The sequence below is a fragment of the Dermacentor albipictus genome, chromosome 5 (assembly GCF_038994185.2).
Source record: "Dermacentor albipictus isolate Rhodes 1998 colony chromosome 5, USDA_Dalb.pri_finalv2, whole genome shotgun sequence".
Lineage (NCBI taxonomy): Eukaryota > Metazoa > Arthropoda > Arachnida > Ixodida > Ixodidae > Dermacentor > Dermacentor albipictus.
In genome coordinates this window covers 68496282-68640460 of record NC_091825.1, presented here as the reverse complement: position 1 = coordinate 68640460, position 144179 = coordinate 68496282, and the positions used below count along the sequence as shown (strand labels likewise).

The 144179-nt window shown below is 47.4% G+C and overlaps 1 protein-coding gene across 2 annotated transcripts; it reads left to right on the top strand.

Moving 5' to 3' along the window:
• The first annotated feature begins 50514 nt into the window (after positions 1 to 50514).
• Positions 50515 to 132374, top strand: LOC139059894 (thiopurine S-methyltransferase-like). Of its 2 annotated transcripts, XM_070538443.1 has the most exons (9): positions 50515 to 50595; positions 50802 to 51011; positions 88853 to 88945; positions 89567 to 89696; positions 99341 to 99393; positions 120352 to 120426; positions 122098 to 122189; positions 127788 to 127832; positions 132110 to 132374. In XM_070538443.1, the coding sequence occupies exons 2-9, from the start codon at positions 50920 to 50922 to the stop codon at positions 132226 to 132228; spliced, it is 699 nt and encodes a 232-aa protein (XP_070394544.1). In that variant the 5' UTR covers positions 50515 to 50595; positions 50802 to 50919; the 3' UTR covers positions 132229 to 132374. The 2 variants fall into 2 exon arrangements, with proteins under 2 accessions (XP_070394544.1, XP_070394545.1); XM_070538444.1 differs by lacking the exons at positions 50515 to 50595; positions 132110 to 132374 and adding an exon at positions 129297 to 129517 and having other exon boundaries at positions 50745 to 51011.
• Positions 132375 to 144179: the final 11805 nt, after the last annotated feature.

The window sequence follows — 144179 nt, the reverse complement described above, 5'->3', positions numbered from 1 at the left end:
GTCCTGCGCAGCCAACACCCTGTTATGCTTTGTTGTAGCGCAGGCACAAGGACACTTGCATAGAATCCAGAAGAGGCGAGACACAGCGCTGTGTCATCTCATGTACCTTCGAGGCCCGTGAAATTGGGCCTACGCTACGGACAAGCCAATATAACCAATCACATCGGCAACAAATAATAGTGCCTCAGCTGCAATTGTCGTGAACAATCGGAACCCTAAGACCACTGACGTCCGAAAGTATTTTTGTTGTAGATAATATACCAAACCGAAGTTGCCAGAAAATGCTCTAGCAAGAATACTTCAGCACGATTTAGTTGTAGGTTCGTGTTTGGCATGGAACGAAATTCCAAAACATCATAGGAAATTATTCTATTATTTTCAGAACGTTACTGCACCAGACTGTGTACTTCACTGTGCAGATTCGAATGTCCTTCTATAATAATTTAAACTCATGTGCCATGATTACCACAGGATAATGGCCCCTTTTTGCCTCAGCATTGCCACAGAATATTTCTAACACATGTCTTAGGAACTGGAACTGGAATACTGGCAAAGCACTGGATGATACCGCCTGTTTCCGTTCAATGAAACTGCATCAATTCAATGAAAATTGTGACTTATCACTATGGTAAGCATGTAGGAACAGGGAAAAGCACATAGCTATGCCACATAGCAAGTTTGGGTGGAGTAGATGAAAGTCTCACAGTAAAGAGCCTCTTTCTCCAGAAACTACGTAAAAGTCGTCAAAAAAGAAGAGGCAGTCATGCCGTCCAAAAACGGATGCCATTAATCACATGTCCCTTTTGTTACTGCGCAAATAACAAGAAAGGCGTCCATTAGATAGCCGGGCCTTCTGGCACGTGAGCGGGCATCTGTAGGCAACAAGAAACTCGGCTCTGTTTCCACTAATTATCGCAAGAGGTTAGGATTGAAGTGGCCACCATGCGTAAGGACCAATGCTCCAGGAATAAACCTGGTGTTAGACATTGATTTGGTCTCGAGCAGTTCCCTCCTGCACAAGCCGTGGAGGCTTGTCGCCGTTGTTTTCATCTTCTTTTTTATTGTTGCTGTTTGCCGTAATCTGGTTACAGAGAGTGGTAAAAATGCTTCATGAAGCGCCTGTCGATCACGCGTCTTATGGAGCAGCAATAACTCACCACATCAGAGTGATGCGTAACCGACTGAAATACATTATCATGCTGAACAAAATGAACATGTTTTGGCAATAGAAGCAGAGTGCTCCGTTCTGAAAGGTATGGAATATGGCTAACCACCGATCGTTCTAGCACTGACTGCTTGGAATCACTTGCCAGAACGCACTTATTATGGTGTAATAAAAAGAAATGATAATTACATCATATCTTGACCAACACACTAGGCACCTATCGTCGCGCACAACAATGATATTCAAAACTTGGGCGCAATAAAAAGTGACTATTTCAAGGTTTACTTGATAACCATGTGGCCCCAAGAGTGTGATAAAAATATTCGCCAAAATTTTCGTAGTTAGTATTAACATGTGTACGCGTTTATCTTTACGGGTGATCGCGTTTCACCGCCTAACAAATGTCGCACAGCGAAGGACGCGTCTGCATGTATCGGAAGTTTCTGGAATATTATCGATGGTTCTATCCGCTGTCGTGTAACCTGATTTCAATAATGCGTGATGCGAATGATGCAGAATTTTCTGGAAGACACACGAGCAGCAGCGAGTACTCTGGAACCTTCGATGACTGATTAGAAAAGCCGACGCCTTTGGCTTATTGATTAGGTTCCCGACGATCGCCGACTGTGTTCGCCGGCATCGTTGCGCTTTAAGTGTAAATGTTTCTTGAGGGCACAAGTTCACCCATTAAAGATCGTCTTGAGCACGGACTTCTTCATCCGCTTCATTGAAACGAAAGCTCTGCCTAAAGGTAGCATCGCCGAAGTGACGAAATTCTTCGTCGAGAACATCCTGCTGTGACATGGTGCTCCAGAAGTCGTCATCACCGACAGACGAACGGCCTTTTCAGCGGAGCACAACCTAGCCATTCTGCAGTACATGCAGACAAACCCCAGGAGCACAACTGCTTACAACCCACAGACGAATGGTCTTACGGAGCGCCTGAATAAGACCCTCGCCGACATGCTAGCAATGAACGTCGACGTCGCACACAAGGCGTGGGGCGCCGTCCTACCATGCTACCGTACGTAACCTTCGCTTTTAAGACGGCGGTGCAAGAAACAAAACAGATCCCACCATTCAAGCTGGTTTACTGCAGGAACACGACGACGACTCTTGACGCCATGCTGCCGCACATCACCGGCATAGCGAATGTTGACGTCGCCATCTATCTCCAGCACGCTGAAAAAGCCCGACAGCTCGCCCACCTACGGATCAAGAACGAGCAGACAACCAGAGGCCGACACTGCAACCTGCGATGAAGCTACGTCGACTACCAGCCCGGCGACCGTGTTTGGGTTGGGACCCTGATATGCCGACGAGGACTCAGTCTATTTTGGACTATTTTGGACGCCACAAAATATTCCAACCTATTGGCGCACTAGACTATTAGGTGGTGCCAAACGGCATTTCGTATTCACAGCGGTGCCTAGCACGATTTGAAGTGGTGCACGTGGGGCGTCTTAAGCCCTTTTATGCACGTTGACGAACTTCCTTATTTTGTTGTTTCTTTGCCACGGGTGTTTTTGTTTATTACATTCGTTTGCTTACAGCACCGAGTCTATGCTTTTTAAGAGGGGGGTATTGACACGTGTGCCTGTTTATGTTTATCGGGCGACCACGTTTCAGCGCATAACAGTGTTGTCGCAAAGAGCAGGATGCGGGCACAAGTTCGTCCAATAAAGATTTAGTTTCGCCATGTATAGTTTCGCTACTGTGTTAGGCACAGTCATTACCACGTGACAGTGTATTGGAACTTGCGTTATTCGCGGAAAAGCATGTTGGCCTCCCCTAAAAACCTCGCATAAACACTGCATTCGTTACGCCCGTAATGCCTTTGCAAAATATATATATGTAGCTAAAGAACGAGCACCCTGTAGGGAATGGTCTGGCATGTATGGCCTTTGCATTAAAGGGAAGTGTTGGATGAGAGTGCGCGTGTGCTTTCTTCGTATACCACTAACATTCTGCACAGATATCGGTTTGTTGCTGTTTAGTTTTCATTCTACTAGCAGAGTTACTTTTTTTTACAACCGTGTTTAGCACACAATCACAGGTGCAAAGAGGAGCCCTATCATGCGTTGTAGATAGTTCGACATCCCTACCCATTGGAAGAAACATGGTTTCATTCAGTAGTGAGTCAGAAGCGGTGGATTTTGTCTGTAGTATCTGTGTGCTACGGTCACTACTAGATCGTCTAGAGTAGGAGCAGGATAAGGATCAAATACCAATAGAGCTATTCAAACAACGTGTAAAGATAAGTTACAGCACGGTCAGGTGATATATATAGGCTGGCGTTACCAGCTTTACAAATAGAGCTGTCCAACTGAGTGTAGAAAATAAGACATTGGAGGAAAAATAGAAATGATTTAGACGAGGCATGATTTGAGAATAGTATGCTTGGGCTAACTTCTTGGATGGATATTTCAACAACTCAGTATAACCATAGTCAAGTGGACTTCTAGATATTCAAGCGACGATCCACCACCAGGAACACGTCTTTGGATTGTGGTGGGATTTGAAGATTTTGTGTCATATTGCCGGAAACGTACATGCTTGTACCCCATAAATGAATACTTTTCTGCTTAATCGGGCTCTGAAATGCGTGCTAATGTTCCATTTGGCATTGGTCGAAGGGGACACCGTGCAATCAATATTTGCCCCGTCACGTAACGAAAAAGCTTTGCAGGGAGAGTTATTCTGCTTGCATACAGTACTGTATTACCTTACATTGTATTTTATACTCTTCTGCAAATTTAATTTTACTTGAGAGAGTCATTTCTTTCTTGTTTCCAACTAGCGAGTGTTGAAAAGTCAATATCATAGGTGATGCATTGATCCATGACCTATAATCCCCGCCTCCTCCACACACACTTTTGAAAGCCGGCTACTTTTGGCTGCACACTGGAACAAGCAACAGCTGAGGCCACCTTTTCTTTCTAAATACATCAGCCACTTAAGTACAACTCTCATTTATTACGTATCGCCTGTCTAGGCAGTTAGGATTGTCTTTCGAGCTTCATCGTAACGAGCTGTAGCAGACGAAGAAAGGGTGCGCCATACACGCTAGCACTGTAGCATTGTAGAGAAGGCCTGGCGATAGGCAGTTACTATAACAAATTTAACGTTGTGGTTCTGGCGTCAAGCGCAATTTTTTGGGACTGCAGGAATGTTTCAGAAAACACGAAATGAGCTTGCTGTATTTAACCTAGTGATGAGGGAGAGTTGGCGGATTTAGGATAACTTGCGACTACTAGTCGCGATCAACCATGTAATGCGGTATGGCACGAAAACCCAGCACTATTGAACACACACACAGATATATATATATATATATATGTATATATATGAGAAGAAAGGGGGTTAACCAAGGGGCCCGATTTTTATTAGTCACAGCATAAGAAGCCAGCAAACACTGACACCAAGGACAACAGAGGGGAAATTACTTGTGCTTAATCAATGAAACCAAGAAGCGATAAATTAATGGAAAATAAAGTGGATGAAAAAACAACTTGCCGCAGGTGGGAACCGAACCCACAACCTTCGCATTTCGCGTGCGATGCTCTACCAATTCAGCTCTACCAATTGAACTAGCCCGTACCCAAACCTTACTCGGCTCCGTCGTCAGTTGAAGAACTTCAAGATAAAAAAAATGATGTTATGCCGGTACGTGTTTCATCCTGAAGGGCACCGTTGCGTCCCTGTCGTTCGCCGATCACTTCGGGCCCAGATATTGGACACCTTCCACGGTTATCCCTCTGCTGGTCACTTTCCTTTCCATAAAACCTATGAGTGTATTCGCCGCCGCTTCTCTTGGCGTGGACTTGCAACCAGCGTAGCGAAATACGTGGCTTCCTGTTCGCTCTGCCAACACCGCAAATGACTGACCTTACCTCCGACTGGACTGCTTCAACCTGTCCCGTGTCCTGAAGCTCCTTTCGCAGTCATGGGTATCGACCTCTATGGAGTGCTACCCCTAACCACTGGCGGTAAATGATGGATCGTCACAGCTGTAGACCACTTGACACGGTACGCTGAAACAGCCGCACTATCTGCGGGATCCGCATTGGAGGTTACAGCCTTTTTCTTGGAAGCCATCTTTTTACGGCATGAAGCCCCACGTGTCCTTTTGATTGACCGCGGCAGGACCTTTCTGTCTAAACTTCTCGACGATGTTCTCCATGCATCCAATACCATTGAGAAAACGACATCCAGCTACCGCCCTCAAGATAATGCTCTCACAGAGCGCTTTCATCGCACGCTGTCCGACATGATATCGATGTAGATGAACCCTGACCACACCAATTGGGATGTCGTTTTACCATTCGTCGCTTTCGCACACAACACGGCCGTCCTACGCACTACGGGGTAGTCGCCCTTTTTCCTTGTGTGTGGTCGTCAACCGATCCCTAACTTCGACGTTTCATTCTTCAGTGTCCCCGTGCCCTCATCCACATCGATGTGTGAATAGTTGGGTTCGCGCATTGCCCGGTATTGCCAACGTGCCCGCCTCAATATTGGCGCCACTCAACAAGAGCGAAAAACCCGCAATGATGCATCTCACCGTGTCGTTTCCTTCCACCCAGGAGACGAAGAGTTACTGTGAACCCCAGCTCACGCTCCTGGCTTGTGCGAGAAATTTCAGTCCTCTTTTATCGGGCCCTACACTGTTCGGGAACAGACTTCGCCAGTTAACTATCGTGTCACTCCAGTTCTGCCGTTGGACGGCCGCTGCCGTGCCACAGAGATTGTGCATGTTTCGCGTTTCAAGCCCTTCATACGGCGTTTCCCGCCATCACCAGCGGCTAGGTTGGCCGCTTCGACGCACGGAGGCAATTGTGAGCATTATATTACCCCTTGAACTTCTTCTTCGAGAGGGGTGTTGGATGGTTTGCAGCTTGTCCCCTAAATCGTGAAATAGTTGGTACGCCACTGAGCGTGGTCGCCGTCCATACGGAGTGGTAGGGAGAGACTAAGCAAATCGACAGAAATCCGTTTGAAATGTCTCTACTCCCGTTTCAGTGAAACCATAGAACGTTTGCACAGCTAAAATAACTGGATTTATATTGCTTTTAAGCATGGAAGATCCTTGAAAGGGGGGACAGCCTCCCTTAAAGAGACCTTTGACCACGTAGAGTGGAAATACCAATAAAATATTCGCGGTCTGGAGGGGATAGATGTTTTTTATTTTTTGCGGAGGAGCATATAAAATAATAAAAGCAATGTAGTTCAAATCTGATGCGAAGGTCGGAAACGTACAGAAGTAGGGGAAATTCGCCGAATACTGAAGGAAGAATTCTCTCTGCCTTTTGTGTTCGGCCGGCTTTATGGGAGGGCATAAAAAAACAACTGTACAAATTTTAACATGGTCGTGATTTACTTTGAATCCATAACCAGTTTGGCGCTAAAAAGATTTGCGTCGGCTAATGTTTGGTGGTTACGTATTGGTACTAGCGGGTGGTGTAGGAAATTCACAGAGACTTGCGAATACGTGTTGCGCACTCTAACAAAAGGTCAAGCCTCTTCGGGTCGTGTCTTCTTCCCAAACAATACTCGTAATATGTCGTGCTTGTGTTTGTTTTTCCTGAAAACTGTTCGCATTACTACTTCCCTGTCATGAATGCTATATCATGTTGATAACTCCCATGCCGTTGGCGACCTGGAAGTACCTAACCCAAAGCGTTAAGGAAAGACATCACCACACCCTATAGAGATGACGGTTGATCTTTGAGTACAAGATCACCCTAAGTGGGGGCTAACGTTTCTTAGAGTGCAGTGAAATGACGCACATCTGTCGTAGTTGTAGCACAAAAAATTAGGAAATTATTAACTTTAAGGACGGTGCTAGTTAGGTCATGGTATCAATACAACAGTTAGGTCATACCCATGCAAAGCAACATAAATATCTGTGTGCATAGATGAACGAAGAAAGCATCTGCTCAAGCATCTATTGAGATAATGTGAGGATGACAAGGAAGCGAAACAGAGCAATAATAAAGCATAGAACACCATGGGGCTATGATAAATAAAAATAGTTTGAGTAATTCGAGGAGCAATAGTGCTAGCGCTAGCGCTGGCGAATGCCACGTGCGCCTAAAGTCAGAGATCTTGTCGCGCTTTGAAGTGGATAAGCCGCTGCTCCAAGATCGACCGAGTGCACTTTTTCTAAGAGTTCACTGAGCAGTTCTAAGCTCGAGCAGCGCCATTTTAAAGGTGCCGCGGCCGCGCGACACTATTGCTCTTTCGAAGCCACCGAAAAATTGCCTACGTGGAGCAGGTCGCAGGCCCTTTCGTTGCTGAGGTGGTGTCGTGGGTGGCACGATTACATATAGAGGGCCCATTTTATCGGACTGGGAGCTGCCGTGCCGTGAGGAAATTGGACTATGGCTCTTAACCAGCCCTTTGGTTGCGAGGTCGAGGAGCATCACGGTGTATACCTCCATAGCTTGCGAGTAAGCTGGAGAGAACTGCGTAAAAAATTCATATACCTGCTTTGAATTCAATTTGAAGTGCATTTTCCACTTATCTCGGTGCGAATTCGAGGAACACATGAACATAGATGTCATTCACTGTGGTGCTGCCGTAGTGCATTAATGGCACTATTTTCCTCAACAGCAAGGATTTTTGTCACGTGGCATCACCTATTCCTATCGCGCGGGATAAATCATGTGCTGATGCATCGCTTCTCGACATTAGCATTGACAATCATGGCAGGCAGGAAGTTCAGGAACTAGTTCTGAACTTTTCATGAACTACATTAAACTGAGCGCTTAAGTGAAGCAATGCTTCAACTAGTTCACGGAGTGTAGGCGAATTGAAAACACGTACTCACCACCTCCTCTTGTCTGTTTCTTGGCTGAGCGCCGCCCCTGCTTAGAGAACTGAATGAGTGAAGAAATGTTTTATTTGATGAGACGGCATTTGGAGCCTAATACGAAAATGGGAAAGCAGGTAATATCTGTCGCAGGTGGAAGGCTCGATGCGAGTAGCAGGGTCTACAACTGGTGCAAAAGTCCTGATTTGCGGTCAAAAGTCTGAAGAGACACGGTGTTTGCGCAGACGTCATTTAGGCCGTCCACCGGCTTGATCCTCCTCTAGTACTTCGCTATCCTTTCCTGCCGGACGTGCTTTCTGTTGTCAGAGTTGTCGGACGATCTTGCCGCTGCCACCAACTGAAGGGTTTGTAGGTCGTAGTGAGGAGCTTGGGAGGAACTAGACGTAAAGGGTTTATTTACAGATATTTACATTAGGACAAGCGATACATTCGATAGTCCAGCGTGACTCCCAAATGGAGCACGCAAGATGACGCATACAGCATGCGAGCACGAAGCTCCAAACACACTACTTCTCGAGCACGAGCACGCAGCTCCGGAGCACGATCACAGAGCACACTGACGAGCACACTCTAGAAGCCGACAAACAGCCGCTTATAAACACTTCGTTCTCCCTAGATCACTAGGTGAGGGAAACGACAGATCACCGCCAATCCGTAGCGTCCAACGTCATCGAAGTTGACCCGCCTTCTTGGAGTAGGAGGGCTCACACACACACGTACGCACTTTGGATTCCAAGAACCCGAGCTAAGTGCGTCCTCGTAGCCAGGTGGTCATGCCTGACCCCAGCCGGTGCCTCTAAATTCTGGAGCTGCCTTTCTCCTGTAGTCGCCACGAGTGTCCGCAGACTGCGACGAATCCTGGGGTCCGAGGAAAACGTGCCGCAAAGCACCCTTTTGTTAGGAAAGCTCTTCTTGCTGCAGAGAGACCATGAAGACTTGGCGAATCAATCAACAATACACGGGGCGCTAAACGTGGCCAGCCTTGCTGCTATCGCCGATTCTCCAAACGACGCGCATGGTGGATTAACGCCGCCGTAGTCTCCCGTTCTCCGAAGGATGTTCATGGTCGCGTAGCGCTGTCGTCCTCGCTGGTTCTCTGAAGGGCGCCACCACAGCGGGTCGATCGAAGCATCTGCAGCAGGCTGAGATAGTTTTGCAGAGCAGTACCCCTGCAGGCCTATCCTAACAGCTGATCCATGGCCCAGAAAATCTCGCCTGGCCAGTGCTGATAACCGCTGGGCAGGAAGAGAATGGCTGGCGAGCAAGAATACGGCTGCTCTCCGCAACAATTGCACACTTGGAATGCCTTAAACCATTTCGCAACAAGCGGCACAGAAGAGTCAATCCCGGTAACACAATACCACTCAGCGTGCAAACGCCCGGAATCAACTGTTAACCCACCAGGTCTCCTATGAAAATTTCATTGCAAAGCACTCAACTGGGAACCCCAAATTTCGTCCCAAAATTTTGTGCCGCAAAAGAGAGTGTTCACGATCCCCTTGAGTTCGACCAATCCTGACCGTCGCGCTGCACAAGAGTAAAGGTTTACGCAGAACTAAAGCGAAGGCTCTCAACCACCAAACCCAAACATAACGTAAGTAGCCTAACTTCATGAACAGCCTGTTCTTACCCTATCGCAGTGGCACACTTATTGCACGTGCTGGTGCCACTGAACAGTCTGGTGAACTCCACAGGTACGTAATTACAATCGCGCTAGCTTTGTGGTCCCTCTTCCGAACACGTGCTTGCGTCGCACGAAAACGTTCCTTCACGCTTACTCACGTGTCTTTCTCTAGTCCATACAGGGCATGTAACTTAACCGAGCAACTAAGCTTGCAGAACCATTAAAACCATTAAACCGCATTAAACCGCAGAACCATTAAAAGAATGCGTCTGCTAATAACTCGTTCCACGCAAGCGTATTAGAGAAGTCAGAATACGGCTGCCCTCAGCACACACGAGCAGCCCAGTCACAAACCATTTGCTTCCCTCCGTCCGCACAGGACACGCGCTAATGTAAGTACGAACGCTTCTCAGAGAATTGTGCCCTAACTGCAAACCTACGCACTTAACCTTAAAAAATTCAAATACACTCATAAAAGAAGGTTGTCTAATACACACGCGCGTTACGATAGGCCTCGCAACGATAACCTTGACCTTCAGGTTACTCACGCACACACACAAAAAAAGGGCCTATTTACTCATTAATGAACACCTCGCGAAACGAAAGGTTTACCTAAAACGCATCTTTCAAATCTCGGAGCTTCTCAAACCAAAACGTAAACAGAGCTCATACCTTACATATTGAAAAAAAGTTTAGTCTTATATCGCGAAAATTTCCAAGTGCTCAAAAATAAAACAAAAGAGCACGTTTCCCCTCTACGGAAGCTCTCTAGGCCTCCCGTTTGAAACGTTTTCGACTGACTCACACTTTTGAGCCCTACTCAAGGTTGTCGCGGTTCGAAAGCTATTCTGGCTACCGAGGAACAACAAAAGGGCCGACACACTATCAGATCTTTTAACACGTTACCATTTCTGGCCAATTTGCGTACTGGCGCCACGCTTTCATCACTAACTCGACTGACAGCGTCGCGACTCCCTACCACCTCGTCTCGTCTTGCCACCTTGCGCTCCTTCGCACTACATGTTGCACTCCGAAAAGAACGACGGAATGACGAGGAACGTAACTGCCTCATGCCCTTTGTCCGCGTCCATGCAGAACATGCTTCTCGGTCTCTTTTTGACCTGTGACTTGAACGTGTTTGATGCGCCAACATCGTCAACGACGACCGCACCTTTCTGCTCGCACCTGCCTTTTTGCGTCTGCCGCTGAATTTGGCTGCGCTACAGTATTCACCGTCTTTCGGTCTTTACCGCACTTCTTTCAACGGTGCTTTCTCTTTGAAGTCGATTTCATGCCGCTCTTTCGCGCCTCGTACTGGCCGCTACAAATCTCTTCGGCCCGGATCGGTCTCCTACCCACACTGTCTTAGTTATTATCATTTAAAACTACTCTCTCTTTGCCTCGACTGGCGGACAGCTCAACCAATTCTGGAACAAAGCAACAGTCTTTACTCGAGCTATGCAACTCGCACTCCTGCGAACTGCCCTCTACTGTATTGCCCAGCTCATGCTGTGCATCAGCACACAGCTCATTGGTCTCGATCACTGTCTCACCCACACAGTCAGAATGATTCCTAACTAAATCATCCCTCTCTTGGCTACCTAGACTCTAGAAGAGCTGCACCGATCCCTGAACAATGCAGTTGTCTTCTCTTGAGCTACGGAGCTCGTAATCCTGCGTACTGCCCTCAACTGCATCGTCCAGCTGGCACTTCCCTTCGGCACGCAGATCTGACTCGACATGGGTGCTCGCGTCTGTCGGGTCAACAGTACTCTGTACCTGGCTAACGACCTCGTCAACATTATATTCCACTCACACGCGCGGTGACTGTGCCAATTCATGCACAGCTGGCCTAGCTGTCTACAGTGCACTGTGGGCACATCATCTCGTCGCTCTCACTACGGCCTTTAACGGCCTCTGTTGCCCCTAAGGCGTCGTTAGCTGCTAGCACTTTGAGTTCACCAATGAACGTGCTGCTCATCTCACAGGCACTACTATTTCTCTCGGTTTTCGACTGAAATCTGCAATCGACTTCCGCCCACTTTCGCTGCGTCCAGCCTTCAGATTTCTCAACCCACCGTTGACTTCGTGCGTTTAACTGCTGCAAATTTTGTATCTGTTTGTTCACTGCTGCCATTTCTTTTTCAAGCTTTTGCCGCTTCTGCTCCTGCTCTTGGCGTTCTTGCCTAATTGATTCCCGTTCCTGTATTTTGCTTAGAATTTGTTTACCCATTTGTTCGATGAATTTCAAATCATTGCCACTGTGCAGAATGGTCTCACGAATGTCCGATTCTGTCAAGTCGTCCTCTACGTCTACCTCGAGCTCTTCACACAACCACAACAGGTCAGCTCCCATGAAGCACAATAGGACCATGGTCGCTACTTTAGGCTTTGGCTCTGCTGTCACACAATACTTGCTGCGATACCCACGCAAATCACAATACAAGTAAAAGATCCCTAGCGAATCATATCGACACACACAGTGAAATTGAAGCCTGGTAAATCTTATAGCCAAAACCAAACGCTTACCCACTGAAGCAGCACCATATCACCACCCCTTCTCCGCCGTATCCAGTCACTTGCAAGACGTGGTCAATTCCAAGTCACCTCCAACTTCATCGGGATAGCGGGCCGTCATCGTGTCCCAAAGTCGGTGAGCTGCCGTTGCTGTCTACGAGTCGTAGGCCGATCTACGAGCCGTAGGCAGATCTCACCACTGCCATCAGTTGTCAGAGTTGTCGGACGATCTCGCCGCTGCCACCAGCTGAAGGGTTTGTAGGTCGTAGGGAGGAACTTGGGAGGAACTAGGCGTACAGGGTTTATTTACAGATATATACATTTGGACAAGCGATACAATCGACAGTCTAGCGTGAATCCCAAATGGAGCGCGCAAGACGACGCATACAACATGCGAGCACGATGCTCCAAACACACTACTTCTCGAGCACGAGCACGCAGCTCCCGAGCGCGACCACAGAGCACACTGACGAACACATTGTAGAAACCGACAAACAGCCGCTTATAAACAATCCGTTCTGCCTAGATCACTAGGTGAGGGAAACGAAAGTTCACGCCAATTCGTAGCGCACAACGTCATCGAAGTTGACCCGCCTTTTTCTAGTAGAAGGGCTCACACACACATGTACGCACTTTGGATTCCCATAACCCGAGCTGAGTGCGTCCTCGTAGCCAAGCGGTCACGCCTGACTCCAGCCGGCGCCTCTAAATTCCGGAGCTGCCTTTCTCCTGTAGTCGCTACGAGTGTCAGCAGACTGTGACGACTCCTGGGGCCCGAGGAAAACGTACCGCAAAGCACCCTTTTGATAGGGAAGCTCTTCTTGCTGCAGAGAGACCATGAAGACTCGGCAAATCAACCAACAATACATGGGGCGCCAAACGCTGTCGTATTCTCCAGTTCTCCGAAGGATGTTCATGGTCGGTTAGCGCTGCCGTCCTCGCTGGTTCTCTGAAGGGTGCCACCACCACGGGTCGATCGAAGCACCTATAGCGGGCTGAGATAGTTTTGCAGAGCAGTACCCCTCCAGGCCGATCCTAACACTGTGCACCGTTTCTTGTGCCTGACATTCCTACACGTGTATGGCATTGTGTCGTACTCGTTTGCAGTCGGGACAGGTTTCGTCGCAGTAGGGGACACCATGTACGCCATCTTCAGCGTGAACGTCTGCAGGCTTGCCTTAGCGTGACCCCTTGCGTAAATGTGCCACATTCTTAGCGTGTCTGGCATGAGGAAACTTTCATACTACCGGCTGAAATAAAGCACTAGTCTCGCGCGGGGTAAACCAGGAGGCAGTGGGTGGCAATTCGGATGCAAAGCGTGTCATACCAGCTTCTGTGCTTGATGCCTATGGGAGCGCCGGGTTCAATCAAGATCGCAGAATTCTGGCTCAGAAAAAGAAATTGTTGCCGGTTAAACAACAGTCTTACTTAACTGGAAGTGTTTGCACTATGGTCCGCATGTTCCGCATGGTCCGCTTGTGCCAGCCCAACAACATGATGTTCACAAGCAGCTGAAACTGGCACTACTAGCCGGAAAGTCCCGGCACCATTGGCCGCGCTGCACTGGATTCCCAACAGACTAAAGCTAAATTCAAGCATGTTCGCGGGTTTTCCTGGCGGTAACATCGAACAGTGGATGGAAGCCTAGGACAGAGTAAGTGCCCTAAACCATTGAGAGAACTACATGAATTTAGCGTATATCAGCTTCTCCCTAAATAGATTAGCGTGAGGTTGGCTTGTGAACGACTAGCCCGACTTCGAGGACTGGGCCTCATATAAAGAGCAACGTTCCTACATTTTCGGACCCTCACCATACGATGCGAGATTGGAGAACGGCAGTTCCCTGAGCGTGCCCTGGCACCGGCAAATGCTACACATACAGCATAGAAGACGTTCTTGCGTTTTGCCGCCACGTCAGTACCCCCACATCTCAGGCTAAGCGCCTGCGCTACATTCTCCAGGGGATTCGATGAATTGCCTTCAACGATCTGGCCGGGACAAATCTTCAAGCATTGGCAGCATCATTAATACTTTCCAGTGCCTTTTTGAATCGCAGTACATCCGATTACCATCCACTACTGCTGCCTATCACTTCAGCACTGACATCAAGCTTTAACCTAAGAACTATAATTTGCGAGGATCTGTTTCGCCATGCCTGATCCTGTCCACCAGCCATCCATGTTTCTGCTTCAAATGCCGGCCTTCATGATATTCTACGGGACGAACAAAAGTGTGGTAAGCACCATCCCTTCCCCGGACCTTTTTCCGTATCGTAGATGAGACCGTAGTTGCTGCGAAGACATGAACCTCACGTTCCATTGATATCTGCTTTACGAGCGACAGAATCTACACAGCCTCGTACGCTGTTGTTGCCAGGCTACCTCTTCATCGTCAACTTAATTCTCATCACAGGAACAAGGAAAAGAAAAAAAAAACCTTTGGCCATCGTCAATCGGAGCAACAACGCAATCGTGCCCCGGTAGCATGGCGATGTGCTCTTTTGTTCTGGTCACATTAACAACGACGCTACTGAAAATGTTTCTTTTTTTCTTTAATACACGAAGACTGAGCAGTTTACTTGCTTTTGTGCGTGGATTCATGAACGCTGTACCTCAATATACGTTGACATCCCACACACCCCCTCCTTTCTAATGTAACGCCTTCTGGGCGATATACAGGTAACAGTTAAACAAATGAAAGATAAGGGAACTAATGTAAAAACAGGCACCTAATATTGTTGCGGAACAACACATGCATCAAATAAAAAGGAAAAAAAAACACCCTATCTGGCCCTAGCTCTTGCGCCGCTTTGCCACTGTGCTCATAACATAGTGCTTCAAGAAAAAATGACCGATTTTCAAGCACCAAAGCTTCGCGACTTTCGAAAATCAGCGCAGGTTCGGTTTTTACATCCTTCTGTCTTCGTCTTAGTAGCTGGTCACCTTACAGTTATAGTTGCCCAGTTTTCCATTCTGATGCAGTTCACTTCGCAATAACGCCTATCACAATAACAATATAACGCTAACAGTAAATTATGTTCTGGATTCATGTTATACCCATACTGAGCAGACACTCTATGCAGACCACACAGTGTTATTAGCGGACGATGCAATGAGTTTACAGCGACATGGGAGTAAGTGTGGCAATGAGTATTTCCCAAGTGCCATCCAGAAGTGCCGTGCTTCAAAGCAGATGAAGTGGTCAGCCATCGAAATAAGCCAGGGACATTTAGAATATTGGAGAAAAAAAGAAAGGCCGGTCAGTGATTGGAAGAGCCGGGCTCTGTACGTGCATACGTAACTGCCCAGTATAGACTTAAATGTTTTAATGAAGAGAAACATAATTAAGCATAGGCAAAATACTAGACTGCAATAAAGGAACACAGTATACACCTGTATACCTGAAGCAGGCTAAGTGAGTATTCGTCGCGGCGCTTTTTTGTAATGGGCGCCAATAGAATACGTAATGAGGAAGAGGGCATGAGCCATTACTGACAAAGAAGTGCTCATATCGGCTCCGTCGTTAATGCCCGCTTTCGCAGTGCTAATTAGTTTGGATCCCGAAGATTTTATTACCATTGTGATCGTTACGGTATCCGCTATCCTTCGGTACTCAACGTTTCATCAAAGGTGCGTTTTTCATCGATATATTGGACTTTACCTGGTTCACCACTATTAGGCATTGCTAGGCCAAGCCAGCTGTACTACTGCCACGACAACATGGAGGTTTTCCCCGCCACTTTGACGCATGCTTCCTACGTTTCCTAAATAGAGGGAGAAGAAATTATGCCCGAGGAATCTTATCGCACACCCGGATGGCTGCACAACGGTGGGCACACGAGCCGAACACGCCTGCAAGAACGCAGGGTGAGTCGAATTCTCGTACCGATGCTCTGAGCTCTCAGCACAAGAATAAATTCAACAAGAACGCTAGGACCACAGTGATTCGGGCGGCTCGCATGCCCGCAATGCCTGCGGAAGAAATTAAGATCGTCGTGCGGCCCCGCGGAGGGCTCGATATTCCCAAGGCGGGATCTGCATGCGTGGCTAATGCCATCATGGCGGCAGCGGGAATTGAGAAGACAGATCGAGCTCAGGATATGTCGTGTCCCAATACCCATCAGAACATCATGGTGCTCGGCACTCCGTGCGAGGAGAGAGGGAAGAAGTATGCTTGAATTCAAGCTATAAACGTCCAAGGCAAAATATACGAAGTGAGCGCTTACGGAACGACGGCCCACGAAACAGTCAAGGGCATGATCAGGGGCATAGCGCATGAGGAGAGCGAAGCTGAAATAATGCAGCAGATCGTTACAAAGTACAACCCCCTCGCCGCGGGGGAAACCGTATCGGGAACACGGTGGCAGTAATCGTAGTGTTCAATGGTATCAAGGTTCCCAAGTATGTGCGTTATGGATTCACGCTCTATGCATGCAGTCTCTACAGGAAGCAAATAGAAGTTTCCAAAGTATGCAGCAAAATCGGCCTCAGGCGCAACGTGTGCCCCACACCGAACGTACGTGTTTGTAATTCATACGGTGTTTCTAATCCTAGAGAGGGTCACAAGTATGTCCTCAAGTGCAAGCTCTGTGGCGAAGAACACTCCACTGGAGACCGCCTCTGCAGAGCTAAATCAAAGGTTTCATACGTTGTGCGGCGACGGCGATGGGAAAGCCGTAACGCCGAAGAACAGCGAAAGCAAGCACTCGAATCAAGCGCCTTTCCATGCCTAGGATGCTCCCGCTCGCGCAGCGCTTCCTGTGGCGGATCCCGCAGCGCGTCGCGCCATGCCTCACGCCACGCACCACGTTACGCTTCCCGTTTTGCCTCACGCAGCGCATGCCCCGGCTGTGACTCGCCGGACAGGAACAGCTGCGCCTCAAAGCGATCGCGCTCCCGTGACAGAGTCAGCGGCGCCGACGTAGCCAAGGGCGAAGTTAAAAGCAGCAGCGCCAGCTCCAACAGCGCCACAGGGGGCCGAAGTGCTACGAGCAGCTGGCATGCGTGGATTACCAGCCCCTACTACAAGGAACTCGAATAACTTTGCGCAACCAATGCGACGCTGGTAGAAACCCCGCGCCGGCGTGCCGAAGGGCTAGCCGAGGTCAAGAAAGAACTTCAAGCACAGAAAGCCCATCCAAGGACAGACACAGCTCTGTTAGCCGAAAAACCTACACCCACCCTTCAGTGGTCTTCCGCAGGAGGGGAAGACCACTGATCCAACCCCCAAGAAACGATCACTCACCGAACCTACACGCACCTCTTTGCCCGAGCAGAACACTGACACACCATTTCACCAAGGCACAGTATTAAAGAACATAACGCAAGAATAGCCCCAGGAAGAGAAGACCACTGACCCAACCACCAAGAAGCGAACACGCACTTCATCACGACATTACAATAACCTGACACAAATGGAAACTCAACTAGAAGCCAAAATTGAAGCGCTCGCCAACACCTACGCCAGCATGGCTGCCGTGACCGACCAACGACTGGCGCGGCTGGCGGAAGTGATCACCACGTCCTTCTGCACCATACAATAGCGTTTCGACTTCATTGAACACACCCTGAAGCCAATAGTGTGTAGCCTCATCTTTTCAGCGCAATTCGCCAACCACCCGTACATACAAGAACAGACGCAAGCCCCACCTTCGCCACAACTATGTCCCAGCTCCAATCCACAATAAGGTCGCTACCACGCTTCACGGTCTGGCAGTGGAACTACCGCAGTTACAACAAGAAAGAAGTGCTGCAACAGCATATCACCACAGTAAAAAGAAACTGGACATTCTCTTGCTGCAAGAAGCGGCGACGGTGACCCGCACCCTCCCTGTGTATCACGCTCACGTTAGCCCAGCGGAGGGACGGGGCGCCTGCACATTCGTCTGTTTCCAACTCGTCTGACCAACTCAAACTGGGCCGCAGCAGGGTGGAATGCGCCTTCACCGAAATCACCCCAAGCAAACAGAGGAAAGGCAGCCTGTTCATCGCCAGCACATGCAGTAACCCCAAGCTCCAAACACAGAAATTCAAGACCCTACTACAGACAGCCAGCACCCAAGCCAGAGGAAACACGTTGCTGATCGGAGGGGACTTCAACGCCGCCCATCGAGCGTGGGGTTACGTGAAGGACACGGCCAAGGGACGGGACTTATTACAGGATACCCTGTACCACAACTGTATCCTGATCACGGACCACGCGCATCCCACCTGCACCGGCAATTCCGTAGCACGAGGCACCACACCAGACCTTACATTCATCAAAAATAACCACACGGGCAACGTAACACGGCATAACACGGGCGTCGACCTAGGCAATGACCACTACATCCTCGAAATTACGACACCCAACCAATTACGGAGCCATACCATTATACCATTAAACACAAGTGGACGCACTGGAAGCGATACCGTAAGGGACGCCTCACCACAGCACAAGACATCACAGTCATCGAAACCTGGACGTCGGAGCTCGGCGATGCAGTGCGCTCAGCCACAAAGACCATAAAAACAGACGAGGACGTCATCATCATGGACCGCCGCCTGGCCCGTCTGATCGAGGCCAAACGTTCGATACGGGCGCCTTGTAAGCAGCACCGGTTGCATCGCAAGTTGATGAAGAAGGTGGCTGCCTGAAACAGGGCCATTGAACTCTATTGCGTGTTCCTGTGCCGTCAGCAGTGGAATGAAATTTGCAACCGAAGTGACAGGTAACTGCATCGCAGTTGCACGTGGAATCTATTTCGGCCCCTCCTAGACGAAACAAAGACCAAGTCGTACCAGCGCGACCACCTGGCCCGCCTTTTGCACACCGTCACACAACTATAAGGAAAAGACGCTGTTATCAGGAGCCTGGAAGCCAAGTATGTGCCGGACACGCCAACGGAAACCCACCCGCCGTACGTGGGGCTGCCCAACGCGTGGCTCGTCCGAGACATTAGCGTATCACAGGTACGGGTAGCGCTGCATGAGCTCAACACCCGCTCACCAGCCGGCTCCGATCTCGTTACCAACAAGATGATACGCAACCTGGAGGATGGTTCGATAGAGGTCCTAACCCATTACTTCAACGAATGCTGGCATTCGGGCAAGCTTCCCCGACAGTGGAAAACTGCCAGAACGATCCTGATTCCTGAACGGGGCAAACCACAGCCCATCGGCAACCTGCATCACATCTCACTCCCGTCCTGTGTGGCCAAGGTGCTGGAGCACGTTGTCGCCAGCCGATGGTAGGAATACCTATAGAAGGAAGGCCTCTATCCTGACACTATGATCGGCTTCCGGCGCATATTCAGCACACAAGGTGCCATGTTACAACTCAAACAAGCAATCATCGACAACAAGACACAAGAAAGCAAAGTAATTCTGGGGCTGGATTTGCAAAGTGCATTTGACAAAGTCAAACACTCAGCCATATTAGCATAAGTATCAAGACTCAGCATGGGGGTAACGAGCTACAATTACATTCAAGTCTTCTTGACCAACCGCACGGTGGAATTGCACGCTGGAGACCTCAAGCTCCCCGAACACAAGCTCGGTAGTACGGGTACTCCGCAGGGTTTGGTCATCTCGCCGTTGCTCTTTAACCTCGTCACGATCGGGGTTGCGAGGGCAGTAGCGAGGACTGGCGCCCGGCATACGATCTACGCCGACGACATTACCCTTTGGGCGGCGGGCGGCACCGACGCCAGCATCGAGCGACAGCTGCAAACGGTGCTAACCACCATCGACGGCGCATTGACGGCACAGGCCTAACGTGCTCGCTCGCAAAATCCGAGCTGTTCGCGCTCACACCGCTTTGACCGGGATGGAAGCGCACTCTCCTTCGGGAGTGTGACCACATTAGCATTGTGAATGCATCGGGGCAACGCATCCCCGAAGTTCCCATGATCAGGGTCCTGGGTCTGCTGCTCAACGAGAACGACCGCAACGACGAGACCAACAATAAGCTTACCACCAAGGCAATGGACGCCATCCAGCTCACACATCGAGTCCCTACACGACGGACGGGCATGCGTGAAGACAGTCTTGTGCTCCTTGTCCAGTCGTTCGTGATGAGTCACGTTGCCTACGCTGCGGCCTACCTCAATTGGCACGTCACTGACAGGACCAAGATCACCATGCTGATGAGACGGGCTTACAAGACGTCGCTGGGTTTAATGAAGACCACGAGTATGGCTGGGCTCTTGCTGCTCGGCGTCCATAACACCCTAGAAGAAATAGCCGAGGCGCACCTCACCGCGCTATTCGAGCGCCTCTCTACCACCAAGACGGGCCGCAGTATACTGACGTCCCTGGGTTACAACCCCCAAGCTCCCAGCCGGCAACCGTATGAGATCACAGATGAGGCGCGGACCCACATTTACGTAGACCCCATCCCGAAGTACATGCACCCAGAGTACAACCTTGGCCCGCGGTAGGCATTGGCCAAGGCCCCCACTGAACAACATGCGCAAGACTCTCACGCCCGGTACGTGGGCGCTGCGGAATACAAGAGGGAAGGCTTCGCGGCAGTGGACGTTGCGGCAGCTACCGGCACCAAGACAACGGCAGCGAGCATGCGGTGTACGAACGCCAGAGACGCTGAGGAGGTTTCCATCGCTCTGGCGATCACCGAGTCCGAGTGTCGCACCATGCTCAGTTACTCGAGGAACGCTGTGCGCAACTTTGCCAATGGGCGAATATGCGCAACGGCGGCCGCCATCATCGGCAAGCTCCAACTTCAAGAGCGCGGCAGCACCATTCGTGTCAAGTGGTTCCCGGCGCACGCCGGCGAGTGTGCATCCTCACCGGCCCATTCGGCAGCGCGAGCGCTTACCTTCCGTGCCCCCGAGAGCGACCATTCCGTATGGTGGTTGGAAACCAAGGACATATTGACCAGTTATGCCGAAATAAGCAAGTGTTACCGCTTAGCTCGACGGACAATGCCACCTCCCCACCCGGCACTCAGTCGGAAGGAGGCCGTAATCGTAAGGCTAATACAGACCGCGCCACTCCTTGCCCCCGCAATGCTGCACGTGCTTCACCCAGAGCTCTATCCGAGTGGGCATTGCGGTGTTTGTGCAACGGATCCGGCTTACCAATGGCACATCATGTGGGACTGTGCCAGCATCCCGACGGCAGCTACCTCCAGGACTTACGCGCCTGAACTTCAAGGTGCACTGCACTCTGCAGACAAAGACACACAACTATGGGCCGTCCAGCAGGTGCGGTGTGCGCTCAAAAAGCACAAGCATCAGACCCAGTAAAAACGCTCCAGGTCGACGCTTGGCCAGCGTCACGACGTGTTAAAACGTCGGTTGCCGGCACTTTATTGAAGTTATTCCTGTCCTAGAATTCGTTATGAGCTACAGCACACCAACCTTGGTATTCCATAAAGTGTAATACGTTGATGGAGAAGGTCTCCATTAAACAACTATAATTATTCGCAAATGTATTGCCCTTATAGAAATGTTGAGCTAACAGAGACATAACTCTGAGTGGCCGGGTTGGGGGAGCCAGGAGATTGCGCCACAGATGACACAAAGGTAATATTGTGACCATATATATTGGACTTAGGAAATGGTGTGAATCCTGGAAAGCGATGTATTCGCTCACACTCAGCATTTTTCTTTATCTTCTAGAAGAGCGCCCATGTTTGTCTAATGCGTGTCTAATTTGTGTCTAACGCGTCGTATTTATACAGAGGTCAGTCATTTCGCTAGCAAAGTTTGCTGCAGTTCACGTCTCGACAACCAATTACATTCCGGTAAGGTTAGCACGTTTACTGACCAAATAAAATCCAGTGTTCAGCTTTAAATAACAAGATAGCAAAGTATCTAGTCGTTTTCATTTTGTATTCTGGCAGCAGCGCGGATCGCATTGGCTGTTGAACTTCTAAGTGTATTTCAACGGTACCCCCCTTCGCTGTTACAAAAGGAACATAAACAGCTGGTAGAGCGTAGAGTGTAATGAAGGAGTGTTTCCGTTTGCTGCTGCCGCAGGTGGTTGGCAATATATTGACACGTGTACTTATCTTTATCGGGCGACCACGTTTCGCCGCTTAACAACTGTAATCGCACAGCGAGGGACATGCCTGCATGTATCCGACGTTTCTGGAAAGTTATCGATGCGCTACCCGGCTGTCTGTTGTCGCCGAACCTTGTGTTATCTGATTTCATCGCGTAACGCGAATGGTGTAGAACTTTGTGGAAGGCACGCGGGTCCGAACGATTAGTCTGGAACATTCGACGACTGCTCTATAAAAGTCGACGCGCTTGATCCGCTGATCAGATTTACGACGATCGCCGACTGCGTTCCCTGCTCTTGTTGTGCTGTAAGTGTAGCCTGTTTTGTGGGCACAGGTTCGCCCAATAAAATCTAGTTTTTGCCTTTCACAGTATTGCTACTGTGTTCTTTGACGTCACGACCACGTGAGAATATCTTCACAAACTCGGAGCAAGATAGTTACTGCAATGCAGTGACAAAGAAATAAAACAAAAAGAAAACGCGAGTTTCCACCGAGAAACGAGGACAGTACAAGAAAGGTGTAAAAGCGAACACGCACAACTTGCTTGTTACCGGATGCGTGATATACAGGTTTCTTATTATTTTTTACCAACCTAAATAGTTTACGGTAGAACATATTCTGTGGACGAGCTGGTGCCCGCATTCGCTGTAGGATAGGATAGGATAGTATTGGAATCGCACCGCTGGCACGAGTTGTTCCGAATGGGTCGCAAGCCCCAAGGGTAGCGTTGGTAGCGTTGCCAAAGGTTAGTGCTGTTAGTGCACTAACCTAAAGAATGGCTATGGGAGTCATTTAGCTGGACACTGTAACAAGTGTCAATGCACCCCCATATTTGAAAAGACTAAATTCATAGGGAAAGGAAAGAGCAAGAAGGAAAGGGAGATAATAGAGGCCTTTCATATAAGGAAGGAAGGCGATAAATGTGTGAGCACTGCCTCTCTTGCCTTGTCGGGAAAAGAAATAACATTTTTGGAAGAAAGAATAAAATGATGATTTGCGGATGTGTTTGTGAATGATGTGCGCATGCCTATGCTGACAAAAGCTATAATGTCCGGTGATTTTCAAATAAACTTCCAGTTGGGTGTCAGCGCTTGTCTGTGGTATTTGTTTCCTTGTGTCCTCGTCTTTTTCGCGCTGTTTCACCTCAGTTCTAAGTATGAACCAACTAGCCCTCATCAAGATCTTACTAACGCGGTCTTGAAGTTGGAGCTTGCCGATGATGGCGGCCGCCGGCGCGCATCTTCGCGCTTTGGCAAAGTTGCGCACAGCATTCCTCGAGTCGCTGAGCACGGTGCGACAGTCGACCTCGGTGATCGCCAGAGCGATGGCAACTGCCTTAGCGTCTGTGGTGTTCGTGCACCGCACGCTCGCTGCCGTTGCCTTGGTGCCGGTAGCCGCCGCAATGACCACTGTCGCGAGGCCTTCCCGCTTGTATTCCGCAGCGTCCGCGTACCGGGCGTGCGGGTCGTGGGCGTGTTGTTCGGTGAGGGCCTTGGCCCGCGCCTGCCGCCCTTCTTGGTTGTACTCTGGGTGCATATTCTTCGGGATGGTGTCCACGTAAATGTGGGCCCGCGCCTCCTCTGTGATCTCGCATGGTTGCCGGCTAGGGGCTTGGGAGTGGTAACCCAGAGACGTGACTCTACTGCGGCCTGTCTTGGTGGTAGAGAGGCGCTCCATTTGTGCGCTGAGCTGCGCCTCGGCTATTTCTTCTAGGGTGTTATGGACAGCGAGCTGCAGGAGCCGAGCCGTACTCATGATCTCCATTAAGCCCTGCGCCGTCTTGTAAGCCTGTCTGATCAGTGTGTGGGTCTTGGTCCTGTCAGTTACCTGCCAGTTGAGGTAGGCCGCAACGTAGGTGATGTAACTGATCCCGAATGACTGGACAAGGTGAAGGAGACTGTCTTCACGCATGCCCATGCGTCGTGTAGAGAATCGGTCTATGAGCCGGATGGCGTCCATTGCCATGGTGGTAAGCTTGTTGATGATCACGTCATTGCGGCTACTCTTGTTGACCAGTAGGCCCAGGACCCTGATCCTGGGGACTTCGGGGATGCGTTGCCCCTATGCAGTCACAATCTTGATGTGGTCACAGTCCCGAAGGGGAGCGCGCTTCCGTCCCGGGCGAAGTGGTGTGAGGACGAACAGCTCGGATTCGGCGGGCGAGCACATTAGACCTATGCCGTCAAGGTGCTGCTAGACGGCGGTAACCCCCGCTTGCAGCTGTTGCTCGATGCTGGCGTCGGTGCCGCCGACCGCCCAGAGGGCAATGTCGTCGGCGTAGATCGTATGCCGGACGCTGGTCCCCGCTGCTGCCCTCGCTACCCCGATCATGACGAGGTTGAAGAGCAACGGCGAGATGACCGACCCCTGTGGAGTACCTGTACTGCCGAGCTTTTGTTCGGGGAACTTGGTCTCCGGCATGCAGTTCCACCATGCAGTTGGTCAAGAAATCTTCAATTGTAGCTCGTTACCCCCATGTTGAGTCTTGATAGTTGTGCTAATATGGCTGAGTGACTTAGTCGAAAGCACTTTGTAAATCGAGCCCCAGAAATTCTTTGCTGTCTTGTGTCTTGTTCTCGATAATATCTTGTTTGAGTTGTAACATGGCGTCTTGTGTGCTGAGTCTGCGCCGGTAGCCGATCATTGTGTCAGGTTAGAGGCCTTCCTTCTCTAGGTATTCCTGCCACCGGTTGGGGATCCCGTGCTCTAGCACCTTGCCCACGCAGGATGTGAGCGAGATGGGACGCAGGTTGCCGATGTCCAGTGGTTTTCCCAGTTTGGAAATCAGGATCGTTCTTGCCGTTTTCCACTGTCGGGAGAGCTTGCCCGAGTGCCAGCATTCATTGAAGTAATGGGTTAGGGCCTCCATCGAAGCATCGTCCAGGTGGTGTAGCTTCTTATTGGTAACGAGATCGGGGTCGGCGCTGAACGGGTATTGAGCTCGTGGAGCGCTAGCCGTACCTCTGACATGGTAATGTGTGGGTCGAGTAACGAGTTGGGCAGCCCGCCGTACGGCGTGTGGGTTTCCGTTGGCGTGTCTGGCAGATACTTGGTTTGCAGGCTACTGATAACAGCGTATTTTCCTTGTGTGATGGCGTGCATGAGGCGGGCCAGGTGGTCGCGCTGGTATGACTTGGTCTTTGTTTCGTCTCGGAGGTGCCAAAATAGATTCCATGTGTAACTGCGATGCAGTTCTCTGTCACCTCGGTTGCAGATTTCGTTCCACTGCTGACGTCACAGGAGCATGCAATGGTGTGCAATGGCCCTGTTTCAGTCAGCCATCTTCTTCATCAACTTGCGATTCAACCGGTGCTGCTTCCAAGGCGCCTGTATCAAACGTTTGGTCTCGATAAGACGGGCCAGGCGGCCGTCCATGATGATGACGTCCTCGTCTGTTTCTATGGTCTTTGTGGCTGAGCGCACTGCATCGCGGAATTCCGACGTCGAGGTTTCGAAGACTGTGGTGTGTTGTGCTGTAGTGAGGCGTCCCTTACGGAATCCGTCCCAGTCCGCCCACTTGTGTATAATAGTATGGCTCCGTAATTGGGTGGCTATCGCAATTTCGAGGATGTAGTGGTCACTGCCCAGGTCGACGCCCGTGTTTCGCCATGTTACTTTGCCCGTGTGGTCATTTTTGATGAGTGTAAGGTCTGGTGTGATGTCTTGTGCTATGGAGTTGCTGATGCGGGTAGGATGCGCGGGGTCCGTGATAAGGACACAGTTGTGGTCCAGGGTATACTGTAATACGTCCCGTTCCTTTGCCGTGTCCTTCACGTAACCCCATGCTCGATGGGCGGCGTTGAAGTCCTCTCCGATGAGCAGCGTGTTGTGTCTGGCTTGGGTACTGGCTGTGTGTAGTAGGGTCTTGAATTTCCGTGTTTGGTGCTTGGGGTTACTGTAGATGTTGGCGATGAACAGGCTGCCTTTCCGTTGTTTGCTTGGAATGATTTCGGTGAAGGCGCATTCCACCCTGCTGCGGAGGTGTTTGAGTTGGTGCTCAATAAACGTGAGCCCTTTGCGGACGAACGTACAGACGCCCCATACCTCCGCTTGGTTAACGTGAGCGCGATACCCAGGGAGGGTGAGGGTCACCGTCGCCGTTTCTTGCAGCAGGTTAATGTCGGGTTTCTTGTTTACTGTGGTAACATGGCGTTGCAGCACTTCTTTCTTGTTCTTGTAACTCTGGCAATTCCACTGCCAGACCGTGAGGCCCGGTGGCGATCCTATTGTGGATTGGGGCTTGGAGAGAGTTTTGGTGAAGTCGGGGCTTGCGGCTGTTCTTGGAGGTGTGGGTGTTTGGCGAATTCCGCTGAAAACATGGGGCTGCGCATTATGGGCTTTAGCGTGTGTTCAATGCATTCGAAACGCTCTTGTATGGTGCGGAAGGACGTGGTGATGAGTTCGTGCAGCCGCGCCAGTCATTGTTCGGTCCCGGCAGCCGTGCTGGCGCAGGTGTTGGCGAGCGCTTCAATTTTGATTTCAAGTTGTGTTTCCAATTGGGTCATGTCCTTGTAATGTCGTGATGAAGTGCGTGTTCGTTTCTTGGTGGTTGAGCCAGTGCTCTTCTCCTCCCGGGGCTCGTCTACGGTATTTTCTTTTTATGCGGTGCCTTGATGCGATAGCGTGCCGGTGTTCTGGTGGAGGAGAGCGGTGGTTGTATTTTCGGTACGTGCTCGTTCCTTGGGGGTTGGATCAGTGGTGTTCGTCTCCCGGGGCTCGTCGTGGGTTTCGTGCATTGATTGTAAGCCTTGGTGTGATGGCGTGTCGGTGGCTGGTGTAGGTGTCTCGGGTGACTAGCTGGGTGTGTTCTCGGATGGCATTGCTGTTGTTCTTTCTTGACCTCGACTAGCTCTTCGGCTGGCTGGTGCCTGGTTTCTACCAGCGTTGCATTGGTTTCGTGGAGTTGTTCGAGTTCCTTGTAGTAGAGGCTGGTAATCCACGGCTGCCAGCTTCTCGGAATGCTTCGGCCAGTAGAGGCGCTGCTGTAGCTTGCTGTGATGCATTTAACTTCGCCCTTGGCTATGTCGGCCCAGCTGACTTTGTCACGGGAGCGCGATCGCTTTGCGCCTCAGCTGTTCCTGTACGACGAGTTACAGCCGCGTAATGCGCTGCGCGAGGAATGACGGGAAGCGTAACGTGATGCAATGCATGAGGCATGGCGCGACGCGCTGCGAGATCTGCTGCGGAAAGCGCTGCGCGAGTGGGAGCGTCCTAGGCATGGAAAGGAGCTTGATTCGAGGGCTTGTCTTGCTCTCGCTGTTCTTCGGAGTTACGGCGTTCCCATCGCCGTCGCCGCACAACGTATGAAACTTTGTATTTGGCTCTGCAGAGGCAGTCCCCAGTGGGTTGTTCTTTGCCGCAGGGCTTGCAGTTAGGGACACACTTGTGGCCCTCTCTAGGATTAGAAACACCGCATGATACACAAACACATACGTTCGGTATGGGGCACATGTTGCGCCTGTGGCCGACCTTGCCGCATACTTTGAAAACTTCTATTTGCTTCCTGTAGAGATTGCACGGATAGAGCGTGAATCCATAACGCACATACTTGGGAACCTTGACACCGTTGAACACTACGATTACTGCCGCCATGTTCCCGATACGCTTCGCCCCCACGGTGAGGGCGTTGAACTTTGTAACAATCTGCTGCATAATTTCGGCTTCGCTGTCCTCGAGCTATGCCCCTGATCACGCCCTTGACTGTGTCGTGGGCGGTCGTTTCGTAAGCGCTCACTTCGTATATTTTGCCTTGACGTTGATAGCTTCTATTCGAGCATACTTCTTCGCTCGCTCCTCGCACGGAGTGCTGAGCAACATAATGTTCTGATGGGTATTTGGACACGCCATAGCCTCAGCTCGATCTGCCTTCTCAATTCTCACTGCCGCCATGATGGCAGTATCCACGCATGCAGTTCCCCCCTTGGAAATATCGAGCCCTCCACGGGGCTGCCCGGCGATCTTAATTTCTTCCGCAGGCATTGCGGGCATGCGAGCCGCCCGAAGTAATGCGGTTCTAACGTTCTTGTTGAATTTAGTCTCCTGCTGAGAGGCCCGAGTATCAGTACGAGAATTCGACTCACCCTGAGTTGCTTGCAGGCGTGTTCGGCTCGTATGCCCACCGTTGTGCAGCCATCCGGGCTTGCGACAAAGGCTTGACGGGTATCCGGGCATCCAGGCTTGACGCACGGATGGCTGCACGGATGGAGCCATCCGTGCGTCAAAGCGGCGGGGAAAACCTCCATGTTGTCGTGGCAGTAGTACGGCTGGCTAGGCCTAGCAATGCTAATTGGCAGTGAACCAGGTAAAGTCCGATAAATCGATGAAAAACGCACCTTTGATGGAAAGTTGGGTATCGGAGGACAGCGGATACCTTCACGATCACAGTGGTAATAAAATCTTCGGAATGGAAACTACTTAGCACTGCAAAAGCGGACACTAACGACGGAGCCGATATGAGCGCTTCTGTGCCAGCAATGGCTCATACCCTCTTCCTCATTCGCTGTAATAACTGCCATTTATTTCGGATGTTTTCATGAGAAGCATACTAGCCGCACAACCACGCTCTTCCTTGCTGCGCCGCGCGCGGCCGCGTAGCTACCATATGACGTCATAACAGCTGCAAAAGCGGAGGCTCAACTCATGCGCTCGCTTGCGGCCGCGTAGCTACATAGCCGGGTCTCAGCTCGTGCGCTCGCCTGCATGAGTTGTTTCTTCGTCTAGCCGAACCAAATAGCTTCGTTAGGCCAAGAATGCGTTGTATATTGCGCGAGTTGGGGCCCAGCTTTTCCTCCGGCTGTCGTGACGTCACGTCACGTGGTTGCGCTAAAGGTGAAGGGTGGCTGACCGGCCGCGCCCAAGGGCTGAACTGAGTGATTGCAATATGCAACGCATAAAAATAGAAGCAATCTAATAACAAACATAGCAAACTTAAAAGAGAATAGACCCACATATGAGACGCGCAGCAATGAACAATGGCTCATACCCTTAATAGTGGCTGCCCGGCCACGCCCAATGGCTGAACTGAGTGATTGCAGTATGCAACGCATAATATAGCCAAGCAACAGCAGTTCACCAGGCTAAACAGTGGTTCAACAACTAAAATAAAGGCTAGTATGCTTCGCATCCTGGGCTCAACCTTAGCTAAGCCGCAGCCATCTTATGGCCACTTTCCCCTCACCTTACTGCGGTCTTTGAGGAACGTTTGTATAGATGCGTGCTGGAGTGGGCAAGAAGGCGACAGCCCTGTTCTGCACAACCAACATCTTATTTTACTTTGTTGTATCGCAGGCACAATGACACTTGCATAATAGGCTCAAGAAGTGAGACACAGCGCTGTGTTGTCTCATGCACCCTCTAGATCCGTGACATTGCGCTTGCGCTATCGATAATGGAGTGCAACCAATCACATCGGCATTGCCGGGTCATCACTTTGCAGGACACTAAATAAATTGGCAACAATTAACATTAACCCAGCTGCAATTGTCCTAAAGCATCGGAAACACAATAACACTGGCTCCCGAAAGTATTTTTTAGATATTTTACAAAATGCCGAAATAGCCAAAAAATGCTCTGATAAGAATATTTCAGTGCTATTTAGTACTAGGTTTGGGTTTGGCGTACAACAAAATTTCAAACATCTCACACAAGTTCTATTTTCAGAAAATTACTGCACAATATTCTACATTTCACCATGAAGATTTGAAGCAATTTCCACAAAAATTTAAATTCACTTGCTGTGATTACTGCACCCTAATGGGCCTTTTTGTTCCCGCAGCACTGCGACAAAAATGTTTCTAACACATGTTCCTAACACACAGAACTCGAATAATAACAAAATTCGAAGAAAAACGTTGTTTCGTTGAAAATTACTGGCTCTTTAAGCTCAAGTAAACGAATTTCTGAGTACGGATTGCTGGAGAAAATAAAATAGTAGGGTGCTTTCCTATAGCCTCAAATGTAGGCGTACAGTGCATACCATAATAGGGATCTATAGTCGATGGTGATATATAGAATGGTAATGCTACACCTAAAATTAGAATTGTCGAAGTGAGTGGAGAAAAATGATGTACTGTGGGAACTGCAAAATGGGTTGAAGGCAGGCAGACGCTTAGAGGATATGTTTGCACTAACTCAGTGTATAGAGATTTCAGTAGCTAAGAACATACCATTATTAATATCACAGATCATAATATTAGCGACAAGGAGCAAATTCAGCAAGCACAGGTTGAGCGACGCCCATTAAAAAAGCCATCACTGACTACTTAGGTACCTAGAGTATCACAGCCATGCGACTCCAGGTTATCTCCAGCCACAGGTTATCTCCAGCCAGGCTTTTACATAGTTGACAGCCTCGCACATACATTGACACAACTGATCCTCAACTATCTCCTTCAGACTCGTCTTGCAGTCCTCATGTTGTAAGAACTAGTGTGTTCTGTAGACGGCGGTACGTGAAAGAGTACGTGGATGTAAAGAGGGGAGCAAGACCTCCTTTTATACAGATTGGGAATAGAGTGAGATTACGCATCCTAGGAAAACGTCCTAAGTGCAGAGGTTGTTTTACAATACTGTCTAAGGCATCGGACAATGCATATAAAATTAATGATGGGATTAGTTGGAACGCTTCCAAACTAGTCCTTGTGCATGCAGAAAGAAACCATAATAATAATCAGAACACACAGCTCCCCAACAATCCTTATTTGTTTATAGCAAGGTTCTCAGCCCTTTTCACACGACATTCCTACTTTGGTAGTTATCCCCATTCTAGAAGTGAAATCGTCTTTAGTCAATAAACAAGATGATCAGGTGCGTGATCAAATTCCGACTCACGTGCCTAGTCAAATTGCTCCGCTAGAAGCACCGACTGCTGAGCGCTTCATAGGACCTGAGGATTCTATTCAGGGAACCAGTTTTACATCCGGCGATGGTGTCCAGCCAACATGTTTTTTCGCCTGACATGCATGTAAGTGAACCCCGTGTTTAGGCAACTTCAAAACAAATGACTGGTGTGTCCAGTCTCGATGCTTTCTCTGAAACACCCTACACTCATATCTCGAAGCCATCGTGCTCGCATGCAGTTATTCATAAGTCTTCGCTCCAAACTGTGCCTGAGGAGTGCGTCAGTGGCTCTTCGGATTCTTTTGGATATTGTTCTTCGCCTTTAGAGTCGTCTGACAGGCACTTCAGTGAGCCAGCTAGGAAGCTCAAATGTCATCTCTTCATCTCCGCCCCCAGTTTTACCTGGTAGGTACTTAGCTGAGCAGCAAAGCTCAAAAGCAACTTCGGAGGCATTACTGGCACCTATGGACCAAGTGCAGCTTCATGTGCCGCAGTTGCCTCGGCGGTCAATAAGGCGGCGCTAGAAACCGCGCCACCTACAACATTTTATTTCATGATCAGTTCATGCGGTCATATTTTATTTGCTGCATTTCTGAAATATATTTGGACAGGTGTTGAGGTGTTTTGTTGGCTGTTGTGTACTCAATTGCGTTCCATGTTCATTTTTTCTTATATGTATTTATTGGCAAGAAAGGAGCCTTGTGCTCTATTGTTTTCTTCTTCAGGGAGGAGAGAGTTGGAAAAGGAAGCCAAAGTAGTATATACCATTAACAGATGTATAATGACGCTTCACTTGCCTTCTGCTCAATACGTGTTCTGACAATTACTATTATTTATTGTATGACGTTGCTTCTTCCTTGAATTTTCTCAAAAAGATGGGGATGGTGTAACATCAGGGTTTCGGTTTCGAGACCACAACTTACTCGCCCTCAGGGGGCGCCGCGATAGCGACGCTGAGCCTATTTAAGGCACCGCGCTTGAGTAAACTGACTCTCAGTCTCGGTCGACGTCTGCGTCTGTTTTCAGGCCACCGTCCCGGCGTGCCCAACTTGCCCGACGTTGCGACCATGGTGGCCACGCCGACATAACAATTCCTACATATGAAAGAAGGCTAGGAAAATGTAGACAGGTAGCTGCTATGGGATATTCCTTAGCACGAAGACATTGAAGACGATTTCGTGTAGGTACTGGGGGAGATAGATAGGGATGACTGAGTACCAGTTGTAAAGCCGGCGCTCCGAACGAAATCTTCAGTAGGCATGAACGCAAGACAGGTATGATGGCCCCACGCATATTTTTGTTGATTCCACAGTTATTCGGTGCCCTGGTCCTTGGCTGGGAATGTCATCCTGTTTCTCGTCATGGTGGAGCGCTCTACAATGGTTCGTTAACCACGGAAGCTAGTTTTCAAGAAATCTGTGCCTGGCCTGCCTCATCTTGTCCTGGCGACTGCTGCTTGCCACCAAATGAGATGCTCCCTGTCGACCAGTGCCTCACCGGCAATGGTACAGTTGGTTACCCTTGCGACGAAGCTGCGATGGCGGGTGCTTTCCCAGCATCCATGTCTCCGTGCACTGCCTCCCTCCTCTGGCAGGGTGGTTGCGTTACAGGTCACTTGTCACCTGATGTGCACTGCGCATCTTCAACGTCTTCGGCTACACCCATAGCGAGTCAGCTCAAAGCCGGCGCTCCGAACGAAATCTTCAGTGGGCATGGACGCACGACAGGAATGATGGCCTCACGCGTCTTTTTGTTCACTGCACAGGTCAGTTGCCTTTCCATATCAAGACTAAAATCCAACGATACATTTATAATCGCGCTTCCATGCCCATATCAGTGTTTGGTCCTTTTTGTTCTTTGTTATTGCTTTTGTGCGGTGACATTGAGAGTAATCGCGGTCCTGCGAGAGAAGAACAATTAGATACATCATCCGAAGTTCTGAAAACCGTACGCGATTTGAATCAAAGGTCTGAAAGAATGGACGATAACCAAAAAGCAATGCTGGACACTATTACAGAGTTAAAAACACATCTGTAAACGGTGGCGGAAGCGATATCTGAAATTAAAGAATCGCTTGCGACGGTAGAAAATCAGACTGGTAGTTTTGAAAAATGGCAGCATGAACTCGGCGACGTGCATGAAGCGGTTGGGAATATAGCAAAGGACGCTGCATTCCTACGCTCCCGACTGGACGATGCGGAAGGCCGCTCTCGTAGAAATAATCTACTTTTTATGGTTTAACGGACATTGCCACCGAATCCGCTGTTCAATCAGAGGAAAAGATACTGGACATTCTAACTAACACTAAGTCTCAGAATAACTAGTGATAGCATATCGCGCGCACATCACATTGGTAGATTTAGTCGAGGGAAGTCTCATCCATTGATAGTAAATTTTGCTGCCTCTAAAACGAAGGAAGAAATATTATCGAACCGGCCCATGCTAAAAGAAATAAGTATATCTGTTAGTGAAGATTTCAGTCTAGCTACACGTCACGCCAGAAAAACTCTTATCGAATACGGCAAAAGTCAGAATGTGTCATTTAAATTAAGACATAACAAGCTACTAATTGGTAGAACATGCTATGTATGCGACGCCACTGAGCAAAAGGTCTGTGAATTGAACCCGTTAAGTAGTACCTCAGATGATGCCACGGCGTCTGTTCTATCCTTAAGATCAGGCCGCAATGTTCTAACAGCGCGCTCGTAGGATAACGCGAGGGGCAGGGACCTCGATCCTATAATATCAAGACTACCGGTTGTTTTTACTAATATTCGTAGCTTCTTGCCTAAAAAAAGATGATCTCTATAGCCTAATAAATGATCGTGATGCAGACATAATTGCGTTAACCAAAACGTGGTTGACGAGTAAAGTATCAAACTCTGAGTTATTCTACTGTAATAAAAAGTATAATATTTAGTGTACTGATCGCGCTAACACACAAGGCGGTGATGTTTTAATTGCTGTTAGTGATGGCTTTGACTGTTTCCCTGTAGTCATATAATGTACCATTGAATGTGTATGGTGCTGCATTGCTGGAAATTTCAAAAAGGTTGTGATCGGTGTTTGTTACCAAGCACCATCATCAGCCCCGACTTCTTGCGATAGCATGTACGATTGCTTGTGCCAAATTTCTGTCCCCGGAGCGCCAATATTACCTATGTGCGATTTTACCTGCCCGAACATTTTCTGGTCAAGCACGTGTCCTTTATTAAATACAACTTCCGCAGAATCGAAGCATATTGTAGAGGGATGCGCTGATTTCAACATGGTTCAGGTAGCTACTTCCCCTACACGTGTAACGAACACCACATCATCTCTTTTAGATCTTGTTTTAACATCATGAACAGATATCATATCTAAGGTCACACACTCACCCGGCTTGAGCGATCACGACGTCTTGAATTTTTCATTAGCCTGGCAATTATACCGTCCCAAAACAGTCTTAAAACCATTCGTGATTATAAAAACGGCAACTTCAGCGCTATCAACTACGAAGTTTTTTTTCCTTCATAATTACATGCCTAAAGTTGCTGAGCACTCACTGGATACTAACTGGAATATATTCAAAGAAAAAATTCATGATCTTGTTAACAAGCTTATTCGGAAGAGGCGCGTTTTTTCGAACAACAATGCTTCATGGTATACTAAACGTTTGAAACGCCTATCTATTAGAAAAAGAACGACTTTTTCGCACAGCTAAGCGGATGGAAAGCCAGGCTAAAATGTCTGCTTACAAAGAAGCTGCCTCGGCTTACTCATCTGCGATAAAGAATACAAAATTGTCGTTTTTCAATATTACTCTTCCGAACATGCTCATAAATAATCCAAGAAGCTTCTGGAATGTAGTAAGGCCTAGTGAATCGAAAATCACATCACTTAGCACGTCTTCCGGTGAGCCTATACCTCGGCAGCACTGCGCTACGATTTTAGGTAATGTATTTATAAAAGCTTTCACTCCTTCAGTACATGATAACGACCTTCCAAGGCTACCATGCTGCAATTTTTTTCCTATGGATCCCGTAATTTTTAACTCTGCTGGCATAAAAAATAATGGACACTCCTAAACATACGTCTTCTTGTGGAATAGACTAAATCATGACGAAATTTTAAAAAACTACTAGTGAGTATTCCTTTATCATCTTAGAGAGCATTTTTTTCACAATCGTACCCGTCTTCATCCTTGCCTCATGACTGCAAAACAGCAATGATAATTCCTATCCACAAATCTGGCAAAACTCAAGATCCTTTTACCTACAGGCCTATATCAATTACCTCAGTACCGTGCAAAATAATGGGCCACATAATATTCTCTAACCTCCTCTATTTTCTTGAAGATGGCAATTTTTTTCTGACAGTCAACATGGCTTTTGCAAATGTTTTTCTTGTGAGACTAAGCTGGTAACTTTCACTAATGACTTACATGTATATCTTGATAGGGGTTTTTTGACTGATTGCATATTTTGGATTTTTGTAAGCTTTTAACAAGGTGAAACGTGTACTGATACTACACAAACTAAGCGCACACAACATCGACCCGGGAGTACTCTGCTGGATCCAATCGTTCCTTTCGTCCCCTTCCCAATTTTTTGTAAATGGTGACTCCACATCTCACCCGGCTCTAGTTGAATCCAGTGTTCCACAAGGGCCTGTTCTTGGACCTCTTTAATATTTAATATATATTAACAATTTACCTGACATGATTTCCTCACAAATTTGTTTATTGCTGACGACTGTGTTATATATCGAAAAGTAACTAATGCATCTGGTATAGCTAGCCTTCAATCCGATTTACATAACATGTCTTATTGGTGACTCACTTGGTGCATGGAACTCAACATTAATAAATGCAAATATATGCGGATTTCTTATTCTAACACATTTTGCCCTACCTATGCGCTTAATGACTGCCCCCTTCCATCCGCTACATGCTACCGTTATCTTGGCATTCATATAACTAACGATCTTTCTTGGAAGCAGCCTGTACAGTGTGTAATATCTAAAGCTAACCATTCCTTAGGATATTTGAAGAGAAATTTTTCGCTTGCGCCTGTTTTATTAAAACGGCTGTTGTACACGACATACGTCCGCCTCTAATTAGAATATGCCTCATGCATTTGGGATTCCCATAAGAGCACATTAATTAACGAAATTGAATTAGTGCAAAATCGCTTGGTTCGTTTCATCTTAGCTGACTACCATCGCACTGCTAGTGTTACATTATTGAAGAGTACCCTTCAAATTCCATTATTATCTCTTCGCAGAAAAGAATCGCGCATTTCCCTTTTTCATAAAATCTGCTACTACAACGCATCTCTTCGCCCTCTTTGGATCCAACATGTGCCTTATTATTCGGCTCGTCGTGACCACTTACATAAAGCTAACGTACCCCGTCATAACACCGCGTGCTCACAATCATTCCTTCCTAGGACTTCAGTCGACTGGAATAATCTACCTACATCATTAGTAAGCATCAGTGACCCCACTCGTTTTAAGAATGCACTAATCAACATAAAATAATGTATGGTGGCAAATGGCATAATTATCTACTTATTCGTGAATATTGACTGCTTGCTAAAGTGTATTCTTCCTGTATTTTCATATTATGTAGGTCTCTATTATTTGTTATGAATGTATTACTACTTTTATCATATTGCATTTGTTCCTTGGAAATTCCTTGAACTAATCCTGTATTTTTTACTCTTGGAATGTATTCTCGCCCCTCCTCTCTGCAATGTGCAATTATGTACCTTGAGGGTATCACAAATAAATAAATAAATAAATAAATAAATAAATAAATAAATAAATAAATAAATAAATAAACGAGAAGGCCAAAAAGCTAATGAATTGGTGAGAATTCACAAAAGGCTGAAGCAATGATGTCCCCTGTCTCCATTGTTGTTGACACTTTATGTTAAGGGCATAGAAAGACTACTTGAAAACAGCAAATCTGGGTTTCATTTAGCCTACAGGCGTAATGGACAAATGGTGTACCAAAAGCTCTCTAGGCTGATGTATGCGGACGACATGCGCTACTCGAGCACAATGAAATAGATATACAGACACTGGCGAATACCTGTAGTAATGCAGTGACAAATCGAGACCTTAAGTTTAGCACAGAAAAATTAGGAATTATGGGTTTTAATGAAGGGACGAAACGTGGTGTCGATTCAACAGCAAATTATGCCCATAGTCAAGCGATATACACTGTAAAAAAATTTGCACCCATAAGAGTGTTTTCTTGTCGAACTATAATACCGTTAACGTTAGATCCTTAAAAAAATTGTAGAGGACGACAGCGGAGCTCTAATGAGGCGTGCTATAATATTAGACGCAGTTGAAAACTATGTAATCATTCTGACAGCCTTGGGCGCATATACATACCCGACAGGAGAGTTTCCTATCTCTCCTTGTGAAATTATCTTGTCGTATATTTCGGTGCGCCGAAATTTTTGTAAGACCCTAACGGTGATGGTGTTACAGTGCGACAAGAAAACACCCTTAAGGGTGCAAAAGTCTTTAGAGTGTACTTACCTCGGTGTACCCGTACCCTAAGGAAAGCCTTACTAAAGCACCCGCCAAGATAATATTCTTACGAAGAGTTGCGAAGAAATGGTTTTATTTACAGGCGATGGATGATGATCGCAGCGTGATAGTAGCGCAGCTCGGCCTCTCCAACTCTTCGTACTCTTCGTCTTCGCTTCTTTTCTCTTGTCCGTGCTTTCGTATCTGTTACATTTCCCCACAAGCAGACGAAGCCCGTGGGGCGAGTCAGGATGCACAAGCAGGGTAGAAAAGCTTCAGGCGAGCAATGTGAGTCAGCTGAGTTCTGATTGATCGCCGACCGTTGCACAGTAGGCGAGCAATGACGTGAGTTCGCTCAGGCGGTCCACAACTACAAATGGGCCTGAATATTGAGACAATAACTTTTGGCACAATCCACGCTTGCGTTGCGGCGTCCAAAGAAGGACCAAGTCACCTTTTTCCAATGATACTTGTACGTGACGGTTGTCGTATCGCTCTTTCGAACGACTTTGCGAGGCCAGAGTACGAAGACGAGCTATTCGACGCGCTTCTTCGGCGATACACAAAGTCTTCGATACAGAATCGTCACTGTGCAGGACGAATGGTACGAAAGTGTTCAGAGGGCTTCGCGGTAACCTGGCATAGAGATAAAATGGGCTATAGTTCGTGGTTTCGTGTTTCGCCGTGTTGTATGCGTATGTGATGAAGGGCAGCACGTCGTCGCAGTTCTTATGATAGGAGGAGACGTACATGGCAAGCATGTTGGTCAGCGTTCTATTTGTCCTTTCAACGAGGCCGTTGGTCTGTGGATGATACGACGTGGAATGACGGAACTGGGAAGTGCACAAACGAAGTAGCTCTTCAATGGCATCAGCAGTGAATGGCGACCACGGTCGCTGATGATGACACGTGGTGGGCCATGACGAAGGACCACAGAACGCAACAGGAAGACCGTTACGCAAGCGGCGGTGGAAGACAGTATGGCTGCAGTTTTCCGCATACCGTGTAAGATGGTCTGCGCAGACAATTATCCAACGGTTCTTGTTGCTAGATAACGGGAATGGACCCAAAAGGTCAATGCCTACTGGCTCGAATGGCGTGTTGGGTGGTGTCAATGGCCGAAGGGGACCCGGGTTTGCGGTGGTCGGTCGCTTGTGACATTGGCACGTTTCACAACTAGCGACATAGCGCTTGGTTGTTTCGTACATCTTGGGCCAGTAAAAGCGCTCCTGCGTGCGGTGTAGCGTTCGTACGAAACCGAAATGGCCGGATGTCACATCGTCATGCATGGCGCGTAGAACGTCGGAGCGAAGGCTCTCCGGGACAACAAGCAGAAAACGCGCTCCATGCCCGGAATAATTAGTTTTGTAGAGTAATTTATCACGGACGGTAAAGCGACCGCTGCCTTGAGAAGTACGGGCGGCGACAAAAAGCGGATCGAGGGTAACATCACTCCGTTGTTCTCGCTGAAAGTCTGTCGCGTCAGGGAACGTAGAAGTAACAGCAGCGAGACAGTCGTGAAAATTCTCAGCATCGCAGTCGGTAGCCGCAAGAAGAATCCGAGAGAGGCAGTCCGCGTCAGCGTGACGACGGCCACTCTTGTGCGGCACCACAAAGTCGTATTCCTGGAGGCGCAGCGCCCAACGTGCGAGGCGACCAGAGGGATCACGCAAACCGACCAGCCAGCATAAAGAATGATGGTCGGTGATAATCTTGAATGGTCTACCGTAAAGATAACACCGAAACTTCTGTATGGCGAAAACAGCTGCCAGGCATTCCTGTTCCGTAACCGTATAATTCCGTTCAGATTTGCTCAGGCAACGGCTGGCATATGCGACTACATGTTCTGCGCCACTGTGACGTTGTACAAGCACCGCTCCTATCCCAATTCCACTAGCATCAGTGTGAAATTCAGTTGGGCAAGACGGATCGAAGTGACGCAAGAGCGGTGCTGAAGTTAGTATAAACTTCAGTTGAGAAAATGATGCATCACACTCTGGTGTCCAATTGAAGGATGCATTTTGGCGCAAAATACTTGTCAACGGGTAAACGATGTCGGCAAACCTGGGAACAAAACGACGAAAATATGAACATAGGCCAATGAATGAGCGAAGTTCTCGTGCTGATTGTGGTGGCTTGAAGGAGCTCACCGCTTCAATCTTACGAGGATCGGGTCTGACGCCATCCTTGTCAACTAAGCGTCCCAGCACTAGTGTTTGACGTTCGCCAAAGCGACATTACTTTGAGTTTAGAACCAGTCCAGCTTTCTCGATGCAGTCGAGAACTAGGCTGAGGCGCTCATTGTGTTCTTCAAACGTGCGGCCAAAGATTACAACATCATCGAGGTAACACATGCATATCTCCCACTTCAGACCACGTAGTACTGTGTCCATAAATCTTTCGAAGGTGGCAGGAGCATTGCAAAGGCCAAAAGGCATAACATTAAATTCGAATAGGCCATCTGGAGTCACGAAAGCGGTCTTTGCCTTGGCGGCAGGGTGCATAGGTATTTGCCAATACCCCGATCGCAAATCAAGTGTGCAAAAGTAAGAAGCAGCGTGTAGGCAATCAATGACGTCATCTATACGCGGTAGTGGATAGACATCCTTCTTCGTCACTGCGTTTAGACGTCTGTAATCTACGCAGAATCGCCAGGAGCCATCTTTTTTTCGGACCAGGATTACTGGGGCTGCCCATGGACTAGACGACTCTTGAACGACACCTTTGTCCATCATTTCCTTGACTTGTTGTGCAATAACTTTCCGCTCGGAGGATGACACTCGGTAGGGCTTCTGGCGGATGGGGTGTGCGGAGCCGCTATCTATTCTGTGACGAGCGCGGGACGACGGCAAATGAAGGGGTGCATCTCCATGCGTGAAGTCGAATGCAGCCTCATGCCTGGCAAGGACATGTACCAGTGCTTGCCGTTTCGACGTACCGGGAGCTTTGCTGATCATGCCAAGCATTAGCTCTTCAAAATGGCTATTATCGCAAGGAGAGCAAGCTGTAGAGACGTCCGTAGTTAGGGCCGCCATTAAGTTACGTGCGGCTTCATCGAAGAGAGCGATTTTCATACCGCGAGGAAGGACAACCGGCGTGGCGGAACAGTTCAGCGCCCACAATGTGGCGACTCCTTTCGTCATGCACACGACAGAGAAAGGCACAAGTATATCTTTTTTAGCACAGTTTATACGGAGAGGCCTAACTACAAGACCAACACAATCAGCGACAACAGTAGTTGCAGAAACATGAACGGGCGTCAGGCACCACGATGGTGCAATCATTTCATCAAGAACACTGAGTGTGTCTGTGTCCCTGTGTTCGCCACGCGAGCTTTGTTTGGAATCTGTTGATATAATTAACTTGTTCAATGATATTTCGCCACAACAACAGTCCACGGAAGCGCCGCACTGTTCAAGAAAATCAATACCAAGAATAACGTCGTGCGAACAACGAGCAAGAACAAGGAATTCCGACACAAAAACTTTCCCAGCCAACAAAACACTCACAGCAGAAACACCAAGGGGATGAAGCCACTCGCCGCCCACTCCACGAAAAGTAGTACCGTCGTTCCAAGAAAACATAACTTTGTGGCCTAGATGGTTCTTGAAAGCGAGGCTCATCACAGACACAGTCGCCCCAGTATCAACTAACACCATGGTCGGTATTCCGTCAATCGAGACATTAACTTTGTTTTTGAGCATCACAACAGGCAGAGAAATTTCTGGCAAAGACTGTCCGGCGACCTCACCTCCATTGGCCGCGGATGCTAGTTTCCCGGCGGCGGTGGCGAAGAACGGCGCCGAGGGGACGGAGAGCGATGGGGACGATTATTTGGCGGCGTCAAACTCCGCTCAGAAGTTGGCGAATCGCTGCGTCTGGTCTCGTGTGGGAAGTAGTCCATTGGAAGGGAATCGGTCATCCGCAAGTCATATGAAGTACGGGTTCTGGGTGGCGAGAACATTGGTGGTGTCTTTCGTGATTGACGGCCTTGGCGACAATACCGTGCTATATGGCCTGTGGAACCGCAGTTGTAGCACACTGGAGGGTCACGGTTCACAGCATCTTCCTCGAAACGGATGCTAGGCTTCTGCGGGCGGCGAGAAAGTTCGTTGTCATGTGGATAACGTGTCTCTGCGTCTCGCTGAAATCCGTCATATCGTTCATAAGTCACGTCGTGGTAGTAGGGTCGGTGCCCTTTTTGTCGCGGCCTGACAGAAGCCACATGACCTCGGGGGTAAAAACGCGGCTGCTCTCGTTGTAGCCGAGCGTCATAAGTAGCGCCTCTGTCGTAGAGACTTGGCTGCTGTCGGGGCGCGAGTTCATAATCCTCGGTGCCCCTCGCCGCGGGATATGGGGCGATGGATGCCACGTTTGACTCGAAATCTGGCGGTAGGCGGAAGCTGTGAGTGCCTGAATGTGTCGCTTATGCGTGCAGGCTGAGCTCTTCCCGAACTATTTGTCTGATCGTTGATGCAAGATCGAGGGGCTGGTTGCTGTCCACGCTTGCAACTGTTGTCACATTGGCTAGCCTGCCAAACTTCGGCGTGATGCGCCTCGTTTTCAGCTGTTCGAAAGTATGAAAATGCCGAATGATGTCAGTGACGGAAGCCAGGTTTTCCTTTGCGATGAGGAAATTATAGACGTCCTCGGAAATTCCTTTCAGGATGTGCCCGACTTTATCTTCCTCAGACATTCCAGAGTCCACCATCCTACACAGCTTTATTACCGCCTCAATATAGGTCGTGCAGGTTTCGCCTGGCACTTGCGCACGTTGCAGTAGCGTCTGTTCCGCCCTTTTCTTTTTCGTCGCGGAGTCGCCGAATCTCTCTTTGATTTCGGAAACAAATCTTCCCCCTGTTGTGAACGTTTCCTCGTTATTGTCGAACCACAGCAACGCAGTATCCGTTAGAAAAAAAACACTACGTACGAAAGCTGAGAAGCACTGTTCCACTTGGTGGCGGCACTCACCCGGTGATAATGGCCATTCCTCGACGTCTTCTTCCGATCTACCGGCGAAGGGACGCGCATCTCTCAGTTGCAGAACGGAACTTGTCGGCGCAGCTGTTGGAATGGGCTGTTGTTCGTCTGCGTCGTGGGACATATTCAGCTCCGGTAGATACGGTGGGAGTCCAGCAATGTGACGGCTCCGTCGAAGAAATTCTGGTTAAGCCTCCGTCTTCGGGTGTCGATTACCCCGCACCTTGCACCACAACTGTTACGAGGAGTTGCGAAGAAATGGTTTTATTTACAGGTGATGGATGATGATCGTAGCGTGATAGTAGCGCAGCTCGGCCTCTCCAACTCTTCGTCCTCTTCGTCTTCCCTTCTTTTCTCTTGTCCGTGCCTTTCGTATCTGTTACAATATGTTACGTAGGAAGACACCGACGAAAAGCTATATACAAGTACATTTACAAGGCTATACGCCGCATTTGGCCAAGAGGCCACAGCCCGCGCTAGCTTCCAAACATCGTCTTCGTCTTCTTCCTGCTCGGCTCTTCGTCATTGGAAATACTATCCCGTAGCACTACCGCCGGCGGCAAAAGCGCCGTCCCGGGGCGACTAAAGGCCGGACTCTGAAGCAGTGTAGTAACTCTTGAGCCTACTGACATGCACGATACCACTAGACGCCAGAGTAGATGATGAGGCTGAGCTCACAGGAGCAATTTCGTACGTCACAGACGTCACCTGGCGCAGCGCGCGGTAGGGCCCTGTGTATCGCGAAAGGAGCTTTTCGGAAAGTCCGACGTGACGAGAGGGCGACCACAGGAGCACGATTGCACCAGGCGAAAACTGTACGTCACGGTGGCGGGCATTGTACTGACGCTGCTGCGTGGTTTGCGAGTCCGTCAGTCGAGCACGGGCAAGCTGGCGTGCATGATCGGTGAGGGTGATGGCGTCGCGCGCATACTCGGTTGTTGAGGTCGCAGCAGGAGAAGTACCGTGTCAAGGGGCAAGGTGGGTTCGCGACCGTAGAGTAGATAAAATGGAGAAAATCCGGCGGTGTCGTGCCGGGAAGAATTGTAAGCAAAGGTGAGGTAAGGAAGGGCAACGTCCCAGTCGTGGTGGTTCTTCGAAACGTACTTGGACAGCATGTCGGCAAGAGTACGGTTGAACCACTCTGTCAGGCCATTGGTTTGAGTATGGTATGAGGTAGTCAGCTTGTGTTGAATAGCGCAGGAACGCACAATGTCGGCGATAACTCTCGAGAGGATGTTACGACCACGGTCAGTAAGCAACTGTCGCGGGTTGCCATGCACTAAGATAATGTCACGCAAGAGAATGTCCTCGACGTCAGTGGCGCAACTGCTAGGTAGTGCCCGCGTGATAGCGTATCGGGTGGCGTAATCAGTGGCGACGGCTATCCATTTGTTCCCAGAGGATGACGTGGGAAAGGGACCGAGGAGGTCTAATCCAACACGAAAGAACGGTTCCACAGGGATGGTGATCGGCTGGAGATGACCGGAAGGTAGCACCTGAAGGGTTTTTCGACACTGGCAGGAATCACAGGCAGGAACATAGCGTCGGACGGAGCGAGCGAGACCAGGCCAATAGAAGGGCGGCGGACGCGGTCGTACGTGCGGGTTACCCCAAGATGTCCCGCAGTGGGTGCGTCATGCATCTCAAAGAGCAGTCTGTCGTAGATGTTTTGGCTCGACAAGAAGAAGATCAGGGCCATCAGGGAGGAAGTTCCTTCGGTAGAGAATGCCGCCCTGGAGGACATATCGGCGAACGGATGCGTCGGAAGGTGTAGAGCGCAGAAGCTCGATGAGTACTCGCAGCGATAGGTCTGGGTACTGCTCATCGGTGATATTAGCGAAGGCAGACACAGAGAAAATGCCGTTGGCGGTACTACTGTCGGCGTCGTCAGGCTCGTCTACCGGGTAGCATGACAGGCAGTCAGAGTCCTTGTGTAGTCGGCTAGATTTGTAGGTGACAGAGAACGAATATTCTTGGAGGCGTAAGGCCCAGCGACCAAGTCTTCCTGAAGGGTCTTTCAATGAGCATAACCAACAAAGCGCGTGATGGTCTGTGATAACGGAAAAGGGTCAGCCATATAAGTATGGGCGGAACTTCGCGACCGCCCAAACTAGGGCCAGACACTCACGCTCAGTGATGGAATAGTTGCGCTCCGTGGGTGACAGGAGCCTGCTGGCGTAAGCGATAACACGGTCGTGGCCACGATGGCGTTGTGCCAGTACTGCACCAATTCCGTGACCGCTGGCATCAGCACGGACTTCGGTACACGCAGAAGGATCGAAATGGGCCAGAACGGGAGGCGTTGTGAGAAGATCGATTAGAAGCGAGAATGCAGAGGCCTCGTTATCGCCCCACTGGAAAGGGGCGTCTTTCTTCAAAAGCTCGGTTAGTGGTCGTGCTATGGCCGCGAAATGTTTCACAAAACGGCGGAAGTACGAGCAAAGGCCGATGAAGCTGCGCACATCCTTGACACACTTCGCAACAGGGAAGTGCGTAACAGCATGGATCTTGCCTGGGTCCGGTTGCACTCCGTTGGCGTCAACGAGATGTCCAAGGACGGTAATCTGGCGACGGCCGAATTGGCAATTCGATGCGTTGAGTTGCAGACCGGCTCGCCGAAAAACGTCCAGGACTGCTGAGAGGCGCTCGAGGTGCGTAGCGAATGTTGGGGAGAATACTGTAACGTCGTCCAAGTAGCACAGGCACGTGGACCATTTGAAACCGTGTAGAAGGGAGTCCATCATGCGTGCAAAAGTGGCAGGAGCGTTACATAGGCCGAACGGCATCACCTTGAATTGATAAAGACCGTCGGGTCTCCCCGCGGTCGAGATTGTCCACGGCAGTCTGCCAATAGCCGGAGCGAAGGTCAATGGGGGAGAAATAGCGAGCACCGTGGAGGCAGTCGAGGGCGTCATCAATCCGAGGTAGGGGATACACGTCCTTTTTGGTAACCCTGTTAAGGTGCCGATAATCCACGCAAAAGCGCTATGAGCCATCCTTCTTTTTTACCAGCACAACCGGTGACGCCCATGGACTAAATGACGGTTCAATAATGTTCTTGGCAAGCATTTTGCGAACTTCGGTGTGAACAACATGACGCTCAGCCGGTCATACTCGATACGGGCGGCGATGAATAGGAGGGGCATCTCCGGTATTAATGCGATGTTTAACAGCTCTTGTTTGGGCCAAAGGACGATCGCTAAAGCCAAAAATATCTTGGTAGGAAATCAGAACGCGGTAGAGCGAACGAGCGTGCTCGGACGGCATGTCGGGTGCAATCATTTTCTGTAAGTTGGCGATGGTACAAGTTGCCGACTGCGATGGTAGAGGAGGATCGGTTGAATTGTCGTCTAGTGAAATCGATGCTACAGAGTGATCCTCGAATGAGCAAAGTTGGGCCAGAGACATCCCACGTGGCAGGACTTGTGTCGTCAAGCCAAAATTGACCACTGGCAGGCAGACGCAATTCGCCGTAATAGATAAAACTGTATGGGGTAGTGTGATTCCGTGTGTAAGGAGGACGTCTTGCATAGGAGCCGTGATGTAGTGACCGTCGGGCACTGGTGGGGATGACACGAATTCAACGTAAGTCAGTGCCGAAGGTGGCAAGCGAACAAAGTCGACGGAACTGAGGCGAGTAAGGTGTTGTTCAGCGCGATCCAGAACAGGCAGGTCGAGGCGGAGAGTATTGGCGGAGCAATCGATGAGAGCAGAATGTGCGGAGAGGAAGTCTAGGCCGAGGATGATGTCGTGGGGACAGTGTGCGATGACTGTGAACTGTGAATAGAACGGTAGTGGAGCGATCGGCCAAGGAGACGCGGGCGGCACACATACCAATTATAGGGGCTGTTCCGCCATCGGCGACACGGACAACAGGCGTCGTGGCGGGCGTGATTATTTTCCTCAGCCGGTTACGAAGGACCGCGCTCATTACCGACAAGTGCGCCCCAGTGTCTATGAGAGCTCATACAGGAACACCGTCGACTTGCACGTCAAGAAGGTTCAGATGAGTGGGCAACATCAGGAGAGGATTGGGCGGCGTAGGGAGCAATGCAGCGTCACCTCGAGGCGCTGCATCGTCTAGGTTTCCGGCTGTGAGCGGCGTCCGAAGGGAGTCGGCGAATAGGAATGACGGGGCTGGGGAGAGCGAGATTGTCGTCGTTGGGGCGAAGGCGAACGAGAATAGGGGCGGTTAGGCGCAGGAGAATCGGTGGCGGCATTATCTGAGCGGGCAGCATAGGGACTAGAAAGGCCACCTGGGGGGCTATAGTAGGCAGTATATGTAGACTGGTTCAAGGAACTCCAGCGAGTGCGACAGTGCCGAGAAATGTGCCCAATGCGATGGCAGTGAAAACAATTGGCTCGTCGTCTGCAGGGCGTGAATCAGAGGGGTTGCGGAAACGTGGTGGGTAAGAAGGTGCGGGAGGGGGTGGAATCGAAGAAGTCGGGTGGGTATCAGGGCGATGGGCCGAGCAGATGGTGTGAATACCCATGTTGGCGAACTCCAGGCGGACAACTGCCTGGATCAGGGAAACAGTGACAGCAGGTGCATTGCAGGGGCTGGAGTCGAACGCAGCCGGAAAGGCGGCCTCGATCTCACGCCGGAGAATCCTGGTAACATCGCCAGTGTTGTAGGGACGAGGAGCGTCGGCACAGGATGATGTCGCTGGGGTGTTGGGCAGACGGGCAAACTGTTGGTCGATACGTCGGCTTTTAGCGAATTCCAGGCGGCGGCACTCTTTTATAACTGCATCCACCGTCGCGACGTTGTTATTACGAGCAAGTTGAAGGCGTCATCGGCAATGCGTTTGAGGATGTGGGAGACCTTGTCGAACTCAGTCATGTGTGCGTCAACTTCGCGGCATAGAGCCAAGACGTCCTGCATGTACATGGCATAGGGCTCCGTTGACGTCTGCACACGACCGGAAAGCGCCTTCTACGCGGCAAGTTAGTGACCGCAGGGGTTGCCGAACAAGTCTCGAAGCTTTTGCTTAAGCGAATCCCAACTGGTAAGCTCATCTTCGTGCGTCCGATACCAAACTCGAGGTGTGCCACCGAGGTAAAAGACTACGTTGGCGAGCATGATAGTTGGATCCCACCGGTTAATGCGGCTGACGTGTTCGTACAGGCTGATCCAGTCCTCGACGTCGTCCCCATCTTGTGCCGAAAATACGCCGGGATCACGGGGAGTGGAGAGGGCGATGTAGGTCGTGGAAGTGGCAGCAGGTGTCGGAGCCGGCGGAGTCGGGTTGTCCTCGCCGGGAGCCATGAAGGAAGGCTCGACGTACCGTCCACTGCGAAGCTCCGTGACGAGGTACATGGAACGGCCACCTCCACCAGATATGTTACGTAGGAAGACACCGAAGAAAAGCTATTTAGAAGTATATTTACAAGGCAATACGCCGCAGTTGGCCAAGAGGCAACGGCCCGCGCTAGCTTCCAATCGTCGTCTTCGTCTTCTTCCTGCTCGGCTCTTCGTCATTGGAAATACTATCCCGTAGCAATATCAAAATAAACGCCAAGTGGAAAGGAGTTTATTCATGGTTTTCTGGCCTCCCTTTGGAAACGAGGGGAGGACAAATAGTCACCCAGCCTGCTTGATAGATTCGGGTATGCTATACATCCTTCTCATTCTAGGACTCTTTGAATTCAGCGGCTCAAGTGATCCACCTGTTTGCGCTATCTTGATGGCGTCATCGTCTTCTCGCCCACATTCGACACGCATCTGGATCGTCTCCCAGCCTGTTGACATGTTCTGCCGGGCCGGTCTCCAGATGAACTATTCGAAATGTAACTTCGCTCGCCGCCAAATCACCGTTCTTGGACACTTCGTGGAGGCAAGAGGCGCGTGACCTGATACGGAGAAAATTGGCACCGTTATGAACTTTCCTATCTGGAAGTCTACAAAGGACGTTCGTGGTTTCGTAGGCACGTGCGCCTATTTCCGGCGCTTTGTAAAGGATTTGGCGACCATTGCGTGTCCCCTTGCCGACCTCTTGAACAACGACGTCCCGTTTCCTTGATTTCCTTATCACGCGTCTCTTTTTCTCATTTCACTATTCTCCTTACCACGTCTCCGATCCTGGCCACTTTGACCTGTCTGCCTCAACGGAAGTTAAAACAGCCGCCAGTGGTCTCGGCATAGTAGCACTGTTAGCCCAATGCCAGCGTGGGCATGATCGCGTTATAGGCTATGCCAGCCGACTTCTATCCTGCGCCAAGCGCAATTAGTAAGTCACAGGGTGCGTGTACCTCGCTGTTGTGCGTGCAGTTGCGAAGTTTCGTCCCAACTTGTACGGACGCCCATTCTGTATGCTCATTGATCACCACGCTGTCTGCTGCCTATCGTCGCTTAAAGAAATCATGGTACGACTCGCACGCTGGGCTTTACGCCTGTAAGAATATCCCTTGTACATCGTACATACGACGAGACGCTTGTACCAGGTTGCAGATTGGTTCTCCTGCTACCCCGTGGAAGAACAAGCAGGTGCGGACGCCATCGCTTCCGTTTTATTTGTGTCTCTATCACTTCAAACCAGCAACGAGCAAAGCCGCGACCCTTCGTTAAGAGTCGTCATCGACTGCCTAAAGTGAACGCTTGGTGACGCTTCTCTCCAGATGTTTCTCTGCATGGAGGAGCCATTATACCACCGTAATTTTGGTCCCCACGGCCCTGACCTTCTGTTCGTCATCCCATCATACTTGCATTTTACTTCCTTCCGCCAACTTCACGACGCTCCTTTGGCTGGGCACTTGTGGGTTTCGCACATGTACTGTCATGCACGCCGTCGCTTCTTTTGGTCAGGTCTCGCTCGCTCCTTGCGGCATTACTTTGCCGCTTTTGAGTCCTGTCAGCGCCTGAAGAAGCCCTCCGCGATTCCAGCTGGATGTCTCCAGCCAATGGACATTCCGCCCGAACCCCTCTTCCGAGTTTCTCTGCATCTTCCTGGGTGGTTTCCTCTCTCGGGTTCTGGAAATAAATGGGCTGATGTGGCTACCGGTTACCCTACGCGGTACACCATCAAAAGAACCCTCCCGACAATTTGTGCTTCTGACGTCACTGACTTTCTACTTTACGACATAATTTTAGTGCACGGTGCTAAACATTCTTTCAGCGCACGATGTGATCCCACGTGTTGACCACGTGCGGCAGCTCGCCCGCACCCGTCTGCAGGCCACACACGAGCAGCAAAGGCTCCTCTACGATTGCCATGATCGCAGCGCCTACTTTTCTCCGGGTTCTCTGGTCATTCATCGGCCGTGTGGGCCTTTGTGAAAAACTGCTGTTGCATTACACTGGTCCATACCGTGTGGTGCGACAAGTGGCTGATGTCACATGTGAATTAATCCCCGCCGACCTCTCAACGTCGTCGTAAACTGCAAGCGACATCGTTCACGTATGGAGACTAAAGTCTTATCGCATACCCTTAACCACAAATCTGCAGCTTAACCACCGGAACGGCGATTTTACTGCCGAGGAGGATGATGCGCAACAGCCGCCACACTGTGGCTGCATTGAAGAGAAGGAAGACGACGTGGTGCCGAATGCTATAGGGTCGCCGTGTTGGCCAACGTTGCCCTACATGTAAATATATTGCTATTAGTCTTGTGGATCACTACATATAAGAATATATTATTCTATTTCATGCAGCGTCACCTTCTAGGGGGCGAAAGGTGGTCCTTAAGGGGTATTACCATCTACGCAGCATAATATGGGAGTCATATGATGCTGATGTTTTTGATAAAAACTAAGCTGAGCCGATACTTCATAAGGAATACCATACCATAGCATACTTCATATGGTTTCATACGAAACGTCATATGGTTTTCAATAGTGGGTTAAAACAATTCATTCAGCAATCTACACGTGTTACAATAAACTAAATTAAATTCTGGTGTTTTACGTAGCAAAACCAGGATATGATTATAAGGTACGCCATAGTGGGCGGCTCCAAACTAACTTTTACTGGAGTTCTTTAACGTGGGTCCAATGCATTGTACTCCGTCATTTTTGCCATTCGCCCCCTTTAAAATGCCGCCACAGTGGCCGGGATTCAATCGCACGTCCTCGGGTATTGCAGCGCAAGCAACTACGCCACCACGGTGGGTCCGTGTCACACACACACACACAGAGAGAGAGAGAGAGAGAGAGAGACAGATATAGTAAGCTTTATAGAAAAGAGCGCACGAACGTAGGTAGTTCTGTTGTGCAGTGGGTGGTCCCCTCAGTCCCTCAGGTTGTATCTGCCGGATTTCTCCTTCACCCGCTTTTACAGCTGCGAGCACGCTTATCCTTTTTTTCATTCTAGATTACGCTTCCTGTCGACCTCTTGGCCCGAGCACGTGTGCACATTTGTGACCGTGAACTGAGCCTCGTCGGTACATATCGGGTGCTACAGCTTGCAGGCGAGACGAGCAACAAGCACCATGAACAGCGCACTGCCTCGAGAAACCCAAGAATATTGGAGCCACTTGTGGAAGGAAGGACTATCGGTATGGCACCAGGAGGGAGTGACCAAGTGAGTCATTACGTCAAACTGGTCACGCTTTACCAGGTTGAGAATGTCAAAGTACTACCGAACGTATTTAAACATCGTATGCATTGCGACATAAACGTTGGTCTTTTAGTTCCTACACCAAAAGCTGGCAAGGGGAAGCAGGATTGCGTACAAATACCTTGTATGCTCTTGTGGCTTTAGAAAGACGCAGATCCAGTTCAGGTTCGTCATTTACGTTCTAATTCTTGTTCTTCACGATACATCTGCTCCATTTAATCTCAAACGTATGCATAAAAAATTGCAGGGGGACGAGGAGAAAAGGTTTGTGCGTGTACAAGTGCTCAATACTGTAGGCACTCCTGAGTTTCTCTGACGTAGACTTGAAGCAGTTGGGAAGAAAACTTAAAGACGATGACTTGAGCAGATGCTTTCGCGTACTCACCGTTCTTCACAACTGAAGTTTCGTAGCACAACGTAACAGACAAGTTTACCAGCCTAAAACATCACTACGTTATATGTATTTGTAAACAGTGCATGCCATTCAAGACAATCTTTTAAGCAAGTATTCATGTAATACGACACTGTTGCCAAAAAATTCACAGAGCACAAACACGGTGCCGCACAGGAAGATCGCGAACCTTCATTTCTTTTTCTTTGAGAGACGCGAGCAAGGTGCCAATAATAGAAAATAGGGAAATTAGTGAAAGATATATAGGATATAATATATTGCGTAAATATCACTGTTACATAAAGGTATCTTATCAAAACAGCCCACATTAAATTGTTCAAAGAAAAACACTCGTGATTGAGTTTGTGAAGATGCCACGAACGTGTTAATCGACATGCGTAGTCTGAGTAGCAATGTGCTTGACCACTTTATTTGAACGCTAATACGGCCATAACGTAAGAGTTTAAATGTGCATGGGCGGAATAACGTAAAACTGTTCCAAACTTTTCTATTTTAATTCTGCAAACCGCTCTCCGCAATTGGTGGTGGTGGTGGTAACAACTTTATTGAGATTCTGCTCAGTTATGATCTGGCAGGCCCGATTTCTGGGATGGCCCCTCACGAGGAGCGACCCTTTCGGCCCAGGCAACGTGGGCTTTTTGTAGGTTTTGATCCGGCGTTCTGAGCTTCTCCTCTCACGTCTGTTATGAGGGAGCTGGCAGGGGCGACCTGGGAGGGAATAAGCCCTTGCAGTCCCAAATAATGTGGTTTTGGGTATCCAATGTTTGATTTGTGCAGTTTTGACATATTGGGTTCCATTGCCCATTGGTAATTATGGTCAGCCAATGTGGGCTGGGGAACGACTTAGTTTTAATTCGACGGAGGATCGAGGCTTGCGCTCGCGTGAGGCTTGCGTTTGGAGGCGGGTAGATTCGTCTTTTTTGCTTGTAGTAGTTTGTTATCTCGTAGTATGTCGTCGGTACCTCCTCCATGGGATCCGTGTCTGAGGGGCATACCTCACGGTTGATTAGACCTCGGGCTACCCAGTGCGCCTCCTCATTTCCTTGATTCCCCGAATGTGCAGGGACCCATACGAGTTCAACAGTATTTTCATTCGTAAAGTCCCGTATGACTTGCGTTGCACAGATGCCTATGCTGCCTTTCGAAAAGTTGACGATTACCCTTTTGGAGTCGCTTATGATAGTTTGCACGGAGGCATTCATGATGGCCAAAGCAATGGCAATCTCTTCCGCTTCCACGGTGGACGCTGTTTTTATGGTCACGGCGTTTAGGATACTTCCCTCTCCAGTCACGACGCTCACTACGCAACTTTGGAGATTTTGCTTTGCTGCATCTACATAAGCGGTGTGCTGGGGTTGCTTTACCCGCCGTGGTTGCTCAGTGGCTATGGTGTTGGGCTGCTGAGCACGAGGTCGCGGGATCGAATCCCGGCCACGGCGGCCGCATTTCGATGGGGGCGAAATGCGAAAACACCCGTGTGCTTAGATTTAGGTGCACGTTAAAGAACCCCAGGTGGTCAAAATTTCCGGAGTCCTCCACTACGGCGTGCCTCATAATCAGAAAGTGGTTTTGGCACGTAAAACCCCAAATATTATTATTATTATTATGGGGTTGCTTTGGTACCTTTCTTGAAGGGCCCTGGCTCTGGCAGACCGCCTCTTGTCGTGTCCTCCAGGGAGCATGTTCTTGGGTAATGGTTTTATAACTAAACGGCGTTTGACCACACCGAGTAATGTTGTTCTTCCTGGTGAATTCATAACGGTATTCAGCCCGAGTTTACTTAGAATGACCCAGCCAGTTGCGGTGCTGGAGAGTCGTTCACGTTGGGCTGTCTTATGGGCCTCCACGAGTTCGCCTAAGGTATTGTATATACCTAGCGCAAGTAATCTTTCAGTGTTCGCATACCTCGAGAGACCAAGGGCTGCTAATAGAGCTGTGCGAATGACGCTGTTAAACTTTTCCTTCTCAGAAAGGCGTAGGTGGTAGTAAGGCAAGGAATGCACAATGCAACTGATCAGGAAACCCTGCGTCAGATAGCAGATATCGGCCTCCTTCATGCCGCGGTATTGGTTGATTTATCTCGGATGGCGAGAAGCTCCGATTTTGTTGGAGAGCACGCTAGGACATTCTGTCGCACAAAATTTTGTACGGTATCCGCGGCCGCTTGTAATGCTTCCCTGATTTCTCCATCGGAAGCGCTATTGGTCCAGATGGTGATATCATCGGCATTGATGGAGTGTTCGATATGCGGGATCCTTTCCATTATTAACGCGATAGCGTTAAGGAGCTCGTGTCGCAGAAAAGCCGGTGTCGTCGGCGTCGGTGTCGGTGTCGGCGTCGGTGTCGGCGTTTGCGGCGTTGACCGTGAGCGATAAATCACGGCAGGCGCTTCATAAATAAAAAGCAACTTCCAAGATTGGCCCGGTGGGAATCGAACCAGGGTCTCCGGAGTGTGAGACGGAGACGCTACCACTCAGCCACGAGTTCGATGCTTCCAAGCGGTGCAAACGCGCCTCTAGTGAATGCGGTGTTGCCTTCTAAACGAGCCGTGGAAAGTTATACTGCGGTGTATATCGGTAATTATGAACATGTAACGTACAGAAGTCACAATTACACGAGTTGCGAAGTGCGTTTCCGCTGCATTTCTTCTGCGCTTTCCGCACACGCAGAGCCATCTTGTGGCAAACACAGAAGACCCCCCTCCTCTCAATGTACGGCGCTGCCCCGACAGGAGGTGCGCCGCGCGCGCATTGAGACCGCTGCCAGGCGCGTCGCGGGACTCCCTCTCCCCTGACGACGCTTCGCCGTGCTCCCGGTTTAGATAACTATCTCTCTGCCCGTGCCGATCACGACGTTTGGCTGGCGCAGATCGTTTCCCCTCCGAGACACCGAGTTCTTTGGTTCGTTCCGTTCGCTCAGGCGCACGTTTCGTTGCCACGCCGAACGCTGCGTTGCTCGACGCTCGCCGCGTGATAGGTGGGCGCTAAGTCCGATGCGGGGCGCATCGTAAGTGATCGCTGTGCCGTAGCGCATTGTCGACCCCTTGGCGGGTCGACGGGAACGCTGTCGCGTCCCACTCTTGAAGGCGAAGCTTAAGCGTCCTCCAATTTTTGGAGGCACGTTTCGCATGGTCACATTGAAAAGGATGGGGGAGAGGACCGCACCCTGAGATGTGCCCCTTGTACCTAATTGAAATTGTTCGCTTTTAATGTACCCAAAAAGTATTTCTGCAGTCTGATCCTTGAGAAAGCTTGTAATATAGCTATAAGTGCGCTTCCCGACATTCGTTTGGGCTAGATTTGTCAGTATTGAGCATGTGACACGTTATCAAACGCTTTAACACGTCCAGCCCTAGAACTGTACGGGTGGCTCTTATCGAGCACGGGTGTAGGATATCTTGCTGAATTTGCCACATATTGTCTTGAGTGGACACATTTGAGCTGAAGCCTATCACCGTATGGGGCAGCAGCCCATTGCTTTCAGTGTACTCGTTTAGCCTGTTAAGAATGACGTGTTCCATAACCTCCCCCAGGCAAGAGGTTAAGGAGACATGGCGGAGATTCTCTAGCTCCCGCTTCTTGCCTGGTTTGGGGGTTTGGGTATGAAAATTACGTTTGCATATTTCGAACTGTTGGGTATAGTTCCTTTTTTCCATTGGATGTTGAATAGACTGGTGATTTCAGTAACCGACTGATCGTCTAGGCTCCATAGCATTTTATTGGTGATGCGGTCCTCGCCAGTCACCGCTGTAATTTTGATGTTGTTTATGACAGCACGTACTTCAGATTCTAGAATTTCGCTGTCTTGTTCCCTGCTTTGCTTTCCGGTATAAGCTACGGGTAGAAAAATATCGGTGCTTGTAATAAAGTAGCACCTTTTAAGAGCTTTAGAACGGGCATCATTATCTCCCGGGAAAGAGTGTATGATCCTCTGAAGGTTCTTTTGTGATGCTGTTTTAGTCTGACCGGAGTCAAGTAGATGTTTAGGCAGGAACCAGGTGTTTTTGCACCCTAGCCGACCATTTAGCCGGTCGAATAGCAGGGGCTAGTGTTCTCGTCGGAGCTGTTGTGAGTATTTCTCGATATCCCGTTCGAGTTGCGCGATGCGTTTGCGTAGGCCATGGTTGTTTTTCTGCGTGAGCCACCGCTTATGCAAGATCTGCTGCGCAGACCACAGGTGGACCAATTTAGCATCAGGAGCCCGGCCGTCCTCCTCCTGGTCTACCTCCGTGGTCGAGTTAGCTGCGTCTTTGGCCAAAGCAATTGGTGAAAAACTTTTTGGGACACCCCACTTCACCTGTCTGCCACGCAACGTCACGAAAATCAGGATAGGACCCCATCTAAAAGACGTGAACACACAATTATGCATGATTTGACCGAACAAAATAAAAATAGTTATTTCTGATTCGACACCTTTTCGCGATTAGCCCTCGAGTATTGGCCAAAAGTTTTCGGGCTTCACCCACTTCAACTTCGTGCTACATGACGTCACACAACCGCAAGCTCTGTTTGCGTCAGTGATGTGTACGCGTTAAAGGTGCACTAATAAGCCGAACAAAACTGAATTTAGTTCTGATTAGCTGCAGACTGCCCATATAAACGAACCTTCCATGGTGATGTTAGTTTTTTATGTGTACAGCACATGCTGTGAAGATACTGATTGATTTAACGGAGAACTCCCAACACCAAAGCCTTTGATACCGACTGGAGAAACTGAATAGAGGGTTTTAACGTGTCTGTAAACAAATTTAAGTTTACGTAATACCGCGTTAATGGAGTGGAATGCGTGAACAGCTGAGTTGGTGCAGCAATCTATGGCACGGAACTTCACTACAAGAAACACGAAACTTTATAGCATTGACCATCCGTATTGCTCCAAACGGTTGCTGAAAAGCAATGTCAATGACGTAAATAGTAACACGCTTTTTCTATCTTTCTTTCGGTGAGTACCGTCACGTGCCATAAGAACGATTTTAACTCGTTGTGGCTTGACGAAACGTCACAAGGTGTCGCGTCAATCTTGGCTTCTGCTGTTTACGTGACCGGCAACTTGACGTTCAGGTAAGTGGAATACGCATATGGACAAGATAAAGCTATCTGGGTGGTCCGCTCCACAAATGTTATAGCTAGCGGCATCCGTTGGGTTCGAGACTACTCGGGAAACATTGACCTCAAGTTGAACATCTGGCGCTAACGAGCCACAGGTTGGCATGTTGTCTGTTCCTAAGGAGAGCCGCGAAAAATGGATCTTGCTAATGCCGAAGCATGGGCGAGTTGCTAAGTCATATTGGATGTCGGAAAGCGCAGTATTTGGCAAAACACAACAGAAGAGGCACTTAAGAATACACACACGCAAATGCGCAAATGCGCACATACCTTTTTTGTAATGAAATGAAAATACAGGGTGACACAAAAGAAGACAAAGAAAAGCTGCAATACGATCACTATCCAAGTATGTAAAACAAACGAAACACGTCATGTATGAGATGTATGTTGAAGCCAAAGCTCGTGTCTCGCGCTTTCCTCTCGACACGCACATTTTACTCATTCTCATCGGCACATACCCAAGTTGCCTTGATGTAAGTGAGGCTGGTTGAAAATCGGCTCAAATCCAGTGGCACGTGCGCACGCACGCACGCAAGCGCACACACACAAACACACACACACATACAAACACAAACGCACACGGACGCACACGCACACGCACACACACACACACGCACTCTCTCTCTCTCTCTAGACAGGTTATAGGGCCTCTGGGGAAAGCGATGTTAGGTGATTTGGTGCGGGGATACTTCCTGATGGAAAGTGGCCCATACAAACGCAGTGCTGTGAGACTGTATGTAGTACGTGGTTCTTTTTTATGTTGTGCGAGATTCTGTGCTTTCCATCAGCAAGAAAAGAGAAGTCGCCCAGCAATAGGTCGCGTCCAAGTGCACGTGCAAGCGACGATTTCCTCTGAGTAACAAGCACCAAACTCGAATGCTGGTCTTTGGCTGACTGCGTGCGCAAAAAGCAATTACAGCAGCCGGAAATACGCCTGGACCGCCATGTGCTGGACATTTATTACAACGCGAGTGAGCAGCAAAACGCACATGCCTGTTGAAAAGTCAAGCATGTATGTTTCATGCATTGCAATGGAGCGACTAAATCGCCACAAAAATCTTGAACCTAAAGTAGTATTGCTTCTTCGACAGGCACAAGACGGCTACCCAATTGCTCCACTCAAATGTCATTTTGCATGTACGTGGTCCATAAAACGCAGAATAAGGATCAGTGTCTCAGTAATGAGCGATGATCTATGATTAATATGAGTGCTAGCAGTATGCAAAAGCCTTTCGAGAGTTTTTATTCATGGTCGTCCCTGGAAGGTTCTGAATTATCGCATATAATATTTCACGCAGCATAGCAATAGGAATGGTTAAATACTTTTTTTAGGACATTCACCTATAGGGTGCATATTTACTCCCATGCGTGCCGGCATTTCATATACAAATTATTCGATCTGACGTAGTATGTTCGGGCACATCAGCATATGTTGAACGGATGGGAGAGGCGTGAATTAAGATCAAAATGTTTAAGCAAATACCTTTAAAGTTTTATGAGGTTGACATGTTTTGAATGATTTTGGCAGCTGTCATAGGCTAGCCTACATCAACGCAGTCCTGCATAAAAGTAAAGTACTCACGTCATTCATTTATACGTCGTCCATGCGCATTAGCTATATGCGTCATTACCCGCAGTGGCTGCTAGTGGCTGTGTCTGCTAAGCACATGGTCGAGGGATCGAATCGCGGCTTCGGCGGCCACATTTCGAAGGGGGCCAAACGCTAAAACACTCATGTACTTAGGTATAGGTGCAGGCTAAATAGTACTAACTAGTCCAAACTATCGTGGAATCCCCCACTACGGCCTGTCTCACAATCGTGGTTTTGGTACACAAGACCGCATTATTTCATCATCATCACCATCAGCCTGGTTACGCCCACTGCAGGGCAAAGGCACCTCCCATACTTCTCCAACAACCCCGGTCATGTACTAATTGTGGCCATGTCGTCCCTGCAAACTTCTTAATCTCATCCACCCACCTAACTTTCTGCCGCCCCCTGCTACGCTTCCCTTCCCTTGGAATCCCGTCCACAACCCTTAATGACCATCGGTTATCTTCCTTCCTCATTACAGGTCCTGACCATGCCCATTCCTTTTCCTTGATTTCAACTAAGATGTCATTAACTCGCGTTTGTTCCATCACCCAATCTGCTCTTTTCTTATCGCTTAACGCTACACCCATCATTCTTATTTCCATAGCTCGTTGCGCCGTCCTCAATTTGAGTAGATCCCTTATCGTAAGCCTCCAGGTTTCTGCCACGTAGGTGAGTACTGGTACGACACAGCTGTTATACACTTTTCTCTTTATGGATAATGGCAACCTGCTGTTCATGATCTGAGAATGCCTGCCAAACGCAACCCAGCCCATTCTTATTATTCTCATTATTTCCGTCTCATGACCCAGATCCGCAGTCACTACCTGTTCTAAGTAGATCTATTCCCTTACCACTTCCAGTGCCTCGCTACCTATTGTAAATTGCTGTTCTCTTCCTAGACTGTTAAACATTACTTTAGTGTTCTGCAGAATAATTTTTAGACCCACTCTTCTGCTTTGCTCTCCAGGTCAGTGAGTATGCATTGCAGTTGGTCCCCTGAGTTGCTAAGCAAGGCAATATCATCAGCGAATCGCAAGTTACTAAGGTATTGTCCATTTATTTTATCCCCAATTCTTCCCAGTCCATGTCTCTGAATACTTCCTGTAAACACGCTGTGAATAGCATTGGAGAGATTGTATCTCCCTGCCTGACACCTTTCTTTATTGGGTGTTTGTTGCTTTCTTTATGGAGGAATACGGTGGCTGTGGAGCCGCTATAGATATCTATCAGTATTTTGACATACGGCTCGTCTACACCCTAGTTCCGTAATGCCTCCATGACTGCTGAGGTTTCGACAGTATCAAACGCTTTCTCATAATCTATGAAAGCTATATATAAAGGTTGGTTATATTTCACACATTTCTTTATCACCTGATTGATAGTGTGAATATGGTTCATTGTTGAGTAGCCTTTACGGAATCCTGCCTGAACCTTTGGTTGACGGAACTCTAAGGTATTCTTCATTCTATTTGCAATTACCTTAGTAAATACTTTTCAGGCAAGGGAGACAGTAAGCTGATCGGTGTATAATTTTTCAAGTCTTTGGCGTCCCCTTTCTTATGGATTAGGATGATGTTAGCGTTCTTCCAAGATTCCGGTCCACTCGAGGTTATGAGGCATTGCGTATACAGGGTGGCCAGTCTTTCTAGGACAATGTTCCCCCCATCCTTCAAAAAATCTGCTGTTACCTGATCCTCCCCAGCTGCCTTCCCTCTTTGCATAGCTCCCAAGGCATTCTTTACTTCTTCCAGCGTTAATTGTGGGATTTCAAGTTTCTCTAGACTATTCACTCTCACATTATCGTCGTGGGTGTTACTGGTACTGTATAAATCTCTATAGAACTCCTTAGCCACTTGAACTATCTCATCCATATTAGTAACGATATTGCCGGCTTTGTCTCTTAACGCATACATCTGATTCTTGCCTATTGCTAGTTTCTTCTTCACTGCTTTTAGGCTTCCTCCGTTCCTGAGAGCATGTTCAATTCTAGCGATATTGTAGTTCCTTATGTAAGCTGTCTTACGCTTGTTGAATAACTTCGAAAGTTCTGCCAGTTCTATTCTAGCTGTAGGGTTAGAGGCTTTCATACATTGGCGTTTCTTGCTCAGATCTTTCATCTCCTGCGAAAGTATACTGGTGTCTTGCCTAACACAGTTACCACCGACTTCCATTGTACACTTTTTAATGATGCCCACAAGATTGTCGTTCATTGCTTCAACACTAAGGTCCTCTTCCTGAGTTAAAGCCGAATACCTGCTCTGTAGCTTGGTCTGCAATTCCTCTATTTTCTTTCTTACCGTTTGCTCATTGATCGGCTTCTTATGTACCAGTTTCTTCCGTTCCCTCTTCTGGTTTAGGCTAATTCGAGTTCTTACCATCCTGTGGTCACGGCAGCGCACCTTGCCGAGCACGTCCACATATTGTATGATGCCAGAGTTAGCGCAGAGTATCAAGTCTATTTCATTTCTAGTCTCGCTGTTCGGGCTGCTCCACGTCCACTTTCGGCTATCGCGCTTGCGGAAGAAGGTATTCATTATTCGCATGTTATTCTGCCCCGCAAACTCTACTAATTACTCTCCCCTGCTATTCCTAGTGCCTATGCCATATTCCCCCACTGCCTTGTCTCCAGCCTGCTCCTTGCCTACCTTGACATTAAAGTCGGCCATTAGTATAGTGTATTTTGTTTTCACGCTACCCATCGCCGATTCCACATCTTCATGGAAGCTTTCGACTTCCTGTCATCATGACTTGATGTAGGCGCGTAGACCGGTACAACCTTCATTTTTTACCTCTTATTAAGTTTGACAACAAGACCTGCCACCCTCTCGTGAATGCTATAGAATTCCTGTATGTTACCATCTATTTTCTTATTAATCAGGAATCCGACTCCTAGTTCTCGTATCGCCGCTAAACCTCGGTAGCCCAGGACGTGCCCGCTTTTTAGCACTGTATATGCTTCTTTTGGCCTCGTAACTTCACTGAGCCCTATTATATCCCATTTACTGCCCTCTGATTCCTCCAGTAGCACTGTTAGACTCGCCTCACTCGAAAACGTTCTAGCGTTAAACGTTGCCAGGTTCATTCTCCAATGGCGGCCTGTCCGGAGCCAGGGATTCTTAGCACCCTCTGCTGCGTCGCATGTCTGACCGCCGCCGTGGTCAGTTGCTTCGCAGCTGCTGGGGACTGAGGGCCGGGGTTTGATTGTTGTGGTCATACAGGAGGTTGTGGCCAAGTACTCCACCAGGGTGGCCAATCCTGATTTGGTGAGGGAATGCGTTACCGGTTCTGGACACCGGGATCAGGCCACATTCCAGGCCTGCCTATGCAATTGTATCTACATGCGGATTTTTTTTATCCGGTGGAAAATTGCCGGCATCGGGATTCAAACCACGGACCTCTTGCACACGAGGCGGTTGTTCTATCTCTACGCCACCGCTGCACCTTTTAATTGCATTACAAAAATAATCCTAAATACGTGCCTCATCAACATTGTACTTGCTTGTGGAAATTTATGAAGTGAATTGAAATAAAATCGTTGCGTGTTTAGCTCTATTGCTACAGCAATACTAATGAAGAGTATTTATCATTAGAAATAAATGTCGTAGGATTATTGCAAGATATCCAGCACTTCTGTTTGCGGAAATGCGCGAATATCCTTTCAATGCGACATTGTGGCTCATGTGAAAAATATGCGTTCATATTTTTACTGAAATTGTTCTTCTGGATTGACAGAAAGAGCATGGCTTTTTCAAGGGGGACTCAGAAGTTGGGCATGCGCGCTTGTACACGTCCAAACATTTTACGATCTTCTCACTACCAAGAACCGTTTTCTCTTCCATATGGTCATTCGTTATTCTGCACATGCACCTGCGGCCCGAATAAGGATTTTCATTCTTGCTATTAATTTGTTCCCATCAAAACTTTATAGCTACTTGAAGATCGTAACGCACAAGGGAATTAAAATATATGATACTGCAACGGTGAACCTGTTGGATTTTGCGTAGAGAGAAAATTTGTACACTGTTTATGCATAATGTATTCACTGTTGTCGCTCACGTTGGTGAGTATGCTTATGAAAGGAATGCACAAAATATCGTATTGATCCATTTGTTTCTCAATAATGCGGCCTTGTGTAGCCGTTTATTTTACATCTTCACAATATAAAAGAACACTTGTATCTCGGCTATGCGATGTGTGTAGTGTTCGCTTCCAAGGCTCGCTCACTGCCCCTGTTGACGGATAAATCTGTGTTTGCGCTTTTTGCAATAATGTTTAAGTGCCTGCTAAACAAAAGGCTTTTTCTTCGCGTACGCTTCCTCGACGATTCAAATGCGCTTACTTACAATGACACGCAAACTACTAATGCCCGTGGACGCATATTTTCTCAGTGGTTACTTGACCTACACGTAGAAAAGAACGACGGCAAATGCGAAACTTCAAGATAAAAAGCCCAAAGCCCAAAGGGCACATTTCGCGCTAAATAACTACGTTTATGCGATCTGCATTGAAGCCGAAAAGAAATAAAGAGAGGTTTATTGAAATACAGAGGATTCTACCGGACAATACGAAACGCCTGCATGCTGCTGTGCATACGGAAATAGATCAGACAGAAAGTCTCTAGAAGAATGCGGGCAGCAAAGGGAAAAAAGAAAAAAAAAGTATGGTCATGATAAGTGCACGTTGATCAGAGAGCAAACGAGGGTAGTACACGCTATAGTTGGCATTAGGAGAAAAAAATTGACCTCGGCAGGGCATGTAATGGTAGGGCAATATGTAATGAGTAGGGCCATTAGAGTTACACAATGGGTGACTATGGAAGTGAAATACAGTCGGGGATGGCAGCAAATGAGGTAGCATGATGAAAGTCGGAAGTTTGCAGGAGCAAGCGGGAATAATCTAGCACAATAAAGACGGACTTGGAGGTCGCTGGGTGAGGCATTCATCTTTCAGTGGACATCAAGCTAGGCTTATGATGATGACGATGATAAAAAGTTCCGACAAAGGTGATGGTGTTCACGTAAAGAGCCCAAACTTTGTCGAATTATTGGATGCCATCAAGCAATGTAGTGCCAAACCATACTGCCAACGGCGAAATGGTCGTGTCTCGCACTTTCCGTTCCACACGCAGCGCGATGTAGCGGTGCCACCGTGATACCCACGCATGCGGCGTGTTCGATTCTGCCGAAAGAGGGGGGGGGGGGGGGGCGGGCAGAAATATAAGGAATCATTTTTTTGTGTCAATATAGTGTGGCACAAAGGCTGTGGCACGTACCTATTTACTCAAGTGTGTGTCAAAGAGATTCCCTAAAGAGTGGGCACATAGCTGGTGGGAAATGCCCACCCACCAAAGCCGGATTCAGATTCATTGAAGAAAGCCACAGACCAAGTGATACATAAACAGTGATCTTAGATGGTGTCAAGAAGTGCACTAAGTGCAGCATTTAGCTTGTGGCACATATCTAAACTGGTACGAAAGTGAATTCTTAAAGTGCAGCAGATATCCAAATGCGCATAACCAGTGACCAAAATTGACGTCAAGGACGTTTGTTGAAATGTGGCAGTAACTTGACTTTGCCATACGCAGTGACCCAGTTTGAGTGGAAATAAGTCCATTGAAGAGCGACACATGCCCAGTTACACACGCCCAATGGCCCAACTTGTTCCAACCGTTGGTTTCGAACCTCCATCAGCACAGCAGATTGATGCACTACCTAATAAATTATGCAACACCCTGTTACGTTTTGGCCGAGCAGGGCTCCGAGCCGAGACAGGAACACTACGCCGAACGAAGAACGACGTTACTTTATTCCGGCATAGCTGCTGCCGGTTGATACAACAAGCCACTACGGCGTGGCTGCGCTGGCCTTTTAACCAGCCTCGCCTTCACAAAGGGAGAGGGAAACACAACCCTCCTCACGAGCAGAACCATGCGCGACGGTACCTTATCTCACAGAAAGGCTCGCCGAGCTTCGGCACTTGGTGTAGGCAGACGCATGCGCGTGAGCGCAACAGCTCCTCCCCACGGAAGAAGATTGGGGGGGGGGGGGGAGAGTGGTTCCCAGAAGGTCCACACTGCAACACAAATGCACTTCCGAACGTTTGTCCAAGTTTGACAGAAGAACACATTCGGTTTTCCCTTGAAGCAGTTGAAGCGGGCGAAGTGCCGGAAGGTGAGCCGAGGGTACGGAGCGACTCCGGCGTACTGGGCGCTGCTGATGCGCAATCCGGCGCCAGGACCTATGGTGACCCCAGACGTCACAAGACTGCCAGTAGAGGCTTCCTTGGCCAAATCGGGCGCATTGTTGAGAGATGAGCCCGTGGTGAAGTGGTTCTGGAGTATTGAGCTACTGATGGGTGGACAGATCGGGCACCGGGTTTTCAGGTGACCGCAGACGTCAGAGGGTTGCTCGAGGAGGCGTCCATGGCCAAGATCCTGGGCATAGGCAAGAAGGCAAGCCCCCACAAGCACAACAACAACCGCCGGATGCGGCCCGGCCCGACCCCGATACGCAGAGGGTTTTGGAATCTTTTTAAAAGAAACAGAACTGACGACCAGTGAGGACCCTCGACAGACCCAGGCCGGATAATGAATTCGGAATGAATGCTTTGCTGCATTACTGCCGAGTGACGCCGAGTGAGAGAAGGCCCTGCTCAGGCCATCTGCATTTGCATGCAGAGATCCTTTCTTGTGTTTAACCGTGAACGCGTATGGTTGCAAACTTAGGCTCCAACGTAGTAATCTACCGTTTTTGTTCGACATTTGTTGAAGCCATGTGAGCGGCCTATGATCTGTAATAAAAATGAATTCTGAACCTGACAAGTAACATGAGAGCTTCTCTAGAGCCCACACTAGGCACGCGCATTCTTTTTCTATGGTACTGTAGGCTTGTTCGCGAGCGCTCAACTTTCGGCTCACGTACAAAATCGGATGTTCGTGTCCGTGCTCGTTTTCCTGGCTTAGTACTACACCCACCCCTTTTTCGCTGGCGTCACATTGCACAAGAAAGGGCCCCGAGTAGTCCGGGCTTGCGAGGATTGGCTTTTCTGCAAGTGCAGCTTTCAAAGAAGCAAATGCAGTCTGTTTGGCTTCGTCCCATTCTACCCGAGTAGGGGCGTCTTTCTTTAGTGCGTCTGTAAGTGAGCTAGCAACCTCCGAGAAGCCCTTGATGTAGTGTTGGTAATAAGCTACCATTCCTAGAAATGTGCGGATTTCAGTTTTCAGAACAGAACTGTGGGGTATCTTGATGCCACACTTGTTAAGGAACGTGGTGGTCAACTCGCTCGTAAAGACGCTGCCAAGATCCGACTGGATTTCACTCGGGAAACCAACGCGGGAAAAGATGTAGAGGAGTGCATGCACTACGTCTGTTGACGTCTGGGCACGCAATGGCACTGCCTCAGGAAATTTAGTTGCAGGGCACACCATGGTCAAGAGATATTTAAACCCCGACTTTGTCACTAGCAAGGGCCCGACGATGTCTACCACGACTCGGCGGAACGGCTCCGTAATAATCGGTACGGTGGCCATGGGCGCCTTACGTTTTTCGTTCGGTCTACCTGTGCGCTGACAAACGCCACAACTACGAACAAACTGTTCCACATCTTTAAAGCAGCCGGGCCAGTAATAATGGCATAGCAACCTTGCTTTTGTTTTGTTAATGCCGAGATGACCGGACCAGCCTGCCCGATGGGAAAGCTCCAGAATGTTCTCGCGGTACTTAAGAGGAACCACAAGTTGGTCAACGCTTGTACCTTTCTTTCCGTGAAACAAACGGTACATTATGCCACTCCTTTCATAGAATGAGCCGCTGCCTGTTTCTTGCTTAAAAACGCTTTCACGGCATTTTGCGAGAGTTGAATCTTTCTTTTGTTCCTCGATCAACGTGTCCTTATCAACGGAAGACAACGCCTGAAAATCGCGGCTCGTGGGGGGGATACAACGGGTTTCAAGTTCGCTTTCTTCGTCGACGGATTCCTGCGAGCCTAAACTTGGGCCACCGTTGTTATCGGCCAGACCGTGATGCTGGTCCGCAGCGCTGCGAGTGATAGCGCGTGGGAGAAGCTGCGGTTGAGTTTCAGCTTCTTTCGCCATCGACCTAGTAACAATCATAACAGGGTTCATGTCGAGCGTGACTCCAGACTTCAGCAGCTCTTTTGCCGTTCTGTTTGATAACAAATATGGACACCTTGGCAATACATCGTCAGAGACGGCTGCTTCGGTCTCAATTTCACCGAACGAACCTTTCAAAGTTACTTTGGCTACTGGTAGGCTCAACGTACTTTTTTCCAAGGCCTGCCGTAAGCACACGCTACCCCCCGTGAAATCTCCCGCCTTTACGAAGGACGAGTGCACCACGTCATACGTTGCACCTGTGTCGCGCAATACTTTACATTCCTTTCCGTTAACTTCCATGTCGTGAAGGTACGGACGCAGTAGGTCTTCGTTTGGCTCGTGAACGAACTGGACCGGGGACACTCTCGGAACCCGGCATCCCGCGGCCACGTGTCCGGATTTCTGGCAGTTAAAGCAGACAATTTGTTTCGGCGCCTCAAACGACTTGTGCCGTGAATTGAAGGATTCCTTTAGTTCATTCTCATCTTTCTTCTCTGGCTTACGAAATGATCTCGGCTGTCCTGTGGAGACACCTGCTACCCATCCGTTTTTTCCGGAATTATCAGAACGGTGTTTAGCGCAGTAGTCATCGGCATACTCCGCTGCCTTTCGTGCAGTTTTCACGTCTGACCTGTCGAGCACCCATTCCCTCAATTTGGTTGGAAGCGTGGAATAGAACTGCTCTAGGCAAAATTCCTCAAACATTTTCATCTTGTCATCAAACGCGTCGGCGCCTTTCAGCCAGTTTTCCAAAAAGCTTGCTAGCTTGTATGCAAACTCCGAGTAGCTTTCGTCTGGCTGTTTAGTTGTTTCTCTAAACTTTAACCGAAAAGCTTCAGGCGACAAGTTATACTTTGCTAACAACGCTCCTTTTACGTCCGCGTAAACCTCCGCTTCTTCGGGGCTCATCCTGGCTAAAATATTGGCGGCTTCCCCCGGTAACAAACTCAGAAGTCTCTGTGGCCAGGAGGACAGCTCAAAGCCCATTCTTGTACAAGTGCGCTCAAAGTTTGTCAAAAACAACCCCAATTCACTACCGATGGAAAAAGGCTGAAGAAAACCTCTCATGTCATAGTTGACAGGACTCTGTTCTGCCCTTTTTGCCAGTGTTTGTTTTAGTTGTTCCAGTTGACACTGCTTAAGTTCCTCCTCTCTTTCTCTGGCTCGGCGTTTCTTTTGGATTTCATCCACTGCTTCAGCAATTTCATCGTCTTTGGCCTTGCAAGCTAAAATTTTGCTCACAATTTCGGGCTTCCGAATAGCTTTGCTACATTCCACACCGAGCTCTTCTGCTACGGCTAACAAATCTACTTTTAGCAAGCTATTCAGATCCATGGCTGCCCGCAACTGTAACGAAAGTCCCCTCTAGTCGCCTTTCCTATTTCCTGCTTATGCCAAGAAATTATAACGCTCGGCGTACCAGAGTACAAGACCAAAAGCCTCACCGACTGCTGCCGCAGAACCTCCGGGAATCCGCCATCTTACCGCTGCCACCAGCTGTTACGTTTTGGCCGAGCAGGGCTCCGAGCCGAGACAGGAACACTACGCCGAACGAAGAACGACGTTACTTTATTCCGGCATAGCTGCTGCCGGTTGATACAACAAGCCACTACGGCGTGGCTGCGCTGGCCTTTTAACCAGCCTCGCCTTCACAAAGGGAGAGGGAAACACAACCCTCCTCACGAGCAGAACCATGCGCGACGGTACCTTATCTCACAGAAAGGCTCGCCGAGCTTCGGCACTTGGTGTAGGCAGACGCATGCGCGTGAGCGCAACAACCCACTTCCAGTAATCCTGCTTGACAGAAAAGTGTCTGGGGGCAGAGATATGCAGCTCAACAGACAGACGACCAACTCCCGGAAAGTGCGTGAAGTGCCCTAAGTATGTTAATGGCATTAAAGTTTACAAAGGAAACCTCACTTTATTCCCTTTTTAGTCATTTCAATTTCCTCATTGATACATTTTAGTTGTCATACCCTGTGAGTCACCACTACACATATATTCTGAGGAGATTGGCCAAGAACGAGCACATACCTAGTTAAACGTACCTAGTTGAACATATCCTACAGTTCAGGTTGTATAGTCTGCTAGCCAGCAGCTACAGCAAACCCACTGGCCCCAGCTGTCTATATTTAGAATCTTAAAGTGCATCCGGTGAAGGAACGACGATGAACTCCAGCGGCCCCGGTTATCTCATTGGCGAAACAGCAGCAGAGTCATACATGATAGCTCAAGTTGTACACATATGCATAGATATTGGCACGTGCACTTACTAATCTTTGGCACATGCACTTACTAATCTGTGCAGAGAAGCTGTCGGTCATGAGCCCTGGGCAAGATTCGCTTAAATAATCGTACAAGCATAACGCCGCCATGCTCTTTTTTACCAGCTTTGAGTGGTTTGACGCATACAGGAGCAGTGCCTTGTTGGCGCGAGGCTTGTGTTTCCACTATAAACGCTGGTCTCTGAATAAAACCCTGATGTAGAGAAAGCGTAGGATTTCGTTGGATAGTAACTCATCAGTTAAAACTGAAGGTGCAAAGCCCTGACAAATAAAAGATAGCGCACTTGTAGCTAGAGTCTTGAAACGCCCGGAACTGCAATCAAGAAAAATAAAGAATCGTCCACGTATTTAAATGTCTTAGGACGCCAAATTCATGAAGGCGGCTACTGAGGCCTCTGTCCAGTTCAGCTACAATTATATCGCCCAGAATGGGAGTGATGCACGAGCCGATACAGATCCCCCTTCTGTCTGAATGGCTGGCCGCCCCACTGCATAAAGGTGGACTGAGGATAGAAATTGAGCAGTAAAAAAACCACTACATGACACCCCCGTCTCATTCATAAAGGCGACACTTCCACACCTGTCAGTGCACTTCTGTGCACATGAGAACAGACAAGACGGGGGTAAGAAATAAAACGAGCCCTTCATGTCAATCGATAACGTCCCGAGGTTGTCGTGTGAGGATGACCTCAGGTATTCCAGAACAACATCAGAGTTCTAGACAAGAAAGGGGTCATCAGTGCGGAACGGGTTAAGCGATGTTTGTAAAAATGGGGCAATAGACTTCTACCAAGTGCCCTATTGAGGGACGATAGCTCAAAAAGGGTGTCAACCTTATGTGTTTTAACACTGAAAAGGCATGGAGGCATACTCGATTACTCGCTCCTATAGCTTTGAGAACATCTAATTTTAGCCTGCTAAGGTTTTTAGCCTTTGATTTTTGTTTTCAAATGGACAGGTTTCTGCTTAGTGGAAGAGCATTTTTGCACTTCTAAAGATTTCCGATTGAAAAGGCCATACGGTAGCACTGCGCAACCTCCCTCTTAGTCAGAGGGTAAAACATTATAATAATTATCCTTCAGGAAGTACAAGGCTCGCGTTGCAGGTAGTTTTGGTCCAGGAGCCCACTCCGGGGCAAAGCATCCACACCGTCCGACACACACCGCACGCAGTCCTCATCTGAAGCACGCCGGGCAACCTGTGTGACAAGGTCCAGAAGCTCCGGGGCAGTCCTCCTCCTCTCAACGGCGAACTTGGGTCCCAAGCCGGACAACTGCTGGTCGTCATTAGGCAAGCTGACGTCTCGAAAAACGCGGATTTTTCCCTCGGACGCTTTGCGCTTCTCAGGAAGATTCCGATGAAGATGGTTGAGGTGGTGCTGCCACATGTATTCAGCGCTCTGGTCAAGCAGATTGAAGAAGGCTCGAAGCCTGTCGCTGTTTGCTGTCGGTGCACGCTAGGTTTTCAGTTGAGCGGCGAGAAGCCTTCTGTGCAGATGGGCAAGACGGAGCCACACCAATTCTGAATCTTGTATATACATATGCCCTGATTTTCCGAAGGGAGGAACACAACAAATGGCGCTCGGATGTCTTGAGGCAAGAGCTTATGCTTCAGGCAGGACAGCGGACGTACTATGGAAATGGCACTAGCGATGAAGGCCACGGTAGCTGATGTCTCACGGTAAACATGTAGACAGGAGCCCGATATATTAGAAATGAAGTTCACTAAGGGGACAGTTTGGGTATGCTGGCAGGACATGAATGCAGCTTTTTGCGCACAAAACGAGGACGAAGAAGAGGCTGAGACACGAGCGCAGACATCCAAAATTGTTTTACTTTGAAGCTAGTGACCACATATATAGCGGAATACGTGACATATCACTTGAGCGCCGTATATAGTATTATATAGCATTTATTATATAGTATAATATAGTATTTGGCATATAGAGAAAAGTTTGGGTGAGGGAACAAACGCGAGGTAATGACAGCTTAGTTGAAATCAAGAAAAAGAAAAACGCATGCGCAGGACATGTAATGAGGAGGGAAGGTACTCGATGGTCATTGAGGGTTACGGACTGGATTCCAAGAGAAGGGAAGTGTAGCAGGGGGCGGCAGAAAGTTAGGTGGACGGATGAGATTAAGAAGTTCTCCTGGACAACATGGCCCCAATTAGCACGTGACCAGGGTAGTTGCAGAAGTATGGGAGAGGCCTTTTCTATGCAGTAGGCATAGCCAGGATGAAGATGATGATGATGATGATGATGATGATGATGTATAGGTTACAGAGCAGTCTGGCTTGTAGACGTTGCCAGTGTGGGGCCTGTGCTACAGTGAGGGACGAGGCTGGGGGTGTGCATTCCATTCGTTTGTGCCTGCAGTACATCAGACTGTCATAGAAGGAGAGCCGGTGCTCCGCGACCCGTAGAGGGCACTCGACTCTTTCTGTCCGGAATTTGAGACCTCAGGCCAGGGAATGAGCCTCCTCGTTGCCAGGGGGGCTGGCATTTGCTGACGTCCGGATGATGATTATGGGGTGCCTGGGCTGCCAGAAGCGTAGTAGGCGAGCAGCGTTGAGGGATATGTAGCCGAAGGGATAAGTGAGAATGACAGATTTGGAGTCAGTGATAACTGTTGTGGCAGATGTAAAGATGAGAGCAAGCGTGATCTGCTTCTGCCTCTGTGGTATAACTGATGGTGATTGAGCTGGAGGTTAGAAACTATGCTTGACTGTCGGCTACCGCCATGGTCATACGGGTGCATGCCCTACAATCTGCTGCGTCCACGTAGGCCAACTCATGGTATTTCCTATACTCTTTCTGTGGAGCCCGAGCCCCTGCTTTTCTGGCGTTTCCGCCACGGCCAGGGTACATCCCTATTGGAAAAAAAACAGTCTTCCGGTGTCTTCCAGTGTGAAACCAGCGTGTTTAAAAATGAAGGTCTCTTTGCTCCTTTCTTCGACTTTCCGCTGCTACTGCTGCTGCTGCTGTGGTCTTGCACGCCGCTAAAATTGTCCACGTCGGGACGTAGATGAGACGCACTCCACTAACGGCGGCCACGTCGGGACGTGGTAGAGACGTGGCCATGTCATAATCATCATCATCATCATCAGCCTGGTTACGCCCACTGCAGGGCAGAGGCCTCTCCCATACTTCTCCAACGACCCCGGTCATGTACTAATTGTGGCAATGCCCTGCCTGCAGACTTCTTAATCTCATCCGCCCACCTAACTTTCTGCCGCCCCTTGCTACGCTTCCCTTCCCTTGGGATCCAGTCCGTAACCCTTAATAACCATCGGTTATCTTCCCTCCTCATTACATGTCCTGCCCATGCCCATTTCTTTTTCTTGATTTCAACTAAGATGTCATTAACTCGCGTTTGTTCCCTCACCCAATCTGTTCTTTTCTTATCCCTTAACGTTACACCTATCATTCTTCTTTCCATAGCTCGTTGCGTCGTCCTCAATTTGAGTAGAACGCTTTTCGTAAGCCTCCAGGTTTCTGCCCCGTAGGTGAGTACTGCTAAGACACAGCTATTATATACTTTTCTCTTGAGGGATAATGGCAACCTGCTGTTCATGATTTGGGAATGCCTTCCAAACGCACCCCAGCCCATTCTTATTCTTCTGATTATTTCCGTCTCATGATCCGGATCCGCCGTCAATACCTGTCCTAAGTAGATGTATTTCCTTACGACTTCCAGTGTCTCGCTGCCTATTGTAAATTGCTGTTGTCTCCCGAGACTGTTAAGCATTACTTTAGTTTTCTGCAGATTAATTTTTAGACCCACTCGTCTGCTTTGCCTCTCCAGGTCAATGAACATGCATTGCAATTGGTCCCCTGAGTTACTAAACAAGGCAATATCATCAGCGAATCGCAAGTTACTAAGGTATTCTCCATTAACTTTTATCCCCAATTCTTCCCAATCCAGGTCTCTGAATACCTCCTGTAAACACGCTGTGAATAGCGTTGGAGATATCGTATCTCCCTGCCTGACGCCTTTCTTTATTGGGATTTTGTTGCTTGCTTTATGGAGGACTACGGTGGCTGTGGAGCCGCTATAGATATCTTCCAATATTTTTACATATGGTTCATCTACACCCTGATTCCGTAATGCCTCCATGACTGCTGAGGTTTCGACAGAATCAAACGCCTTCTCGTAATCAATGAAAGCTATATATAAGGGTTGGTTATATTCTGCACATTTCTCTATCACTTGATTGATAGTGTGAATATGGTCTATTGTTGAGTAGCCTTTACGGAATCCTGCCTGGTCCTTTGGTTGACAGAAGTCTAAGGTGTTCCTGATTCTATTTGCAATTACCTTAGTAAATACTTTGTAGGCAACGGACAGTAAGCTGATCGGTCTATAATTTTTCAAGTCTTTGGCGTCCCCTTTCTTATGGATTAGGATTATGTTAGCGTTCTTCCAAGATTCCGGTACGCTCGAGGTCATGAGGCATTGCGTATACAGGTTGGCCAGCTTCTCTAGAAAAATCTGTCCACCATCCTTCAACAAATCTGCTGTTACGTGATCCTCCCCAGCTGCCTTCCCCCTTTGCATATCTCCTAAGGCTTTCTTTACTTCTTCCGGCGTTACCTTCGGGATTTCGAATTCCTCTAGACTATTTTCTCTTCCATTATCGTCGTGGGTGCCACTGGTACAGTATAAATCTCTATAGAACTCCTCAGCCACTTCAACTATCTCATCCATATTAGTAATGATATTGCCGGCTTTGTCTCTTAACGCATACATCTGATTTTTGCCAATTCCTAGTTTCTTCTTCACTGTTTTTAGGCTTCCTCCGTTCCTGAGAGCATGTTCAATTCTATCCATATTATACTTCCTTATGTCAGCTGTCTTACGCTTGTTGATTAACTTCGAAAGTTCTGCCAGTTCTATTCTAGCTGTAGGGCTAGATGCTTTCATACATTGGCGTTTCTTGATCAGATCTTTCGTCTCCTGCGATAGTTTGCTGGTATCCTGCCTAACGGAGTTACCACCGACTTCCATTGCACACTCCTTCCATTGCGTGGCCATGTACACACTTCCATTGCGTGGCCATGTAACCAAACATAAAAGGTATGCGCCGCCAGTGTTTTGTTTTTGACATTTTTTATGAGCTGTCATTCTCAAAATTCTGGGGAGTAAATTTATAATGCATGTCAGACAAGATCCGCGCCACGTGTAGGGCCTGCGCGGTTGTGCTTGGCATGATTATTCTGCAAGTGACGTCCACGGTGTGAACACGGGATTATCTGCGATACGCGGCCCTTATCGCAGTCGCATTAGCGCGTGACAGGTGCGTGGCACAAAGGAAAGACAACCCGAGAAGTTCGTGTCAATATTTACACCGCGTTGCATGTGGAGAATGCTCACTGAACGCCTCAACAATACCAGCGCACGACCTTCTGTGGCAATAAAGGGAAAGACACCGGCACGTGGCGGCTTCACATGCGTCACGGTGCCTAGTAGTCTGTCAGCGTTTGACAGTGCTTTTATTTGCCCGAAACAGAAGCAGAGTTGACGCGTTTTCACGTCCGATGACTTCGCGTTTGCCCAGACGCGGAACGCAAAAGCCGCAAAATAAGCACACTTTTATATTGAGTGGTGTGTTTTATGTTATTTAGCTATTGCTAATAAAGTGTTTACGTTTTCCCTTCTCCACCTTAAACTAACGTGGATGAAATCGCGGCACTCTTTTCAGAAGCGCTCTCACTTGTGCACGCTTTGCGTTCGTAGCATTCGCTTCATTGCCACAGAAAGTTTTCCGCGAGTATAAGTATGCCGACACTGGATTTTCTGGACATGGCAGGAATGTTGCACGAAGGAAACATGACCCCAGAAGCTCGTGTCAAGATTTGCGCCGCGTCACATGTGCAGAAACCCCTCTGGACGCCTTAACTAGGCGTGTCGACACCAGATCTTCTGCGACACGTGGCCCGTGTCGCTTTCGCGTTAGTACATGACAGGGGTGTGGCACAAAGCAAAGACGACCCCAGAAGCTTGTATTCACATCTACGCCACGTCGCATGTGGAGAAGGTCCTCTGGACGCCGTAACTAGGCGTGTCGACATCAGATCTTCTGCGACACGCGGCCTTTACTGCTATCGCGTTGGTACATGAAATGAGTGTGGCACAAAGCAAAGTCGACCCCCGAAGCTTGTGTCCACCTTTACTCCACGTCGCATGTGCAGAATTCCCGATGGGTGCCATTATTAGGCGTGTCGACACCAAATATTCTGCGACACGCGCCCCTTATCGCTATCGCGTTAGTACATGACAGGAGTGTGGCACAAAAAGAAAGACGACCCCAGAAGCGCGTGTCCACATTCACTTCACGTCGCATGTACAGAATTCCCTCTGGGCGCCATAACTAGGCGTGTCGACAACATATATTCTCCGACACGCGGCCCTTACCGATATCGCGTTCGTACATGACAGGAGTGGGGCACAAAGGAAAGAGGACCCCAGAAGCTTGCTTCCACATTCACTCCACGTCGCATGTGAAGAATGCCCTCTGGATACCGTAACTAGGCGTGTCGACACCAGATCTTCTGCGACACGTGGCCCTTACCACTATCGCATTAGTACATGACAACCGATGAATGAGTTAGCGGTAAGAGGGAAAGTAGACGAATTCCAGATCAAACTACAGAATAGGTATGCGGCTTTACCTCAGGAAGAAGATGTTAGTGTTGAAGCAATGAATGACAATCTTGTGGGCATCATTAAGGAGTGTGCAATAGAAGTTGGTGGTAACTCCATTAGACAGAACACCAGTAAGCTATCGCAGGAGATGAACGTTCTGATCAAGAAACGCCAATGTATGAAAGCCTCTAATCCTACAGCTAGAATATAACTGGCAGAAGTTTCGAAACTAATCAACAAGCGTAAGACAGCTGACATAAGGAAGTACAATATGGATAGAATTGAACATGCTCTCAGGAACGGGGGAAGCCTAAAAACAGTGAAGAAGAAACTAGGAATTGGCAAGAATCAGATATACGCGTTAAGAGACAAAGCCAGTAATATCATTACTTATATAGATGCGGTAGTTCAAGCGGCTGAGGAGTTCTATAGAGATTTATACAGTACCAGTGGCACCCACGACCATATTGGAAGACAGAATAGTCTAGAAGAATTCGAAATTCCACAGGTAACGCCGGAAGAAGTAAAGAAAGCCTTGGGAGCAATGCAAAGGGGGAAAGCAGCTGGGGAGGATCAGGTAACAGCAGATTTGTTGAAGGATGGTGGGCAGATTGATATAGAGAAACTGGCCACCCTGTATACGCAATGCCTCATGACTTCGAGCGTACCGGAATCTTGGAAAAACGCCAAAATAATCCTAATCCATAAGAAAGGAGACGCCAAAGACTTCAAAAATTATAGACCGATCAGCTTACCGTCTCCCTTGCCTACAAAGTATTTACTAAGGTAATTGCAAATAGAATCAGGAACACCTTAGACTTCCGTCAACCAAAGAACCAGGCAGAATTCCGCAAAGGCTACTAACAATAGATCATATTAACACTATCACTCAGGTGATAGAGAAATGTGCGGAATATAACCAACCCTTATATATAGCTTTCATTGATTGCGAGAAAGCGTTTGAATCTGTCGAAACCTCAGCAGTCATGGAGGCATTACGGAATCAGGGTGTAGACGAGCCGTATGTAAAAGTACTGAAAGATATCTGTAGCGGCTCCACAGCCACCGTAGTCCTCCACAAAGAAAGCAACAAAATCCCAATAAAGAAACGCGTCAGGCAGGGAGATACGATCTCTCCAATGCTATTCACAGCGTGTTTACAGGAGGCATTCAGAGGCCTGGATTGGGGAGAATTGGCGATAAGAGTTAATGGAGAATACCTTAGTAACTTGCGATTCGCTGATGATATTGCCTTGCTTAGTACCTCAGCGCACCGACTGCAGTGCATGCTCACTGACCTGGAGAGGTAAAGCCGAAGGGTGGGTCTAAAAATTATTCTGCTGAGAACTAAAGTAATGTTTAAAAGTCTCCTAAGAGAACAGTAGTTTACGATAGGTAGTGAGGCAATCGAAGGGAATAGATCTACTTAGAACAGGTAGTGACTGCGGATCCGGATCATGAGACTGAAATATTCCGAAGTATGAGAATGGGCTGGTGCGCGTTTGGCAGGCATTTTCAGATCATGAACAGAAGGTTGCCGTTATCCTTCAAGAGAAAAGTTAATAACAGCTGTGTCTTACCAATACTCACGTACAGGGCAGAAACCTGGAGACTTACGAAAAGGGTTCTTAAATTGAGGACGACGCACCGAGCTATGGAAAGAAGAATTATAGGTGTGACGTAAAGGGATAAGATAAGGGCAAATTGGGTGAGGGAACAAACGCGAGTTAATGATATCTTAGTTGAAATGAAGCAAAAGAAATGGGCATGGGTAGGACACGTAATGAGGTGGGAAGATGATCGATGGTCATTAAGAGTTACGAAATGGATTCCTAGGGAAGGGAAGCGTAGCAGAGGGCGGCAGAAAGTTAGGTGGGCGGATGAGATTAAGAAGTTTGCAGGGACAGCATGGCCACAATTAGTACATGACCGGGGTAGATGGAGAAGTATGGGAGAGGCCTTTGCCTAGCAGTGGGCGTAACCAGGCTGATGATGACGATGATGACATGACAGGAGTGTGGCACAAAGGAAAGGCGACCCCAGAAGCCTGCGTCCACATTCACTCCAGGTCGCATGTGCAGAATGCCATCTGGACGCCGTAACTGGGCATGTCGGTTCCAGATATTCTGCGACACGCACCCCTTACCGCTATTGCGTTCGCACATGAGAGGACTGCGGCAAAAAGGAAAGACGACCGCAAAAGCTTGTGTCCACATTCACTCCACGTCGCATGTGGAGAATGCCCTCTGGACGCCGTAACTAGGCACTTCGACACCAGATCTTCTGCGACACGCGGCCCTTACCACTATCGCAATAACACATGAGAGGACTGTGGCACAAAGGAAAGACGACCCCAGAAGCTTGTGTCCACATTCACTCCACGTCGCATGTGCAGAACTTCCTCTGGACGCCGTAACTAGGCGTGTCGATTCCCGATATTCTGCGACACGCCCCTGTTACCGCTATCGCGTTCGCACATGACAGGATTGTGGCACAAAGGAAAGACGACCGCAGAAGCTTGTGTCCACATTCACTGCATGATGCATGTGCAGAATTTCCTCTGGACGCCGTAACTAGGCGTATCGATTCCAGATATTCTGCCACACACTACCGCTATCGCGTTCCCACATGACAGGACTCTGGCACAAAGGAAAGACGACCGCAGAAGCTTGTGTCCACATTCACTCCACGTCGCATGTGTAGAATACCCTCTGGACGCCGTAGCTAGGCGTATCGATTCCAGATATTCTGCCACACACTACCGCTATCGCGTTCCCACATGACAGGACTCTGGCACAAAGGAAAGACGACCGCAGAAGCTTGTGTCCACATTCACTCCACGTCGCATGTTTAGAATACCCTCTGGACGCCGTAACTAGGCGTATCGATTCCAGATATTCTGCCACACACTACCGCTATCGCGTTCCCACATGACAGGACTCTGGCACAAAGGAAAGACGACCGCAGAAGCTTGTGTCCACATTCACTCCACGTCGCATGTGTAGAATACCCTCTGGACGCCGTAGCTAGGCGTATCGATTCCAGATATTCTGCCACACGCTACCGCTATCGCGTTCCCACATGACAGGACTCTGGCACAAAGGAAAGACGACCGCAGAAGCTTGTGTCCACATTCACTCCACGTCGCATGTGTAGAATACCCTCTGGACGCCGTAGCTAGGCGTATCGATTCCAGATATTCTGCCACACACTACCGCTATCGCGTTCCCACATGACAGGACTCTGGCACAAAGGAAAGACGACCGCAGAAGCTTGTGTCCACATTCACTGCATGTCGCATGTGCAGAATTTCCTCTGGACGCCGTAACTAGGCGTATCCATTCCAGATATTCTGCCACACGCTACCGCTATCGCGTTCGCACATGACAGGACTCTGGCACAAAGGAAAGCGACCGCAGAAGCTTGTGTCCACATTCATTCCACGTCGCATGTGCAGAATTTCCTCTGGACGCCGTAACTAGGCGTATCGATTCCAGATATTCTGCCACACACTACCGCTATCGCGTTCCCACATGACAGGACTCTGGCACAAAGGAAAGACGACCGCAGAAGCTTGTGTCCACATTCACTCCACGTCGCATGTGTAGAATACCCTCTGGACGCCGTAGCTAGGCGTGTTGACACCAGATATTCTTCGACATGCGGCCCTTACCGCTATTGCGTTAGTACATGACAAGAGTGTGGCACAAAGCAAAGACGACCCCAGAAGCTTGTGTCCACATTCACTCCACGTCGCATGTGCAGAATGCCCTGTGGACGCCGTAGCTAGGCACGTCGACACCAGATCTTCTGCGACACGCATCCCTTACCACTATCGCAATAGCACATGAGAGGACTGTGGCACAAAGGAAAGACGACCGCAGAAGCTTGTGTCCACATTCCCTCCACGTCGCATCTGCAGAATGCCCACTGGACGCCATAGCTAGGCACGTCGACACAAGATCTTCTGCGACACGCTGCCCTTACCACTATCGCAATAGCACATGGCACGACTGTGGCACAAAGGAAAGACGACCCCAGAAGCTTGTGTCCACATTCACTCCACGTTGCACCTGCAGAGTGCCCTCTGGACGCCGTAACTAGGCGTGTCTATACCAGATCTTCTGCGACATGCGGCCCTTACCGCTATCGCGTCAGTACATGACAGGAGTGTGGCACAAAGGAAAGACGACCCCAGAAGCTTGTGTCCACATTCACTCCACGTCGCATGTGCAGAATTTCCTCTGGACGCCGTAACTAGGCGTGTCGTTTCCCGATATTCTGCGACACGCGCCTGTTACCGCTATCGCGTTCGCACATGACAGGAATGTGGCACAAAGGAAAGACGACCGCAGAAGCTTGTGTCCACATTCACTGCACGTCGCATGTGCAGAATGCCCCGTGGATGCCGTAGCTAGGCACGTCGACACCAGATCTTCTGCGACACGCAGCCCTTACCACTATCGCAATAGCACATGACAGGACTGTGGCACAAAGGAAAGACGACCGCAGAAGCTTGTGTCCACATTCACTCCACGTCGCTTCTGCAGAATGCCCTCTGGACGCCGTAGCTAGGCACGTCGACACCAGATCTTCTGCGACACGCGCCCCTTACCGCTATCGCGTTCGTACATGACAGCACTGTGTCACGAACGAAAGACGACCCCAGAAGCTTGTGTCCACATTCACTCCACGTCGCATGCGCAGAATGCCCTCTGGACGCCGTAACTAGGCGTGTCGACGCCACATATTCTGCGACATGCGGCACTTACCGCTATCGCGTTAGTACATGACAGGAGTGTGGCACAAAGGAAAGACTACCCCAGTAGCTTGTGTCCACATTTAGGGCTCATTCGTACCGGCCACTGACAGTGGTCGCGCGACCAAGTTGGTCGCAAAGCGAGCAGACGCAAAAGGTCGCAAACGGTTGCCTTTCTTGAAAAGCATACATTTTGGGCCAGTCGCTCTTTGCGCGATTTTTCAGTCACGCGACCATGGTCGCAAAACTGATAAACCAATCAGCGGCGCACCGGAAATGATCTTTCATGTGTCTACATCCGGCCTCCTCCCGCGTCGCGTTCAAATTGCGCGTAGATTGCGAGAGTTCTCGCTGAGAACGATACTCTCCGGGACTGCGACTTGCGGGTCGCGCTCAGCTGGGCTTGCCGGTGTGAACATCAGTCGCCTCTGATCGCTTTTTGATTGCGAGTCGTAAATGGTCGCGCGACCTCCTCAAGTCGCCGGTGTGACTGAGCCCTTACTCCATGTCACATGTGCAGAATGCCCTCTGGGCGCCATAACCATTCGTGTCGACACCGGATTTTCTGCGCCACGCGGTCTTTAAGGCTATTGTAGTTGTACATGACAGGACTGTGGCACAAAGCAAAGACGACCCGCGAAGCTCGTGCAAACATTTCCGCCGCATCCCATGTGCAAAATGCCCTCTGGATTTTGTAACTAGGCGTGACCCCTCACAATTGCAGTGCAACAGCTGCCGCGCTTGTCTCCGTGCTCACCCGCAGCAGCAACGACAGTAGGGTAAGGCGGTGGGAGAATGTTAGAGACCGAATAGAGAAAGCGAGAGGAGAAAGTTTTGTTTGGTACAACGCTACCACCCAGGATGGCACCTTAGTATGCACTTACTGCCGAGGAAACGAAGGCTCGCACAAAACGTCGAGTGGAGCAAGAACAACAAACACAAGCGGATTAGGCAAGGCAACATTCCACATCACGTCACGACTGTTGTATGCCGTCAATATACCACCGCCAAATAACGTCAATGAACGCAAACAGCAGACAAAGCTTTGCTTACATCGATTCCCACAGTGCGTAAGGTCTACATATTGTAACGAACAGTTAGGGGGTCCAGACACAACCATTTATTGTGGGCTAACTTGTGTCCTGGGTTTAAATGAAAAGTACTTCCGCGTTCTAAACAGGAGATGCTGCTGATGATGATTATGATGATGATGATGCTTATGATTATGATGGCCTCATGTTATGGCTCATACCCACACTGGGGGATTGGCCAAGAAGTGCTTGCTGAAACGATTACCTATTCTTTTGAAGTGCTACATATTGGATGAGAAAGAAACAACAAGAAATAGAGATAAGGAAACATAAAAAACAAACAAATTACAAGACAAAAATAAAAAAAATTATCCGTTTTGTTGACTCTATGTAACCGCAAACGGTGTCAAATACGTCCCTATCACTGACCCGTATAACTGACGCTCCGAAAGATAGTATGATTTCTGGTGATACCATTAACCCTAATTTAGCAAACTGATGTTCTAGATGTCTTTTTCTGAACCATTTGCATCGTCGACATACCAAAAAATAATGATCTAGTGATTCTGTTTCTTGGCAGTATGGACACAGAGGCGATAGCGTCAGACCACTCTTGTGTAAACATAGGTTTAATGGAGGGACATGGCAGCGTAATCTTGTGATTGCTATTTCTGATGGTGTTGATGGACACCACTGGATTTTCCACGGAAATTGGAGGTGCTGATATTCTGTCCATGTTGTTATTGATTTACTGACATCTCTATGAATTGAATATTTTCTGTACCTGAATGCTGTTATGTGCACCACCAAAGGAAGAACAGGCATCATAGGTCCACTCAGGGATGCTCGCGCTAATGTGTCTGCCGTTTCATTTGAATGTAAGCCACAATAGCCAGCTACCCATAATAGTTTTAGACAAAATAACTGTGCAGGAACTAACGTTAGAAATGTCGTTAGAGGTGGCGGATTGGATGAATCTGTAAGCCAAGTACAGACCGAAAGGGAATCTGTTTTAATAACCGCACTTGTTGAGTTCGACGGTAGTTTCTGAAGTGCTAAAATAGTTGCTAAAAGCTGGGCTTGAAAAACAGGTGTGAAATCTGGCAGTCTCAAGAAGAATGACCAGCCAAGCGGAAGCGAGAAGATGCCTACGCCCGCCCGTTGTTCACTGAAGCATCTGTAGCTTTTATGCTATTTGTTTGCACGTGTGCTAGGTAATCTTGCAACAGGTTATTTAAAAAGTGGCTGATTGAAACTTGGAGTTTGGGGGAAAATGTCATCAAAATCTACCTTATTATTCTGATGTGATTCGGTTGACGGAATTACCTCTCGAATGTTCACAATCAGGCTATCTAATTGTTTTTGTGCAAATATAATCTGTGGAGTGTGATAGCGAGGCCAATGAGCAAGGAAGAAGGAATATGGATCTTTAATGAATGCGTATGCAGATTGTCTAAGCGGCAAGCTGTAAAATTTCAGAAATGCTTTAATTGTTAAGATGCGAAATCTGCAGGGCAATGTTGGAAAGCGCGCTTCTTGGTAGATAACATTAATAGCCAGAAACCTGGAGAGTCCCAGACACAGGCGTAGGGCCTCATGCCCCAAAAGAACCAAAGGCATTATTTTATAAGCAGGGCCGCCTGAGAACAATACACTCCAAAATTCCAATATGGGGCGCATATAGATTTTATAAATCATCAACAGTGAGTTCACACGTAGGCCATATTGTCGGTTACTCATTCCGCGCAGAATACCTAAAGCACGTTGTGCCTTACCTGCTACACTCTCTATGTGCGGACTCCAGTTGAGTTTTCTGCTATATATTTCACAATATTTTAGAGACTAAACCTATGGAATGGGTTCTTGCTTATAAGTCCTAGAAATTGAAACCGGATCCATGACCGAGAACACTAAAATGGCGCTTTTGCTTACATTTAATGACATACAAATTGTCTGAAGCCATACTTGTAGCATACTCATGTATCTTTGTAATTTTTGGTATAAAGTGGTAATGTTAGTGTCGGCCGCAAAGAATGCAATGTCATCTGCATGACTCAGCACGTCCTGAGAAGTGGGGATGGAGCTCATTAATATATTATATATTATTGGGGATAGGACTGCTCCTTGGGGAACTCCGCGAGTTTGTCTTAATTTAGACGAAGAACATCCGTCCTTGAAGTAATAAAATTCTCTTGATCGCAAAAATTCTGCCACCCAAGCGGTGATTGGGAAAATTATGACGCTGCTGAATATCCAGTAAAATTGAATGTTCGACACTGTTATAAGCTTTAGCAATATCTAATTTCATCGAAGCACAATATTCTATCCTTTTCCGGGCAAGTTAGATGCGGCTCTTTAAATCAATATGGGCCAACCAAATTGAGCAATTAGCCCTAAAGCCTATTTGATTTGGACTTATTATTAAATTATCCGTCATCCATATAGTAATTCGGCAATTTAATGCCCTCTCTACGAGTTTGACCATATTAGAAGTAAGAAAAATAGGTCTGATATTTTCTATTTTATGACCTAGTCCTTGTTTTTTAGGTATCGGGATTGCTTTGGCTACTTTCCAATCGTAAGGTAATCAGGCTTTGTGTAGGGAATAGTTTATAACGTTCAGAAGTTCTCCAGGAGATAGATCAAATAAATTTTTTATCATGTGAACAGTGACTTCATCAGAACCAGGGGCTGACAAAGGTAAGTTTCGAATCACTTGAGCTAATTCAGGCATTGTATCTACAGTAAACACTAATGGTGGGGCTAATTTTTTGCAAATTATATGACATCGATGACGTGAATCTACTCTCCAAGAATTTAGCAAGGAGTTCAAGAGTTTTTCTCATTTCATCGGGAGACAGATCAACATTATCAATATTAGTTGGCGATGGCAGAATTTTCCGGCGTCTCATATATCTAAACAACGATTTGTTGTTTTTATGCTTAGAAAGGAAATCATAGCGTTTCCTATCATAATCTTCTTTAGCTTTAGCAACTGTACGTTTAAATACAGCAGCGTGAAACTTGTAATCAGTCTAATTTTCGGGGCACTGGTTGTAGAGAAGCTGCTTCCAAGCTGCCTGTCGGCGTCGGAGGTCTCTCGTGCAGTCTGTATTCCACCAAGGGTTAGAAGATGTTTGCTTTGCCGATGTAACACTAAATTCAACCTTTCTGTTCGATCCTTTAATTCATGATGATTTTAATTCATAGCCTTGCTGTCTTCATGCTCTTCAGAATGAGAAGCCAAATGTACCTTGAGATTGGATTTAAATTTATTATAATCTACAAATACGTGTACCTGGGAACATGATGACACAATCGGGCAAACAATTTCAATCATTAATGGAAAGTGGTCACTGTTGGTTGCACAGTCCAAGGCTGTCCAGGATGAGCTAGTGAAGGATCAACTTACGGAACTTAAATCCAATGGGGAGCTGGACTGTTTACAAATATATGTAGGAATTCTAGAATTCAGACAAGACAGATTATGATCTATTGTCCAATGCCACAAGCGTTTGCCACATTGGTCAGTTCGAAACCCCGAACACGTGTGATGGGAGTTGAAATCTACAACAAGAATTTTAACTTCACCTCCTCCCCTCCTCTTCTTCTTGTAGACGTCGGCAACGGCCACCTACCATGCGTATGCGTGAGGCGAAAACACGTGCCATTATATCGTCTTTTCCTCCAATACGCCGTTGTCCTCTTGAGGGGGCGCGCGAACCTGCGCGTCTTCTTTATATATGTTTTTGCCTTGTATCATTGTCCCGCCTCCAAAACGCATCGTCCCGATGAGTAAAGCGACGAAATTGTTCACAAGCTGTTGTCGATACTAAAGTGGTATATGGCACAGAATAGATGTTCGTCGAATAGTCACTGCCTGTTTTAATATGGCTTCAGTCTGACCACATGTACAGTTTCTGTGCGACGCCGGCATCGTGATAAGCTCACTTTTCCTTCTGGCGTAACATTGTAGTTGAGGGGACTGGTGCGTCTAAGTACTAGGTAAGGGTCGAAATAACGGCGCATTCTGTCGCCTGGTGCATACTCGACTTCCCTTCGCCGCAGGTTGTATCGGTCCGCGTCGATGCGCTGCCTTTGATGAATGCGATGTCACGCCAGCTGACGTACTTCTTCGGCCCTCTGCGTAAAGTTGCTGATGTCAGGGTTCTGTTCTGTGCTCTCGCTGACAGGCACCATTGCGTCCAAAGGTGCGGAAACTGTGCGACCAAAACAAGTTGGAATGGCGTTACTTGAGTGGTCTCCTGAAATGCGGTATTGTAGGTGAGTGTTGCATAGGGTAGTACCTCGTCCCATGTACGGTGCTCTAAGCCTACGTAAATTCACAACCTATCGGTCAGCGTCCTGTTCAATCGCTCGGATAGCCCACTTGTTTGAGGGTGATAGGCAGTTGTTTTCTTGTGGCTGGTATGAGTCAGTTTCACAATGGATTGCGTCAAATCGGCTGTGAACGAAGTTCCTCGGTCCGTGATAATAATAGCAGGGGCACCGTGTCATAATACTATCTTGGTGACAAACATTTCAGCCACATTAACGGCTGTTGCACTGATTAGAGAGGATGTCTCGGCATATCGGGTTAGGTAATCCGTGGCTACTGCAATCCATCGTTTCTCCTGTGACAATGTCGGAAAGTGACCGAGAAAGTCCATTCCTTCTTGTTAGAATGGGGCTCCTGGGGGTTCCATTGGATTAAGGAAGCCTCTCGGTTTTAATGGAGGCGTTTTGTGTCTTTGGCAATCCCGACATGTTCGTACATAATGCTGTACTCAATTCAATGGCTTTGGCCAGTAGTACTTAGCATGAATTCGGGCGAACGTTGTGCTCACTCCGAGGTGTCCTGCTGATGGGTCATCGTGACAGCCTTCCAAGATATTGGATCGCAAAGCTGAAGGAACGAGGAGTAGAAATTTCTCTGTGCTGTGCTCAAAATTTCGTTTGTACAGGATGCCATTCATCGTCACATACGATGACGATGCCCGGCAGAAAAGTCGCGGAACATGGACGGTGTGTTCCTCGAGGTGCCTGATGACAGGAGCAACTCGGCGTCAGACTGCTGGTGTTTGGCCATCTCAGATGTGGTCACGGCTCCAAAAAACGGAAAATTGTGTCCATCTTTCACAGGAGCAGACTCGACCGGCGCACATGATAAACAATCAGCGTCAGTGTGGTTGCGGCCTGACTTTTACACGACCGTTATGTCGTACTCATGCAGCCTCAGACTCCATCTAGCAAGTCATCCAGAAGGATCTTTCAGGTTGGCAAGCCAGCACAATGAGTGATGGTCGCTGATTGCTCGGAACTATCTACCGTATTAGTATGGTTGGAATTTTCCTATGGCCCATATTACTTCGAGGCAGTCTTTCTCTGTGGCTGAATCGTTGGTTTCAGCCCTCGAAAGAGTGCGGCTAGCGTATGCAATCACTCTTTCCTTTCCGTTTTGCCATTTAACGAGGACGGCACCGAGTCCTAAATTGCTGGCGTCTGTGTGGATGTCTGTCTCCGCTTTCTCATCAAAGTGTGCAAGGACCGGGTGGTTTTGAAGACACCGTCGTAGCTCATTGAATGCATGTTCTTGTTCACTTTGCCAGACGAAAGGCATATCTTCTTTCGTTAAGCGTGTTAACAGCTCGGCAATCATCTAAACATTTTTGGTGAAACTCCTATAGTAGGAACAACGTCCTTGGAATCGCCTAACGGCATTTTTATCAGTTGGTGTTGGAAACTTTTCTACTGCTGCGGTCTTCTCGGTGACAGGGCGGCTGCCTTCGGTGCTAATCACATGGCCGAGGAAAAGGAGCTTATGGAAGCCGAGGTGACATTTTTGTGGCTTTATCTTCAGCCCTGCTGAACCAACAGCTTTGAGCACAGTCCTTAGTCGTTCCACATGCTGAGCAAAGGTGGTAGAAAAAATCACGACATCATCCGGATAAACCAGGCAGGACTGCCACTTTAACCCGGAGAGCACAGTGTCCATATCCGCTGAAAGCTGGCAGGTGCGCAACAGAGGCCGAGCGGAAGTACCTGAAATTCGTATAGTCCCTCTGGTGTGACGAATGGTGTCTTCTCACAATCTCATTCATCCACTTCTATCTGCCAGTATCCGCATTTGAGGTCGAGAGAGGAAAAGAATTTCGCATCCCGTAGCCTATCGAGGGTGTCATCGATCCTCGGAAGTAGACAGACATTCCTCTTTGTGACGACGTTTAGCTTCCGATAATCAGCGCAGAAGAGCAAAGTCTGATCATTTTTCATTACCAGCACCACAGGCGAAGCCCGCGGGCTGGTCGATGGCTGAATTACGTTGTGTCTAAGCATTTATTCTAATTGTTTGCTGATGATCTCTCTCTCCTTCGGTGACACTCGGTAGGGATGCTGGCAAATAGGCCTCACAGCTTCGTCGACAATGATACGGTGTTTGGCATCAATGTTCTCTGGACTTTCGATGTCGTTGAGAAACACGAGGCGAATTCTCATACAAAGTTCTCTATTTGCTGCTACTGACTCGTTGATTGTGCTGCTTCGATGTTGACGGATGCGAGCATGGAGTCTACGTTGTCAGAATCCAGTAGTGCAGCATCGGAAGAGCTCAAATCAGTAATCTGTTCATAATCATTAGGGCGTGCAATCACGTTTCCCTTCGTAACATGCTGGACTTCATTTCCAAAATTAGTCAGGAGGACACTTGAACACCCGTCACGCTGCCGAACAAGACCCCTTGACATACAGATCCCTTCTTCGAGTAGGAGCCCAGTGTTGCCGTCCTATTCCTCGGAGTTGGATACGATGGGGACAGAGAGCGCCGAGTACTTGTAGCTTCGTGTGTGCTGTGTTCTCGCCGCTTAGTTCGCAATGAAGTGAGAGGCAGCACGAAGGTTACTTCGCTCACGTCTGCTGCCGCGTTCTATACAGCATTTTGACGGGGAGTGTGCGCCGTCTTCGAGGTCATTTTCACGAATTATAAATTAATAAAAATTAACGTGGATACAAAACTATATTGTTCCATTAAGCCTGCGATGCTCTGACAGATTGGGAAATTAGTACTTGTGACGCCTGCGGCAGAAAGTGTGTTCCACATGCGCCGCCAATGTTTGTCAGGTGGCGCTGGCTAAGACTTTCAGGGCAAGTCCTAGTAGTAAAACATAAATACCCCAGAATGTGGATGCCAAAACGCCATGGCGATGGCTCAATTCGTAGGAGCATCGCACGCGTTATGCGGAGGCGTGCGTTCGTATCCCACCTGCGGCTAGATATCTTTAGTTTACTTTCATTTGCATTATATTTATCATTTGTTTAATTCAGTTAGCAAGTACAACTAATTTCCCCAACGTTTCCCTTGATGTGTTTGTTGGCTGGCTTTTTATGATGCACACTGGATTAGAAGCAGCATTTCCGAAACTGTAGTTTCTTTGTTATTATATCGCAGTTTGTTCTTCTAATACCAACACATGCAGCACACAACAAATCATTGCCAGCGTTAAATACGAGTGGAGGTCACCGTTTTTCCCTTTTATTTTAGGTTATTAAGCAAGTCATTAGTTTTAACAGCAGTGGAAAATATCCTATTTCTAAATACAAATAGCCGCTTTTCAGTTTACTTAGATTCAGCCGTTAATATATTCTAAATGGCCGCTGGGAATTTTTAACAACCTCTTTTGTGGTGTTGAAGTACGATCGGACAGATGACTTGATTCAGCAACGTTTCACGTTGTCATCCCCCGTACACATCTCCATTTGATCATAGCTATCATCATTTTATTTAGGAATTAAGGTAATAACTGAATGTTCTCTAAGAATTCTTGGTGTCATATGAAGCTTAATACATTATTAAATTCCAGACTCTTGGCGGACCACAAAGATGTCATTCTCGCGGGAAAATGTCGTGCTCGGGTGTTGATACCACTATGCGGAAAAGCACGAGAACTGAAGTGGTGAGTATGCGTGATGGTAACATGTACATTCACAAACTGCATCTGCTGTATAACTAATTTGTTTTTCCTGTAAAAACCTTCGAGTTCCTCTGAGAAAGACATGTGAAATTCCTTACTGAAATAACCGCTGGAGGCATGAAAACATTCCTATAGCGCCCAGGGACAGACATTTATAATTTGCACTTAGCTTTGCTTGAGATACTGTTCAATTTTTTGGTTATTTCACTTTTAAGATTTATTACCCGAAAATGTTTTCGCAGAAGTAGTGACGAATCATGCAATAAGTTTAAAAACTTCAATACGAAGTAGCATGGTAGTTGCTCAAACGAGAAATGTAAGATGCTCGATCCGGCAGATCAAGGCTGTTACTTTATTATGTCGAGGCTCTTCATGTAACCTATTACTTTTAATGTCTAGTCAGTCTTGCTCTCCAAGTCAGCCCATATAGCTCTGTAGGAAACATTTATTCGAAGCAATTTCATAACGCTGCTTTAGAATAGCCCTCTTAAAAGCGTAAGATTCAGTTATAGCAGAAAAATGGAGTGGTGGTTTTTCGAGCACGTTATCTTGGAGATACATCTGGCTTGTCATGTCTCTAATTTTATTCTGCTTTCCTTATAGGTTTTACGAACTCGGACACAGCGTGATCGGTGTGGAATTCGTAGAGGAATGCGTGCGCAGCTACTTCACTGAGAGTGGTCTGCGAATGCAAGAGTCCTCTTGCCCCATTATCAAATGCAAAATACTCCGGGTAGGCAAAGGTTTTCGGCGAATAAGCTTCACAACCTCAATTTTCGAAATTATAGAAAAGCCATGAGTGAACCTAATCAGTGGGGGAATGAACAGCACACTTCATTGCCCCAGAACTTGTGTGGATATCGTAGGGTCCTCCGTACAAGTGACAGCATCATAGATCTAGTTACCTTTCTTGATGATGAAATGTCAAAGATAAACTTTGCAGTATGTACATTTTTAGATATAGACCATGCGTACGATACAATCATAATACAGAGCTCATGACCCTTAGTGTTCGAGAAAGAACTTTACATATCAAATTTTCTGGAACAACGATATGTATTAGCGGAATTTAACAGCGGGAGAAGGTCTTAACTTAATCACTCGGAGAACTGAAACAAAGCGTCTTCGGCTTTTAATAGTTTAGAGGTGGGATGACATTGTTACAACAGCGTCTTCTATAACATACCCAGTGTCGTGTATACGCCGACATTACTACATTTAGACTTCGGCATCTTCAATCGAAGTTATTCAACAATCATTACAAGCGAGTCTATAGGAAGTACACAATTTTCTTAGCTTGGCATGAGCTTTTCCACTAAAAATTCAGCGATGATGCCTTTCTCTACGAAGCGCCAAGATTTCTGGATGTGCAGTGACAAGCACATGTAGGAAATCGCCAATATTCATCGCTTTCTTGGAGTAGTACTGTCGTGAACAATGCGTTTGGAACTTGTGGAGAAGAAAGTAAACAATCTGGTATGTTTATTTTCTTATTTCCCGAATTCATAAGGAAGAAGCTCTACATACGCTTTGCTCATACTCTACGTTGCTGTGGTGTGGGAAACAATTGTCTACAACTTGCCACTACTGCAAGGAATATAACATGCGGCCGCCAACAAGTTGCACTTGATAATGACAAGGAGCCTTAGTGAATGCCTTAGTGTACCGAAGGTGACGTTAAATAAACAGGCCGTAACAGACGTACCAGAGTCACTATAACCCTGCTATGGCAATGAGAAACATTTGCCAGTTCTGCAACGTTACGCGTGAGTAATCCTACAGCATAGATGCCATCCGCTATCAATAATAGTCCCCCTAAGATGCTGGACTTATCTGCGCGTCAAGTGTACGTTTTATTCCATAGTCAGTAGTACAATATACACTAGTGTGCCCGCATTTGCTTTAGAACGCAGGTCTTAGAGGCCCGTTGCTGCGGCGTGCATTGGCGTTGTCCCTCGGCGTAAGCGAGTGTACTAGCACAGCGAAAGATGAAAGCAAGCGCGGAGCGCAGCGTCCGGAGCAAAGCACAGTGCCGTGCAAGACTTGCGACGACAGCTACAACATGGCGCCTGAGGAGTGCTCCGTCTAAGTAGTCTACGTGCGAGAATGGTTTAAGATGGGGACAGCCTTTGTAAGGGCACTTGCCGCCGCCAGGTAAATGAGCGGGTTACACTTTCCGAAAAATTATATGTGGGACACAAAATGGCGAAATACCAGCCGCCATAACCACGTTTTCGGCAAACCATGGTGACGTGAAACAGTTTAACTTTAAAAAAAAAAAAAAGCTTTGGACTTCGCAGTCAGAGACATATAGCGTGTCTGAGCGCAGTACATGGCCCATCTACGTTTCAGTTAAGCTGCCTAGCAAGCACAATCTTTATTACAGCACACCTGGAAATCGCCCTTTAAAATATACGTGCAAGTGGAAGGAAACTGCAATGCTTAATGCAGTTCACATTGTTGGCGTGAGATAATACTACCAAGAGCACGCCACCATTCCTTACAAATTCTTCCTTTATACGTGTCGCACGATCTGCGATAGAAGAAAAGTTAGTTTGATGTGATAAAATAAAAGGATAAGGCAACTGATATACTAAATAATGCATGCAGGTCTCATGTGCCATTAGTGCAAAACTGAATTAAAGAAATTTAACAATTTGACAAAAAAGAAAAAGCAGGAATGCGCTGCGACTTCTAGCGAGATTGCGGACCAAAATGCCTACTCACCGAATTTGGAGATAAATAGCGGCCAAAGTTTTGGTGCTGTCACCACCTTAAAACAAGGCTTGCATATAGGCTCCCTAGCTCTGTCCTCTTTTCCCCGATAGCATGCGGTAAGTGCCTTGCAACCATAACATATATGGAAACAAAGCGGTGAATGATCGGCAGTCTGACTGCGGCGGTGGCACTCAATCGTGCCCACACGTCACCCACCCGCTGCCTGTCCGGATAGTGAGTCGGATTAGTCAGACAGTCGCGTCACACTTCGCTGCGTTTGCAACGTGCCACACGAGGCAAATTGTCCGCACCAGCCAGTACATCGCAAAATGAAAACTCCGTATAGAGCTGCACTAAAATTTTGCATTAAGAGGTATCGCGCTGCGCGATGGGGCACACTCGCCAATTGTCTGAAGGAGCTAGTTGGTGTTGTGAGATGTATGAGTACGATGTTTAACTAACTTCTATCGAGATAGAAATTACATAGACACTCAAAGCGTGCTCGCGTTGTCAATGCCATTGTATTTTTCCTGTAGCAATGGCATATGCACTCCCGTGCTTGGCCGACGCTTGGGCTTCACGCAAGGACGATGGCAGGCGCTCGGATAGTTATAAGTTGCCCAGAAACGCGCATTAACGGTTGGCTGCAAAGAGCGACGAAGTCAAGTGAGCATGCGCCCTAGCCCCGCTGAATCGTCTCTACAGCAGAATTGGACAGCGCTTTGTTTCCATGTATGACATCGGTGGACAAGGTCGCCATGCGCACGCTGCATGTATTAGTAATGACGTCATGGGTGCACTACGCCGCACGCTAATATGGCGCCATCTCGTAGTCTCGTGCAGCCCACTTTGTGACTTCTGCGGGTGCTATGAAACAATCGTGCACGTTCTTTGTAAGTGCGCTCGTTTCAACGCGCAAACAGCAGTCCTCTAAGCCAACCTAGACAAACTGGAGAAGCGTCCAATCACAGAAAACAACATCCTTGGAAACTGGCCTACGCGAACATCAGTGCAATCCGCTATGAAAGCATTGCGGCGTTACCAAAAAGACACGGGACTTTCTGACAAATTGTGAGTGTACACTGTGTGATGGAGGATTCGACAATAACACTGCGTACGACTAGAAACACCTCCGCAGACTGCGTGACAGTGCCCACGCACAGAACAGTTCGCGTGTATCGTGTGTACGTGTGTGTTTGTACGTTGTTGGGATTTTTTTCCTTTTTTGCTCTCTCACCTATCGCATCCCTTTGCTTCTCCCCCATTACAGGGTAGGCAACCGGATATACTCTCTTGTTAACCTCCCTGTCTTTCCTTTGCATTTCTCTCTATCTCTCGCTCTGCTTTCTTCCTGACCCTTTCGCCAAACTATCCTTGTCCAGTTTCCGCCTCATGCTTTCACTGCAGCCTCTCTTCCACTCTCCACCACGCGCTCTCTTTACTATCGCCGTCTTTAATCTCTCATTGCGCTTCGTGTTCGCTCTTTCATTGTTCGCGGGAGTCATTTGCTCGGTGACGCCGAGGCACGCCTACGAGCGACGTAGGAACGTGCTCCTAAGAGCTGCGCCATAAAAAGGAAAAGAAAATCCGAAATAAAACGAGACCGCTTGTACTTTAGCGCATTCAAGAGACGTTCGTTTTTTTCGCTCCCATCCTAGCGGCAGTTTCTATGGAGTAGAAAGGAGCTATAATTTTCGTATTGGAGCAAGGGGTGGGGCTTGAGAAGAAGTATTGGGTATATGGACCCTTTGTTCCCAACTAGTCCGTCTCATGATCATTTTCTCTATTGCAATGAGCGACCATGTTCTTTACTGGCGGTAAATAAAAATAAAGTGTTGAAGTATTTGTTTATAATTTTCGACGTTTTTCTTTCTGCAGAGCCACAAGGTAAAATTTAGAACCTATACAGAAGAGTGGTAGACTGCATCAAATTTTGCTTAAGAAGTTACTGACAGCAGATACACCATAACACGAGTAAACATTCTACAAACGCCCAATGCAGACGTTCAATAGACACTCAACGCGCATGTGACATTCAATGAGAAGCAACTGTGTCATTGTGTATAGCCGCGATTCTCTTTGCCTCGAAACTGCCTAGTGACCAGCTGTTCCTTGTTTCGAAATTGCGACTCATATATATGCTCGTGCATATGACATTTCTCTTGATGATAGTGACTTAAGGTGTAAATGAACCAAAAATAGGTAATTCTGCCTAGTAAGGGAGCGAAGTTATTGTTATATTCTTTCAAACTTAGCATGCCATTCCACGGGTGCTGCAGTGACTTTGCACATGGCCGGATTTCGCGCAAATATAGTAGTGCATCAGTGGCAGAAAGTGAGACAAAATGTAAATGCCCGTGCTTGGTCTGAAAATTATGCTCGTCTGAAGTAGTCATAGCATACAAGTGATTTATTACATGTGGGGGTGTCAGGAAAACCACGTAACATGGAAAAGTTCGGAGTAATACATTTCCTGAACGCACCACTTGCTCAGCGTCGAAGAATTGCCTCTTGTTTGGGAAACAGCTGCATCGCTAATCTGTCGAACAGATCCTTACGCTCAGACAGCAGGTGTGTTCCTGAATCAGTGTTTGGGATAGCTTACACAGCGTTGCACCTGATATCTGAAACGTAGTGTAGTGCGGGCTGCCGAAAATGGTGCTCCTATGGAGCCGCTTCTCCAGCTTACGCTGTGGCTGTGCTGCGTGTGCCGGGCGGGCCTGCGACACGTTTTTTGGCCACTACAGAGTGGCCAGTGTGCCCAATGGCAGACACCCACTGTCTCCAGTTGGTACAATAGAGGTTCACTGAGTACCAGCACAGAGTGAGTAGCACATACTCAGTGCTTCATGTCGGCGTCGAAGAGTTTCCTTGAAAGGCAGCACCTACCCACTCCCCGCATCTACAGGGACTCATGTCAGTGTGAAAGAGGCAGAGAGAGTAACTAATAAATGAGAGAAAGGGAGGTTGAAGAAAAGGAAAGAAAGGCAGGGTGCTCCAACCATTCGATCACAGACTACGCAGTGACCCAGATTGGCAGGAACACGGTTAGATGCAAGAAAAGTCCTGAAGGCAATTTCTGCAAATTCCACAAAGCACCCTAAGGATGCCAACGCATTAAAAAGTAAAGTCCGACGGAATGCTGGCACGTAATTGACAGATGCAAACGAGCTGTCAGCCATGAGCCGCAGATACTCCGGCGTTCATGCGGAGCCTCATGGGAAGTGTCCACGAGACCAACCTATTTCTACGGGAATGGTGTGCGAGATCGCACGCGCTTGCACTGGCGAATTCAGAGGTCACGTGGCGAGGCCCAGCTTTGAAAACACCCTGTACGCATTCCCACGAACGAGAAATGTCCTGAAGACGTGCTAGGCGAATCAATTGCCGGCAATGCATGCCAGGCTAACACCGCCTGCTGCAATGCCACCACCACCCCCAGCACCACCACCGCCGCATTGAAGACTTTCATGCTCTCGCACGGACTGGGGTAAAATGAGCAAATGTCTATATTGTTTTTATATATGGGAGTAAATAACAATGGGCACCGAGAGCTCAGGGCTAGCCACTTACAAAAATTCCTGTATAGGCTAATTCTTGTTTACATGGAGCCTTCCTCTGCCAGCATGATGGTTGTGCGCGACAGGTAGGATATTTCTACAGTGGAGCTATTCCCATGCCACATCATGGAGCAAACGGTGGCGAGTCTGGAATGGGCCGTGCACTGCAAGCTGCATACGCTAATGATAATTCTTCCGTCTCACTTCGTGCATCATTCAGGTGTGACGCCTTTCGCGCCGGTGGCTGCAATCTACGCCAAGCCAGCACTTTGAGACGCCTGATAGCTCACAAGACGCCGTTTCTCCAGAGCAGCAGCAGTTGCCTCGCGTGCTTTGTCAGGCCGATATTTCGCCTCCTTGCATAGCTAGAATTTCGCCTGAAGGGCTTCAGCGAACAGTGCTTCGCTGAAGCGCCCAAGGGTTCTTTAACGCGACAGCGTTAAGGAGTTCGTGTAGCAGAAAAGCCGGTGTCATTGGCGTCGGTGTCGGCGTCCTCAGCGTTGGCCATAAGCGAAAAAATACCGGCAGGCAATTCATAAATAAAAATAACTTGCAACATGGGCTGCGTGGGAATCCAACCAGGGTCTCTGGATTGTGAGGCGGAGGCGCTACCACTCAGCCACGAGGTTTTTTTTCTTTATTACCTTGATTTCAACACCAATCAAACGCGTACAAAGTAGGTCACTTGGTGCAGAAAAATAGTATTACATCACTTCGAGAGACTACATATTTAAAAGGCACTCAAAAAGGATATCACAGACACCAAAGTGTCAAGCTCCAGAAACCACTCTGGGGGTTCAATCATGTGCTTAAGGGCATCACGCGTGTACCTAAGACTTTAATTTAGGTGTTCCCTCGCAGACCTTTCATCTACGCGGGCATTCCTGACATCCATACGCATTTTCCACACGCCGCTCATACACAAGAGCATTATCAAGTCAGCCGGCACTCCCCCTGTGTCTGCACATGGTAAGAACCGAATACCGTAAGGACTTAATGGCAGGTCTTTCTTCAGAGTCCGTTTGAGAACATCCCACAAGAAAACTGAGTCATGGCAATCCAAGAAGATGTGTTCAGTAGTTTCAGGTTTCTTACATATGATGCAGTTAACAGACCATGGAACAAAGAAGCCCTTGCTTTGCAGCCATGGCTTCACAAGGAGAGTGCCCGAATGCAATTGAAAAAAGAAGGTTTTCGCTGAAGATCTAACCGTCATCAGCCATGAGTTCGATGCTTCAAAGCGGTACATAAGGGCCTCTAGTGAATGCGGTGTTGTCTTAGGAACGTGTCGTAGAAAGTTATACTGCGGTGTATATCGGTAATTATGAGCATGTAACTTACAGAAGTTGCAGTTACACGAGTAGCGAAGTACGTTTCCGCTACATTTCTTCTGCGCTTTCCACACACGAAGAGCCATCTTGCGGCAAACACAGAAGACCTCCTACTCTCAATGTACGGCGCTGCCCCGACAGGTGGCGCTCCACGCGCGCATTGGGGCTGTGCGGGGACCGGTGCGAGGCGCGTCGCGGCCCCGACTCCCTCTCCCCTGACGACGCTTCGCTGTGCTCCGTCATGGGTTGCAGAATCAAGCGTCCTTCCTTTCTTTAGATCTCTGTCTATATCTCTCTGCTCATGCCGTTCACGACGTTGGGCTGGCGTAGATCGTTTCCCCCTCCAAGACACCGAGTCCTCTGGTTCGTTCCGCTTGCTCAGGCACACGTTTCGTTGCCGCGCCGAATGCTCCGCTGCTCGACGCTCACCGCGTGATTGGTGGGTGCAAAGTCCGATGCGGGGCGCCTCCTAAAGGGCCGTTTATGGTCCGACGTAATGCACGCGCGCGCGCACGCTACGTCACGTCGGCGAAAACGACCCCTCTATAGTCGGGCACACCCGCGCAGCCAACGTACCCGGCGGCTTCCGACGCGTCTTGACGGGCCCGGCGCTGACATGGCTCCTGAGCCATTCGCGCGTCGGAGTCGGCGGAACTCTCGCACCAAAATGCATTGCCCGCGAAGAAAAAGGCGCCAACACATCTCCGCAGACGCCTTTTGCGGACGGCGCGCGACTTGGCGAACGTTCTGCGCATGCTCTGAAGATAGTAGCCGATGGCGCGCGCGTTGAAGTATAGAGGGGATGGCATCTCGGCTGGCGCCGCACAACCGAGGTAGCATGACTGACCGCGAACGACGCTCGCCCGCGCGCCGATAACGTTGGACTATAAACGAGCCTTAAGTGATCGCTGCGCCGTAGCGCATTGTTTTACACCCCTTGGCGGGTCCACCGGAACGCTGTCTCGTTTCACCCTTGAAGGCGAAGCTTAAGCGTCCTGCGATTTTCGTTTTGTTTTTGTTTCTTTTTCGAGAAACTTATTCAGCATTGCGAATTCCTGCGTAGCCTACTTACTTGCCCCATTGACATACTTTTGAATTGAACAATGAACGTCGCTGATAGGGTATGTCAAAGTCAATAAGTACTGCTGAATGGTATGGTTGGCAACATTAAAGTACCTGAAACTGCATGTTACATAATGCGAAAAATCTTCACTTAGCTCTTGTTCCTGTCATTTAAGAGAAAAAAATATGTGATTAATTACTGTTAGTTTTAATATCACCAGTTTTTCATAGATTGAAGGAATCTGATATTCTGCAATATAAGCTCGGGTATAAAACGCGGAACAAATCTATGATGTTATCATATCAAGGAATAGCACAGACTTTCTTCCCAAATCAGGACAGTAAAAGTGTGAAACAAATACGCACGATGGGTGAAATATACACGCGTCTTATTAGATTTCATTTAAATAAGAAGTAGCTTTATCTGCACGACGACAGACCATCTATTCCGATTCTTCTGTAGTTTTGGTCGGAATCGAGCGTCGACACGCAAGTGTAAGACGGAACGTGGAGTCACGCTCAGTGTTATACTTATACAGCGCAGAAAGCACCAACGCCAGTCGTGTTTTTAGAGAATAGATTCAGGAAAGTTTCCATAAAACTGTAGCGTGAAACGTTTAACGCATATTTCGTAAAAATGTCTCGAGGCGCATCACTGTGCTCAACAAGTTCGACGACGCACATCTGTCAACATCTGTCAGAAGACATAATCCTAAAGCATATACCTCATTCGATAACACATTAAAAGACCGCCTAATAATTATCATAATTTTTATGGCATCCATGACTGAATGGATGCCTACATTAGTTGCTATTACTTTGTCTCTCATCGTGCCTCTTTTCTTGCCTCCCTTACACCAAAACTCGTGCAAGGTAGCAAACAGGAAAGTTACATCTGTGTTAGTCACATGCCTTTGCTCCTTCTTACTTTCTCACTCTCCCGACAAACATATGGCGAAGGTTAAAAAAGTCAAGTAACGTAAGAAAATCAATCGACAACTTTTCGTGGTTATAATATGAAAGCGTGATTGAAACCTAAAGAACTGGAATGTCACTGTGGCAGAAGCATTGTCTCCATAGAGGCCATCACTTTGTTTGGACTGTTATCTTTTAGTGAAATAATTGCACTTACTGGGGTAAGAAGAAACGCAGAGATCTAGTAAAGGATAAAGGACAGGAATACGACAGGTAATGATGCAATATGGCGTTGTACTTTACATTCAATAACGTGACATGATAATTTCAGCCATTGTAGCACCTATTTGTCTCGCTAAGGCAGTTAGCATATTTTGAATGAGACGTTGTATGGTTATCAGCCATGCCATTGAGAAAAGTCGAAACGAAAATGCGTCTGCTAGCACGAAGCACGCATGAAAAAAATAAGAAGGTAATTTCCAAAGAAACCTTCTGTCTGTCCCACTCTGAGATTTTCAGGAGCGACACCTGGTTACTCACTTCGTTGACGGTCATTGGGATACTCCCTAAACGCGCTTGGCTACTGAAAAAAAAAGAACTACAAGATTACTTGAACTAATGATCACCAAAGCACATGCCCTGAAGTGAATGGTGGTGTTTTAATGTGGTATGAGTTGTATCGGTGTGCTTCTGTGACACTGAGGTATTGCCGATAATTTGAATGGACATACGTACATATGGCCGACCGCGGTGTAATTTTCTTTGTTTTATTTTATTTCTCTCTTGCGTAGACGCCAGACCATCGGCTGCAAGTGTTCATCTGCAACATTTTTGACTTTAAAAGGTAAATTACAAGTTACATTTGTCGATACCAGCATTTCTGGGATATTCCGGGAGCTGTAAGGACAAGTGCCCCTATAGAAATCTGAAGATATATCGCGCTTACGGTGTGGGTGTCATCGTGTTAATGTTGAAGAAACTGTCAACGTTTTACTGAGAAAATAAGCAAATTAGTAAAGCAATGAAGGGGGCTAGTTGCTGAACATTGATGGTTTTATTGTGCTTAGTTTTATACTGACGATATTAAGTGAAGGACAGGTCGTGGACGTACGTAGCGCTACGTACGTCCACGCCCTGTCTTTCACTTAATATCGTCAACGTAAAACTAAGCGCAATATAACCATAAACAAATTAATATTGAGTGCGTTACAATACCAGCAAAAGTATATGTATACCCGAACTATTTGTCCAAGTAAGGCGCTTGTAGAAACAGGGCAATCTCCACTCCGTGGAAAATCGAGAAAGAATAAATATAGAAAACCTGTGTGGCCCAGGAACATATCCAGCATGCGAATTGTTATTAGGCATTGTTTCTTGCACTGCATTCAATTGTTGGCGCTGTTAGTCTTTCTCCTCCATGCGAAAAGAGGTATTTTTGTAGAGAAGAGACTGCATGACGATATTCGATAGTTCTCTTGTAAAAACTTATAGCGCTACTGACACGCGTTTCCGTTTTGCCTCAAATTAACGATTCAAAGGAGGCGTGGCCTTATGGGAGGTAAATTTCTTTTTTATGAAATGTAAGTGGCAGTTGCCAGTCGTTGTTAAGCATGAACTTACGCTAATGCTGAAGACAATTTCCATAGTTTTGACAGGTGTAGGACGAAAATTTCCTTCACTTTTGATTAAGAACGCTCGATTGTATATTGAAAATACGCATCAAGACTATGCAACGCAGCTATTTCAACAGGCCTGCTGCGATATATATTGGTGCCCCCTCGCGTGTTACATTAGAGAAGGGAGGGGAGCATGCACAGCCCCATCGTAGTAGATGCTCCACAGCGGCACCGCGCATTCTTGTTCTCTATGACTGAATGCAACCTTACGTTGTCGGCCTACTTGCCATGCTCGATGTTTTTCCAGTGTGAGTCTGTAGTTTTGTAGAACAGCATGTACAGGATGTTCCAGAACCATGTTCCTTGCGTAATCGAGCGGAGTCAGCATCGTTGGCACGCTTAGTGTGGATTGCTCGTGGGGTCGTCAGCTAGCCATATGTAAAGCAGTGCGCACGGCGCTTGTTTCTCGTCATTGCGGTTACGTTATCAGAGTGTACTCGGAAACACTTGTGGGACCCTTATTTTGATAAACAGCAGCATTTACGCTTCAGCTACCTTGTCTGTGGTAAAATACAGCATATGTGCATAGCGAGCGTTTCGTGTTTGGTCGCCCGCTCCGTTGGGCACAGACATTTCAATTTTGTTGCTGCGCAGTGCTTTAGGCACAATATAAAACACGTTTGAGGCCCTTATCAAGAATTTACCTAGATGGCCGCTTTGGTGCGTTAAAAGACGCAATGCTTTAGCATCATTCCGACACATTGCGGTATCTTGCTACTATATGGCACGATCGAGTGCAAAATGTGGCATTAGGTAAGCGCGTGATAGATCAGCAGCTTCACCACGATGCGAGCTGAACATGCTACGAATGCACAAAGAATTGCGAAAGGCAAACAGATATTTTGGGGTGGACTGTTGGATCGGAGGTTTACCTAATATTCCGTGCATCTTTCTTGAGTACAACAGGAAGTTTCTACGCCTTTCGAAAAACAAGTGGCGTACCAGGAGAGCATGTTATCAATTAACTTAATTTATAGGGTTGGTTTCAATGCATCAAACTTGACGGAACTCACATAGAAGGGCATTTACATTTTCATTTGATGTGTAGCATAATTTTGAAAAAAAAATGCCTCGATTTTCTCAAGCATAGGATGCTTGTGTGGATGCGCCTTACGAGGGACTTTGTTGTTCGCGTGTTTGTCATTGGGCGCACTCGGAATCCCTTGCAGGTCTTTTTCTCGATGAGCTGTAGGCCATCGGCTCCTCGGTCTGTCTATATCGTAGAGAATTGGGGTAAGCTTCACCCACAGATAGTAAACACTTTCCTGATTGATTTAGCGAGGTCGAATCCAATGAGCCAATGTGGCTGACTAGATGTATAGTAGTATTCCGTCCATGTTGGAATTGTAGATTGCTTCGTGTTTAGGACAACCCCACATCCCATGTATTGTAGTGGCTTGTGACTGGGTTGTTGTGCACGTCCCTTCGTTGGGCTCGTCAGTAAATAAGAGATGGCTCTTGCCCGGTGACACCTTAGTATTTGTACCCTGCTTTCTCATAAGTAGTTGGGCTTCTCATGGGAGCTGCCTTAGCGTTTCCGAGAACGAAACATTGCATTGAAATTACCTCTGCTGTCTTGCTCTGTGAAGCTCAGATCGGCAAGGTGCTTTGGCAGGGGTGGGTGAAGATGGGCAAGGTGTATCTTTTGCGTGCGGCACGTATTGTCATCTAAAATCTGGTCGAGCCCTTACTGTTTGCACTATCATTTCCCATTACTGCAGCATGTGCCGGTGCCGACTTGACTCGCAGTTGGCTTCAGCACATGATGAATAATTCTTGCTAAATTCACAGAATTTCTTCCACGATTGTCATGTCAACTTTTTTTGTGGACCAGAGCAAGCATCTATCTCATTGCGTACCACCGACCTTCCATCCATAGGTTCGGAGTGGTTACAAAAGTTCTGCAATGTCGGGTAGAAGGCTAGACAAAACAGAATAATGACACAAAAAAAGTTATGCAGTCTTGTGCTGCAGAGCTGAACTTCGCAAGATGAGTAAGCTTGATAACTTCCATCAGCGCACAGCCTTCCCTAGCAGCTTAGTCGTCTAAGCCGAACCAGACTTTTCTTTCTTTGCTCCTGCCGTGGATAGGAGGCACATATTGCGGGCCCGGTTCGTTCAGGGATGGAAATTGTGGCATCGAGTAAGAAATACAGGCGACAAGCTTTCTTTGGATCATAATTCTCAATATATTTTGCTCTGTAAGTACATTCGCACGTATTTGAAACTATTAAGAAAATAATACTGAGAGGTTTGTGTCTATGGGTGCTTTACTGCATAAGTACCACGAGCGCTAAACACTCAAGAATAAGGGTGGCGTAAAAGAACGCTATGCGAGGCTGATATATTTTGCTGTTTTTATACAAATATTATGTTTATTCATATGCTTATGAAGTTATACGTTTCCGCAGTCGTTTCCATTAGCCTTAGAGTGCGTTGAACCAAAGTAGTCTCATGGTACCTACATAAAGCTAAGAGTTAATAGAGTTAATAAAATTTGCTAGAGCATCGTGCAACTAATGTTCGAGATCAACCACTGATCGGTAAAATTATAGAAGTTTTCTGAAGAAATGTTTTACATATGTAACATCAAGTGCCTAGAATTATGAAGTAAGAAATTTGCAATGAAATGCTATTTTGTTTAATACAAGCAAACTGAGCCATTGGGAATTCGGTAAGGGGAGCTTCAACTTCTTATATGCTATAAACAACGTGCAATTAAGGTAGTTGTAAGAACACTGTTTTCACAATTATAGAGTGAAGTAGCAGTTCCCATCCTTCGTATAGTCGCATGCATAAAACTTACCCTAGAAAAAAAATAGAGGCAGTAATTGGACAGCACCGTGGCACACAAGCACGGAGGCAGAGTGAGAGATAACGAATGAAAATGCAACCATTTTAATTGGAGGGTAGCACAAGGCAAAGACAAATCCCCATATGACGTCACCGGAGTGCCGTTCTCATCGATGCCATGAGAGGCACACGACGCCACTTACCTGCAGGGATGTAGAGGCTTCTTACTGTAGTTACTCGCGAATGAAGGGAGTTCCCAAGGCCTTGGCAATAACACTGTACAGAAACACCCTTAGCATTCGCTCTTCTGGGCTATTAACGTAATTACTCAGTGTTTGACAACACGTGTACTTGTCTGCAATCATGTTTTCTAAATATCTTGCACAGGAAATTCAGGGCCCCAATAACCTACACAGGCTTACTGGAACTTCATCATATAGAATTCGCATTCTCCAGCTATGTCATTACAAGCAACACTTTTGATGTTGAGGCTCCCGTACAAAGTTAAGCATTTGCATGTTTACATTTATTAAGAACTGATAAACGCGTTTATAAATTTGGCACGTCACAAATACGAACAGAAAAACAAAGCACGTGTCAGGGGAGAACGTAGTTATAAAAATTGACATAACTTCATTTACAATGACTAGGGGTTCCACCAATGCCTAATATGAGGAATTTATCCATGTTTTATAGCGCACTGGGCCACGAATGCTACTCCCTTTATCTACGTTAACGACCAAAAGCGTAAACACTAGCGCTGAGTTCCGTGCCAGTAAATTTTCTGCAGCGCTTCTGCTGACATACACTCCCCTGATAATTTAACACGCATGCTTGGGCAGACAGTTCCTTGACTTTGGCAACAAAATATTAGAGGCAGATTCTTGCGATGAACATTTACTACTCTACTCTACTGAAGAACCAGGCAGCGTGCCTTGCATAAAGCCAGTTCTCACGCTGAGAGCAAGGCTGTAGGAATGCACAGTGTGGCTGTTTTGACGTACATTCATTGGAAATAATTTCACAACGTTAAGGTTTCAAGAAAATGAGACAATCACAGCCCCAATTACAGACGGTACATTGAAATTGTCATCACAGCGAAGGAAGAAGTAAACTACACGTATTTCACATTTTCGCAAAAAAGTATTGTTACGGAAGGATGAACGAAGAGAGGAAGATCGCGAGAGGCTGGCTGCTGCGGGTTGTTGATGGTCAGCAATTCTAACTACTCGGACTCATTTTGCATGTATATTGTAAATATAATCTTCTACACTCCCAACAACCCCGCAACATATTGGTGAGAGGTGCGGGGTACCACGGGTGGAAACGGAGCTCCGCAGTGGACGTCGCATCCCCGTCCGCACCATGAATGACGGTAAGCACTGGGGATCAACGTCGTTGCCGCCTCCTTGGTCCACGTCGCATGCTACGTCACTGTCACCTTCGGTTTTCATTGTGCAACCCAAGGATCCGGGAACTTTCTGCAGGACCGATGGCGCCGACGTTAAAGAGTGGTTGGCAATGTACGAACGCGTGAGTGGAATCAACAGATGGGACCATACGCTTATGCTAGCTAACCTGTTGTTCTACCTAAGAGGCACGGCAAAGGTGTGGTACGAAAACCACGAAGAGGAGCTAACCAGCTGGGACCAATGCAAAGATAAATTGGAAGAGCTGACTGGCAAACCAGCCGGCCATAAAACCGCAGCAAAGCAGGAACTGGCCTCCCATGCCCAATGCCCCATGGAGTCCTAAGTCTCGTACATCCAAGACATGCTGGCACTTGGTCGTAAGGCCGATCACGACATGACAGTAGCTGAGAAGGTAGGACACGTGCTTAATAGCATTAGTGAGGACGGTTTAATCTGCTCATGTGTAAAAGCTTCCCTACAGTTGATGCTATCATTAAAGAGTGCTGAAACTTCGAGCAGGCCAAAAGCCGACGCGTTTTGCAACTATTCGCCAGGCTTCTCAATACTACCGCCACGTCGACGAGTGAAGATCAACCCGCAGAGCAGCATGCGTTGCCATCAGATGACGTGGTGCGAATCGTTAGACCTGAACTAGATGCTATGGCGCCCACAGCTTTCTGTTCGTGTACCCCTGAAGCTACCACAATTTCAGTTCCTCTCGTACAAGCCATCGTTCGCCAGGAACTTGAAAACATTGCTTTACATTCTTTGTGTGCTGTCGCCCATCCCAGAGCTAAGAAACGCCCTTCTACTATTGCCACTCCACCCGACGCTTCTCTCCGCGCTATCGCAACCCGACTGAGGGGAGAACTGCGGACGACCAGCCGACATGTTTCACCTGTCGCCGCATTGGTCTTGTCGCCCGATACTGTCCAAACTCGTGGCCCTCAGCCCCTAGCACACCCACCAACCTGAGTCATTTTGATGAAAATTCGCACAATGTTTCGCCCACCACCGAGTCTAACAACGTCAACAACTCTGCGAGGAACACGCGGCACAGCTGCTCACCATCGCCGCGCCGACACCAGTCTCGTACAACGCAAACAAGTCGCCCATCTTCCCGTTCGCCGCAGCCACGTCGCCTTTCGTCCCCTGTGGGTTTTGGCCGCACCCTTTCGGATAACTAAGAAATGCAGCCCTCGGAGGCGGTACCGCATCGCCTACTACCGCAGCAAATCCTCTGTCTCTACCCAGAAAGAGAAATGTAATAGACGCTAAAATAGACGGCGTATTGTTCAAGCACTCGTCCACACTGGAGCCCACGTATCTGTGATGAGTGCTAGCCTACATAGACATTTAAAGAAGGTCCTCACCCCACAGCTACCCGAGTGCTTCGTGTAATCGACGACGGCGTGCCGGTTGCACTTGGAATGTGTACTGCGCGCATAAGTATAGCCGGTCGCCCTACTTCTGTTCTTTTGCTGTGATCGACAACTGCCCTCACGACATTATCCTTGGATTGGACTTTTTATCCTATCATTCCCCTCTTATCGACTGCGCCACCGGCGTTCTACAGTTGGAACTACCTCAAGTCGCCGATGCATCGAGCACCGCTCCCCCACCCTTGTGTCCGCTTTACGATGTGCGTCTGTCACATGAGGCAGCTACCTACGTCACTATCACCACCCAGCCACAGGTTCCTGGCGGTAAATATGTGCGTCGCCCAATCACCGATCTGCTTTTGAACCGGAACGTTGCTCTTCCACATACGTTGGTCATGGTTACTTAAAACGACGTCGTTCTACCGCTTCTAAATTTCAACTTGTGCCCTAAAACAAGAAAGGGGCTGGCAGATGGAATGGCACACTGTGGTATAAACTTTTTTAAAACAGGGTTGAAGTGCCTCCGACAGGCTGGCCAACGTTTCGATAGGTGGACCTATCTTCGTCAAAGGCGACCTCGTCATCCTCGGCGTGTTAGTTTTAAAGGGTTAGTGCAGTGACGTCACGTGCGGGTGTTGTTGCTGGCGGCTGGTTTTAAAGAGAGAGATTACAAGAGGGAACAGGCGCTGTCGTCCGACGTCTGTGAGCCTCATTCTCAAGACGAAGGGACTAGAGCGTGAGAGTGGGCACGCGGGGAGGAAAGAAAAGAAATAGAAGCAGAAAAAAGGGGAAAAAAAGCAGGGGGGTGCCAGGGCCGTACCAAGACACAACAAAGGGGGGGGAGTGAAAGAAAAAGAAAGAGAAAAATGAAATCTTTAAGAAATATGGGGGCTTGGGAGCGTGTTGGGGATGCGAGCGGTTAGGAGGTAATCCGGGGGAGTCGTTGGCGGCATGTTTTTGAGGCATTAGAACGGCCGGTCAAGCAATAGGTCGAGTAATTTTGAAATAGTTAAGGTGGCGACGGGGAGTCTGCGGTGCAATGTGTGGGGTGAATGAAAGGCAGCGGCATGGTCTTTCAAGGGGCACTGCCCCACGCGCTTAACGTAGGTGTCGTTACGGCGGCATCCAGAAGGCGATGGTTGAGGCGCCGAAAAAGGCATATTGACTTCGGCATGTGTTGTCGAGGGGGTTTCAAAAAAAAAGGACTAAAAAAAGGGGTAAGGGGGAAGGGGGGGCGAAATTGGGTACTTTGGCAGCAGTGGCGGCGGAGCCGACATATTTACTTACGTTGACTGTCCTACACACAGGTTTTGCCTGCCTCGAGCCGCAACGACGTCGACTGCCACTTGGGGACTTCACGGCTGCGTCTGCGCAGGACTGTTCCCGTTTTGCCACATCATACCGTCTTCGGTTGGGTGGCATACGCGCTTACAGCTGACGTAGCTTCCCGAGTGGAATCAGCGCCCCCTGACCTTCAACTGGCACTGCCCCTGGCTATAAAGGACCTGCATCGTCTACCTGACCGGCACTTTGGCAGCAGTGGCGGCGGAGCCGACATATTTACTTACGTTGACTGTCCTACACACAGGTTTTGCCTGCCTCGAGCCGCAACGACGTCGACTGCCACTTGGGGACTTCACGGCTGCGTCTGCGCAGGACTGTTCCCGTTTTGCCACATCATACCGTCTTCGGTTGGGTGGCATACGCGCTTACAGCTGACGTAGCTTCCCGAGTGGAATCAGCGCCCCCTGACCTTCAACTGGCACTGCCCCTGGCTATAAAGGACCTGCATCGTCTACCTGACCGGCACTTTGGCAGCAGTGGCGGCGGAGCCGACATATTTACTTACGTTGACTGTCCTACACACAGGTTTGTGCGGAATCTTTTATGTTTCCTTTTCTTACTTACTCCGTCACTGCTGCCAAACGTGAAGTGTAAATGTCCGGTACTAGGGTGATGCCTGAACTAACCAAGTTCCTAAAAGATATTCGGCAAGAAGTGCGTGACATGCGAAGCGCTATTGAAAAAGAACTCCGAAAGGAATTCAAAGATATGAAACATTCTATTGATTTCTTCAGCACCCAGTTTGACGCAATGACGACACGGTGTGCTGCAATTGAAAAAGAAAACGCTTCCTTAAAAAAGGAAAACACTGCTTTGACAGCCAAATGTCAGGAACTTGTAGGGCAAGTGTCTGGCCTTGAGGAGAGGGTGACAACCCAGGAACAATACTCAAGAAACAGAAACGTTGAAATTAAGGGTGTGCCATTCACTGAAAATGAGAATCTCTTTGCAGTAGTAGCGAAGCTCGGCAGCCTGGTCAATGAGCCTATCTGTGACGCAGACGTCGATGTTTGTCACCGTGTGCCGCGGAAAGACGGTGGCTGTCCGAATATTGTCGTTCAGTTTCGTTCGCGTTCAAAGCGTGATGGGCTCATTGAAAAGGCGCGAAAGAGGCGTATATCCGCCACTGAATTCGGTCAATCCGGTCATGCTTCTATTTTCGTGAATGAGCACCTGTGCCCAACACTAAAGAAGCTTCTTGGGCAAGTTGTTGCGCGAAAGAAAGACAAACAGTGGAAGTACGCGTGGACTCGGGATGGCAAAATTTTCGCGCGGAAAACTGACACGTCACGGGCACTACGCATATCTGCAATTCAAGACCTGAATAAAATGGAGTAAGAACTTGCTAGTGTGCATCGGACGTCGTCCTTACTGCAGCAGTTAAACATGGCTGAAAGACTGTTCACACCAACTGACGTTGGTAAAATATTTTCTAAGAGAAGTAAGTGCACGTCCTTTTTACATTTAAACACGCAATCTGCACGCAATAAGGACGATGATCTTAACGCATTGCTGTCTTCTTTTGGTTTTTTATTTGACATTGTCATGCTGTGCGAAACATGGTATCGCAACGAAGAAGTGTTGCAAATATCAGACTATGTCTCTCATTATCTGAATCGCTGCAATAAAAAAGGCGGCGGTGTCCTGTTGCTAACAAGGACTAACTTGCATTGCGAATTGTTGAAAGACTTTACTCAAATTACTGCTGACTTTGAAATTTTGACTGTTCTTCATGGCCGAAGCATTTTTTCTGTGGTATATCGCCCACCGGGAGGGAATGTGGTTAATTTTCTTAAATACATCGACAACCTGCTATCCTGGGTTAACGATAACGACTACAGTTTAGTTTTGGGTGGTGATATTAATATTAACATGTTACACGATAGCCCACTTCGCAGAGACACATTGCGGGTACTTGAATCAAATGCTTGCATTAATACAATTACTGCTCCTACTCGTGTTCAAGGTGACTGCCAAAGTTTACTCGATGTTTTCATTACGAATTTTGACACACAAAACATTGAATCGGGCGTAATCACTGCTCACGTTAGTGACCACTTGCCTATCTTTCTACTTGTTAATTCACCTGTGTTGCCCTCACGTCTTTTTAAAGATCAACACTTCACATTTCAGGATATTAACCCATTCACACTTGAGAAATTTCGCAACGAAATATTGCGCATAAACTGGCAAGACGTGTATAACGAAAAAGACTGTGACAAAGCGTACGAGTTGTTTTTATCATTTTTTCAGAGCGCTTACAGAAACTCGTTTAAACGCAAAACAAAAAAAGCCAGAAAAGCAAGGAAACCTTGGATTACTGACAGTATGTTGAAGTTGATCAAACAAAAAGATGCTCTTTTCAAGCAATTCTTAGCCACAAGGAATGCAACAGATTTAGCAGAGTTCAAAAAATTCCGGAATAAAGTTAATAGTACTCTAAGGGCAGCAAAAGCGCAATATTTCGAGAAATTATTTAATCAAGAAACTATAATGCGAACCGATATCACCTGGAAAAAACTAAACAGTTTACTTCGTGTAAACAATCAGCCAGAGAATGCAGAAGAGTTAGAAATAAAAAATCAGCCAACATCAGGCACGGCATTGGCTGACGCTTTTAACAATCACTTTGTATCGCTGGTGAATAGTTCCTACGATCCTCGTTGCACAGAATACGTAAAACCAAAAGTCGTCGAAAGTGCATTCCTAAGCCCCACTAACACTCATGAAATCTACAGCACGTTTCTCAGTCTTCGAAATAGCAAAAGTTGCGATATTGATGATTTGCAGATTCGCCCAGCTAAGCATGTTCTAGACCTAATCTGTCCTGTCTTAGAGCACGTGTACAATCTTTCATTGGCGAATGGTATATTTCCTCGGCGCATGCAAATAGCGAAGGTAACAGCACTTTTCAAATCTGGCGACAGAAACGACCTCTCAAATTATAGGCCGATATCGATCCTGCCTATTTTTTCTAAATGTCTTGAGAAATTGATTAATACCAGAGTAACCTCTTTTTGTAAAAAGCACAATATAATTACAGATTACCAGTATGGGTTTAGAAAAGGTTGTTCAACAGAAATAGCTTTACTGATGCAAAAAGAGATAATTTTGCGAGGCTTTGAAGACAATTTACTTACTCTCGGTGTCTTTATTGATTTTTCAAAGGCTTTTGACACCCTTAACCACGACACTCTACTAACAAAACTTGACATTTATGGCTTTAGGGGAACCTTCCTGAACTTAATTAGAAGTTATTTGCAGTACAGGTACCAGACCGTTGTCGTAGGTAACAACTGTTCAAAAAATTTGCCTATATTCGCTGGAGTTCCTCAAGGAAGCATACTAGGACCACTATTGTTTAACCTGTATATAAATGACATAACTAATATCAATACCAACGCCCAATTTGTTATCTATGCCGACGACACTAGTTTGTTCATAACTTCTAAGGACGTCAAAGAATTGCTATGTGTTGCTAATGATACACTAGCCCAAATAAACAAGTGGAGCTTATTCAACTCATTAACTATTAATACTACCAAAACAAAAGGCGTGCTTTTCCAGCCAAAAAACAAGAGGCACAGTATTGACGGACATCTAAAAATAGGTACTTCTTTCATAAACATAGTACCATCGGTTAAAAGCTTAGGTGTCATATTCCAAGAGAATATGCTGTGGAATGACCATGTCAACATTATTGCTAACAAACTTGCACGAGTTGTTGGAATACTAATAAGATTACGCTTTCTTTTACCACTAAGAGTGAAGCTCCTACTTTATAATTCTCTTTTCTTATCTCATGTTAACTATTGTCACCTCGTATGGGGCAACACGACTAGCAGTAACATCAACATTCTATATTTATTGCAAAAGAAAGCCATCCGTGCAATTTCAAACTCTTCATTCGATGCGCATACTGATCCTCTTTTTTGTCAATTAGATATAGCGCCGATAAAATCGGTCTACAATACAATTTTGCTGAAACGCTTTTTTACAGAAAGAAAAGGTAGCACTCATTTTCTTACGCACTTGTCAAGGCTAACACTAAATACAAGCAGTTTCAGTACACGTCACAGAGAAACTTGGCATATTCCGCACTCAAGAACTAACTACGGGAATCAAATGCTGCGCCATGAACTACCATCTCTACTTAACTCTTTTCATTAATTACCCTACTTATTATCATTTCAATTGGGTGGCCACACTTGCCATTCATATTGGCATTCACATGAATGCTTAGTGTTTTTCTTTGTGTTTTGTTATGATGTATACGTATTCTAAGCTGTAATTGCACAGTGACCTATTTAGTTTTTGTATTTCTGTGAATGTTACCCGTGAACGAGAAGGGATTCATGTCTGCATTTTGTTGTTTTCCTGTTCGTGTTTTTCGTAACCTGTATGACAATATTATTTCTGCACTCATGTCAATTTTTTCGCCGCAGTGCGAAATAACTTTGTATAAGTAGTCGCATTTATCCCCATATTGTTTATATTTTTTATTGTTCATCTTGTATTTGTGCACGCATTGCTACGTGATGCCAAAGAAACCAATAAGGGACACAGACCTAGTCAAGCCGATTTTATGGCTTTTTGTCTGTGCCCCTGGTATCTGTACGTTGTATAGATGCAAATAAAGTTCAAAGTTCAAGTTCAAATCGGTATAGCAAACAGGAGGGCGACGCGTGCAGAAGCGGGCGCGGGCAAGTGTACATGGAAGAAGGGGATCGTACACTTGGTATAGACGTAAAATCCTGAAAGCGTACATTAAATTGAGTAGTAAGCAGGAATTTTTTTTTTCCTTTCCCTTCTCCTTTTCTCCTCTTCCTCTCTCCCCCTCTCCCCCCCTCTTTTCCTCCGAAATGAAAGAGTAGGTGAGGTTAAGAATTAAAGTTGGCTGGTGGCCTAATGTGTTTTGTGTATTGGTTGATGATATGAGAGTTTCAGATTTAAGTTACAGCTTTTAAAGATTCTAAGTTGCCGCGTGCCAAATTAATTCCTGTCGGGTGTAGGCAATTAAACTTGTGTATGAGGTATGATTCCGTGTACTTCCTTTCGCGAGGGGAACGGAAATTTGTTTGTATTATATAGAGCCTTGCTTTGTCAAACATATGTCCATGTTCATTAAAGTGGCTGGCTACTGCTTTGGGTAAATTGTGTTTTGTGTCCGCGCGGTGACCATTGAGTCTTGTATTGATTTGTTGTCCGGTCTCACCTATGTATTGTTTGCTACAAGCGGCGCATTCTAGACAGTAGACTACATTGCTTGATGTGCAGGTGAAAGCCGAAGTTACTTTGTGTGTGTAATTCGACGCTGTACTTTTTACTGTAGTAGTGGATTGAATGTGTTTGCATGTAGAGCACCTGGGGCGACCACAGGGATTGGTTCCCAACTTTTTCTTTTTCTGTAGTTTGGCGTGCACAAGAACATCTTTAAAATTAGTGTTGCGTCTGTAGGCTACTCTGGGAGGGTCGGGAAAAATCTTCTTAAGTTTCTGGTTGCTGGTGAGAATCGGGTAGTATTTACTTAGGATGTTATTCACGTTTGGGAGTGCGTTTGAGAATTTAGTAGTAAGAAGAGGCGTTGTTGTTCTTGTGATCTTCGGGCGGGGCTTGAGGACCTCGGCTCGATCAAGTTTGGTTGCAGCGATGTAAGCTGTTTGAAGGTCACTGTTTGGGTGGTTCCTGTTTGATAGCGTTTCTTTAAGGTGATCGAGTCTATCTATGTAGTCTTGGTTTTCAACGCAAATGCGACGTAGTCGTGTGGCTTGGCCTTTAAAGATGCCTTGTTTGCAATGTCTGGGATGGTGGCTGGTATATTCTAGGTACTGTTGTTTGTCGAAAGGTTTCCTATACAGCGTTGTCTTTAGTTCACCATTGTCAATGTATATTGTTGTGTCCAGAAAGTTTATGCGCTCAGTTGAGGATTCTGATGTGAATTTTATTGTTGGGTGAACAGAATTTAGAAAGGATACATATTTATCTAGACTGTCTTGGCCCTGTCCCCAGATTATGAGTATGTCGTCTATGTATCGTAGGTATGTGTGGGGCTTGGTAGTGCAGCGCGATAGGAAATCTGTTTCTAGAATCCCCATAAATATGTTCGCGTAGGTTGGTGCAAAAGGCGTACCCATGCTTGTACCATGTATCTGTAGGTAGTAACTCTCTTCAAATTCGAAGTAGTTATGTGTGAGAACTAATTCAAGGAGAGACAGGTAAACTTCAGTAGAGTGTTGTGCACTGTGTTTAGACAGCGTTTCTTTTATCGAAGATCTTCGATAAGCATGGGTACGTTTTATCGAAGATCTTCGATAAAACAAACGCTGTCTAAACACAGTGCACAACACTCTACTGAAGTTTACCTGTCTCTCCTTGAATTAGTTCTCACACATAACTACTTCGAATTTGAAGAGAGTTACTACCTACAGATACATGGTACAAGTATGGGTACGCCTTTTGCACCAACCTACGCGAACATATTTATGGGGATTCTAGAAACAGATTTCCTATCGCGCTGCACTACCAAGCCCCACACATACCTACGATACATAGACGACATACTCATAATCTGGGGACAGGGCCAAGACAGTCTAGATAAATATGTATCCTTTCTAAATTCTGTTCACCCAACAATAAAATTCACATCAGAATCCTCAACTGAGCGCATAAACTTTCTGGACACAACAATATACATTGACAATGGTGAACTAAAGACAACGCTGTATAGGAAACCTTTCGACAAACAACAGTACCTAGAATATACCAGCCACCATCCCAGACATTGCAAACAAGGCATCTTTAAAGGCCAAGCCACACGACTACGTCGCATTTGCGTTGAAAACCAAGACTACATAGATAGACTCGATCACCTTAAAGAAACGCTATCAAACAGGAACCACCCAAACAGTGACCTTCAAACAGCTTACATCGCTGCAACCAAACTTGATCGAGCCGAGGTCCTCAAGCCCCGCCCGAAGATCACAAGAACAACAACGCCTCTTCTTACTACTAAATTCTCAAACGCACTCCCAAACGTGAATAACATCCTAAGTAAATACTACCCGATTCTCACCAGCAACCAGAAACTTAAGAAGATTTTTCCCGACCCTCCCAGAGTAGCCTACAGACGCAACACTAATTTTAAAGATGTTCTTGTGCACGCCAAACTACAGAAAAAGAAGAAGTTGGGAACCAATCCCTGTGGTCGCCCCAGGTGCTCTACATGCAAACACATTCAATCCACTACTACAGTAAAAAGTACAGCGTCGAATTACACACACAAAGTAACTTCGGCTTTCACCTGCACATCAAGCAATGTAGTCTACTGTCTAGAATGCGCCGCTTGTAGCAAACAATACATAGGTGAGACCGGACAACAAATCAATACAAGACTCAATGGTCACCGCGCGGACACAAAACACAATTTACCCAAAGCAGTAGCCAGCCACTTTAATGAACATGGACATATGTTTGACAAAGCAAGGCTCTATATACTACAAACAAATTTCCGTTCCCCTCGCGAAAGGAAGTACACGGAATCATACCTCATACACAAGTTTAATTGCCTACACCCGACAGGAATTAATTTGGCACGCGGCAACTTAGAATCTTTAAAAGCTGTAACTTAAATCTGAAACTCTCATATCATCAACCAATACACAAAACACATTAGGCCACCAGCCAACTTTAATTCTTAACCTCACCTACTCTTTCATTTCGGAGGAAAAGAGGGGGGGGAGAGGGGGAGAGAGGAAGAGGAGAAAAGGAGAAGGGAAAGGAAAAAAAAATTCCTGCTTACTACTCAATTTAATGTACGCTTTCAGGATTTTACGTCTATACCAAGTGTACGATCCCCTTCTTCCATGTACACTTGCCCGCGCCCGCTTCTGCACGCGTCGCCCTCCTGTTTGCTATACCGATTTCGCCCCCCCCTTCCCCCTTACCCCTTTTTTTAGTCCTTTTTTTTTTGAAACCCCCTCGACAACACATGCCGAAGTCAATATGCCTTTTTCGGCGCCTCAACCATCGCCTTCTGGATGCCGCCGTAACGACACCTACGTTAAGCGCGTGGGGCAGTGCCCCTTGAAAGACCATGCCGCTGCCTTTCATTCACCCCACATATTGCACCGCAGACTCCCCGTCGCCACCTTAACTATTTCAAAATTACTCGACCTATTGCTTGACCGGCCGTTCTAATGCCTCAAAAACATGCCGCCAACGACTCCCCCGGATTACCTCCTAACCGCTCGCATCCCCAACACGCTCCCAAGCCCCCATATTTCTTAAAGATTTCATTTTTCTCTTTCTTTTTCTTTCACTCCCCCCCCCCCCTTTGTTGTGTCTTGGTACGGCCCTGGCACCCCCCTGCTTTTTTTTTCCCTTTTTTCTGCTTCTATTTCGTTTCTTTCCTCCCCGCGTGCCCACTCTCACGCTCTTGTCCCTTCGTCTTGAGAATGAGGCTCACAGACGTCGGACGACAGCGCCTGTTCCCTCTTGTAATCTCTCTCTTTAAAACCAGCCGCCAGCAACAACACCCGCACGTGACGTCACTGCACTAACCCTTTAAAACTAACACGCCGAGGATGACGAGGTCGCCTTTGACGAAGATAGGTCCACCTATCGAAACGTTGGCCAGCCTGTCTGAGGCACTTCAACCCTGTTTTAAAAAAGTTTATACAACTTGTGCCCTGAAGTCATTCCAGCCGGTATGTTCTTGGCCAGCGTTTCTAGTGGTCCCAAATTTGACATTGAGAGTTTGAATGCCGAGATGGCTTATTAGCGTCAATTGCAGCTCACATCTCTGGTTCCTTAACGGATGACTTCGCGAAAATGATCGCACCTGACCTCACCTCTGCTCAGGCCACGGACATACGCCTCCTGCTCGAATCGTAGAGTGACATCTTTGATTTCGGCGACAGGCCTTTAGGCCAAAGATCTGTCGTTCACCACCGTATAAGCAGTGCAAACACGAATCTTATTCGTCGGCGTCCCTGTCGGGTAACGTATGCTAAACGTCAAGTCATACAATCAGAAGTTGACAAAATGCTCCGCAAAGGGGTCATCGAGCTATCAGCCTGCCCTTGAGCTTCGCCTGTCATCCTTGGGAAAAATAAAGGTGCACCTGGAGTTTTTGCATCGATTATTGCCACTTAAACAAGATCACGCGAAAAGACGTCTACCTACTCCACGCATCGATCACGCCTTGGACTGTTTGCACGGAGCTAAATACTTCTCGTCTATCGATCTTCCATCTGGCTACTGGCAGAGATGAGATAATGAAATGGACCGCGAGAAGACGACCTTCATCACGCCAGATAGCTTATATCAGTTCAAAGTCATGCTGTTTTGCCTATGCAATGCTCCTGCGACATTTAAACGTATGATGGACTCTCTTCTGCAAGGCGAGAAATAGACGACCTTTCTTTGTTGCCTTGACGACGTTATTATTTTTCGCCCACGTTCGGCAGCCACCTTATCCGATTCGCTGCAATTCTTGCGGTATTCCGAAAACCCGGCCTGCAACTGAACTCCACGAAGTGTCAATTCGGGCGCCGTCAGATTGCCGTGTTGGGACACCTCGTTGACGCATGCGGTGTGCAACCAGATCCGGAAAAAGTTCGTGCCGTACGCAGGTTCCCTGTGCCACATTCTGCTTCTGACTTGCGCTGCTTCATCGGCCTGTGTTCTTACTTTCGCCTTTCGTCAAAAACTTCATCGGCGTTGCTGGGCCTTTGACGGATCTTCTAAACAAGAACAAGCCATCCTCATGGAACCCGGAGCAGGCTCACGCGTTCGCCGCTCTTATCGGGTGTTTCCCCACCCCTGCCATACTTGCCCACTTTGATACTTCTGTACCTACCGAAGTTCACACTGACGCAAGCGGCCATGGCATCGCCGCTGTTCTCGCCCGTGGTACCGGGCGAGAACAGGTACCCTGTGCGTGATAGCTTACGCCAGCCGCCTGCTGTCACCTGCCTAGAGAAATTACTCCATCACCGGGCGGGAGTGCTTGGCTTTAGTTTGGGCTGCCGCCAAGTGCCGACCATATGAATACGGCCGCACGTTTTCCGTCGTTACAGACCACCACGCCCTCTGCTGGCTGTCTTCCCTCCGGGACCCCACAGGACGGCTTGGTCGCTAGGCTTTACGGCTCCAGGAGTATTCATTTGTTGTCAATTATAAGTGTGGGCGTCTGCACAAGGACGCTGACTGCCCCTGGCGTCACCTCGTGGATTGCCCTGATCTCGTTGCGCATTATCCGGTGACCTGCGTGACGGCTTTGACTGACATGACCGACATGCGCGCTGAAAAACAACGCGACGCATCCTTACAGTCCATCATCACCGGACGGCAATCTGGCAGCACCGACGGCACGTGCCGCATGTTTGTGCTGCACGACGGCATCCTCTACCGCCGCAATGTCAACCCTGAAGGCTTCGAGTTGCTCCTTGCCCTTCCTCGTCATCTGCGATCCGTCGTTCTCGAACAACTTCACGATGCACCAACGGCGGGACACATTGCAGTTTTGCGTACATATGACCGCGCACGACGCCGGTTTTTCTGGCCGGGTCTCTACCACTCTGTGCGTTGTTGTGTCGCAACTTGCGACTTGTGTAAGCGCCGGAAGAAACCTCCCCTGCCACCTGTCGGCCGACTCCATCCAACTGAAGTTCCCTCTGAACCATTTTTTCGCGTAGGCCTTGACCTGCTTGGCCCTTTTCCGACGACGACTAGCGGGAATAAGTGGATCGCCGTCGCTACTGATTACGCGACACGCTACGCGATAACAAAGGCGTGGCCGACTAGCTGCGCAACAGACGTCGCTGATTTTCTACTTCACGAAGTCATTCTCCAGCACGGTGCACCTCGACAGTTAGTTACACACCGCGGCGCTCATTCTTGTCTCGAGTTGTGGACGACCTCCTCCGCTCTTGTGCCACTGAGCACGAGCTGTTCACCGCCTAACACTCACAAACGTCTCCCGGAAGACCTCAACGTAGCACTCACAGAGATGCCGTCGATGTACATTTGGAACAATCACCGCGACTTGAACGCCACTCTGGCCTACATGACATTCGCGTATAACTCGTCCCGACATGACACCACTGGATGTTCAGCCTTTTATCTTTTGCATGGTCGCGACCGCACTTTGCCGTTTGACACCATCATACCTTCTGTGCTCCGCTTTGCCACTGAGTACGCTCGTGAAGTCATCGATGACGCTCACATGGCGCGTCAAGTCGGTTGATCTCGCTTATTAGCCTCGCAGCATCTGCAAAAAGAGCGTTACGACCGGCGGCATCGCGATGTTCAGTTCGCACCAGGTGCTTGGGTACTGATTTCGTCACCATGTCACCGGGTCGGCCTCTTCAGAAGCTTCTCTCTCGCTACACAGGGCCTTATGAAGTCCTACGTTGAGTTGGTCCTACTTCGAGTGTTTCGCGGCTGAAGGCATATTGCGCTCGCAGTTCTTTGCCTACTATTCGCCAAGACTGCGCTTCACCACCCGGGGGTCCTGTTACGGAAAGATGAACGAAAAGAGGTAGAAGAAGAATGCAAGATGGTGGCTGCTGCGGGTTGTTGGTGGTCAGCCATTTTATCTACTTGGACTCATTTTGTATATTCATTGTAAATATAATTTTCTACACACCCAACATCTCTGTAACAATATGAATAAATGAACACGATAAAAAACAGCCGGCTGGCGGAACCAACTCTGTCTGAGCTCAGAAGGTTTATCAACTTCATTAGAAATGTTCTGTGGAATGGCTAAATCGACCTTCCCAAGAACCTTTCGGCTAGTTTCGATCTTATGTGGAAAAGACACTGAACATTCTCGGAAAGAATAAGCCAGCTGCGGCAGAGTAATCCTTTTCTCTTGGCACTAGAAATACTTTGTTCTGGCTCCTAGCATGAGATTAACGGCATCATGGAAGGTGAAAGAGTAGGAGTTAAGCGACGAAAACGTAACGAACTGGCTCACAGTAAACTTTAGTAGTGGAATAAACAGATCACTGCGTTTTATACAGAAATTGTCTTTTCTTGAATAGCTTTAGGTATAGTCATTTGTTCTCCGTATCTGTTGCTTTCGTTGGGGCGTACATATTTCACCGTTCATAGGTACGCATCAATTAGTTGCAACAAACGTACATCACTAAAGTTTGTCTGTCACATCCTGGGCTGCCCCTTACCCCTGACTTTCCGAAATGACAGACCGTATTTGAAGCACGAAGTCGTGCAATGCTCGTTGTGGAAGGATCAGCATTGTGGAAGGCACGTTTGCAGCATCATAAGTAATTGTTGAAAACTAGCATGAGATTTTTAAACATCACACCTGAAACCCACTATGTTGCCACTTTGTTGTCTCCTTCACTCTAATAGAAACATGGTTGCAGAGTTTTGGGCCGGAAGAGTTCCCATCATGCCTAATTTAGCTGCGCAAGAGTCCCGTTCACGCTTCTTATATCAAGCTCCTGCTCATAGTCATCGGCACTACATGGGGAAATAAACTCAGCTTCTCAGGAAACCAATGTTGGGTGTACTCATGATACATGACATTTCCCGTAACATCATGACATTTAAAAAATTTCTGCCGTTGGAATTTATCTGCGCAATCAAAAGCGTTTCGAAAACAATCCACTACCAAGTTCATTGGATGTGTTTTCTAACAAAGCGGTGTGAACACACCTATGAAGGCTACAAAAATGCAGCATTATTCACAATTCTCGTGAGCTTCATGGTTAGTGGCCTATTTGCATAATTAAATGAACAAGCACCCTTACGAATGTACACAACATTCTGCTGAAGGGCTGACGAACATTTATTACGAATTATGTATCTGTGGACAATGAACCCATGGAAGGTCCGCTCATTTGTGCCGTAAAGGATAGCACAAGAACATGACTGTAGGGGTAAATGGGCAATGACCATATCCGCGTTGAAAATGCCATTTTTAGCCTGATGTGCAGCACCTGCAAACATTGTGGAAAATAAATGAACTCTACAATTATAATTTCGCTGAGGACCACCTCTAGTGAATTAAACTATCAAATATATGAAAGAACGCGTATATTATAGGCCAGGCGAACTAGATAAACGGAGCGAGAGAGGAGATGGTCATAAACATTTATTTAGAAAGGTTGGTTGTAAAAGGTTTGTTTGTGCTCTGCAGCCCGTATTTGACTTTTTGCTGCAGGGAGTGCACTGGAGCTGTGGACATTGTTTGGGACAGATCTGGATTTACAGCCATGAGCGACGAGAATCGAGCCAGGTATGCAAGTAATAAATATTTTTATAATGCAGCTACATTAACAAAACGATGGCTACATGCGGAAAGAATAGTACTATTTAGCAACACCTGCAGAAGCTATTCATTTGCGAGAGGGTCACAAATCTACGAACCGAGTATTTCAAACCCAACGTACCTAACAGATATACGTCATTCAAAAGTAAATAAACTTGATTGCTTTCGCATATCAGTTTTAGTGGAGTGCTGGGTGCGGGAATATTTTTCTGATGGCGCGCCAAAATGAACTCACCTACAAGCTGCACAAGCAATGTACGTCTTCAGAATAGAGTTGTGAAGCAGTTAAATAAAAGTAATCTTTTTTTTGCGGAACCTGAAAAGGGTGGTATCTCATAATTGTTTTTTTTTCAGAAAGCCATAGTTTTTCAAAACAACAATAATGAGCTTTTCATTAAGAAGATCCACATGATTGAATGCAGTTTGGAGACTTGAAGCCCGTTACGCAGGAAGTTTATATACGGTTTCAGACACGCAAATTGCGAATGCTGCTCATATCTGCGACGTTCTCGCCGGCTGTTTTATCTTTTAACCGTGCCACTTTCAATACCTTAGAAGACGCCCAGGAGTGGCTTGACTGTGTATGACTCACCGTTGAGCGAGCATGTAGCGAACACGTTATCATGCGAAGAGCTTACTCACTTAATGCCCGACAGTGCCGCGTAGCTAGTCGCGTTACTCCTCGGCGTCTTCTGACGTCGTGAAAGTTAAAGTTCTCAGGGGTTCGATTTGGGGTTTATTAGATCAAAATAGCAGGAATTCAATGCGTTGCAGAAATGAGAAGTACCCGGTGTTGCATGTCTGCAACTGGTTAAAAAGTGCTTAAAGTCGTGAATAAAGATCAATCGCCTGACTTGTTTTCAGCAAATGTTCATTAGTGTAATTTTAATATTCCATCCTATATATACTACCTAGAGCCATATTAAATCCTGTGAGTATGTGGTTAAAATAGTGTAGAAAAATTGGGCATTTACCCCCCCCCCCCCTGCATCCTGGAATTTGAAAGAAATTTCAAATGCGCGTTTTCTGAAACACCCTGTAGATCATTTTCTTAGTAATCAGGTTGTTTCGGTTTGCTTTTGCGCAGCAAATGAGGACAATGCTTTTAAAACTTATCTAGGAGGAGGATAGGGTGGAAACTAGGAGCAGGAGGTGGGGGAAAAGGTACCTGAGGTAACTTCACTTGCAACGGCAATGCCTTAGCATGCATATGTAGCCCTGAGTTGCTCTTTTCTAACGGTTCTCCTCCGCTGTAAGTTGGCCAAATATGCTATCGCTAAAGCGAATTAACAGACAAAGACAAGATTGTTCGATAGAAGGCTACATTTGCGTTTGTAATCGTTCAGGAGAAAACCTATTTCTTGCTTTGCCAAAATTGTTACGCAGGCCCGAATGGGGCCCTCCTGGAATGCTCATTATCACTCAAGACACACTTTAGAAACGGCTAGCGTTTGGTGTCGCACTCTAGATGTGGGATCAGCATCTTGTAGTATCCGTATGCTTTCTGGGCACATGGCTGGTTTTTAATTACTATGGTTAAGAGAGCGATATCAGCGCCTCTTTCTATAGGTCGGTCACTTTGTGTGACGCAGAGTGAAGGTTTAAATTCATAATTGCCCTGCTTACATTTACCTACAGATATGCTGCGGTGATCAAAAGCCTGCTGGCCCCAGACTTCTCGTACGGCATGTGGACAGTTGTTTATGATGCGAAGTGTGTTCCCAACATGGGTGAGCCTGCGATTTTAATGTGCAGTGTTTGCGCTACTTAGAACACTAAAAAGAGACATCCTATAGAATTAATTTATACCATTGAATGTAGGTAAATGATCTACCCAGGTGAACATGATCTGCAAAATATAACAAAAGAGCAATCAATTCACTAAATAAAACATCAAGAATGTTTTAAATTAGAAGCTCAAAGGCAAGTGTTTATGTTCGGAAGCTTAAGGAAATGATCATAATAGTGCAATTGGGCGTTTTTCAATATGGTCACGCAGCCCGAAAAAAAAAAAACACTTAGGTATGCCTTCGTGGGTTAATGCGAACGCATCGCGACGTCTCTATGTTGGCGCCTCGGCCCCGTTCGCATGCTTGCATGGACGTTCAAAGGAGCTGAGCGCAGCTACTAAGTGAAAAGTCGAAGGTTCGTCTATCGAAGTACACGACAGAACTGACCGAAATCACCGCACCGACTGGCAGCGCGGCGAGGGACGGTGCTATATAGAGACGCACAGTTGCCGATCCCTGGCAAACAGCCTAAGCAACCGTAATATTTACCGGCAAACACCTGCGGGAAACGCTACGTGCGAAGTCAAGTTTTCTGGTTTTATCTTTTTTCCCCCGCATGGCTGGCGCCGCCGCTGGCACTGCCGCGGATGCGCGGAGGTAAGCGCCATCTGGTGGTGCTTCAAGGAGCCCAGTGCCGACACGGTGTGCATCTCCCGTTAATCGGCTGTGACCACGTGACCTTTTGCACCATCTCCGAGGACACCGGCGGATTTTCCGCTTCATGAGCCATACAATGCTATAGTTAAAACTGCCGTCAATTATTCGTTCCATTTGGCTGTCTACACATACTGCTGCGTGGCTCGCGGTGCAACCTTCCTGTGACGTGTTGGTAGGTAAAGCTTCGCCATACCGCGCTACTAAGCGGTACGTTTCGCTCCTGCTGCTGAAGTGACTATACGCGTCAAGCCGTAAACTATGCAAAGCAGCAATCAAAGTCAGGTGATCGGACCAAGAACATGGGGCAGCAGATTATTTTGAGGCCACACGCTCACATTCATGTCACACAGGGGCTGGACGGAGGCTGCCACGTGCATAATCAGTCAAATTGAAAGAATACAGGGACATCAGGTATTTCAGCCTACATGGATATTTAAAGCATGGACATTTTTTGAATACTTAACGCACTTTTCGCGGGCAATCTAGGTGTTTGCACATTTCTATGTATGTTTGTATCTAACCATTTTGACGCCTACCTGGGTCACACGGTAGTCCATGGTCGAATGTTAGCGCATCGGGCTTATGTGCTGGGGTAACAGGGTTCGAAACCAACTAGCAGACCAACTTGGGTCACTGAGTATGTGATAATGTGTATAGACGTGCTGTTCTTCAACGAACCTGTTTCACGTTGAAATGAGTCGCTGTAGATGAAGGACATAGTTGTGTTACATGTTAAACAGCAAAGGGCATTCCTTGGATGCTTCCCACGAGGCAGCCCTTGCATCAGCATCCACCCAGGCGGCGGCGGGACCCGACATAGACTGTGACGTGCAAACAAAGGAGCTCACTTTGCGGCTACTACAGCCGCCCCCCTCCGTGGAAGTGGAAGCTACCACAAAGAAGGCTCTCCTTGACCCTGAGAAGCTGACTGTCATGGAGAGCCCACTATTTGATGAAAGGGGCCGACGTCGAGGAATACCTTGGAAACTGCTTCGCCTTTGGTTTCTCAAATGGCCACGTGGTTCCGACGTAAGCGCGGACGATGGCACGACATATAACACGAAGTCCGCGTGGAGGCTGCGACGTCATGGGTGGCATTTCACAAACGATTGCGCGATTGTAATTGGCCGAGGCACATTGATCATATTCCCTAGTGTAGTCACCTAGGGAAATGGACTGTTTAAAAGCGGACACCTTCGATGCAATTAAGTGTCCTGATATTTGTTGACAAGTGTGTCCTGACGTTTCCGAATTTGTGCCCTGAAGTGCAGTGAGCTCATATATTTAAGCTGCTCCCTAATTCTTAAAGGCTGCCTGTGCTATATAGCGCAATTCTAGTTAACGAGTTGTCGTACTCGAAGCGGCGTACACAACTTCCACGTGAAAAAGAAAAATGAAATGCACACACTTATAATTAAAAAGAATTCACTAATGAAGTTTTACCTATCTTATGGCCCACATTGCAAATTGTGAATTCTAGCCGTGGGGTTCGCAATGCGGATCCACTTGGAACAAGTTCTCAGGATGACACTGGTTTTGAGACAATAATCCCCACATGTCGCGGACAAGGGCATTAGCATGTCACTTACTTTGTTAAGAAAACGTCGCTTTATTCATTCAAGCATAAATGTAACCGGAACATCAATGCATTTCTCCGTAAAGTTCGAGAATCGATATCTCGAAACTGCTGTCATTCTGAGAATTCCTTACAAGTCGATCTGCCTTGCGAACTTCACGGCTAGAGATTGTAAATTGCTATATGGACCATAATGTAATTAGTTAAAAAGGGAAAAAATACATTTTTGTTAATTGGTCGATTATGGACTTCGATTTGTTGTTCGAGCAATATCCACCTCCTCGATTAGACCAGCTAATGAACTAAAATTGGGCTATCTGTCACAGGAAACCCCTAATAATTCAACGCCCCTTCAAGTCCGTGAAGATGGTTGAACAGCGAAGTAGTGTTAGTTACACCGAGTGTTACACGATGCCTGTCAAAGTTCGCAAGCAGTAAATATTATAATTCTTTTGTTTCACCATTCTTTCACGTCATTTTCGCTTTTGTGTGCATTCCGAGTGCTTTCTTGTTGCGGATCTCCCAGTGTAATTTTTTTTGCACGTGAGGTATTTCTCGGTGCTTTTCCGTGCTTTTTTCCTGTGCAAGTTGTTCTGCGCCTTTTTGTTGCGCCAGTAAAGAGAGCAAGGTTTGGCTTGAAATAAAAACAATCTGGTTGATTTTTATTCATGTTGTGTGCAATGTTGTACTTACTTGGTCTTTCGTTGTCTCTTCCGCCGCTTGATCTTGAGCTGTCGTCACTTGTGTATGCACTGCTCTGTGTGCCTTCTCCGCTTGCAGTGCTTTATGCGGAGATGTTGGACCTGGAATTGTTTGGTCTTGAGCTGACGGCATATGGCAGCGCTTACATGTCACAATCAGAGCCTTGTGCTTTAGTAAGAAATCTCTCTGTCACGTAAGACAATGAATCCCTCATATCCCCTGAAGCATTGGCTCATGCCCCGTAGTCTCGGCCTCCCCGCTACGACGACAGAAGTGCAATTCTATGCTAAAATGACGAGCGGAAATGGAGGCCCCTGTGAAAGAAGACGACAACGACGACGAACACCTGAGCAGTAGCACGAGCGCGTTTGCGCGGTCGCGCCCAGGGGCTCCAACAAGGCAGCTGTGGAAGAAAGCGAAGACGCTCGAGCCGTGGCTGGACATGAAAGTTTCAGCAAACTCCGACAACGACGGCACACGCTCCGCTAACCAGATCGCTGTAAAAAAGTTTGAAAGTTTTCGCTGAAACATCCGTCATAACATTTGGCAAGAGCACAGTAGTGCAATACACAACCCAGATGTCGGCAGTAAAGCTGTCTCTCAGAAGGACTCCGGCAGCTACGCTTGACGCCACTCTAAAGAAAATCAGCCACGAAGACAGCCTCAACGTCGCCGCCTATCTCTTGTGTGCGTGAGGAGCCCGAGAGCTCACCTACGTGTGCCTCTAGACCTTGCAGAGCATGGACAGCCTACACTACATTCTTCGACGATGCTACGTGAAGTACGAACCCAATAACTGTGTTTCGGTTCGGAAAGCAGTGCCAACGGGTAGTTGGTTAAAAAATTTGGGACGCACAAGTTCCTAGGCCCAGGCCACAAATTTGCTGGATTGTCATTAAAGTTGTTACCACCACCAAACGTTCCTTCAACGGCTGGAGGACTGCATCATGACACCGTGCCCGACGGTGTGAAGCAATCACGGCGGTACCTAGCATGACCTGAAGTCTTTCATGTAGTAACATTTCCTACGCGTGGTATTGTTTTGTGAAAACTAATTCTTACTTCCTTGGTTAGTTTTCTTCATTACGTGCTTTTTTATTTCATGAGCTGTTTGCAGCATCGGGACAATTTTTTTAGAAGGAGACAATTACCCTGCGTACATCGTTTATTCATTTTTCCAGTGCCAAATATCTTACCTGATAAAAACTCTAAATGTTATCGCGCGTCCCAAGGCGCTCCCAAGTGTATGAGAACATTTTCAATTGTTGTCGCCACTTCCATCTGTTGTTTATGCTATCGCCAAACCTTGCAACCAGAGTGTATGCTTGAAGCGAATAGCAGGCAATCTTATTTTCGCGTTCATAGAAACTATGGTGGGATCGAAATACCCATGCGCCCAACGTAGACAGCCCCATCGCGGCTCGCGTACGCACGTGAAATCTACGCTCTTGTTTTACGCGCCCCTCTAGAGTGTCAGGCTCCCCGAGCTGCTCACGTGACATCTCAAAACATCCGAGAGCAGTTCCAAGGTGGCTCGCGACCACGTCAACAGGGCGCGCAATACTGCGCGTTTCCACTATTCCAAGTCAGATGACCTTGCGTTACTCGCGGACGTGCAATACTCATATCCGTTGGACATTAGCTCCACCGGCAGAAGGCGTCAGGAGACGTGCCGAAGCACCCATGTATTCGTTTCTGACCCCTCCATAAACAGACTAGTGAATAAATGAATATAGATTCCGTGAGAAATGCAGTCTTTTGTCATTGATGAATAGTCACTAATCTTGGCAGCATGGCGAGTTCTCTACGCAAGCCTTCAAATGACCGTTATCGAGAGCGTACGTATATTTGTTAGATGACTGTAGTTTACCAGAACGATACAAATAACAGTTTTCTGTAAAGTGAAGCCAGTTATTTATAGTACATGAATGCCTCCAAGACAGCAATTTTTCAAATTTATGTCTGCTCGATTCAAGCTCTTAAGCGCCACTTAGTGTTTTGCAGTTTTATGATTCCGCTCAGTAAGGCGATGCCAACACTACGTGAGCTTGTAATGTCACAAAGATATCTTTCGTTCAGATGGTCTTTGCAACCTGAAAAATAATACGAAAAAATTGTGGCCGGCATACATTCTCAATGCGTACAGCATGGACAGTGCAGTATTTGTTGGTTAGCTAAGTAAAATGTCGGTTGTCTTTCAACAATTACGTCACTATAAGGAGCTGTAGAAACCTCGTGATAAGCAGGTGTTAGTCTTTTTTAAAACATATCGGTATTGCCAAACAGATCGCTGGTTCCTGTACCACGTTGACCATGAGGGTGTCGGTTCACGTATTTTAAATCACCAGTAAAGTACTGGCAATTTTTAGGCATTGCCAGTCTTTTGCGGAATAGATATGTAACGCAATGCCGATGTCTGCAGCTCATTATATCGCGTTGTGGAAATCACCACAGGAGTTCGCCGAGTTGTTGAGACAACGAACTTGGAACAACTTCAGCACAAGCCTTGCGAATCGTTTTGTCGTCCTTTGAGTCTAGTTTGTACTAACTATAGACCTCACACGCCCATTGTAATGCTTCCCATGTTTTCTTCTTCTTTTTAGTCGCGCCCCAAAGCACCGGAGAGTCTGCCCTGAAGGAGCATTTTGGTAATAACTTTTGCCTAAACTCCACACCATGCCACAGTGCATATTTGCGCATATACGTTCGTATATTTTTTCTGGCTTTTCAAGGATACATTATAAAAAAGTGTAAGAAATGAAAAGCTTAATTCCTGGTCACACATATTACTTTGCGACAAATTGTCCTATTTTGTAGTCTCGCTGCAATAGAAATTCTTTGCTTTTCATGTTTATGATTTGCTGATATCTGGAGGCACGTGAGAACAAATATCAATAATTTCTCAAGGTGTCATCTTTCATTATGCAACAAAATATATCAGATGCAAGTATCATGGCACAGATGATTAGATCTTGAGCACGTCGTGATGCTGGTGGTTGAATACAAAGGGATATATTGTAGTGTATTGCAGGACATAACCAACTGGTCTAAACTATCCTAAGCTATATAAACTATGGTGAAATAGAAAAAAAGACATACGCAAAAAACATTTATTAGGCAGCATGCTAATAATTACGGTTCGGGAATGTCTACACGTAAAGAGCAGCTTGTAGGATGCCGTCCTCCGTAGCGTGAAAAATGGACAAACGAAAAGCGTGAAACGGCTTCGTTCTAATGAATGCTCAACTGGCTTTACGTTTAACGCGTGTGCAGCCATTGGCATTTCGGTATTTCGAAACGAATGCGCATCCATTATTAACCACAGTTGCACATCTTCGTTAATGATTCGTGAACAACACACTACCATGGAATGTACCAATTTTAACCGAAAGGTGCCCTTCCAGTTTTGTTAAAAGCGGCCCTTACATTCACTTCAGCTGTAGCGTGCGAGCGTAGCCTGCACTCACATGCAGTATCATTTCTAAGTTTTTGTTTGATTACCCCGGACCTGGTACTTCCCAAGAATAATTTATTTCCCGACAAGCCGAGACGTCGCGCAATTATATGATTTACTCAGTGAAATCTATAATTGCGTGGGATCTGTCTAACATTTCTTGCAGCCATGGTGCAAATATGGAACGCCGGATTTTTGTAGGTGCCACGACGGCTACGCGGATTTAGGCACCTGTGGATAATTTCACTTCAGCTGTAAGCTATTAGCATAGGATGCCTTGACATGCAGTATCAACCTAGGACTTGGGTAAATTTTTTTAGGAAAGCGTTAGCAAATTTGTTTTGCTGCATGAAACGGCCAGTATCAAGTTTCATGAAATCTTTTGAATATGCCTTGTATTAAAGGCCATCCCGTAATGAATGTTCAAAAAAAAAAACGTTTAACATTTGTTGTGACTTCGGGGTGGAGGATGAAAGATGGACCCTTTCCGCAGACAAAGAAAAAACGAAAAAAAATTCATACAATATTTACAAATAGTGGATGATAGCCTACATGAAGCTGTAAGAGCGCACACCGAATGTGCGGCTGGAAGCGACTCTCTCTATTCCCAATGCGCCGATTCTCCCTTAAGTCGCCTTTGGTGACTCCTCATTGGCAGGAACCAGTCGGGGCAGGTGCTGACGTCACTCGCGTCGATTCTTGATTCGTCGTGGAGATGGCTAGGTGCTTTTTGAAGTCCCCCCTCATCGAATTCTAGATTCGCCGTGGAGAAGTGGGAGCTCCCGTCGCCTCGCTGATATGCAAGTAGTATTGCAGCTCCCGTCACCGCGACGATAGGCACGTGGTATTGCACAACACGTTTCTTCTATACACAAAATTGTCTACAATAAAATTCTCTCAATACTGCAATCTCAGGGGTTTTTTGTCGTTCAAATAGTTCTACTAAGTGGGGTCCAAATCGCGCCCTCAATCACGGCTCTCTCGGAGTAAGGAAAACGAATCTCGAAAGCCGTGCTTTTGTATAGTGCAAGCGCAGAATGCGATTGCGGAAGACGCAAATATGTCGCGACGCTTGTAACATTTTCGACATCACCTCTTGTGCTCATGTTTGTGCCACCGCACGCACGGGAATCATATTCATTGTGATCCCCTCATTATCGCACTTAGGTTTTGCATCACTTCACCTCGCTATTGCGTAGCGGAGCTGTTGGTCTCAACGCCAGACGGCGAAACATTGCCCTAGCCGTGTGTTTCTCGGGTGCCATATTCACGCCACAACCTTTTCAAAAGCGCAATCTGGAGGCACTGCTTAGTTGTGGCATTTTAAGAAGTCTGACGCATCGTTATTGGGCGAGTATGTGCATAGGAAAGCCTATAAGTATTTGTGCGAACTGGAGGAAGTTGGAGGACAAAGCAGGCGGTCAAAGTAAACTGCTGGAGTCGTTCTGCGAATAGTGCACGTAATATCAGTAGTAGGTGCTCATTAGAGTAAGTTCTATCGATTCGGAAGCTTGTGTACCATGTTCCGGGGCTGTTGCATGCGATCTTTAAAGTAATGTCACTGCGACAATGAAATCATACATTGCCTATTGACTGTAGTTTCCGCCATACGATAGATTTATCCGACACTGTCTTATCTTGAAAAGGTTACGCTTATTTGTAAAGGCGGTGTCAACATTTTAATTCTACAGCACATCATTGGACAATGCTCAGTTAGGTTAATGCATCATGTTTATCTAGAGCAGAGGAGATAATCCTTTCTTTATTATTTTTTTGTTTGAACCTCAGCCTCCGTTCCTCCTTTGCCCCACTTCTTCTCCGACAAAATAAACATGCAGGTTATTGCTGTTCGCATGCACTCACCTGTCTATCGCTTAGTTTCCTTTAGCGCATATTGTGGTATAGACACACGCTACTGAAGTACCAGTTGTCCTTGTTCGATGTTACCGTTTGTTATCCAAGTTTAGGTATACATTAACTAAAATTAATATGGCGAATCTGGGGGCCTTTAACCTAAAACTATTCCAATCTGTTTTTATTCCAATCACTTGATGTCAAACTTACTTTACAACCGACGCAAGCATTGCGCGGCAACCCGCAGTGTTGTTTGACAGCCCAATCAAACAGTCTTCTCGTTTATAGGATGTGATAATCTATTGCTTTCAAGGCAAATAGCATTGCCTACATTGAGCAGTTTCTCTTATCTTAGTGGCTGACAAGAGTAGAGGAGCACACTCAAATGGCGATAGTTTTGATGGGGCCGAGCCAGCGCAGTGAAAGTAAATAGCCAGATGAGGAGTGTAATTCCGGAGCCTGCGATAGGTACGCTTCGCCTTACTTAGCTTGCTTTGGGTGGCCGAAAATCACGGCGGCGTGCAACGGAAGATTAAAGACGCCATTAAAACCTTAGCAAAGTAAATTTGGCAGTGCGTTGTCATGTACGTACCGAAAGGTCTCGATAACGTTATGCCTGCCACGCAAGATCTTAAATTATTCGCAAATGAATCCAATGCTCCCCGGCAGCTCCGAGTAACTAGTGCCACCACGATCGGCGAGCAGCCACCTTGTATCCTATTCGGAACGCGAATAGTCTGTGGCTATTCAGAAAAAACTTCCAGTTTTGTTGGGCAAAATCTAGTGTCTTTAACGCGTACACGTCCCTTTGACGTGGTGAGTTTTCGTTGTTTTGTGACATCGTGTGAGACAGGTAAGGTGGGCATATCCAGAAAACGTTTCACCAATAGCAGCTGGTGAAATGAAGCCTTTTTCGCTAATGGCGAAAAAGGCATGGAACCAGGAATTATTTTTCTTTATTTCGGTCTAATCATGCATCATTAGTGGGCGCTTATCCTATAAGATGGGGCGTTTTCACGATTTTTGTGTCGTGATGTGACAGACAGGCACAGCGGGTGCTGACGCGAAATTGTTTTGACCAATCGTGGAGGGCTGATTGCAGAATCGGAATAGAAATGTTCAGAATAACTTTACGCTTAGCGCCCTTTTATGAATATTGTGAGACAATCCACTGATAAAAATATATCTCACTATAGGGATTGAATTTTTTGCAAATTTGCACCGGTGTTCTCCATTCTAGTTTTAGTATTCTGGAACCTTAGTCATGCTGTCTTTAGTCTTACTTTTTATGCGAATGAATAACTTTGAATAAATTATTCTTTAATGTGATTGATTTCCAAATGCAGAATGACTCGAGGGCACGAAATATAAAAGATGGTGCAGTATAAATTCATTCAGGGCTTGGCTACTCATGCTTGCCCAAGTTTAACTTGGTTCTTTATTTCTGTCTCTATGCTTCGTCCTCTAATCATTAACGCATGGACACTCCTGCCTACTTACATGTTGCGCCCATGAAACAAAACAGGAATGTAGTGCTCAGAGGCTTAAATGCAATGAATTTACAGAAACTGCCTAATGCATTCCTCGAAAACTAATACTGTTCCATTCCTTTTGCAGGAGATGTGGCAAAGACGATTGCACTGGTGGATAGCAAAGTTGAAAAGACGGCACTATACGCCCAGGGCGGCGGGCCATTTACTTTTTGTCTATGGCACATGACGCCGCACTTGACGTGAGAGCTTAGAATGTTTGCACATAGTACTTGTTTCGCTACAATTGGGGCGTTAATACGCTAATATGTTTTCAGCACTATAGCTCACAGCTATTGTGTAGTGAGTTGTGGTTTAGTTGGTCTAAAAATAAAAGTTCTTCTTAGATATGATGAACACGCTCTGTCTTTCCACACGACAAACTTGAGCTCAACACAGCTGGAAGTAACCTAAACGCTTCGTTACTTTGGGCAGCAAACGCAGTGTGAGCGTTAGGGGAGCGATTATATATAGTTGTGATAACACCTTGGTAATATTAGCTACGACGAAGGAATAATAGTCACGGCAGACGATGTCCTGCCGCAACGACGCCACAAAAACTGTGCAGAAAGGCAGGAAAGCATGAATTATCTATATGCCTGTTCTGCCGCAGTGGACACTTTGCATAGCAATCTTTGTTTACCTTGCAGTGCAGTGCCCAAAAACAGTTGACATATGCCTAGTCGGTCCCTTCGCATTACACGCTAAAAAAAATAAATCAAGAAGCCTACCACTTTGTGAAGAAGCAAGTCCACCGAAGCTGGACTTCCCTCTTTAGATTAAGTTTGTTGAATTTGACTGTTATGGGTTTACTAGTATTCGGCGAATAAAGAAACATTTAACCTATTAGGGACCGGTTTCTTTTTTTTTCTTGCAATATGTTGAAATAAATCTAATATATTAGCTTAGATTTATACTAATAATTCACATGCAAGAATTTATCACTCTTGCCTAATTAGTTTTTGAAATATAGCCCGTAACCATATGGTCACACTGGGCCCTTACGCTACAGCAAAATACGCGAAATTAAAAACTTTCATTTCAAGCCATGAAATATCACAAAAACATACATAGCGAATAGTCGAGCACTTGTTTAGTGTGATATGGTTTAAATCATGGAATACACATGCCGACGTTATACTTCGTGCATTGTGTGTGCACCACGCTGTTGCAATTATCTCATGCACACCTCCACCTCTTGGCATTAAGTATTGGTGCAACGAAGTAGGCCACTTGGTCATACCGTGTACCATTCATGACAACACCAGTCTCTGGGATTCTGCGTTGACCAGGCCCTCTAGGTTATAGTCCCATCGCATCAGGTAGCTTTGTGCAATTTATTTGCCTGCGGAATTCCACCTGCGTGACGTTGAACTCTGTGCTAGGAATTAGCGCCCAAGCGTTGCTGATGGATACATTACAAAGTCAAGTTAACATCGGCCACCAACACTTTTTGCCACGGATTGCGATCCTATAGGCACCTACATTGCATCCATCTGGTCCGTACCTCATATAAAACTTGTACTGAGCAACACTGTTGCTCAGTACAAGTTTCGTACAGTGTTCAGTGTACAGTGTTTCGTACAGTACAGTGTTCGGAAGGGCCACCTTGGTTCGCTTCGTTTCAACACGAGAATACCTGTCTGCAGATGACATTGGCTCTACGCCATGAATGGTGCTTACGATCGTTACTACAGAATTGCATGCCCATCCAGCGGACACAAATTATCCTATTGTCGCTCAGCACGGTATCTTCGTGCCCGCGAGGTTCGCGCTTGACAAATTCTGGTCGAGCGATAGGGCACTCTTTGGGGACATGGTGCTGCTTCACTGTGCCCATGCCTTCGTAGCCCTGTGCCTTGAGATACCTGAGTAGCTGCATGCTTGTGAATAAATTATCAAAATAGAAATAAAAGAGGAAGGTCGTGCGTCTTTGCTGCGAGTTCTTCCACCATTTGATGAAGTGGCACCGCTGCTTTTCCGAAGTACTTTTCACAATTTTCAGATGTTCCGGGATCTCCTGCTTGCCTTGATAGATTTTCAAGTTTACAAGGTATCTGTTCTCGGTATTTAGGCACCATGCTTTATACCCTGCCTACTTACATGTTGCGCCCATGAAACAAAACAGGAATGTAGGAACCACTGCGAGAACGTGCCAGCAGACGCGCAAGAGACGAAAATGCAGTTAAAACACAAAAGGTTGGGTAGCCTAAAGGCCCAGCGTAGCCATATGGCAACGCGCAAGGTAACACGTTCGTTCATGGATAAATCAAACATTAATACTTCGCAAATGCTCATCGAAGGTAACATATTCAAAGAGCAATACGGAGGTAAGAAAAGCTGACTATTGCTTAAACAAGTAGAGAAAAAAAAACACACCTACCCGTTGGAGCAATGCATGGCAACGCTACTCACACAGCAACACTCATTCCCGCCTTTGCGAGGGGCTCCCACAATACGACTGACAGCTGCTGCCACTTGGTATCCGTAAAGGGAACTCTAATCTGTCACACGGCACGTCAAAGGCGATTTTGATGGCGTTTTGCTAATCTTAATTGAAATCCACTGTGCAGACTAACGTGACCATATGGTCACGCTGGTCTTTAATGGGTTTAACTGAAATATCCCGGTTATCATCATTTATTTCCTGACCATTATAACCACGGCCTTGTGATCACTCTGTTACACGGCAAGTGGTTGCACTTCAACAGTGTTCTACTGTGTTCGGCTCTGTTAATGTTCTTTCCTAAACTTACGTCGATGCACGATCGGTGACGAGTGGTGGGTACGGTGGCATCGGTGAAACACTCGACGCCAAAGCGCTCCAAGATGAAGGTAAATATCCGCCCCCTTTGGGGTCCGCTCACATCGCCATTGAAATCTCGCACGATGACGAGGGGTGTAAGGTCACTGGGCCCAATCTTCCCGAAGACGTGCACAATATCCGTTTGGATCGCGACACGTCCCACACGCAGTCTCTTGCTCCACGTCTTCGGAGGAGGTGCACTGCCGGGAAGCGACCACGGCCATATCACGCTGTTGCGCATCACGCACGCCGTGAATAGTGGCCAAGTCTCCGGTGAACCAAAGACGGTCACACACAATTGGTAGACAGCGACAATGACGTTTTATTATGGCGCGGCTACGCCAATCACGGCGCGCGCTCAAGTTGGGGCATATGCGATCTGACGTGTTGCAAATAAAGAAACGATAAAAGAAACGGAGACGGGTAGACAACTACGGGTTTCTCGCTCTGTGCTACGATAAGAACGATTCGTGGTGTGCTGAATTCTGGAGCTAGAGTTCGTTCTCAATTTTTGAAATGGTCTGTAAGAATGGTGAATTCTTTAAATAAATAGTACTGCACACTATTTTAGGTAAACACTACCTGAGGAGGCAAATAACAAAATTTTCCAGAAAGTTTTGTCTGAAGCAAAAAGAAGGCGTGTCCACACGTAAGGATCCCGTTTGTCTTAATTGCTATTTATGTTTTCTGTTAAGTATTTAAATATATGACTGGGAACACCGTCTTTTATGTTTTGGTTTACTTGCATCAGTAATGGCAAGAGGGTCCAAGAGAGGGTACCGTGGTTAGTTTATGCTCAGGATTAGCGGGCAATGTATCAATTTTACAATGTTGCGAACACTTGCGGCACCCTATTAAAAAAGATGTTTGCACCCTTCGTGCCTTGTTCCCAAACAATATTCGTCTCTGAACAACAATGTGCATAGAGAATCAATTATAAATCAAGACAGAAACCAAGCAAGAGCGCCTGCACAATAACACAAAGGGCAGTGCCTTACCATTCCAGCCGCGAGCGCTGTAACACCGCATTTAATCATTGCGTCACATCAAAGCTCACGCCGCAATCTGATGCCGGGAGGTGGAGAAAGCGCAGGTGGAGAAAGCGGAGGTGGAGCGCGCTGCTGCTCAAGGCAGCGCGTCAGCACCACTCACTTTGAACGCGCTTGGCTGGCTTTTCCGATCGTCCCGAGGTGGTTGCTATCGGAAGCGTCAGCGACTTCTAACCTTTGACTGCAGATGGCGGTAGTTTTCTGTCATGGGAGCTGGCTGCTTAAGGGCGAACACATACCGGAACAAATGGGTGCCACACGATGAGGCATGTGCGGGCTGCAAGAAAACCCAGCAAACGACTCAGCACATCGACATGGAATGCCATGATATTCCCTTACTGAGACCCGTGGGTATCGCACCTTCATGAAGGGTCGGAATTCAAAGATGAAATGACTATCTGGCTAGCAGTCCACACAAGAAAGAGACGATTAGAGTATTGATAGAAAATAAGATGGAAAGGATTGATATAGCGGGAGTCATTAGAAGAGTAAGTGATGGTGCGACAAAGGTCTTAAATACGTTAATTAACATCGACATCAGATAGGGGAAACATTAGATAGCGATAGATGTAGTAAAACGCAATAAAAGAAAGCAGGCTAGCTGTCTATTTGTCCCCACCCCGTTTCAACGAGGAGGACTATAAACATCCCCATCATCGTCATCATCATCATCATGACCAATACGACGAAAACGGCGACATAGAAAATTCTTTTTGATTGTGTACAAACATGCTTCCAGATAAAACGTTCCGGAGGAAATATTCCCTACGAGATGATGAATGTGCTTGCTGCAGCTAAAGTCAAGAGTGAGCTCAGCACATCATAGTTGAATGCCGAGTTAACCATCTAGCAAAATCCGTAGGAAGCGTTCACCTTCAATAAGCGACGTGATTAATAGCGCATGGTAACATTAGCTGGTCACTGGCCTGGACAAGCAAGAGACGTTTAAAGTACTAGCAAACAAAAATCACATGAGACAGCGATAGAGCCGAGATCGCTAGAGGCATAGTTAAGTTTCTAATACACAGAAAGAGCTGTTAAGAGAGAGAAAAAGGTCACGGATAGACTGGCAAAATACCACACTACTCGGGTGGTTAACCTTACCAGCTCTGGCAAGCTTTATCAGTTGCACCATTTTGAAGTGTATTCCAGCAACAATCATAATCAGGATTTACAGTACACCTCTCCAGAAACCCAGTATTCCACAGCGCAAATATGTTTATGGACACAACATTATAATTTGAGGAAAAGTATCAACGAGAAAATTCTAGAGCGAAATGAAAAACTCTCGATACTGCTTTATGTCGCTTGAGCCTGAAAGGAACCCGCAAATGTATGCAATATTGCCGCGCGACTGGCATCACCAGGCACTTGAGGTGCACTTGCGTGCTTCTTTCACGCTCGGAAACACAATCTAATGTAGCACGTATTGACCAACAGAAAGCTGTATCGGGAGTTTTTCATGTCGCTACGCAATTTTCCCATTGATACTTTTCATGTACTCATATAATTTGAGATTTGACTATTTATTAAGACTAATTATATGATTATGCGGAATAGAAAAAAAAGTGATTTCACTATCTCCAAGTGACGGCAAACAACATTACCTTCGTTCTGTCTTGTGACTGGCCATGAGGAAGCGATGGGACGTTGTTTATTTCATGGGCAGCGCTCAGCCAGCAGCATGTATTTTAACCGTCATCCGACAAGAGCTTACCATGTTCACCGAAGGCACGCTTGAGAGCAGTACGATACCAATGCGCAAGCACTCCATCACGTAGCTTTTTTAAGATTTCGCGGGTTTTGTCTGCCCGTCGGTGAAAAATACCATGTGAGACTTATCGTAAAGGCAAGAAATCGACTTGTGGTTTCTGAAGGTGCTCTACAAATCTGCGTGCTATACCTGGGGTTCTGAGGCAATATTTAAAAAGTTGGGTAATTAAACATAATTGGTGAGTTATGGGGTAAACAAAAAATTGTCTGAGTTACCATCGGCTTTTGCGAATAGAATGCGTTCGGTTCAATTCACTTCCGACGCGTCTTACGTCACCACCGCTGGGAGGCGGTTATCAAAAGTTCAGAGTTGGCAGACAAGCTCTGGGCCTTCCGGCAAGCCGAAGATGCCGCTCGAGCACGCAGAACGTTAGGAAAGTTGCCAGTGTGAACACGAGCCGTTGTCTCGACCATCGTTCAACCATCCGACAGATTGTCCGCGAGGAAGTTTCCCACCGCGAAGAGATGTCGCGTGGAACAGCTGACGAACATGGCTTGTACTCGTCACGTAAAGTTATGACTGCGCCCCATTCGACCCCTTGGTAACCGATGTTGGTAACGGATGTTGTAACCGAGGGGCCATGGATTACCGCGCAGGCCCACAGTCAAGGACTAGAACACTCTCTCCGACTGCGCGCTATGACCGACGCGCTGAGCACACGCCTTCTCGACGCCCGACGTACCGTCCTGACACACGCGATGAACCAACCCAATACACGAGGGAAAATGATAATAATTGTTTCATCGAAGAACAACCAAGGCTTCGACCTCTCCCGGTGTGTTATTCCTGCGGTGTCCCGGGTCACGTATCGCGGTTTTGCAACCACCGTATGATCGCGTTCTGTAGCGAGCCCTAAGAGTTTTCGCGACCCTCAGAACAGCCCCATGGAGTCCTGTGGCCAGCACACCTACCGCCTAGTTACGAGTATTGACTGAGCAGCTCCCGCAATTGCTCCCCGGCGTCTGACATGAGTTTCACGCCCCCACCGCGTCTTCCTGCTCCCCGTTCTCCTTCACCGCTGCGTCGCACCACGATTCCTTCATCGCTAGTGCGGCCGATGAAGGTGAGGTCGCTGGAAGATGTTTTACTGACAGAAATACCTCCTCTGTTGATTATTAAAAAGAAAGTACGCGTTCTTCTGAATAATGTGCCTGTGATGGCGGTGGTGGACTCAGGCACAGCGATTTCCTTTATGGGTGTTTGTTTGAAAGAGGTGTTAGGGCGAAAAGTTGTGTTTAAATGGGAACAAGCTTCAAAGTGCTGTGGAGTGAACGGTGATTCGTTCCGACCTACTGGTTTGTGTTGTGCGGACGTGTGATTGGGAGGACATGTTAGTAGGATACAGTTTACGATTATTTCTCGGCTGACACATGATGTTATTCCAGACATGGACGTCTAGCGGCAATGTGACGCTAAGTAAACAAGTTGCCCAGCACGAGTGAACGCCGAACGTTAGTGGGTGTGCTTTCGAGTCAGGTTTAGATATGTCACTTCGCACAGAAGGACAAAATACCTTTAATCCATGGGTTCGGACACGGGTTAAACACGGGTTCGGAAAATTTGATTACAGAAAAGCCATATCACGCTTCACCGTCAAAGTGCCAGATTATCAACGAATAAGTGCATTAAATGATAAAAAAGGAGTCATACAAGAGACAGTGAACCCGTGGGCAGCTCGAGTGATTTATGTCACAAAGTAAGATGCGTCATGTAGATTTTGTTTCGACTATGGTCGATTGAATGCTGTAAAAAAAAGGACGTGTGCTCACTTTTTCTCTTGATGTCGCAATAAAATGACTTCATTCCGCCTCTATCTTTTCCTCAGTATAGTTGTAAAATGGCTACTGGCAAATTCCGATGCATCCAGTGGGCAAAAAAAAATGGCTGTGGCTTAGGTAAGGTTAAGCCCAGGATGCGAAGCATACTAGCCTTTATTTTAGTTGTTGAACCACTGTTTAGCCTGGTGAACTGCTGTTGCTTGGCTATATTTGGTTCGGCTAGACGAAGAAACAACTCATGCATTACTTCTTCGCCTTCAAGAGTGGAACGCGACAGCGTTCCCGTCGACCCGCCAAGGGGTGTAAGACAATGGGCTACAGGGCAGCGACTACGCGCCCCGCATTGGACGCAGTGAGCGTCGAGCAAAGCAGCGTTCGGCGCGGCAACGAAATGTGCGCCTGAGCAAGAGACGCACGCCTTAGAAACAGCTCGTTTCTAAGGCAACACCGCATTCACTAGAGGCGCTTTTGTACCGCTTTGAAGCATCGTAATCGTGGCTCAGTGGTAGCGTTTCCGTCCCACACTCCGGAGACCCTGGTTCGATTCCCACCCAGCCCGTCTTGCAAGAGTTGAGCCAAAGCCACTTCTCCTCTGTCGTGACGTCACGGTGTCACGTGATTTCATGGTCACCGCCGCGCCTGAGGAGCTGGGTTGAGCCCTCGTAATATGCTTCGCATAAAAACCGTCTTGATAACATCTGACGGGTTTTACGAATTTAACGTGATCGCACTTGGACTGTGCGACGTTTCTGCAACTTTAGGGAGATTTAGTGACAGTGTTCTGTGAAGCTTGCACTGCAACGTCTGTGTGTGCTATCTCGACAACGTCATCTATGGCCGCAGCCTGAGCTAGCACAACTAGCGTCTACATAGGGTCCTCAACTGCGTCAGAAACGCTGGCCCAGCTTTAAGTTCAAATAAATGCCACTTCGGTGACCGCCAAACCCTTATGCTCGGGCAACTCGTCGATAAGGAGAGCATCCGTCCTAATCCCCAGAAGACAGCACCCGTTGAAGCATTTCGTGCACCGCGCTCTGTCAAGGACTCTCTGGTATTTTGTGGACTTTGTTGCTATTTCCACTGCTTTATTCCTAAGTTTGCAGACGTCGTCGCGTATCCGCAGACATGGCGGCTGCGGAAGGACAAAACATTTCAGAGGGCTTTAGAGGGCGGCTCTTCTTTTTGTCAGTTGAGGTTTCTGCTGAAGTCACGGCCTGTTCTTCAGCATTTTAATACTTCAGCTCTGACGGAACTCCATACGGATGCCAATAGCATAGATATTGGGGCCCTCCTAGTTCAACTCTGCGGTGATCTGGAACACGTGACTGCACATGCTAGTCGCTCATTAAGTAGGCCGGAGTAGAATTAAACTGTCACGGAACAAGAATGCCTCGCGCTAATGTTTGCAATTAAACTGTTGCAATCTTACCTCTATGGACTTCCCTTCACAGTTGCTACCAACCACCACCCATTGTGTTCGCTTGTAAATCTTCGTAACGCTTATGGCAGCCTTGTACACTGGGTGCTCCGACTACATAAACACAGCTTCACCGTCTCTTTAAGAGTGGTGGACTTCACGCTGACGCGGACTGCCTCTCTCGTATGCCACTTAGCACTATAGACTGTAACGCTGGCAACTTCGATCACCTTGTAGGTTCTATGTCGCCACATTTTCCAGTCTTCGACAGTTTCAAAGCCCAACAGCGAAAGGACACTGAACTAATATTGCTACGGCCACCTCTAATACAGCACAACACTTCTATGCAAGTGATGGACTCGTTATAAGAACTTTTGCAGCAGTGGCGCATGTTTTCTCCTAGTGCTGCCAGAGAGCCTCCGCACAGCTATTCAGACTACCAGGGACGGCTACAATACGTTTTGCCATTTAGGTTTGGCGAGGACGCTCTACCGCATTACAGAACGCTTTCATTCGCCTGGAATGTGACAGTCTGTGGAGATGTATGTGGCCAGCGGCATGCAGTGTCAGCGTCACAAACATCCATCTACTGCTCTAGCTGGTCTCATGCAGCTGATACCACCTACAAGGGAGATTGAATTCGTGGACCCTTTTCCAAAATCAGCCAATTGGATAATTGCATCGACTACCTGACTACACTGACGACTACCTGACAACTACCCTGGCGTTTCAATCCACTGACGTTTCAGTGGATTCCAATGCCACTGACGCTTCAATCTTCCTTCTGCAATATATCATCCTCGAACATGGCCCGCCTCACGTGATCATCAGCGACCGTGGACGACAATTCCAAGCGGATGTCGCACAGGAACTGTTTCGTTTGTGTGAATACCACTTCCGTGACTCGACATCATACCATTCACTGAAAAATGGGCTTACGCAGCGCACCAACGGAACAATTATAAGCATGCTATTTACGCTTGTTGCATCCGACTTTAAGAAACGGGACGACGTACTGTCCTTCATCCGGGACGCGTTCAACACCGCCACCCACGAGGCTACCGGCTATAGCCATTTATTCCTGCTGTAAGGAAAGTCCTCCCCGGTAAACTATCGACAATGTTTTCCCTTTCTGTAGTCACGAAAAGCCTACTGTCGGCGTGACCTCCTGCCTTGTCGAAGAGACCCGTCCTATTGCTTGTTTACGCACTTTGGCATTGCAGGACAAATTAAGAGCACGCTACGACATTCACCACCATGCGGTTACCTAGTGCCCTGGGGATTCAGTGTGGCTGTGGACTCCTGTACGCAAGCGCGGGTTATGCCTTAAAGCTTTTGGCCAGCTAGGATGGGTTTTGGCCAGCTAGGATGGGAACCCATCCTATGCGCTAGGATGGACCACTTGTTGTTCTTAACAGACTCATGAATGTCACCTATACCATAGCTCGCCTCACGGTGGAAGGTAATAATAATAATATTTTGGGGTTTTACGTGCCAAAACGACTTTCTGATTATGAGGGACGTCGTTGTGGAGGACTCCGGAAATTTTGACCACCTGGGGTTCTTTAACGTGCGCCTAAATCTAAGCACACGGGTGTTTTCGCATTTCGCCCCCATCGAAATGCGGCCGCCGTGGCCGGGATTCGATCCCGCGACCTCGTGCTCAGCAGCCCAACACCATAGCCACTGAGCAACCACGGCGGGTAGGTGGAAGGTAGAAAAGCTGCCATGACCCGAGTAGTTCGTGTACCCGCTTGAAACTTTTCGCCCCAAGATAAATGAATTGACTCGCCCGACGGGCTTCGTCTGCGAGGAGAGGAATGTTGCAGATACGTATGAGGAAAACGAAGACTGGCAAGCGTGCTTGTGGTCCCGAGTTGTAATAGAGGAAGCGGACGACGCTGAATTCTTCAACAAGCTGGCCGCTCTTGAGCTCTGTTACGGCTGGCGTCTAGCACCTCGTGCAGAAAGGACTTTCACCCTTCATGCCTCGTCGAATACAAGCATGACTTCTCCTGTTACGGTTGGCGTCTAGCACCTCGAGCAGGAAGGAGTTTCACCCACCATGCCTTGTCGAAATGAAGCGTGACTTCCTAATTCGCCATGGTCATCTCGAGTGTCTGCCGGTCTGGCGGAAGCCCCGCAGTGTTTACAGGCCTGTTTTGTGTGTGTGTGTGCGACTTTAGAGGGGCCCTTTCCTCGAACTGTCAAGCTCTACAGGGGAACTTCCGCGAACCAGCAACGCCCAAAAGAGAAGGACAAGCGTCTGTAATTCCCGGACCTGAGGCTTGGTATAACCGGAGGCGGGACGCCCTGCTCCTTGCAGCAGGCTCGGTATAACGGGAAGAGGAGGGTCCTCTTTCCGCGAATCAGGCTCTGTGCCGGTCACGTGACGTGGACCGAAGCAAGATCCCTCCCACAATTGTAGAGGACCTATTTAAGGGGCTCCGAAATGTACTTTTTTAGATTTTTATTTTTTTTATTTTCACAATACTGCGGACATCTGTCCAAGCAGCAGGGGGCTACGTGAGCAGATACAAAAATAAGCAAACATACAATATATACAAGGGTTACAGTCAACAAGATTCATCAAGTGGGTGGCTGTAACCAGTGGGAATTTCCAGGTAGGAAACCCCCACTGGTTACGCAGCAAACATACGCAAACATACAATATATACAAGGGTTACAGTCAACAAGATTCATCAAGTGGGTGGCTGTAACCAGTGGGAATTTCCAGGTAGGGCATTCCAATCATTGATTGTTTTCGGAAAGAATGAGTTTTTGAAAAGGTTTGTTCGTGCGAAGATCGGTTTTAAATACTGGCTGTGTTTGTGGCGGGAAATTCGAGATGTGTCCTTAATAATATAGTCACGCGGTTGTATGCCTAGTTTTCCGTAATACCTTCATTCTCTTCTCATCATCTTTCATCAACCTTTATAAACCGTGCAAATTTCGCATTAGAAATCGTTTCGTCCTTGCCCGGTCGCCCTGGTCTACCGGATGCCTGCAGCCAGCCGACACCGCCACGCTACCCAATAGTAACGTCGGTCGAGCTTCGATAGGCAGGCGTCGCAACAAGTCGGCAGCAGTACGATACGCTACCCTAGAGTACGCAGCAGCTCACCTTCGCGACCGAAAATAAACGGCCGCTTTAAGCCGTGAGGGTGATAAACGGTCTCCATCACGCGTAACAATATTTAAAGGTAATCTGGACAGGTGCTTCTTCGTGGGCCAACTGAATAATAGAGCCAGGTATATAAATTCAGGAATTAAATGTTCTCGAGACTTGGGCCCTATAATGTAAATCTATTGCAATATTTTTATTCCAATCTCC

Bases quoted from the DNA above. Each gene is read 5' to 3' on its own strand.
- LOC139059894 (XM_070538443.1), top strand. From the start codon at position 50,920: ATGAACAGCGCACTGCCTCGAGAAACCCAAGAATATTGGAGCCACTTG. The intron at 88,946-89,566 runs GTGAGTATGCGT...CTTTCCTTATAG, and splicing joins AAAGCACGAGAACTGAAGTG to GTTTTACGAACTCGGACACA. The intron at 127,833-132,109 runs GTAATAACTTTT...TTCCTTTTGCAG, and splicing joins TGCCCTGAAGGAGCATTTTG to GAGATGTGGCAAAGACGATT.